The sequence below is a fragment of the Aulonocara sp. 'chitande type north' Nkhata Bay genome, linkage group LG18 (genome assembly GCF_057382095.1).
Source record: "Aulonocara sp. 'chitande type north' Nkhata Bay isolate Kocher_YH1m ecotype deep benthic linkage group LG18, A_spYH_male_GT1.1, whole genome shotgun sequence".
Classification (NCBI taxonomy): domain Eukaryota; kingdom Metazoa; phylum Chordata; class Actinopteri; order Cichliformes; family Cichlidae; genus Aulonocara; species Aulonocara sp. 'chitande type north' Nkhata Bay.
In genome coordinates, this window is record NC_141361.1 from 12,473,946 (window position 1) to 12,618,124 (window position 144,179).

The 144,179-nt window shown below is 38.8% G+C and overlaps 2 protein-coding genes across 3 annotated transcripts in view; both read right to left on the bottom strand.

Annotated features, from left to right (window-relative positions):
• LOC147308111 (noelin-3-like) overlaps positions 1–3,843 on the bottom strand; it is a 10,262-nt gene extending 6,419 nt beyond the window's left edge. The window contains exons 1-2 of the mRNA XM_086272590.1: positions 3,503–3,843; positions 698–841 (exon numbers count right to left, since the gene is read on the bottom strand). Coding sequence (XP_086128716.1) covers positions 698–841; positions 3,503–3,571 — 213 coding nt within the window. The 5' untranslated portion in view covers positions 3,572–3,843. The remainder of the gene's footprint in view (positions 1–697; positions 842–3,502) is intronic.
• Positions 3,844–10,302: 6,459 nt separating this feature from the next.
• col11a1b (collagen, type XI, alpha 1b) lies at positions 10,303–91,173 on the bottom strand. Of its 2 annotated transcripts, XM_086271579.1 has the most exons (67): positions 90,777–91,173; positions 84,511–84,675; positions 80,982–81,195; positions 79,163–79,325; positions 71,123–71,251; positions 67,875–67,955; positions 67,382–67,480; positions 65,282–65,584; positions 64,097–64,162; positions 63,232–63,273; positions 62,809–62,871; positions 60,410–60,484; positions 59,951–60,034; positions 57,860–57,916; positions 57,354–57,407; positions 57,217–57,270; positions 56,792–56,845; positions 56,632–56,685; positions 55,860–55,913; positions 55,709–55,753; positions 54,918–54,971; positions 54,783–54,827; positions 53,744–53,797; positions 52,626–52,670; positions 52,382–52,435; positions 52,242–52,286; positions 51,551–51,604; positions 51,412–51,456; positions 50,446–50,499; positions 50,239–50,346; positions 49,258–49,311; positions 46,996–47,049; positions 45,906–45,950; positions 45,580–45,633; positions 45,132–45,176; positions 44,702–44,755; positions 44,512–44,565; positions 43,661–43,714; positions 43,291–43,398; positions 42,652–42,741; positions 38,612–38,665; positions 35,104–35,211; positions 34,907–35,014; positions 33,755–33,808; positions 33,207–33,260; positions 28,402–28,509; positions 25,067–25,120; positions 24,243–24,296; positions 24,054–24,107; positions 23,735–23,788; positions 22,479–22,586; positions 22,244–22,297; positions 21,916–21,969; positions 21,492–21,545; positions 19,344–19,397; positions 16,581–16,688; positions 16,402–16,455; positions 16,076–16,129; positions 15,395–15,502; positions 15,082–15,135; positions 14,959–14,994; positions 14,819–14,872; positions 14,185–14,440; positions 13,930–14,042; positions 13,607–13,675; positions 12,993–13,226; positions 10,303–11,861 (listed from the first exon to the last, which is right to left on the bottom strand). In XM_086271579.1, the coding sequence occupies exons 1-67, from the start codon at positions 90,889–90,891 to the stop codon at positions 11,715–11,717; spliced, it is 5,454 nt and encodes a 1,817-aa protein (XP_086127705.1). In that variant the 5' UTR covers positions 90,892–91,173; the 3' UTR covers positions 10,303–11,714. The 2 variants fall into 2 exon arrangements, with proteins under 2 accessions (XP_086127705.1, XP_086127706.1); XM_086271580.1 differs by lacking the exon at positions 67,875–67,955.
• Between the last annotated feature and the right edge of the window lie 53,006 nt (positions 91,174–144,179).

Here is a 144,179-nt window from a genome sequence, read left to right on the forward strand (position 1 = left end):
CCTTTGGCATACAACATTAAAATGTAGGCTACAGCCATGTTTTCTCATGTGACATAGTCATTGAGGAAAGTGATTCTAGGGCTGTGCTATTTTTTCGCTTGTAGATAATGCATTTAAATCGTGACAGGCATGGGGCAAAAATAACATTTGGAATTACATTCGAGATTTCCACTTCAATTCACAATGATGGCTGTCGTGTTCCAAAAATCATTTCAGGTAATCAAGACCAAATCCACACTTTTACAAAAAATGTCTATGGTAGCAGATGTAAAGGAAAAAATAAGTGATAACAATTTAATTTTACTTTTTTTTTTACAGATAACAATCCTGGTCAAATACTTAAAGCCTTCTAAAATCTGAAACCTTAAAAATATCCTTGATTGATTTGATACACAATAAAGGGATGCTCGAGTTCTATTAAGGTGGGATGGAATGTGCTCTCATCTTCCCAAGTAGTCATTCAACTGATGTCATCCATGCTATATATGCAGAAGTGGAAAACAGGGTTATGGACCTGGCTGGTGCAATCTCTCAAAGGATTAGGGCAGCAAAGAAGCATGAATAATAATTTAAATTGATGCCATATGTCTTTGAATTCAAGTGTGCTCTTTTGTTAAAGCAAACACATACGGTGAAGAATGAGCATGTGCGTGCATTGTCACTTATACAGAAGCGTGTGTGTCTGTGTTGAATGCACCTTCTCCAGGAGCTGGCGGAGCTGCCTGCCTTTGGCATCTCTGGAGCAGAGATTCTGTTCAGGAGCCACCACTGTGCAGATGCAACGCCCATCTGCATCCTGAGCCGAGCTGTACACCTGCCACCCTTCCTTTGGCCTGATGGTCTGCACAGAGAGACACATGCAGCCATAAATACACAGCACACATTTCTACAGACGTGCAGTTGATGTCATGACTCTGACATCGCAGCACACAGCTGTTATGTTTTGTAATTTTGTTTATTATAGGTCATCCATTCTTCTGCCTTCTGCCCCAAAGCTGCAACACCAACCAATTCCACTGACTTAGAAAAAGTCGCTGCTTTGAAAGAACAAAGTGCTTTTGCTGTAAGATATTCCTCTGCTCACTGTGTATGGTCTCCAGCGAATTTCCTCTTCAACAATAAATAGTGTTTCCTGGCCTTGATGAATAACCCGAGAGCTGAAATTCCTCCGTTTCTCCTTACTAGGCCTTCCAGTGCTCTAACTGAAAGTCCTGCTGAACGACACAGATAAACCTGATTTGTGGGAGCTCATCCTGCTCTTTATTACAGTCAATATGTTCCACGGTGCTGGCATATAAGGCTCAAAGAACATAATGTTATGCATCATAAGCCGAAGCAGAAATTTAAAACCGTCAACTAAAGTTGGAGTGTGCACAGTAAAAAAAAAGTAGCTTTTACTCCAAACTTTGATCAAACTCTTCTGAAGTGCAGGAAAAGTTGATAGTTATCAGACACAAACAAGGGATCCATATTTGCTGTTTATTCTCTGCATGGGAAATTAACACAGGACTGGCAGCCAAATACTGGCAACCCTCGATTGTGAAAAGGAAATTTTTCTGCCTCTTTGGCAGACGGCCGATTGTTTTTGGATTTTGTTTTTACATTCAAAAACTACAGCTGGATGGAGAACAACATGTGAAACATGTGAACTCCACCAGACTCTGAAGTGTATGGCTAAAAGGTGAAGTGCCCTGTTTTTAAAGTGCAGGCATCCATTCCTTTTCCCATCCCTGCCTGTCATCCTAAGCAGTTTAAAGAGCATTTTGAATCATCCATGAAAGATCATGTCCCCTCTGAGCAGGCGAAAACGTCACACTAAGGAGAAAGCTCAGACTTTGACTCATCATTTTCACCTACAGAGAGGCCGCTTTTTGTCAGTTTGTAATCTGTTACTACCATGCAAAGTCATGCTGTTTAAGAAATAATCGATAAGGCGGTCTATTATCTCCCTTTGCAGTTTACATTCCATCACAATTTCTGTTTGTAAAATTTGCATCCTCACTCATCAGCAAAATCTTTCCCTTTAACATTTTTTAATAATGTTTCCCTTTAACATTTGCTACTGGTTATTTGTAAAGTTTGTGATTTAGGAATTAAACCCTGTGAATTGTGCCTGTGTTCTGATGCTACGTTGGCCCTGATATGATCTCATAACCCACAATATTTTCTTCTTCCTGGTATGGTCAGTGTGCATTTCATGAAAAAACAAAACCACAGTGAAAAGCATCAGTAGGAACATGAAACAAGTGCAATGGAATATCTTGAGTTCATGTGAGATACATTGCCACAGCCTGAAAATTATTAGAGATTCCAAATAGCATAGTTAACCATGACTGTCTCTCTCTCTGTATATCATAGCTGAATGGGATAAAAGAGTCAGAAAAAAAACACCCTCAGCTCTTCGTCTCCTTATTTTGCTTTGAAAGGCCCCTGAAAAGAAGCTAGTTTGACTAATCTGTTAAAATGGTCTTCCTCCTATCTCTTGAGTGATGCACATCCTTTCCACTCTTCTCACTCTCACATTTCCTCATATTAAAATGATTCTGTTGCTCAGCCAAGCCAGATGCACTCTCCAATTAGGCTTTTTTTTATGAGGAACTCTGCACAAAGAATTTTTTCTTTCATTAAATAATTCAGACAGCTGCTTCCACTTTTGTTTGGGGCATTTAGACTTTTCTTTTTCATTATTACTGATAAGAAGGTAATTTTGAGTATTTCCTGTGCAACAAAATTTCCTGTTTTTTTTAAAGCATCATTATTTCTGTACACCACTCTCAATCGTGGCAAGGTGTTATGTGAGGGCACTGCTTTGCAATCAAGACATTGGCAAGGGGACTGTACTCTGCATGGGTGGGATGAACCTAATCGACCATTGTTCTTGTCCAACTGGCTTGCTGGTCTGCAAGCTGCTCCTCCTAATTTGTTACAATACTCCCAAACCCGACTATGTCCTTAAATGACTGCATGACCATTTGATGAATACATTTAGATTAAGTGTGATTGTTACAGAAAAACGCCACCAGCAAAATATGAGTTTAGACACAGCACCATTTTTTTCAACAAAGACGGAACTCTCCCTTAAAAGTGAGTTATAAGCCTGGCAATATTCCAGGATCGATATCAATACTCTATTGTTAATGTAAGCAATAAACAAAGTGCTATGAGGGTGGTTCTACTTCTGCCACCACTTGGAATATCTTTTGTTTTTAAAAATAAAATTGTATTTTGTCCACACATTAGGTCTGTGTGTAAATGTAAATCCCCTGCCAGTGCTGGAGCGTGTATGGTATGTATGTGTATGCTAACAATAGCAAAGAACCAGCCAAACACGCAATTATGGCAGAAAACTGACAATTTCTTTATGTTATTGTGTTTTCAGTAAACACGTTAAATACACCTCTAATCACTTGAACTCAGCATTACATGACAGTACAAGCTCATGCCCAAGTTTATTGTGCTGTTCCTGGTAGAAATACGAGAGGCAGTTGTGTTGGAAACTCACCACCGTAGGGCAGTATCCGAACAGCAGCAGAAACAGCAGCGGATTCAGGACCACGGACAGCGACCACATTCTGTCGGCTGCTACAACGTTTCCCTCCTCCACCTCCTCCGCGCCCACAAGAAGAAGAAGAAAAAAAAAATCACGCAAGTTTTTGTTTGAGTGCTCAGGCCACCACGTCCACTACGCTCTGGTAACAACGGCTTCCCGTAGAAGAGGGGGGCACATCCATCCACTGCTCCCCGTTACGCATGCCATATGGACAGCGGGGAGAAACCTCGTCACTGCAAGGAGGAAAAAAGTTTGTGGGCACGCAAGCTGCGAAAAGCCGAGCTGCGGTTTGGTCAAAGGGATCCTTGTTCACGGATATGACATCATCCAAACGTCTCTCTTGACTTTTAATGAGCTCGTGTGTGAGAAGGAACCACCGGCAGCTGTGAGGTGACAAAAGTTGCAGCTGGCAGTATTTAACAGAAAATAAGAAGGCAGAGATCAGAGCTGCTGCTGCTGCTGCGTTTTTGTCACTGCAGAGAGAAGGCGCGCCAGACGGTACTATGAGAGCAGCAGAGAAACATACTGAAGGCTAGACCCTGTTTACTAAAAAAAAATCACGGAGCAAACAAGATCTGAAAAAGCTGATAGCTGCTTTAAGCGTCAGATCGATATAGAATAAAGCTATTGTTTTACTACCCAACTTGATCATCAATTTGAGGCCGTTGTATGGAAGCCCATTTACGCCCATTAACTAGTACTATATATATATATATATATATATATATATATATATATATATATATATATATATATACTATAATTTAATTTTATTCAATTTTATTTATATAGAACCAAATCACAACAACAGTCATCTCAAGGCGCTTTATATTGTACACTAAATCCTACAATAATAGATACAGAGGAAAACCAACAATCATATGACCCCCTATGAGCAAGTACTTTGGCATCAGTGGGAAGGAAAAAACCCCTTTTAACAGGAAGAAACCTCAGGCAGAACCAGGCTCAGGAAGGGGCGGGGCCATCTGCTGGATGAGAGAAGGAAAACAGGATAAAGACATGCTGTGGAAGAGAGACAGAGATTAATAACAGGTACGATTCAATGCAGAAGGGTTTATTAACACATAGTGAGAGAGAAAGGTGACTGGAAATGAAAACCTCCATGCATCATGGGAATCCCCCGGCAGCCTAGTCTATTGCAGCACAACTAAGGGAGGATTCAGGGTCACCTGGTCCAGTCCTAACTATATGCTTTAGCAAAAAGGAGAGTTTTAAGTTTTAATCTTAAAAGTAGAGATAGTGTCTGTCTCTCGAATCCAAACTGGAAGCTGGTTCCACAGAAGAGGGGCCTGAAAACTGAAGGCTCTGCCTCCCATTCTACTCTAGGAACTCTAGGAACAAAAACTCTAGGAACAACAAGTAGGCCTGCAGTGTGAGAGCGAAGTGCTCTAATAGGGTGATATGGTACTATACAATAATAATAATAATAATAATAATAATAATAATACATTTTATTTATGAGCACCTTTCAAGTCACCCAAGGACACTTTACAATAGGATAAAACACTTAGTAAAACAATGGCAGAATAAGAACAATAAAATAAAAGCACAAGATAAAATTAACAAACAGTGGATTCATAGTGAATATGCAGATTTGAAATATATATATATGTATGTATGTGTGTGCGTGTGCGTGTATACTATTAACTTCAAATATGTAATGTTATGACACAGTACTATATTTTGACACAGTACTATCATGACATCTCTCTCTCTCTTTGTCTCTCACATGCCTTCACATGACACATTGTTTTTCAATTAATCCATTAAATAATGCTTTGGGCATTCTTTATGCACACAAATAGAGTTCACAGGCATGACTACTTCACACAGTTGGGGTGTTTTTTCCTTTGGCTTCTGTGCTCAAGCTGATTCCCCTAAATTGAGAAGTGGAAGAGCGCATTGGCGTAAATAAGTCAAGTCAAGTCAAGTCAAGTTTATTAAACTTTAAACCTTCAGACATTTGCTGTTTTGAAGTTAGACTTAAATAGGCTATGTTTATATTTTCTTTTATAGGCCTTCAGGCTGCTTTCATTTATCATTTATCATCTTGCCTGTTCTTTCTCCATATTTGCTAAACCATGTACTATGTTCTTCAGCATTTAAAGAAATTAGTTTGTGGCTGCTACACAACTATATGGGTTCATCAATTTCATGACAATCAGAGGACCAATGAGAGTACCAGCAACCTTTTCCTTGGTGTGCATGTGTTAAGCAGTTCCCCATTGCTTTGGTATATGTTTAAACTAATTAAATGACTTCATATGTTCAAAGTGCTATATGTTACAGTTGTGTTGCAACTGTAACAGCCTGACTATGTACGTTAGAGTGACAAATTCATGATCAACATACGATAAGAACACAGTAGCTTTAACTCACGAGCTTCTCCCTCATGCAGTATCTTTGCCTCATGCATTTCTTTCAACACTCCCACCACCATCAGGAGGCCCACCTTCAATTTGAAAACGTCCAGACAGATAATAGCAATTATTTTGCATCTAGTATACTAAAAACATTTCGCTCAGATAATATTTGACTTGTGCCATATCTTCTGTGTTCTTTGAATGCCGCTCAAGACTTCCCCCAGAAGCCGTTCACAGTCTGCAACAAGCGCATGTCCTTGACAGCAGGAGTCACCTTCAACCTTCTAAGAAGACTTCAAGTTTTGCATGCCAACTGGTGTTTCCTCCTTTTTAAGGAATATAGACAGTTTGAAAGAGACACAAGGTCTCAAATGCAAATTTATGCCAGTACCAAGTTATCTTATGCTAGAAGTGTTGAGACACACTTTTGGTTTCACAAAAGGATGCGATGATTGGCTTTACAGTTTTTTTTTCCTGGGTGCTCCAGTAAATACTGATGTAAGAGCGGCCACTATAAACTGCAGATGTGAGGAGTAGGGGAGTCTCCAGGCCCTTTTCAGATCACCAGTCAGCAGGAGGTTGGAATGAGTTGATGGGTTGGGCAATGAAGCACAGTATTGTTGGAGTGTTTCCTAGTCAAACTGTTTGAACAGGGAATACTCAAGTGTCTCTGACAGGAGAAATAGACAGAAGTTTCTTGGCACACTTGAACAAAGGGGTTTTGTAAGTCCTGACCTGCATTTCTGATGAGTTTCTCTCCAGCATTAACAGTGGCTGCTGCTTACTTTGTGGCTCAATTCAGTTCAAATTGCTTTTGACATTTGATGAGCCCAGGGTATCTTTTTCACTTCAAATAGACTTTCAGAATTGTCTCAGAGTATATACAGAAGTAGGAGGGGGAAATCCATAGACTACTGAAAATGCTAATGCTATTACCACAGCAGATTTATTTTCTTTAGGAATTCTGCCTTTCAAGAAAATATCAACAGAGAAAACAAGCAATTATCTTGCTATAAAAGAGACACCAGTCGATACAGGCTTTTCTAGTGTTCCTGCTCCAAAAAGCTGAAAATGACACAGAGTGAGCTACTTTAAGCAAGTCAGCTTTATCTCCCTTTATTCAGTGAAGTCCACACTTGTTATTTTTTGTTTTTCCCTTTTCCTTCTAAACTTTTACACAGAGTATCTTTTTTAGTACAACTTAGTTTTTCTGCTAAAGCAGTTGGATCTTTGGTAAGGAGTTGCAGCAGGATGATATGTAGCTACTCTTGTCTGTCACTGATAGCTGTCTTCAGTGTTTATTTGTGATATTTATCAATTAAATACAGTACTTCACTAAATTGTCGTATTTATAAGATCATAATTTTATTGTCCCACATGTGAAAAATCACCAGTATCATTAAATCATTTAATGGAGAGAAATCAACTCGTCCTGTAACTAACCTAATACTTAGACAGCTGTCTTCTAGCTAGAGTAGTTTCAGATGTATAGATGATCTTAGATGATTTCTTGAAATAGTATCAAACTCATTAATTAAAGTAAGTGATTTTAAGTGATTCTGGATTTAAACATTCAGTATTTTAGGAAATGAAAGTGTTGGGGAAAACGAAATCTATACACTAGAATAAACTACTTGTATTGAATTACTGAAGCACACTAAGGTTACCATCACTGCTGTATACTGTGTTAGTAAATATACCAGCAACAATAATAAGTGTGTTGATGTGGCTCAGAGTGTACTCTTTTGTTTTTTGCATCTGTGTCTGTTGGAGCTGTTCACTCTCTTTTTAAACCAGACAATTAAGGTGAATCAGAGATTCTGACTTGTCAATTGCCTCAAATGTGACTGCGTGTCTCACTGTGTTAGTCCTCAGACAGAGCAGAATTTTTCTTGTCCTCAGGCTTAATTCATGCTGTGATAAGGTCCAGCTGTTCATGACCCTGGAAAGGATTAAATGGGCTGAGAGGATGTACAAGAATAGTGGGTGGAAAATTTAACACTTCCTCAGAATAGACAACACATCCCTTTCCTTTATTCACTTCCATCATTCTCCCTCTTCAAATATGACCGTAGGGCCACAGCAGCTCTGGAGTTTGGACAGAACGTTTTCAGCATGTTGACCGTTACACTGTAGGTATCCTAACAGATTGGCTGTGACTAGCTGGCTTTGGCAGGGGGATTAAGTAGCCCACATACCCCAGCAACAGCCTACAGTTTTCTGACTGGACATTTGAAGTTCACAGGAAAATATGTTTAAAAATGGAAAATAGGTGACCCTATATTGTTTTTTAAAAAATGTGAAATGATTAGCTAAGTGAAATTGTCAGGAAAACAAACTTGGTGATGACTCATCACCATATGCGCTTCCACTTGCCATTCAGATTTGAGAAGTACACAGAAAGCTCTGTAAACAGATTTGATGATTCACACAGCAGAACGAAAACAGGCCTCTAAAAAGTGTTGTAGCTTTTCTTTATGGTTAAAAACAATACTTTGAAAACAATATTGTGGGACAGAAGTTTGTGTACTAAGAAAAAATAAGTGGATTTTAGATTCTTTATTCTCCACATGACTGATTAAAGAGTAAAATCTCAACGAGCTGATCAACTAAGTATTTTTTCCTAACCCTAACTCCTTTCACCTTTCTTCTTTTCATACTTTTGTCTCTGAGAATGAACTTGGAATGAAGCAGTCAAGACGTGACTGAAGTGCAGAAATTACTGCCACTTTTTACAAGGTCCCTTCATTTTCACACGCTCAAAGGTAATTGGAAAAACGACTGATAAGTAGCTTCAGTTCCAGGTGTAGCTGGTTCCCTCACTATTTCATGAAAAATTACAGAGGCGAATGGTTCTGAGTTGATTTAAATTGTTGCATTTGGTAGCTGTTCATTAGACTTCTCAATATGAGGTTCAGAAAGGTGACAATGCGAGGGAAGAAGGCTGTGATTAGGCGGACCCCCTCCCCCCAATGATTTTACAGAGAGAAATTTTAGAAATAGCTACGTCAACAATACATGGTGGAGTTCATAGCATATTTTCTGTTCAATCAAATGCTGCAGTACAGGACAGATGGGAACTGGCAGAAAACAGTGAAAGCAATCAAAGAGGAAAAGAAAGACAAGGAAAAGAAATGAAATGGCAAACCCCACTGACTCTAACCCAGTTGAGTATATATTTCTTTTCCTTACTGAAGATAAAGTTGAAGGCAGAAATGTCTACAAACAAGCAGTAATTGAAGGCAGCTGCTGTAAGGGCCTGGCAAAGCTTCTTAAAAGAAGAAACTCAGCATTTGGCAATATTCATCAGTCCCAGACTTCAGGCTGTCACTGACTACAAAGGAATTTTAATCACACTTAAAAATAAAAATGTCTTTTGTCAGTGTGTCCAATTACTTTAGAGGGAAAAATGGCTGACATGGCTTGCATATACTTTAGCAGAAGCAACATTTAGACGCCGTTTAAATAAATAGGGACATGTGTTGTGCCAAAGTCTGTCATAAAGTGAATAATAATAATAATAATAAAAAACAGCCCAATGAAAACAATTGGAATCACAAATGAGATCATTCTGTTTTTGCCTCTTTACTGTGCTGTAACTTCACAACCTTAACCTGCACCGCTTTTAGTAACAAACCCCTCCACTTGGGAAGCTGCACAACATACCACATTTGTGTTGTTGTTCCTGTTTTCTGTGAGATAGGAAGTCATATTTGGTCTGTCACATTGGTTTTGTGAAACGTATTCAATGGTTTAGGTGCTTCATTATCATAAATGTAATCTGTTCTTTCATACTCACCACTGCTAAAATGACAAACTCCCTGGGAAGAAAAGATAATTATCGCCAATTTGCATTTGTTGTAGACACTTTAGCAGCACGCAGTCCTCAGCTATTATTATGTCTACATTATGCGGGTTGTGCTGTAAATTGCAGCCTTGTGATCTCTGTGAGCGTTTTATTTTACAGTAAAAATAAGAAATTGAAATATCAAACTCTCAAAACATATCTGCTGCCCGTTTTAAGAGGTTAAAGGTTTGACTCAGCATGTTGTTGGACAAAACATGTAGCTTTGGTCGTAGATGTGCTTTCTCTTTTTCCCATTTTTTGATAATGCATGTTGTTTTTTAGGTAAGTATTGTAACGTTTTGGTGTTTAACATTTCCTCAGTATTTACTATAGATGCCAGTGGTACAGTTAGGAAACTACTGTCATTCAATGTTGACAAGATCTCCGATTTTATGCACTGCAAAATCGTGGATTTTAGCAACACACACTGGTTGGATTAATTAATAAATTCATTTTTCTATAAATGACGTTTTATCTGTAAGTGGATCCAAATGATTGCAACATGAATTTGGCAAAGCACCAGACATTTATTTCAGTTGTACATAGGTTGTAAACATACTGCTATTACACAGGTTTCAAAGCGGTTCTGAAGTCTTTGCTATCATAGCTTTAAGCTAACGATGTGGAGAGGCAAACAGATCTTGATCAAAGTCAAATCTGAGTCAGAGAGAAAAGCTGGAAGAGATCACAGTGCCTGGGCTCGGCAGAATCAATCACATGAACCCAAACTCTTGGAACCACTAATCCTCACTAATCTTAAATTATAATGGCCAAGTTAAGGTAGTATGTAGAAGGCAGCGCAGAATCACAACAAGATCGCTACTTATTTCTTCACCCAAATAGCAACACAGACATTTTTGAGAATCCAGTTTTAATATTTTTAAATGAACAATTCAAGGCACATGAAAACATTTTGTCCATTGTTACAAAGAAAACATGAACAAGGCTTTTCTTGGAATTATTTCTTTGTAAAAGTTAGAAACCACAATCAAGTATTCAAACTTGATTATAAACAAGGCTGAAGAGCCAAATGTGTCCACATTTGTAACAGAGGCATCTAACGGAATAAATTCTGTCTTAAAGAATAAGCCATTTTTTGTAATATTTATATTCCCGTTTAATTGTTTTTAATGGCTTGGTTTCCAAACTGAGTTTTAATAAACAAAAAAAATAAAAAATGGTGTTTGTGTTGGGTGTTCCAGTTTCTTTTTAATCACATAAAAGTTCCGAAAGTTGTGTTATTTACAAAAAGATTACGTCATACTTACAAATTGCTCTTGTCAAATATAAAATAAAAAATAATTCTCATCAGATTTGTTCTTAACAGACATTAAATAGGTTTTATTCTAATGCTGTTTACCAAATATTTATTGAAAATTTCAGAGGCGGGGCACATGCAGGTTTTTAGAGTGGATTCATAAAGGAACAGTATTGTACAAATAATAATAATAATAATTACAGTTTAATCAAAAAAAAATTTGTAGCACCTTGAGTGTTTTGTGATTCTGCACAAAAGCACATCTGTGGTTGTATTCAGAGCAGCACCGGGAGCATCGAGAGAGGGAGGCGTGGTTGTAGGGGAAGGACGAGGGAGGATTGGGCTTAGGGGGAGTGGAGCCTCTCTCTGCTGCTGTAAGTGTGCCACCGTCCACCATGGCATCAAATGTCCTTTTCCTGATGTCATTCCCATTAGTAAGTTAAAGTCATGTGATTCTGGCCCTACAAGGGCGAGGAGCAGTTTCCCCTGGTCAGCGCTTTCATGACAGGGCCTGGGGGACTCTTCTTCTCCTTGTTGGAGTGGATCTTCTTGGCAACAAAAGAAAAGACAGGCTTTCGCTTCGCGGGGAGAGAAGATGAAGGTTGTCAGATCTCAGCATGTGGGTGTTAATATATACCCTCTGACCCTGTCCTTCAGCGGGGAGCAGGGGTGTGTCTAGCCAAGGAAACACACAGGTCCGACCTCAAAGCCAAACCTCTGGTTGGATTTCCCAAAGTCATTCAGCATGACGTCAATGATGGGCAACTGGTCGATGCGGGGAGTGTTGATCTCCAACACCGTCTTTGAATAGCCCTGCTTCGCCTACAAACACAAAAGGGCGCAGAGGGAGGCAGATATTTTGTTAAGGTGGTTCAAGTAAAGTAAGCTAACCATGTTAACCCAATTTCCTTCATGGTCAACCTTCAGGATCAATAAAGTTTTATTGAATTGAATGTTAGCGCAAGGTACTAAATAATATAACATTATTTAAAATATAGATGGTTTTGGCACACGATACTCCTGAAACAACTGACTGATTAAATAACAAACAACAAATAATAATTTCATAGCTAATTAGTTTATTAGTCAAACATTGCGAAAAAACAAACAAAAAAAAAAAAAAACAACATCAACAAACTAGTCTTCAAGCTACCTGATAAAAACCTTATTAAATTAATGCAACTCCAAAATAGTGGAAAAAATATAGTTTAAATTGTAATAGCTAACACATTACATGTAATATTACAAAAATTCGTACCCACGTACTGAATTCTATAATTATAGTATCGATTACATCCAGTGAAACCTAAAGTGACATTTGCCTTTTAGTCTAATACATATTTATACAGTGCTTACCAAATTTAACCCAATGTAAGGTTTATGTCCCAAATTAACAATATCAGTAATTACAGAAATCAATTTTTATGTTTACGTTTTGATCAAGATGCCGAGTTAAAGTTTATTAATCTGTTTTGGTGGTTGAAAGTTATGCTATAAAAACGGTACGCTGTGAAATCTCTGATCTTTAGTTTTTGACAGATTTGTAAAATAGTTGTGTTTTTCTGTTTCTGTGACAGTGGTCTAATAAATTTGTTAATCAATGTATGCTGTAGCCTCTGACACTCCGTAGACCTCCTATACACACAGCAAAATGTGTTTCACTAAGAATTAATTCATTGGATCCAGTTAAACTGATCACCATTTTGAAACAGGCTCTCGTTTTAGTTAAAGATCAGTGCTAACTGATCCAGTTATAGCATGTATCTACTTTTAAATGCCCTCATTGAGTCTATTAACCTTGCACTTGATCTCACTCTTACTCTATTCTCCCCAGGATAAAAATTACTTAAGATTTCTCTACAGCAGTCTACATATTTGTGAGGATTAATAGGATTTCATGGGATTTAGAAAAAAGTTTAATTACAAACTGAAAGTTAGAAAATTAGTGTTTACCGAGCAGCCGTCCATCAGCGGCCTGATGAAGGGATTATTGTCATAAGACATTTCCTCGTCGTTGGAGCCCAGGAAGCGCAGTGCCTTGTCATAGCTGTCAGCATCTATATCGTGCCAGGCCACAGACTGATGGCAAATGTAGGTGAAGTTCTGCCGAGCTGAGGAGCTTAGCAGCTTCAGGAAGGTCATCTGCACTGGGTTGATGGCGTTGTCTGCTGCATCAACGTAGCTTAACTGGGGAAACATGGAGAGAATGAAAAAATCTGAGAGAGGGAGAAAGGATGTGGTAAAAGTTGGAAAGAAGAAATATAATTATGGTAATGAGAGATGGAGTGAGGTGAGTGAAGCTGAAAAATAGTATGAGACAGGAATGAAAAAATGAAGTAACAGGAAACAAGTGGAGGAACAAAAGGAAATTGAGGAAAGGTAAAATGCAAAGCATATGAGAGGGAGATGTATAACAGGGGAAGAAAGGAGAGATGTTGGTGGGAAAGAGTAACTGTTAGCAAGACAATATGATAGAGGAGCAAAATTGAAAAACTTATCTGAAAAGGATGTGAATGTCTACTGGGAGGTAATAGAAAAGAAAATAAGAGCTGTGCGGGTTGACTCACGATTTTGCCACGCTTAAATTCACTGAACCATGAACCTGGAGACTCCTTAGGCCAGTTAGATATTCTAGCCTGCAATAAATATCACACATTAATTAAATGAATTACCAAACTAGTAAAGTGCTAGTATTGCCACTGCTGTAAACAGACATTTAACATATAACTGCAAATAGCACTAATCTTTGTCAATACCCTACTGAACAGGGCTATGTAATTATATTATGATTATTATTATTATAATAAAGCAGATCAATTGTTGATTGACTGCGAGAAAAGGATAATATGTTGGCTTCAACTGTATATAATCAGGTGTCAATGTCACTTGCCCCTGTGGATTTCTTGTCTGGGTAGATGCAGGTTTCTCCACCTGCTGTGAAGTTACAGAACACTTTGATGGTGTCTCCTATACAGCCCTGGTTTGGATCAATCCAGTATTCACCTAAGAGAGAAACAGGGACATACATAAGGAGGTGGTATGATGAACAGCTTGAAAAAGACTGCTTAACTATGTAGAAATACACATTTTTTTCTACTATAAGTCACTTATAATATATAACTAAATGTTAAAATCTCAATTTTACCATCTGGGAAATCAGGCTGGCTAAGATGCAGGTCATTGCAGGTCCTGGCTGGGTTATCTTGGGTGCCCATTGGGAACTTCATGCGCTCAATGTCCTGTTTGAGGTTGTTGAGAGATCCAAAAACATCCTCCATTCCCTCCACGCCATCAACGCCGTAGTCTGCCAGTGGCTCATCTTCCTGCATCTCAGCTTGCCTTCTGGTCTTTCGGGAAGACTGCTGGATAGGCAGGGGCTGGATGACATCAGCAGGTGGACCCTGCAGCACAGAGGTTAAAGGTCAAGTGGAATTTTTGTAAACTACACTTTTCTGTCTAACAGTACAAAAGTCTAAAAAGTTCACAAATCACAAGGTGAAGAAATGACCTGTGGGCAACTGTTCAAAACCAAAGTACTTCATTCACAATAATAATTACAATTAAGGAGCCGGAACCATGCCATCATGTTTTATTTAGAAATTACCACAGTAATTAATAGACTAGAAAAATATTTGCTGATTAATCCCCATGATTTACTAAACCAGCAACTCACTAATTTTAGTTTGTGAAAAACTGTTTAGTAACAGTCTTTATTGTTAATGTAATGTAATGTTAATGAGCATTATGTACAATGTATAATTTAATGACAATAAACTCACAGGTGGTCCGGGTGGCCCAATCAATCCAGGGTCTCCCTTCTGACCAGTTGAACCCTGAAAACAAAAGTCATCATTGATTTATTTTATTTAAAGGAAGCCTCTTCTTTTAAAAACAATGCAGAAGAAAGATTACAACTTACAGTTGATCCTTTTGCGCCCTTTTGTCCTTGAGGACCCTGAAGGGAATTAAGGCAATATTAACAGGTGAACAACACTGAATCAAAGATGGAAAACATGTTTGTTCGGCAAGATTTGTAACTTACAGAAATTCCAGGAGGACCAGGAGGGCCAAGAGGACCCGATTGACCATTAATGCCCTGAAAATTTAAAATAAATGATGTCAATCAACATTCAGTGAATAGATGTGTAAAATAAGATATGAAGTCGTATCTATTCAACTCAAAATGTCTTGCAGTAAAGGCAGTGACAGATAATCCATTTTCATTATTGATTATTTGCAACAAAGTGGCAGTACAAGAATAATTATTAGAACACAAACAAACTGATGTTCAGTGTAACTTAACAGGCTTCACATTTACTGTATAAGCTAATATAATGACTCTATGGGATACTTACAGACTCTCCCTTGCCACCTGCAGTTCCCTGGGGTCCAGGAAGACCTCTGTCTCCCTTCTCTCCAGGTTCACCAGGAGGTCCAATTAGACCAATTAGACCTGGGTGACCCTAGAGCCAGAAGAAGAAGCCAAATCAAAATATATTAAAGGGGCACGAAATCAATTCAAAAAGAAGATATTTTTACTAATTATGTTACATCATTTTCATATCGGCAATATTTTAATGTTTGTACATTTACGACCAACAAGAAAAGTAAATATGCTAATTCATATGTGAGTTTGTTCACAATGACTGGCAAGATGGCCTTAACGCTGTCTTATTTCTGCATATAAATAATTAGTGTGTTTATTGCAGTCATCATATTTAACAATGGTGGTCTGTCTCAGCACCTGCTGGTGAGCAATGTTATGACCATCTGCTTCTGACTACTGCATGCTGGCATTAAACCAATGACCATTACGAAGATGATATTATTGGGCTTATACATATTCATTCACTGCATTAAATCACTGTGTGAAAGACTCCTCACAAATCAGAGCCTTTCTTCTTCTCACTGGGAGTGTGAACAAAGAGACAGGCCGAGATATTTGCTTACTTCGGGAGCTTCAGATAAGGTGCATAAGCAGACACAAGAAATATAAAATAAAGCAATTTGAGATTAGCATCGTAATAATGTCTTGCCTTCTCTCCCTTGTATCCAGAGTCACCTTTCATACCAGGAAGTCCAGGTGGTCCCTGTGGAGAGAGAATCAGGTTGTCAAGTCTAACTGTCAGTGTGAAATGAATTCACACTGTCTTACAATGACAGCCGACACTGGTCTCTGCATTTGTGTTTACTATTCAGTATCTTCTTTGCAGAGCTACAAAACTAACGATCACACCAAAAACTTTATTGTGTCATAACAATCCTGTTGAAAATGGCTGATTTATAAATATTATGACTAGAAAGCAGTTCATATTCCAGATATTAAAGTATTATATGGGGGCGGTGCAAGGAAATGTCTTACAATAGGACCAGGAGGGCCATCTTGACCGGAAGCACCAGAGAGTCCTTGCTCACCCTGAAAATAAGAAAAAATAGTATTTTTTATAATTAAATAAAACAATTATTAGGAGATTTGCCAGTAATACTTGCTTATAAAATGTATAATGGTGCAGAAAATGTGATTATCAAAGATCCACTCACAACAGGGCCAGGGATTCCACGAAGACCCTCAGCACCAGACTTTCCAGGGGGACCTTGGGGTCCCACAGGTCCAGTTTTCCCAACAGGTCCTTCTGCTCCAGCTTCTCCCTGTAAAACAAAGTAACATCAGTCCTTATCATCATCTTCATAAGTCATTCACGAGTAGTGTACCGTTTGAAAAGCAAACTTCTGGAGCACTGTAACAAAAAATAATTTCCCCCAGGGATCAATAAAGTATTCTGATTCTGATTCTGATTCTGTAGGCAAAAAAAAGAAAGAAAAAGAAAACAAACAAATCCATGTTAACTGTATTTAACTTTCTCATCAAATGTATAAAACAGATGGTCTTTGGATATTATGCACACTTATATACAGCCATGGGTAGCAGATCCAAACAAAACAAGAACCCACATATTTATTCTGGCAATTGTCAAAACTTTGCAGGGACCTTTGCTTTGCAATACAGGCAATAGGCTATATCATACCGTTCACGGTAATACCGGTGTAATGTTGGGCAACGATAGGAAAATGAAATATCGCGATAGAATATGGGTAAAACACGCATGCGCAGTGCCTTTGTTTACATACGCACATGGCGGCGACGCAGAATGAGAAGAGCGAAAGTGGATCGTTGAATGAAACGGATGAACCAGAATTGGTTTGTAAAAATGCTGCAACTTCAGTGGTGTGGAACTGGTTTAGCTTTCATCCGTCAGATACACAACAAAGCACTATTTTTGGTAGAGCATGCTAGCAGGTCGTCGTTATTACCGTGTTTTTTGGAAAATACGGCACACTTAAAATCAATCCTTTGATTTTTCTGAAAATCGACAGTGCCCCTTATAATCCCATGTGCCTTATGTATGAATTCTGGTTGTGTTTACTGACCTCGAAACGATTTTATGTACACGGCGCTTGAAAATCTGTCAAATGTTTCAGTATGTCTTTGCTAAGCTACGAAGCCACACCGCTTGATGGATTGTCGGAGCATTACGGCTATGGTAGACAGGTGCCTCGCGGAGTGATACGTACTGTGCTTCAACATAATATTACCGTATTGTGTGTATAACCTCTTTTTAAGTTTTGTGGATTTTATACATGGTTATGCTGAGGATATGTCGGCCAATTTCCACTGGAAATGCCTTTTCGTTAAACTGTCAACAAGGAATTTGCATTTGCACTGTTAATTTTTTATATAACTTTAATGCACTTAAAAAAGCTGCTTGTTAAAGTGAAAATACATTGATGTTTTGTTTTTTTGCACTAATAAAGTTGAGGAGTTGTAAAGTATTTTGTCTAGTGTCAATTATATCGTCAGTTATATCGTTATCGCAACTTTTCAAAAGTATATTGTGATAAATATTTTTGGTCATATCGCCCTGCTCTAACAGGCAAAATCCTGTGGTACCAACACTATATGACCTCTGTCCAACTTGATAATTAAACTAATCCTGTATCTCAAAGTCATACATTTCGATATTCTGAATGTTCTCTGCTGCAAAAGCTTAGAGTGGAGGGATTTGAGGATTTGCGACGTCAAAACAGACCAAATGTTACCAGGTCACATCTGCTGTCTCTGAGCAGGAACGACAGGTTTTTATGTATTGAAGTTCCAGAGATGTCATATTGACTAGGATGATAGGCGGAGCGGATTAGATTGTTCTGACAACTAATTAGGCCTGGATTTGACACTCAAGGATCACCACGCAGGCTTTGGCTTGTCTCCGTCAAATCAAGTGTAATCCTTTACCTCAGTGTGGATAGAATGTGCACTTTGTCCATATGTCCGTCTGTGAGTGTGTGCGTGTGTTGAAAATAAGTCAGAGATGGAGACTGACAAAAATACAAAAGAAGTGATATTTGTCATGTTTTCTGTTTGTGCAATTCTTTAAACCGTGTGATTTGTGTACAAAAAACCCCCAACACAATTTAAAACTTTCAATGATTTTTAAACTCTTTCAATCATTATCTTTGATTGTGCAGAAAATTGTGTACTTTAACAAAACAATCAAATCTGTTGACAGTCTCAGAAATAAGTTGTTGCTATTAATTTGTCTATTTGTGTGCAATTCAGCTGAAGAAAATGTTAGAGCAAAAGCTTTGAATGGATGTAGCTTGTTCTTTCCAGAATTTCTAGACATTTCTTTTTGCTGGAAAACATTTTTGCAAATATTTTAAAAATTTGGCATTTTATTTCAACATGCAAAGAAAGACATTAAGGAGTTGTGACAATCTTGTTGGCTCACAGTTGCTTATGACACATCCAGCAGTTTTGGAGCAGCCTTATTACTCATGTGGAGTCCTTTTTTTACTAGCAAATCCCTTGGCTGTTTTTGGTCTCTGCCAAATTCTGACTGAAATATCTTACTCTTTAAATGGTCCACTATGTTCAGTAGCTATTCAGTAGATTTGTCTATCTGCCATGTGGTCGTGAACAATGGATTTTTTTAGCCTTTTTTAGTGAAATCAACTGAAATCATGCTAACATTTTGACATATTAACATAATCAAATTACTGTACTCAAAAAAGTTGAAAATCACTATATAAGCTGAAGGTGAAGATTAAGATGACAAATCTTTGTTCATCAGTAAGAGAAATAGCTTTCATACTTCATAGGATCAACACGTTTATTATATTCATAAGTTAGGTTAAATGCTGTAATATAGTTATAATTACCCAAACTTTTAAAAAAATTAAACAGTATATATTAACACCGTTCAAAACACGATTATAATTTACAAAATCCTACTTTCTCTAACTTACCTTAGATCCCTTTTCTCCTTGTCTGCCTGCCTGACCTGCTGGTCCAGCGGGTCCCTGGGAAAAACAAAGTTTAAACAATATGAGGATTTTGTAAGCACATACTTGGAAAACAAATCATTGTAAGACCTGCTAAAAAGCACACACCAACTGACTTTGTCCCTAAAAGTAAAATGATCCAACATTTGCAAAACACACAGCAGTTTCATATACATACTAATTATTTATCTGAAGCATGCTCTGACCTTGAGTTACGCAGGACCAGGCAACATCATTGCAAGAAAATTGTCCTACATTCCAAACATACTGAGATAAAAATGCATCAGCATTTTCACCAAACAGCCTCTGGTCAAAACCTTGTAAGTGGGCTGACATTTGCCATTACAACCCATAATCAAATAGACCAAACAAAAGCCACCAGTCCTCAATGTAGGTTACAAGCACTGGCAACTGCGTATGTGCATTAGTGAATGTGTGTCTGACTGTGTGGATGCGGCCATGTGTGTGTGTGCACCCGTGCGTATGTGTGCTAATGTAGGCAAGCAGCCACATGCATCAATGAGCACCGAACCTGAGTCAATTTCGAGGAGATATTGGGCAAGAAACTAACGCAGAATTACCTTGGAGAAGGATGAAAAATCATATCGCTAAGTCTATTAATATGGACATGCAACTGGGGTCTAATTTGTTCTCCAGCCTCTGCCACCACCAAACTACCCCTTTGAATACAAATTCTCTGGATAAAAAATGTTTACCAGGCCAACGTTTTTAAAATGCACGCGCATCCATTTTATCCCAAGACACAGAATCGCATCTAAAACATCCAAACTACTGCGCCTGATGCCTAACGAATAACATTTCTAGCAGTAAAGCACCACCACCACAGGTAGATATAGTTTTTGGAACCCTCAATCTCAGATAATGCTGCAATATCTATCCAGTGATCATTTTTCTGTCCAAGAACCCACAGGGCTGTACAATATCTCCACACAAGCCCTTTGTTGCTGATAGGACTGAGAAATGAATGTGTTTAAGCCATATCAGAGCTTTTTAATCACAATTCCTGCAGTCAAAATACTGCTCAAAAAAAGAGTACAGAAAAATGGCACTGAGATATGTTTCTCCCCTGTGACAATATCAGACTGCTCATTTTAAAGCAAAAGTTATTCCTCGAGGTCCTTAGCTGTAGATATAAATATACTTTTTTCTGCCACTAATCTGTGCCAGTGGTGATGCTGGCATTCAATTAGTCCTGACTTGGTGCCTTTTTCAGAACCACCTAACAAATATTATGTAACATTACTATGAAACACTCTGGAAATTTCCATAAAAGCAAGTGCTATCTCCTAATCATTGGTATATTTTGTCCTACAGCCCATCTCGTAGGCACTGAGGTCAGTTGTTACAGCTTTGAGGGAGTCAATTTTGTGGTGCCACAATATTTTTATGCCAAATCCTCTATCATATGAGTTTTGGCGTTTTTTCTGTATCATTATAGGGTCTGTACCTTAAAATATAAAGTACCTTGTGATTTGGTGCTTTATAAATAAAATTGAATTGGAAATGTGTGGAATCGGTGCTTGATTGGGCATATTCACTGGCACCACACTGCTGGCAAAAAACCAAACAAAAAACCCCAAAGAACTTGAAATATGAAAGTGTCCTTCTCTCTTGTCACACTGTGGCAGCTTTTAATATGGTACATTAACAACATGCTTTATTGATAATTGTAAAACATTATTACCGTAATTGAAAGGCATCATAAAAAAAGCAGCCCAAGTGAAATGAAATAATCTCAGCTGAATTCTGGTGTGAATGAAAGGGTGCAGAGTGCCTGAAATTATAGTGACAAGTTCATTTACTGACATTAGCAGCAGCAGCAGTCCTACTCTTTCACTCTTGCTGCCAGTCAAATTCACAATACGCCAATACTGTCCTGCAGTATGACTGCTCATGGAAATTACTGGTTACTCTAGGATTTAACTAACGGAACAAATTTCCTGTGAAACCATGGATCAATTAAAGACCCGAGTATGTGATCATAAATATGTATCACCGTGCCGTGGATAGTAAAGTAGCACTAAGCATGTTAAGAATGCTGTGCCTCGAATCAAAGTATCATCGCATGCATCATTTTTGAAATGTACTCACCCTTTTGCCAGGAGGTCCTGGTACTCCAGCTTCACCAGATGGACCTGGAGGGCCCTAAAGTAGAATAGACAGAACACTTAACTCCACTTCATAAAAATGGAGGGTGATGTTACATAATGAGATATCTCTACATCTGTAAAAAGAGATACCCAGTTTTAAAGGATGGATATGAAACAGTTTTTTGGTCTCTTTTACACTCACTTCACTGTGTTATTACTAGAGCTTCCTCATTGTAAACTGTATATATTACAGCAGAAGTAAATTGAAATTGTTTGTAATAGACACTATTAGAAATTTTATCTTCATTTTTCCATTACTGTTATTTTTAATGTTAAACTCTAAGAAAGACTGCGACTAACTAATGAAAGAGTAAATCCTGCTCCGTTCTCTCACATTTACAGTAATATGATAATGTTGGACTTACTGGCTGCCCAGCCTCTCCATCATCTCCTCTGTCTCCAGGCAAACCATCCAGACCCTAAACAAAATACACAAATGAGGCAGACAAAACACCATTAATCAATTATAGTCCTGAGACACAATATTATAATATCAAAAAGAATTTTCACAGATAAAAAGAAAAGGTAAAGTTATAATACTGAAAAACTGATCATATTTTCTTTGTTTTCGAGTTAACTGACAATCATTAAAATCCACTAACTCATAACCATAATTATTATGATGCATATACATCAAATTCTGTGATACTGCAAACATGAAGCCACTGATTGAGGGATAAATGCAGCACTTACAGCAGCACCAGGCTCACCAGGGGGGCCAGGGTCTCCTGGGAAGCCGACAGGACCCTGCAGACACATCGAGGCATTGAAAAAAGTGAGCTTGCTTCACATATTTGACATTGTGTCAACAACAGCTGTGGCAGAAGAAAGCTCGACTGAGAAATATGACACAATGATGCTGTCGCTGGCAGCTCTAATAGTGCATCAGTCATGGATGTGTGTATGTGTTTTTGTGCAGCTGACATACAGGGTTACCCTTGGGACCATCATCTCCAGGGGGTCCACGTGCACCGGCGGGTCCAGCAGCTCCTGGGGGCCCAGTTTCTCCCTTCTCACCCGTCTCTCCTTTCGGGCCCTAAGGAAATATAAATCAATGTCTTGTCACCATGAAGACCACATAAGAGCCATCCATACTACTTTGACAATAGGATACTAAATATGGAACAAGTCAAACATGTTATTAAAGCTGTCACTCCAACTACCATCAAAACTTTCACAAAACTGCCCAGAAGAGGAGAAAACTGAAAAAAAGCCCAACTGACTGAACTTTGAGCATCTATTTCAAATGAAAATTTCTATTTTATCCAGCAGATGATAAAGCAAATTAGTCCAGCATAGTGTCTGACTGTAGTAATAGCAATCTTTAAGCATTGGCTATGACTCAGAGCAGCAGTTGAAGCATAATTACAAGCCCAGAATCATTAACTGGTCCACTAGAGCTGAGCAATGCTGGAGCAAATGCCAGCATGGCATCTTTAAAGTTGACCTCATTGTGACGTGCAGCGCTGGAGTCTATCTGTCACTGTACACAGAAGCGAGGCAGCAACCGGATACGTCAATACATCCTGACAGACTCAAGGTGAGGTGTCCCTTGCTTTACAGAAGCAGTGGCTTAGTCTGGATTGATGGCAAAGCTCTGATCTAAGATGTTCGGGATGACTACTGTGAAAACTTTTCCTTTTTTATACCGTAAGAAAGGAAAGCTGAGACCTTGTTTGCGGGCGAACACAAGGTGCTGCATCATAGAACACATTTTATGCATATTATGTAAATGAAATCGCCATAAAAATGTAATCAACAAATGTCATACTTTTGTCACAGAACATAAGATATTCAGAATTTTACCCTTATTGCAGCCTAGCATGTGATGGTAGATGAATGACACAATCAAGGGTGGAGCGTAGCAAATACGGCTGAGCTAATTATCTGCTTAAAAGCCCTCAGGTTGCTAGCATATCTACACATTGAACTAGATTAATCAGAGGTAAAAAATACTTAGAGGGACCGTAGAACAGCTGACAGCTGAAGTGTCATCTAATTACACAACTTAATTAGCTGTGCTAAGCAATATTTATAGGTTGATTGTTAAAACAGTCCCAGTTGCACAAGAACGCAGAGTGCTAGACTGTGTGGCAATCTCTGTTTAGATGTGTATAAGTAGTCAGTTCTCATGGCTTTGATGTTAAAAACGCTGTCTAGATTGAAACAAGAAAGAGCACTTACTCCGATACCAGGCTCCCCAGGTGGTCCTGGGTTGCCAGCCTCGCCGGTTTCTCCCTGTGATGTCACAGTGATATGTGAATTAGTTTGTGAAAAGTTTATTATCACACTGACATCAAACAGTCCAGCTTTATCAGCTAATTAGCGTATCAACTGACAACTCAGTGTTTTTTCAGTTTGTGTTTTAATAGCAGTGTCCTTGAGAAGTGGAAAGAGAAACGACAAATATAACGAACATAATTTCAGGCAAAACTTACCAAAGAAAAAGATAGAATTTTATTTCTAGGAGCTGAAAAAGATATGAGCAATATTTGGTTCTTACCTTTTCACCCACACCTCCCATTGTACCAATACTCCCAGGAGGACCTTGTGCACCCTGCAGATAAATCACAGAGACAGCAGTGAGTACAAGAATCTTATGAAAAGAAATTGTTTAACAAGCTGTAATTTTTAAAAAAGCTAACTGTAACTGAAGCCTAATGGAGGACAAAGAAAACAAATATCAACTTACACTGGCTCCACCGGAACCCTGAGGACCTCTGGGGCCAGGAGGACCAGGTGGACCCTGTCAAAAGGCGAGGAGAGAGCGTATGTCCTTTATTAGGTAAACTTGGGGCATACGACTGCTGTTCAAACCTTTTGTTGGTGAGAGGCAACCAATCAGAAGAAAGAAAGAGTGTCCCAAGAGAAGGGCATTAAAACGCGTTGTTTCAAAAAGAGTATGAAGTGAGAGGCAGCACTGAGGTAAAAGCTACTCTCGGAGAATTAACATAAAAAATATGGAGTTCAAAATAAGGATAAACGGCCCCCTTCAGCGATCACTTCTTCACTCTAACACATTGTTTTCTTCTTTTATAGGATGTAACTTTAATAATAGCATTGTCATAGCTGCTGTCTTACTTGCAGATGCAGTAGCAACAACATCAACAGACATGTCAGACCCACTGTTGTAGTTTACCACATTTTTTATTGTGCCTTGTCAGTGTCAGACACAGACAGGGAGAGAAAAAACTAAGCTGCTCTGCATCTGTGTTTATCGTGTGTAAGTGCTGGTGTGAGATTAAAACAGCCCTTCATGCAAAAGCTTGTTTGTTCTGACTCTTAAAAGAGTGAACAAATAATACATGATAAAACACGATGCAAAACACAGTGCACAGAAACAGACCACACGCAAATTTAAATATTTGGAATGCTTATGTTCAGTTCTTTTACATATGCTATGCAGCTGGTGGAGCCGCCAGACTCAGCTCCAAGCCAGAACTTCTAAACAATCAGCACAATTTCTCACTTCACTGGCTTATTCGTGAAAACAATACGAAAGAGAGCTGCACTCACCATTGGTCCGACGTCTCCATTCTCTCCCTTCTCACCAGGAGGGCCGGGCAAACCCTGGAAAGCAGACAAATTTTTCAAAACTCAGAGAAAAGGTCATGCGAGGCAGCACTCGAGACAAAACTGTACATTCGAAAATCCACTAATGTAAAGACACATACAATTTTGCTGCTCATTAACAGGTACTTTCAGATGATGTGTATTGAATAGTGGGGTTGTAGTGTGCAACGCAATGGAGAATGCATTAATACAAGCAGAACCCCAGCGAGTAAACACACAATTAGTCAAAAAGGACACCTATTGTAATTAAAGGGTATTGGAGGCTTGGGTATAATCAGCCTGTGTAAATTGCAGAGTGGAAACGCCATCCATCTACGTCCACAGGAAAGTGGAAACAAAGGGGACAGCCGAGGCGATGCGTATTATCCAGCTCTGGGATTCAATCATGCTTGACTGAAACAGTATGAATACACCTTGGGAAGGAGGATCTTTAACAGAAATGAAGAAGCTCTCACTTGCTGTTGTAGCTTATTGTGTATTGGCATAATTATGGATATTATGTGTTGTGTTGGTTTAACTCCGGTGATGGAGCATGCATAATCATAAGGTGGGTGGAAAGCAGCGGTAATGATAAGTTACTCTAAAATGAAAATGACATGCATATCGATCACTGCAAAAACATACGTGTAGTTTCAGTCCATTTTGTTGATTTACTGTACCTTTGTAATGACAGGAAAGGCTTATTTATTACAGAGCGTGACTGGGATTTAGACATGGTAATAAAGCACAAGAGTTGTACTAATGGGAAAATAAATCAAGCATCAAACAATTCCATGTCTAATGCTTTGAAGTGACAGGCGTCGATCAATATCGGACTTTCAGGCTTGTTTCTAAACTGTATATTCGAACTGATATCAAAATAGGTGCCCGGATTGAATTAACAAGCATCATTCAAACACATGTAATCAATAAATATTTACTTATGACTGCCATTTCCTTTTATTTTCCACACTAGCCCTGAGCTATGAGCACACTCTGGTATAATCAAATCTGATATTTACTCTCCTCTATGTTCCCATCTTAACCTCTTAATCTGAAGATTTCTTGCGCTCAGTGAGGACTCCAATATTCCACGGCAAACATGGCCCCAAATGATGGAGGGCTTTCAGACTGGAGCCATTCATTCCCCATAGTCAAAAATCATTAATGCTACAGATAATTGCATTGAAGAGCTGAGCTCGCAGCAGCTGCTGCCATCTATTGAAGGGCAGCTTAGCCAAACATAATTAAAAGAGTTGAGATCGAGTGCATTATGCCCAATTAAAAGCCAATTGCACTTAATAACAACGTTATCTGGCCCTATTGACCAGCAGGGTTTTGCTCTAATTTCATCCTCGGTGAGTCCTTGGATAATTGACTTTGAGATATTCTAAAGTGTGCCGTTTCTTTATTCTTTGCCACCAAAGCAAGTTCCCAAAACTTCGGTTCACTGGGTTAAATGAGCGAACGCTTGACCCCTTCGCTCTTCCTTTGACTCTGTGGAGTTCTGAGTAAGGGAGGACTGAATAGAGCAGTGCAACAGTAACATGAACACTCTTGATCTTACAAACTCTCAGTTATGTATGGGAAAAACTTCTTCACTTTTAAGTTTACTTGTTATGTTCAAATGTAATTAGGGCTCTTTTGCCTCAGCGACAAACAGCTTTGGCTTCATCTACAGCTACAACACTAACAAGAACAAGTTTTTAAAAAAAAAAGAATTTAATGCACAACAACCAATAGTGAAGGATTACTATATCCTTGATTACTATACTATTTCATATTTGTATGATGTTTTATAGGTGACATGCTGATATTTTTACCTGCTATTTTGCTATAAGGGCTTATAACCGTGGTGCTATTTGTGAGACTTGCTGTTGGTAATTTAATAAATAAGAAGTGCATGCTTGGAGACGAATGCCTTCAAAATGATCAGGTTTGTTATGTTTTTCTCGCGATGTTTAGTTATAACTAGCTTGATGGTTCCCTTGAAGTTTTCCACTAAGAAGATAAGGTAACCTTAATGCTAACCTTCTGAATAAACCAAATTAGCCTAAACTAAACTATCCACATGTGCAATATCCAAATAAATTGAGCTAACATTAATCACTTCTGATCATATCAAACCAAATAATGGTGCTATTTGTTGGTTGTGCTTTAAATTTAAAATAGAAGTAGACATAGGTAAACGTGCATGGAGGTGGAACCAAAAATGAAGGTTACTTATTGACAAAAGCCCTAAAATATTACTGTCATGTATAAGTATATTTAATATGCCAGTCCAGTTTTATAAAGCAATTTTCAGACACACCAGTAATTTGTAAGGTCACTTGTTATATATGCAAAACAAGAAGTGTGTCAATTCAAACTCATTTTACATTGTGAGCCACATTTTGGCTACTTTCATCTTAAGCGGGCCAGACCAGTGACACTACATAATAAAAGTTCTGGTAGTTCATTGTTCACTGTGTCCCATAATTATAAAATATAAAGTTTACAGTCAATAAGTGAAAATTGTCTTTTTTTCTCTATGAACCCACTGCAAAAAACATCCATACTGTCCAATTAGCTGGACCGGTGTGTTTGCTGGGCTGCATCTGTCCCCGGGCCTTATGTTTAACCCCCTGGTCTAAGTCCTACAACACCCCTGACATTCTCATTGAAAGCAAATTGCTGTCCTTTTTTTCTGAATCTTCTAAGGACCAAATATTTTATCTTTACTGTAATATGCCCATTAAAAAAAACATCTGCAAAAGATAAATGGATTTACCGTACATTGATTTAAATACTTGGTCAAATACCACAGCAGCTGGTCTCTTACTTAGACCTGAGAGTACTAGAGGGGAGCGGTTTACTGCATGATAATAATGTAGCCTGAGTGGAAAAACCAATGGCAGTCTCTCCTCCACCACTAATGTTGCGGCAAAATGCCAAATGCAAAAATGTTCACAATGGTGATGGATTTTTTAGCACAGTCTATGCTAAGAAAAGTCCTTGAAGGGGAAAAAGCATTATTTGCCCAGGAGCAATACAAAGTGCTATTAGGAGTCAAGGCTGCATTAATAAATTATGCTTTGTTTTGATGTAATGTAAATGATGTAAGGAGAGATGAAATGTTGTCGGTTTTAGGGGTGTGGAGGAAGTCATTCTGCTCTGGATGGCTTTGACAAGGGAAAGAAATGAACATACCTATGAGGCACTGTTCAACGTGACCTGGTTGTCATGCGTTTAGAGAACGAGAGTTAGACAGTCAAAATATAGATATAAAAGTTTCAGATTTCCTCAGATTTTGGGAATACCTGCAGTCCAATGGGTCCGGGTAAACCTGGGAATCCTCTTGGTCCTTCATCTCCTTTCTGGCCAAACATACCCTGCTGTCCTCTCGGTCCAGCTTCACCATCACTGCCCTGTTAGAGGTTAAAGTGCAAGACATGCAAACACCTTTACTCTCACTCCCTCCCACTGACCAAGTGCAATTCTACAATCATTAACTGGGATTTTTTTCTCATTCTTCTAATCAATTTCATGGTTACAGAGTATATCCAAGCTCAGACGGGAGATGGTGGGTCGATACGCACATTCAATCACAGATTAGGATGGACAGTTACAGTACTTGAATGGTTTTTTGAAGGACATTTTACTGCAGTTTTATCAATCCATCAATGCTGAGAACCAACATATTGTTCCCCAGGGTTCTTGGAGTGATTAGAATGCACCCATGACAGGTCAACGGTCTATCTCACTTCACTCACAGACTATTTAAAATGCACAGTCAACCAACATGTGGAAGTTTGATTGTTTGGTTTTTCAGAGGACTGTGTGAGGAGGAAAATTAAACTTGCGACAGGAATGGACCAGAGAGAGACAACAGTTCTAAACACTGATACATTGTGCTGCTCGTCTACCAGGGGAGCAGCCATCCTACCAAAGCTTCTCATCAGGGAATGCAGGATGGAGTACAGTATAGCCAAAGGGTTATGGTAAACAGCGTATGTGAAAGATGCTGACTTCATCTCTGAAGCCAGAGGTGCACAGAGCTACGGAGGATGGAAATAAGAGACTGTGGGGAAAGAGTGAAGTGCTGACAGACTGGGAGTTTTCAGTTCAAACGCATGTCAGCACTTGAAAGTGCTTGAGGAGCTCTTACTGAGCCCTGGGACATGTAGGACGCTTCAGGCTATGGTACTGAATGCAGAACAGTTTAGAAGGAAATATTAGGTGATTACAAGGAGGTGGACTAAAGTTAAAGTGACTTCAAGAAAAAAAAAGTCACAAATCTAACTGTTTGAACATCTCCTTGGGGAGACTAGAAAAGAATTGTGTCTCTATGTCGAGTGCTTGACCTCAACTGCTACATAATTTGTTATTCATTGTAACACTGCATGCACAGCCTGCAACCTCCGTATATGTGTTGGCACCATCCGTGCCCTTGAATCAGAGCAATAGAGGCTTTTGCTGGAAGAAACTATCCGGACCTGCCAAAACATAGAAAACGCAATAACAGCTCACCATCTAAGTATGAAGCTTACTTCTTGTGTCACGTGAAAACAGTCCAACACTGGTGAATTTCTTATGTCAATTCATCATAAGCAATGAAACAAATGGCAATTTTTGAGTACAATTGTACTTAATACAAGTATAAAAACAAGTATAAACCTTTACTGAATACTATATTATGTTGAAACTCTCCACTTTTCCTTCCAGTTAAACAGAAAAACTGGGCTGTAAAAATAAAAAAGGTCTGCAGAGACACTTTAAGTACTGTCCATCTTTTACCTTGGATTGACCTTCATCTAGTCTTAATTAATTAGTATATAAATAAAGTTTTATTTGAAGTGTAATTTATGAAAAGAAATGCAAAAGCTAACTATGAACTGTAACAGTATGTTTAGCATAACTTACATACTGCTCTCTGCTCTCTGAATTAAAGATCTCAGTCAGAAACAACTTGAAATTTTCAGTTCACACTGAAGTCCTAATTAGAAAAATGCTTTGGTAGGACTTTAATCAGCACAAGTCGGTGCATAATTACGTGCTCTAAAACTGCTAGCTGAGAGCATTTATATTTTTAAGACTCCGTACTAATTTTTGCATGGATCTGTTTAAATGTAAAAAGTGTAGCTGGTGCAATTGAATGAGATATGATTCAGCATAGTTACTTGTGGTTGTGCTTAGATCTGCAGGCACCAAACGCATGCTCGGGGAGGTGTAATTTATGACATACCTGAAATGGATCTCGCAAAATTTATGTTTAGATTGTTCATGAAATAAATCTAAGTGGCTCTTGTAGGGTTTTTGTTTTCCTTACATTATGTTAGAAATAAGCTTTTTCATATCTTAAAAATGTGTTGTCCTCTCAAAAGTGACATTTCCAAGATTGCTCTTGTCAACTTCATTTTTTTGTCTTCTTATAAGCCGCTGCTAAACAAGAGCACATTTGTAGGACAGGATGTTCACCACATCCTGATGAAGATCAATACTGCTTTGCCATAGACTGTTTCATTACGAATGCTTGACCTCAGTTGCATCTTGAAGACAACAGCACCAGTGACTGAGCTGCTGTAAATCTTGTTAAGCCTTAGCAGAGAAGGAAATTGGATCGTTCATTTTGCCAGCATACACAAGCATTTTTCCAGGATTGAAAAGTGGGGCACATAGTGTAGCCACAAGTGATAACAGCATTCAGACATGCAATAATAAAAACAGAGCAGACGATGTTAAAACTACACAGCACGAGTCAGGACTCAGTTATGAAGATATGAATACACATGAGCAGACTGACTCACCAGGACAAACAACTGTTAAATAATTTGTTATGCAGCTCGGGAGCACTACCTGCTCATGGCAATCCGTCTCACTAGGTCTATTCTAGCCCCCACAGAGCCCTGCAGATGCTGGATTTGTGCTAGAATGGTTGTTAAGGCCTGATAATTTACAGCAATGAGCTGTTAGTTGCCCTTGGGCCATCAGCTATTGTAGAAACAGGACTTTCCCTGTTGTGTTAATGAGATGGAAGAGTAGAGGATGTTCTGCACCGTACAAGGCAGTATTCTCAGCTAGGTCATGGACATAGGGGCCACCGCCCCAGGGTCCACTGCCTTTACAATCACCTTCTCTACCAACCTTTCGGGCACAATGAATCAGACAACAACCACAGGTCACCAAAATACCCACCAATACAGATAGAGACAACATAATTGACAGAGCAAGCCCCTTCCACTTTCCGAACACTTAGGTCATCCAGCTCTCCAGCGGGTTGTCAATTCCCGACTGGTCATGCATGGTCCTAGAGAGACTCTTTAGCCCCTCCAAGGCTCGCGTCACCGAGCCATCTGGATCAGTGTTATTTGGGATAAAAATACAACACTAATCCCCGAACATCCCACAAACCCCCCCTTTTTCCTATACAATTTACAACAGCGTTTATTGGGTTGTTAATCATTTGTATTTCCTTTTCTTCTCTAACTGGCTCTACGAGATTTACGCGATTAGCCTTTTCAATAAAGTTAATTTTAATTAACCCCTTCGGGTCAGTTCCCACAGTCTCCACACCCAAAACTAAATACAAACATTTTTTACGCCGCCAGTTGCCCAGTCACATAGTCAAAGTATTCTTAGATGGACTATAATCTCTTTCGAGTTTTAACACTTTCTCTGACCCTTGTCCTTACGTTTCCCCATTTTCCCCAGTGTAACCCTTTACCTGATTCCAGTTCCGACACCAGTTTGCAAAGGGCCTACTCCCTCTTTCACAATGTGTACTTACTGCATAATCCCAACAAACCCACACATTATATCCTCTCCAACTACTATCTGCTCCTTCACACTTTAAAACATCGCATAAATCAAAGGTCAATCAAGTTGTGGACCCATTAACATACTTCAACTCTAAACCACCATATGTACTGAGGCACTCATCCCTTTTACCCGAAACCTCGCGTTTTGATCTCCTTTTTAGCCCTGTTTCAATAAACAGTTTCTCTTTTGTTGCTGAATTCAACTGGCCCCAGTGTTCAGACAGTTCGCGGGGGCCTCCCTGCAAAATATAACTCAATATAAGGAAATGACTGGTGCACTGACTGGCACATTATTGCTGTGTGCAAGCCTGTTTTGTAAACGCAAGGTCACAAGCGTAATGCTTTGCATGAGTTTCCAGGATAACAAATACCAAATTTGTAATTGCATTTTAATTGATGGGGGATAAAAGCTGTCTTTTATGAAAAAGTCCTTTTGGTACCCCGATTCTAATACAGGACTAAAAGTTGTAATTAAAAGGAAATTTGTGCAGCATTACAATGATAAAAGGATGGGGAATATTAAAATGAACAGGGACTGCAGCCAAAGGTTTTTGGACTGCAGAGGCAAGAGTAAAAAAAATAATAGTGCTTGCATAATATGGCCCTGACCTGCCTGAACAGTTGTTAATTTCTGTCCATCTGGGAAATGAAATATTGTTTATTAAACCAAGGGTCTCCAAGCAAGCACAATTATGACTCAAGTGTCCAGTTTTTAAATATATCTAAACACTTAAACAACCCATTTAACTGATTATCATACAATCGGCAAGAAATGGTTAAGCAAAAACCTGCATAGAGTAACTTTTGCTCATATCAGAGTGTTGCTGATGATGAATCAATAAAAAGGTGTCGTCCTTCAAAACGAGACACGATTCAATGGCACGTCATTATTGGACTGCAGGTCTGGAGATAACAAGTTTCAGCCGGCAGCCTTTTGGTCTTATTACACCCTCCCTGTCTTCATGGGGGCTTGTTTTGAAAAAAAATGTTTTTAAAATCTGATTTCCCATTTCACCGTTCTTACCCAGAAGCCAGTATGGTAATGAAGAGATGACATTAAGAAGACAGCACTTACTTCTGTAGGCATCACAAATGATGGTAAGAAAGTCTTTAAAAATTCACGAAAGGTGAAATAAAGGTTGGAAAGTTTTGTGAAAACAGAAAGCAATATTCGGAGTGGATTTTAGTACAGTATAAATGGGTATTCGTGTAACTTTTAATGTTTTAGGATTACATTCTTATCGGTGTATGAAAATACTTCAGAGAATAAACTTTGACATTAGATGGTCAGAGGATGAGATACTCACAGCTGGACCAGGAGCTCCAACTACACCCTGGAGACCAGTTGGGCCTGGTGGACCCTACAAACAGGAGGAAGCTGATTATTAAGATGTACATGATAGACACGCCATCTGAATCGAGCAATGAAATATAGGGCAGTTGCCTGCTAAACCTGATCTCCATCACACACTGTCTACCTGGAATAATGACATTTGAAAAATCTAATTCAATCTGGAATGTATTTGACGTGATGCGTGTGAGGACAAACAAAAGTCAACTGAAAAAATACAAGCGTTTAAGATGAGGACAGAACACGCTGCAATTCTTATTACAAACTAAGTAACCATTTTGTAAACATAGCAGCACTTCAGCTAGTATTTTATATGCTGCAGACTTTTTAGGGCAAAATAAGAAACATTTTCTAGCAATCTATTCCTTTTGTTCTACTCAATTCAGTGGTGAAATCAGCATCTTTGGTTATTTAACATGAATTGTAATAAAACTCACTGATTTGAATGAATCTGTGACATAAAACTTCATTAAAAGAGAGCGAGAGGGAAAGAAAAAGACTCACAAGTTCACCCTTGTCTCCTTTACTTCCTTTCTGTCCAGGTCCACCAACTTCTCCCTGCAGTGTAACAAGCACATACAGACAAAGCAGAGCTCAAATCTCTCTCCTCCATGTTTAGTCAAAGTCTAATATCTTAAAGTGTCACCTTTACCATGATTAGGCAGTAAATATTTCTCAAGAGAATCTAATTTGATTGGCCCACAAAGACCTTGGGTGAGTGTTTGTAATTAATTGATTGGCTCCCTGTCTAACCCCATTGGCTCTATGATTGACAAAATGCTGTGGCAGAAGACGTGACTGGGATTGAAGAGGGTGTCATGGTTACAAATGTAAAAATGCAAATTTCTGGTTCAGTGTATCAAGTGTGGATGTGGGATTTGCTGGCCTCAGGGTACACAGGATGTGTAAACAACTGGCTATTTCAGTACATGGATTTGTTTGTCTATTTGCATTTAAGAAGATTTCTAAAGCCGTTAGTGTGTGCTTATTTTGTTTACTTAATGTAAGATTCTATCGGGAGTAATTGCTGTCATAACAAGCTTGTGGTTAAGTATAGTTAAAAAAAATAAATAAATGAATAAATATAGTCCTGTGAACAGATTTAATAGCTTGTAGCACCTTTAGCAGGAATAACTTCAAATATTCATTTTCTGTATGACTTTATCAGTCTCTCACATTGTTTTGGAGGAACTGTGTCTCTGTTTTCTTTACAAACTTGCTTCAGTTCACTGATTTTTGTGAGCATTCATTTATGCACAGTTTTCTTAAGGTTACATTTCAGGCTGAGGTCTGGACTTTGACTGTGCCACTGTAACAATTTGATTTTTTCCCTTTTTCAGCCATTCTGTGGAGATTTTCTGCTGTGCTTGGCATCATTGCCCTGCTGCATGACCCACTTTTGGCCAAGTTTTAGCTGTCGGACAGCTGGCCTCACATTGATACAAGAATACTTTAGAATAAAGAGGAGTTCATAGTTGAAGCTGACAGCTCTCTTTGAGGTTATAAAAAGATAGTTTTTTTTTTCATTTCTCTGTTTTTATCTTTAACCAAGAACTTAAAAGCTTTTGTTTTTAACAAACAAAACATTATAACTCCCTGTAGCAAATATAAAGATCAATCAACTCTAGGTTTTAAGGTATTAAAACTTTGCTCCACCTTGTCACCATCTTCACCAGGAGGACCCTGTGGACCAGCTGGACCAGGAAGACCAATAGGACCTTGAATGCCATCACGGCCAGCAGGACCCATGGGACCTTTCTCTCCCTAAAACATAATTTGCACAATATTGTAAAATCTTGATATATTGAACTTAAATAGGTATTTCACCAAGTAAAATTGAGAAAAAAACTCACAGGACCCCCTTTTTCTCCAGCAGGGCCAGGTGGTCCTTGAGGACCATTGCGTCCTGTGGGACCAATGGGACCTCCGGAGCCAGCAGGACCTCTCTCTCCAGGAGAACCCTGTAAACAAACACTCATCAGTCACTGCTGTCTTACTCAAAAATGCAATTTGCTACAGTAAAGCTAAGAAACAGTTGAGCAAAAAGCAAGTGTGTTTTGTCCAGACTTAAGCTTAAAAGGGTAAATTGATTTGAAAGTCTGCCTAGAAAGAAAATTCTGGTATTTTAAACTTCAAGGCACATTTTCATGTCTAAAGTATCAAAGAGAGCAATACTTGAAATCTGTCTCTTATTAAGCAAAAAACACAATACTTTTGACTGGATTGGCTGCATATAAGACATGTTTAGACTGTTCTCTAAAAGCAGAATGTAAGGGACTCCTTCAGAGTCAGGCATCAGAAATATTGTAAGAGGCTAATTGCTATAGAAAGACAATGGTATAAACCCGAGTGATAGTTTGAGAGAGCTGTCTAAATAAGACAGTTAGAGTTCTGTTATAGAGTTAGAGAGCAAAAAGAAATCTTACGTGTGTTATGTGAGATAGATAGATATTAAAAATGTTAAATCACAGTTCATGTTTGTGCGTGGTTGGCAATATACTGATTCCCAATATATTTTAAGGTTTTCACTTGTGTCTACTTGTGGATGGACAAATGGATGGAAACATTCCTATCTGACAACCCTGGGACTAGTAGACCACTATGACCCTTTTGACTGAAATGATTACTACCTGTCAAACAGGCGAAAAAAGTAAAATAAAAAAACTCCAACAAAAACACATTTGGTTCTAAGAATAAAGAGACCCTTTGTAGACAGAGTAGAGATAATATTATTAGCTAAAGCTATTTTGTTGACGTGGCATCAGTATATGCGACATGCATGACATGCATGACGTGCATGACAGGATAATGTCAAAAAGCAATCTCAGACACTTAGAATAACAATCTCAGCCTGCTGGACTCCTCTGTCAGATTACGTTACAGCCATTTCACAGTTGCCGGTTATATTATTGTCGCTTTCTGTCCCTATTACGAGACCCACAAATGACAAAAAAAAGAGTCAAGACATTTAAACGCCATGTTTTTTTTTAACTGGATTAGCTCTAGCCTGTTAGTTTACTTTAAAGAAATTTTGAAGGAATAGGATTCCTGGAGAATATTGTCACGATAATGTGAAGAAGATTTGAATGAAAAACATCACAAACATAAAAGCCTATTATCTGTGCACATACAACAACTAAGTTTTCCCTCAAGACGATGGTAGCATTTGCAGTCTGGTGCAAATATTTAAGTTTTTATTTCATTGTTAGAAGTACTAACCACAGTAACTAACCGCAGCATTACTATAAGCTGTGACATGCTAGAAATATAGCCATTAACTGATAACCATTCTAAAATTACACTGACCCTGCTGACAGCCTCAAAGCTTACCTATGAAGGGAGCCACTGATGAACACTCTTATCTATTTAATAGGCCGGAGCTGCTTTCCCCAGCCAAGGCCTTTTGGAAGGTCTCACCATTTTCCCCACATCAGCATGCCTTATTACCCTGCTCTTCACTATTCCCAGGTGGGTGCTCATCACTGTGTAGGTACCCCAAATCACATGAACTGCCACTACATTGTTGATCACGAGGTCTTTTTGGCATTCCCTTACCCAGGGAAGGTCTGGGTAGAGCCGCTTTCAAATAAAATTAAATGTGCATGTGTACAGGCCAAAGCTTCGGACTGATTCACACGAAAAACACACACTCTGATTCAGCTGCTGATGTGAGATGCCACCTGGCACTCATATGCCTGGCCCGTTTCATGATAGACATTGCTGGTGACACACTCCAAGCTCCAAACTGTCATCCACAGCCTGCCAACTTGGCCACGATGACACACATGCACAAACAAGCACACACACATTCCTTTGACTCAAATAACTTTATACTTTTTCAGTCCATTTCCCGCCCTTTCATTTCACCCATGTTTTTCTCGTAAAGTTTGTGACTTGTCGCATTCATCCTTTCTTTTTTTCCTGTGCTATTCTTTCCTGATCAGTCTCTTTCAAACACACAGACGAGAAAAGAAACGCACACACGGAACTCACACACGTTCCCACAGAACAACAGCAGCTCAAACTCTGGCAGGAAATCGATGAAGGAAAATATCACATCTCTTGTGTGCGTGGGCATTGCACACTGGACTCCTTTTAAGGAGTTTTTTTGAAATCTACCAAAACACTCTATCACACGTTTCCATCCAATGGCTTGCTTTCAAGCCAATTTAAGAAAACTATCTCATTTCGCTGTGGAAATGGTTTCACTCCTTCAGAGAACGCCCCTCTTCTCACTTTCATCATCTTTTCATCAGTGCTCTGCATATCCGCTGTCATCTAATCTGGTGTTGCTCTGTCGCTGGTGAGCAGGGGCAATTATCGGGAGCCCACGTTTAACGCTTGAACAAAATGTCAGCCAGTTCAAAGCAGCCTGTCAGTCAGCTTTCTGTACAAAATCACCGCTGGAGCTCCTGAGGCTTTTCATTGCATATATCGCAAACTGAGGGGCTTAGAGACAAAGGCAGAGTAAAAGTGCCCTACTTTTTTTTTAGATTACCCACCCAATTTTGCTTCTTTTCAGGGCCACAAAGTATGTATGAGCAAGTGCGATGACATTCCTGCTATAGTGTATATGATTCTTTACTGTGATCGATGCTGAATGAAAAAAAATGAGTTCATTACAGAAAGATAAACTTTGTTTCTTTTCTTGGAATTGTCATTTGAGTGAAAACTGTGCAACGGCAGTTGCTATAGCAACGAATAAGTATTAGAGGGAGACATTTGTGACCAATCGAGTAACAGGGATGAATTGCTGTTCGATTAAGCAATTAGGCAATGGTTAGATCATTATTCAAGCAAAGGTGTTGGACAAAACACTATAAATCAAGCAGAGTTTTTTTTCTCAAATTGTGGTACAGAGATTTATATGCTACATAAATTTAAAAAATTATTATTTTTATACTGAACAATAAACACCAGTCTGAGGCGTGAAATGCAGTGAGAAGAAAGAACAGCATTAGCAAAGACATATATACTCTATAGCGTAACTTAGGACAGAGACTTTTTACCATCCAGTTTATGACAAAAGAAGTAGCTTTACTTCTTTCTTAGCCATAAAATAAACTAAACAAAGAAAACAGAAATTAAAAATGCCATTTGGCCCTGAATATTGAATTGAATTCATATTGAATATGTACTTCATCATTTAAGCAATGATGTCACAGAATTCGATCGTATCGTACCACCCCACTTGGTTCTACCACCCTCCACACTGCAGCTTATATAGCACGTGCTGCTGGATGACCAAAGTACGGAGCTGTGCACAGCATGTGTGACTCCATTCTCCAATAGCACCAGCTACTTTTCGCTGCAATCTCTGTAGCAAGAGAGATGAGGTAACCATAGTAACAGGCTACTTACGATGGGGCCAGGGGGACCCTGAGGCCCTTCTCCTCCCTTTAAGCCACCTGGACCCTGAAAGCAGAGGACAGGAGAGGGTTAGATCTCACTCACTGCAGGCTGCCACTCAATGCTATTCAAAGAGCAGTAATCACAGCTGTCAAATGGGCCTCTGAACATTACTGTGTGGATGTATGCATGTAAGTAGATACGCATGCTTGAACTGTGTATGAGCACGCACATAAGGAGGGCTTGGCTCTAGAAAATCATAGCATAACTGGCAATTAGGAGAAAAATTGAATCATAAATAATCAAGTAAGGATGAAACAACTATTTACTAATTCAGTATCTGTTTGTACATTTTAGTTATGGGATGCTTTGATTGAATTGACTACCAAATAGTAGCCAGTTTTGGCTAATTGTGCATGTTTTTAATCCTCAATTTTAGAGTCTTTTAAAGGTTTTCTTTCAAAAAGCTTTAATAAAGCAAATGAATACCCGTGAAAAAACAAAACTTAATGACACTCAGTAAAAGTGGTATGAAACTTCAATCAGAAAGGGCATTTTCAGCCTGGTGGTAATTTACATCCTGTTAATGATTATTTGGAAGGAGTAACAGTTAGTGAGGAGATTTGCCTGAAATCCATGCTAAAAAAAGGAACTGATTAAATTAATTCATTATAGCACGAAACTTTTACTTAAGTTCAGTTCTCCACCAGAGAAAATGTATCTCTTAGTTAATAATTCGTGATACAGCTTCTTCTGTAGGCATATTTACATTATTAATATAACAGGAATAATTTCAAGAAGCATCAGAGAAAATGAAAAAGAGAAAAAAAAAAAAACGAGGCCAAGGTGGGCTACAAGTTCAGGTATAGTCCATTTATCTCTGGCATTTTGTCATCTCTTCAAGATCTTGGTCCTTGAATGTCAAATCCTGTGCTGAATCACAGCGCCAGGAGGCTGAGACTGCTTATGGAAAACACAGTTCACCAGAGGCTGTAAAGACTTTCATTATAATAACTAATTTACAAGCTTCAACAGAGCCAGGGGGTGCAGAGGCTGCCAAGCAGGCTCTCCACTTCCACATTTCACCACAGTGCATTAGAAGACTGGAAGGATCTTTCTTTGCTGGACAGACAAAAAGTTATTTATTGGCTCATATATCGTCACTATGCCTTTCTTTAAGACTGAGCGATGTGATGAAGAGTGTGTGTGTGTGTGTGTGTGTCTCTATGCCCATAAAAAAAGAAAAATAAACTGTGTGTGCTCAGTGGCAATATGTATATTTGTATGTGTGTGCGTGTGTGTGGTGTGTGTCTGTCTACACTTACTCTGCAAAAGGAAAAAGATTTAAACTCTTTTTCTCAAACTGATCTTTCTGAGTTAATTTCAGTCATTTCAAAGAGGTCCTACCAATAACGAATGTTTCAGTCTTAAAAATGATCAACCTATCTCTAATGTACCAGAGGCCTTCAAGCTGGCAATACTTAAACCGTTACTTAAACAGCTATCGCTTCACCCAGCTGTCTTAGGTAATTATAGGCCAGTCTCCAACCTTCCTTTTATCTCAAAAATTCTTGAAAAACTAGCTGTAAAACAGTATGTGAAGGTTACATATGATCTTTTTATGGCCTCCTACAGTGGACACATCTCAGTGCTTGTCCTGCTAGACCTCAGTGCACCATTCAGCATTGTTGACCATAACATTTTAGAGCATTAGAGCATCCTGTAGGTATTAAAGGTACTGCACTGCAGTGGTTTGAATCATATCTATCTAATAGGCTCCAATTTATTCATATAAATGGAGAGTCCTCTTTACACGCTGAGGTTAATTTTGGAGTTCCACAGGGTTATGTGCTAGAACCAATTGTGTTTACATTTAACATGCTTCTCTTAGGCATCAGAAGGTATAGCATAATTTTTCCCTACTATGCAGGTGACACACAACTTTATCTTCCTATTAAGCCAGATAACACACACCAATTAGGTAAACTTGGAATTTCTTACAGACATAAAGACCTGGATTACCTCTAATTTTATGTTTCTAAATTCAGATAAAATTGAGGTTATTGTACTCTGTCCAAAAAGTCTTACAAATATGGCATCTAACCAGATGCTTACTCTGGATGGCATTATCTTTGAATCTTGTAACATTGTGAGGAACTTTGGAGTCGTTTTTGATAAGAATATGTCCTTCAATGTGCATATTAAATAAATATGTAGGATTGCTTTTTTCCATATTGTACAATATTGAGAAATGATATGTCATGTCTCAGAATGACGCTGAAAAACTAGTTCATGCATTTATTACTTCTAGGCTGGACTGCTGTAATTCATTATTATTAGGATGTCCTAAAAAAAAAAAAAAAAACTTCCTGAAAAGCCTTGAGTTTATCTGTGGCAGGAGTACTGACAGGGACTAGAAAGAGAGAGCATATTTCTCCTATATTGGCTTCCCTTAACTGGCTCCCTATTAAATCCAGAATCAAATTTAAAATCCTGCTCCTCAAATAAAAGGTTTTGAATAATCAGGCCCCATTTTATCTTAATGACTTTATAGTACCGCATCACCCCATTAGAGCACTACACTTTCAGACTGCAGTCTTACTTGGGGTTCCTAGAGTATTTAAAAGTATAATGGGAGGCAAAGCTTTCAGCTTTCAGGCCCCTCTTCTGTGAAACCAGCTTCCATTTAGGATTCAAGAGACAGACACCCTCTCTATTTTTAATATTAGGCTTCAAACTTTCCTTTTTGATAAATCATATAGTTAGCGTTGGATCAGGTAACCCTGAATCCTTCCTTATGTGCTCTAATAGGTGTAGGTTGCTGGGGGATTCCCATGATGCACTGGGTGTTTCTTCTTCAGTCACCTTTTTGACTCACTATGCATTTATACACCTCTCTGCATTTAATTATTAGTTATTATTAATCTCTGGCTCTCTTCCACAGCATGCCTTTCTCCTGTCTTCCTCCCCTCACTTCCAACCAGTCGCGGATGATGCCGCCCCTCCCTGAGCCTGGTTCTTCCGGAGGTTTCTTCCTGTTAAAAGGGAGTTTTTTCTTCCCACTGATGCTTACTAATAGGGGGTCATATGATTGCTGGGGTTTTCTCTGTTTTCTGTGTATTATTGCAGGATCTTTACCTTACAATATAAAGTGCCTTGAGGCAACTGTTGATGTGGTTTAACACTATATAAATAAAACTGAACTGAATTGAAGATTTATGCTTTTATTTTCACTAATACAAGAAGTGCACATATCCATGTGTGTCTGTTTCTGTGTGTGGATGAAATCACTTTGACAGAGTGGGAGGTTGTGTGAGTTTTTTTTTCACACAGTATATGTGTACTCTCATTATAAAAGGAAAGCCATTCCTTAGCACACATGGGACAAACATAACGGCTGCAATAAGTCTGAGCAGTGCTGTCATGCGCTCTCTTAATGGTCAGCCTTGAAATGAGCTTCAACCACAGTTCCTCAAGTTGATCCTCAGTCAGCATCCTCCCTGACCTTGAACTTTTTCTCACTCACACCCACTCTTATTGAGAATTAATTCAGGTTATGCAGAAGGCTAGAGTGCATGAGATGCAGTCAGTAAGTTGTGGGTTTGAATCAGAATCAAAGGGATCTGACTCATTCTTCGATAGAAAACTAAACACGAATTCCTTATAAGCTCCACTAGTGCAATTCTAAATGAGGAAATTCATGCCTACGACATGCAGCATAGTGCTGATTAGAGGGACATTCTTTATGTCATAGCCACATTGGAAAAAAACAAAACATATTTTTAAAATTGCTGACACCAGTAATGATAAAATATATCAATCTGTGTATTACTGAATCCTCTCAGTTCTATGAAATCCCATTCTGTAACGTTCAGTCAGGTCCACTGCCAAGTGTGACATTTGGTTTAACAGCAGGTTGTTAGCCTGGTAATTGGAGTTTGGAGCTAAATTCAGCTGGGTGGATGCTCAGGATGTGGGATGGCACAGTTTCATGTGGACATGTTAAGTATGTTTGCGTTAATGTATTAATCTGTGGGAGGTCTCTGTGTTACCATGGCCCCTGGAAGACCTCTTGCACCTTGGAAACCTCTCAGGCCAGCAGGTCCTGGCTTGCCGCTAGGACCCTGAAGACCTGGATCACCCTACAGAGGGAAAGAGAATAAGTCAGTTAACTGACATTGGGTAATCATGAAAGGCAGAGTTCCTTTATGTGAAAACAAAGAAGAGCTCAATCTGTGAGAATGACAGAAAAAAAAAGATTGATCTCGTGATAACAGCTAAAATTATACGTAATTATGCGGGAACAATAGCAAGTGATTAAAATGTAATGGCAAAAAAAGAAAATGTAGGCCAGTAAACATAGAGCTATCCAAAGAATAATTAAGACTAGCACAGACTGGATATTGAACAACCCCCCCACCCCAAAAAAAGAAACATGTGGTTGTTAAATAGTTTTATCAGTGTATTTCAGTTTACCTACACACTATTATACCAATATATGTCGGTTACAAAGCTGTTAAACTGGGGTGAAAAAAGCATGTTAAGAACAAAAATGAATTCTGTAAGTTGCTAAAAGAACAATAATTTTAAATAACACTAAAGTAGACAGATGCACTGTTTAACAAGGCTTTCTGTATAATCAAAGAAGTTTTGACCTATATTTATTTGAATTTGAATGCATGGTCATTTACCTTTCCACCCTCTTTTCCAGCAGCTCCAGGTAGACCTTGTTCACCAGGTGGACCAGGAGAGCCAGGGTGTCCTCGCTCTCCACTTGGTCCTGTCTCTCCAGTTGGTCCCTTTCAAGGACAAACACAACACATTAAGGTTAATCAACTATCAAATGTATGTAAAATATAATTCCTATAATTCCAGGGTCTTCATAGTAACTCCAAATTGATGATCAGCAACACCATCTAATGCATTCTAATTACTATTTTTAGGATAAGCTATTATTACTGATATATACCTAGATTTCTGTAATCCATAACTCCTAAACTAGAGACACAGAATATATGTGCACAACAGAGGAGGTAATGATGACATTCGCTGAATATCTACCTGTGGTCCAACCACTCCTCCAGGCCCCGGAGGTCCAGTCTTCCCTTGGAAGCCCTGAGGAAGATGTCAGAGATATCAAAGATATTACTGGACAAATTTTAATATTTGATTTACTGACATCTTTGTGTTGTACAATAGGTAAACATTAGGTCATAAAGAAAGTCAGTTTTAACTACACTACACTGTAATGTATAGTTAAGCTGACAAAATATTTCTCACACCCTAAATCTGGCACCTGCAGGTATAAGCAAGTTAAATCTTGACTTTTTCAAACCTTTTTAATACCACTGTAAAAGTGCTTGCATAGTAATACTTAAAGTACTATTCAGTGAAGGCTAAAAAAAAACACACATAGACAGTCACTTGCTTTTTCAGTATGAAGTGCCTGTAAAACCTGTGCAGTAAACAAGATCCAAGTTTGGTTGTTCTTTCTTCAGAAGCAGAAGTCCTTATGCATACAAAATGTAATGCTTAAAAATATCAGAGGTGCTGACTCTCATAATACAGCAAATTATGGAGATGTAAACACAAAACCAATTAGACAACATAGGACTGTATACCACTAAAGAAGCAAGAAAAGATAATGAGTGGACTTCAGCATTACAGATGCTGCACTTAATCAGCTCGTTGTCATGCCAATATCCTATTTCTGCTACTCCTAGCGATGTTACTTGTTTACCTTTTGTAAAAAAACATTTAAAAAAGTATTCATTAAAAGTAAAAAGACCCCAATCTTTACTTCAACATCATTGAAATACACTAACTGTAGCTATTTGAGAGGCTGAAAGACGCAATACGTGACTTCACAACATCACAACACAAGGTGTTAATGTACAAAACTACCCACTAACCGTTTCTCCCCGCTGTCCAGGATGACCAGGTAGCCCGTCTTTCCCTGGTGGGCCCTGGAGTTGAACAGGTGGATAGTTCATAAGAATCAAGATATCAGGTGTGTATTAATATTTGAAAAGCTTGCATGAAAAGCATCAACATGGTTGTGGATGGTGCCAGCTCACTGACAGCTTGACAGCAGCTACTTACATTAGGTCCTTTGGGTCCAGGGAAACCGACAGGTCCCTGTGGTCCTTGAGGTCCCTGAAATGAAAAGAAAATAAATCAAGCAGTCAGAATAGCGAATGACAACCACAACATGTAAATGGAATATAATTAGATTCACACTGAGAAACCTAGCTGTTTCACTGTTGCTGTTAAGAAATAAATAGCACTGCCTCGTTCATTATGAATTTGCTGGCTTTTTGTGACACAAATTAAGTTACACAAATAAGTATAAGGTTGCTCATTTAAAATTAACTAGCCGAAGGATTTAAAATCTAAGCGCTTCACTGAAATTACAAAAAGTTACAATTTACTCTGAGTTCAAGTTTAAGTTCAATCCACCTGATATACTTTTGGTGTCACAGAGTCTGTGTGCAAAACAAGAGTGGCTGATCAAACAAAATCTAATACTAACCCGCTCCCCTGGCAGGCCGGGAGGTCCATCATTGCCTGAGTTGCCCTGAGGAGATAGACAGGGTACAGAGCAATTTTGTGAACTTCATCAACACAAGTAGTGTGAAATATGAATCAAATTCATGCAAATCATTGATACTGAGGTTACACATCAAGTCAAGGTGTGCATGCATGCACATTTATTTACCAAAGGGGAACTATGTTTTATAATGTTGATACACTATAATTTTATATTTAGGTAGCTCTATATTTATGTAAGACTTTCAACAGACACACATACAGTACTATGTATAATAACTTATGTATAATACGTGAGCACAGTAACATGTATTTCACATAGCAGCTGTACCAAACTACTGATTTTAATCATGCCCCATTCAAAAACATAAACATAAAGAGATATTTTATATCAGGCAAACTGCCTTTAAAAACCTGAAATGGGCACTTACCTTAGCACCCGGCTTTCCTGTTGGTCCTCTAGCACCACGGCCACCGCGTGGACCCTAAATTCATTAAATATATTTACAGAAATAATAAGTTCAGTTTTAGAAAGCGTAAAACAATAAGAAGCAAATCCTAAGAATAATTTTATTTAAGGGCAATTGCCATCCCTGCCCCTCTCTAAAATTCTCTACCTACTGCATATCTTTTTCAGAAAACAAAAAACACATAAACCCCATAGACAGCCCTTTAAAGGATGAGATTTTCATTTAAACACAATACATCATTTATGTGGAGAGCTCAGGCTGAGCTGGCAGACAGATGAATTGCCTACCGTTGGGCCACGTTGCCCTCTAGGGCCAGATTTGCCAGCAATTCCCTGAAAACAGAAAAACAAAAGTTTTGATTTAGGACAAAAACCATGCATCACCTAATTTAATACTTCTTAATATCCTGTTTGGGAAGTTTTAGCTGAGCCATCATCAGACAGAAGCAACTGTTCCAGGAGTTTGAGTCAGGGAAACAGCACTTTAGGACAAAAATAAATAAACAAATTGATGCTGTAAGTGGTTACCCATAGACACTCGACAGTTTGAACTAGCTGTCGGTTCTAGCATGCTGGGGCCGAGCATGTCTGCTTCTCAATGTCTGTATGAGCGCAGTTTCTCTTGTCAATAATAACCAGCTTCATTCTGAAACCCTCACTCTCATCCCTTTGGCTCAAACACTCACTAGTTTCATTCACACAGCTGAATATAGTTGTCAGTCCTCCATGAAGACCTACAGTACATCTTTACAGCAGTCTTCTGGGTACGGCCTTTGTAGCGCGACAGAGTTAGTGTTGAAAGCCTGCACTGAGCCTTGACCTCAAAGACATTCCAACAGCTTTGTTATAAAATAGGATGACAGTCCTCACTGATCCTGTGGCTAAAAGAAAGTAAATTGCTATAAGAGTCAAAATCAGACCCTTTGGTAGGCTAGGTTCAGTTATTGTGCAAATGTACTGTTTATAAGGTTGGGGAAACCTGCAGTCACCTGAGACTGAAGAAGTCAGTTGGATGGCCAGATGTCCAGATGAACAGAATAAACATTTTGGGATTCACTCACCTGGATGATTGAGCATGCATCAAGTCAATATCAGAAGGCTCTTACAGCAGCAGATTGATTGTTTTGGAAGCCGATGGTCATGTACATATTTTTGTACAAATTTCAGAGTTAATTTGAATGTATTGGAATCAAGTTGGGATTTTTTTAACACACACAGTAGAGTAGGCAGATCTATTTATTTGTTTTCTACCATATCCAGGCTAGCAGTGTCAAAGTTTAATCGTATGTGTGTCCTTTTAAGATGTAAGATGCCCCTTGATCACTAGGAAAGCTGAGTGACTCTGTATGCATGTATTTAATTTTTTTTTTTTCCTCACCCTTGTTCCTTTCTCGCCGTTTGCCCCAGGGAATCCAGGAAAGCCATTGGAGCCCTGCAGGGCAAGTAGAGAAAAAAAGTCAGAGAGAAGGACTGAGTGAGCAAAAGGAGAAATACATTCACATATTCGAGAGCATAAAATAACACTCTGCCCTGTAACAATGTAAGTGAGACTATAGAAGAAGTAGCAGCAGTCCTTTTGCACTTTACTGAACAGGGCTAATTAATAAGAAACTGTACAGTCCTTCCACATAAAAGACTAACTTGCCAGCCGATTCATATCAGTGGGTGTGCAGTTTATAGTTTGTCATCCCCTTAGAAAAATGAACACCTTCTTTTTAAGGCATCAAAAGAACCCGGTCACTTTGACACTTTCTGACACACAGACAGACAGACAAAGGTGTTGTTAGGTTGTTAGCAAAGTGTCTAGTGAGGAGGAAGATAAAACTGGCGGTGTGAGTAAATAAAGACAAAGAAAACGGAAACGGTGGATTCTCTTTGTTACCCATCAGCAATTTAGTTAGTGGACTTTTGCAGGCTGTGCTGTCTGATAATGAGAATGGTGCCAGTCAAACAAATACTAGGAGTGTAATCACTGTTGGATGAATTAACAGGAGTACCAAGCAGCTTACCAATATAGCTTCCCTTCATGCAGAATTAGGCAGCATAATTATACGTTCAACCAATTTAAGTTAAACATTTCTCTGACCCAGCTGTGCTCCAAGGTCACGGGCATGTATGGGTGTGTTGAGTTTAAAACGCTCTCTGATGCACAGTATGATGCACTATAGTGCTCATTATTGCACACATGCATATGTATACAAGGAATAATTCTGTGCAGTATGGGCAAGGGCGCCACAACAGGGCAGCGTGGGCAGAAACGCAAGAAGTAAACAGTTCAACATTGTGGAGACAGCAGGAAAGGGACATCTATGGTGCTTAATTTGTTTTTCACAGAGGTGCAGTTATGGTAAACTGAAAGGAGAGCTGGTACTGGACAAGCACGACTTGCACCATGGAGATAAGACTACTGAAGCTCTTGCAAATGGCATCCAGAATTAACAGTGTGGGAAAGCTGTTAACAGAGAGTGATGGGGTGCAGCAGCCAAAAACACAGCCATTGGAGGGATTCATGCACAGGCTGATTGAGGGGGATAAAGGCTGTTAATGGGCCAAGACTTTGACCCTGAACATACTCCTGAGGACGATTTGACATTTTATAACACTGTTGATACTTTGCAATGGAAACATGGGACGAGCAGGTTCTGTCTCATACAGCACATGATCTATTTTGGGAACAGAATTTACTTTTTGGGAACTATGGAAGTCCAAAAAGGACGGTTGGGTTCCAGACAAATATATATTAAAAAATTATTTAAAAATATTTAGTCTATGTATTTGAAAAGTCAGGATGTCTTTATTATCCTTTGAGGACTATATTTGTTGGTTTTGCTATGATTACTAGCACTGAATAACCTTTACTGTACTCTGTCTATTACACAATTGTAAAATGTCAAATCTTGAAAAGCTCCATTCTAGTTAGCATAGACAGTAAATGATTTAAAAAAGTAAATACAAATTACCGAAATATACAGTTTAGAAATTTCAAATGTATTTTGTAGCTTACTCAATTTCAGGAATATCCACAGCTCACATTTTGCTGACATTAACAGAGCAGTTCCTAAATGGATGCTCTAAGACAAGTTGTATCTGACCCATCGTATCAGTGCGAGGGTGTCAGTGCTGACAGCAGCAGAGAGGAACCAGCTGCAGCAGCACATTGTGATAGTGATGCCGTGGCACAATGGTCAGCTGTTGGAGTATTCCTGGATTTTAAGGAGGGCGGACAGCTGATGACTACAGCAGGTGACCGTGCCAGTTACGGCTTCTAAAAGAGGCCTGGAGAGTGTACAGTAGGTGTCTGCTTGGATTTGTGTTTATGAATGTGTGAGTCATCAGGTTTTTGAAAGGCACGTGGTAAGAGGTTTAGATATGGGTCAGTGCTGATCAGCCAACAAAATGTTGTGAAGTCATAGAGAAAATCAATATAGATTTCTGTACATTCATATATGTAAACACATGGAGTCTGTGCACAGATACACACATACAAACAGCTTGATACTGAAGCTGAATAGTGAGTAAACACAGTGACAGTCATGCTGTGTTGTCAACCATCTACACTGCCCTTGACCAAGACACTGAACACCAAAAGCTGGAAATTATCTTCAGTATTGGATAAAAAGGGAAAATCTATGTCACACACCTTTGGCCCTTGTCTTCCAGGGTAACCAGGCAATCCAGGAACTCCAAGTTTTCCCTAAAAAAAAGAAGAAAAAACAACATAAAGGGAATCAATTGACATTTACAAACACTGGCAGTCAGACCTGTAAACTTCATTGAAATTCACAGAAGCATTGTAAAATATAAAATTTTATTTCTGGCATGTGAAGGTTTTCAATCCCACATTTATGAAACTGACATGATCCATGCAGAGGCTTTTCTGCTAATTGTGAATTCACTTTGGTCCAATCTGGTCATCTCGGATGGCGTATGGTCATTAAGATTTACACAGAATCTGATGCAACTATCCCACATGCTTTTAAAAAAAATGTTTAACCTGATTTTTGTTTCTAAGAAAAATGAGAGCCACATATGAGGATATTTGTTTCAAATTTCAATATAACAGTAGCAGTATAATGTCCTCGTAAGTGGATATCAGGCCCTTGAGTATTTTGGTCTAAATAACAGAAAATGTGATGTCCACATATGTGGACGCCAGGTCCTAGGAGGTAAAGATAACTTTTTAATATTTACAGATAAGCTCTTGATCAAGTTTATTACTGTATTTTTCATTAGAATATGGCTAGTATGAAAGAGTGCCCACCTACTTTAGGATACACAACTGTGATGTAAATCTTGTTATAGTTATAGTGTTATTTACTTGTTATGTCAATAAGAGTGTGTTAGACTAAAGTATGACGTAAGAAAGATGACAGCTCCATGAAGAAAGTTCATGGATAGGACTGTTCTAGTGCTGAAGACAGGTGGCTGAAAAGTAATAAAGTCTGAAGACTGGATAATAAAGTATTTATGTAATATGTGTTATAATGAAAAGTTATAAAATTGCACTCGCACAACTTTATCTTACACAGTTATAGATGAACTTCAACTTCAGCACAACAAAAAACATTAAACAGGAATCTGAGATTTTATATTTTAGTTCCTGTAGGTATTGGCTCCTTACCTTCTCTCCAGCTGACCCCATAGGGCCAGACTCCCCAGTCGGTCCTGACTTTCCCTTAGGACCCTCAGGGCCATCCTCTCCTCTGAGCCCTAGTACGCCATTTTCACCCTAAAGACAGCCAAAACAAAAGTAAAAAATGTTTTTTAATAGTCCTGTCAGACTCTGTAACTGCAAACCTCAGCTGTCATTTTGGAGATGATGGTTTACCTTGTCACCTTTGAGCCCCATGTCACCTTTAAATCCTGGAAATCCATCTTCTCCCTAAAGACAAAAGACGCCAAGCACTCATGTTTAAAACTAAGAGTTTAAGATACAAAATTGATCAAATATAATATATCATATGACAGCTAAGCTATGTTAGCTATAAGTAGCTAAGATATGTATAGTGGAAAAAAAACCCACTTAGCTGTATTGTTATTTAAGTGACAAAATCACAGTGACAGTTTACCACAAAAGGCTTTGTGTATGAAAGTTACATGTTGAAGAGTGTCAGGACTCTATAAGAAAGATTTATAGTGACATCTAGTGGTCGTTTAAATGAAGCATTGACACAGGGAGTTTTGAAGTTATTTTGCTGACACCTGGTGGTTCAACTTGAGAAAGCAGTTTTCAATATTTTGTCGTTTTTATTCTTTGCTTCCGCTACTGATGTCAGTATTCAGAGATATCACGATGCATGAAACCACTAAACCAAATACTAATAAATCACAACTAAGTCAAATCGTAACTTTGCATGGGTAAGAAGAGCTATGCCACTGGATTTTATTAAGGCAGAAGCATGAAAGTAGATGATTTTCTAAGAACATGCTATGAATTTTAAAGTGATGGGAAAATGGGATTTAATAATCTGACAAAAGACCCTAAAACTTACACAGAGCGAGCAATGGGATAAGTTCAACCAATGCAATCTCAGGAAAGAATGGAAACAGATCCATCTGCACTGAGACCGCTCTACAAAGCAGCCTCATTCTAGTTTAATGTTCCACACTCCATTACAGCTCAGTAGCACGAGGGTTTAACTGCCAGTGTGATGGGCCTTTAAGAGTTTTTCCACTTGCTGGATTCGAAGAAAGCCTCATTTGGGAAGAAATTACTACTCTGATGGGTCCATTTTCAAAAGAATGACATCTGTCAACAAGGGTGGGTAAAAAAAGAGGCTGGAGCAGTGTTTACCTTTTCTCCTTTGTCACCTTTAAGGCCTCTAATTCCCTCAGCGCCCTGAAAAAAGTGAAAAAAAAAAAAGAAGTTTAGGGAAAACTTTAGGGAAACTTTTCATGGCAGAGTGGTATTGTATGTCTGCAATGGCACATACTTTCACACCGCGAGGCCCAGGGTAGCCGATAGATCCCATAGGACCTGGATGACCCTAACGATTTAAAGAAATAAAACAGGAAAAAATGAGAAAATTCTGTAACTCTGTAGATATTTAGGTTAATAAATAAAAGCTAACAATGCTAATTTGACAGGATAGGAAAGAAAAGACATTTCACAAGTTAAACTGCAAATTGCATATAATAGCACAATTTCAATATTAACACTGATAATACCGTATTATTAACATATTACACTATTATTAATACTTATAAAGAATAGTAATACTGTATCTTTTATTCAGTCTTTTATTCAGTTTTTATCATGCTATCTAAAATGAGAGTATTTAGTGTTTAAAAATCCATGAAATAATACTGTAAAACCTCTTTACTCACTCAATAAAAACTCTGAGTATGTTAATGCCAGCTTACTGTGGTTTGTAACACAGAACAAAGTGACTAATCACAAGCCACTATGTGTGGGTCTGGTATTTTCAGAGGCAATTTACGTGATAGCATCTGAATTGCCTGCCTACATTTAACCTTGAGGCGCACTATGCAGACTAAACTGCATCTGACAAGACTGCCAGACCTCCCTTCCTTTGTTGTGCTACTTTTGATACATTTTAGGAACAGCTGTAATGAGACACTTCTCTGTAACACTAAATTAGCACCAACTTGCATCATACTTACAGCTGCTCCTTTCTCGCCTGGAGGACCCTCTTTTCCTGGGTGACCCTACGGAAGGATGTTTAGAGATTTTCAACAGTTGGTCTTTAGGATTTTGTCAAGATGACAGAAAAAATGAAAAAGTAATCAGATGTGTTACTCACAGGAGGGCCATCGGCACCAGCTAGGCCATGCAGACCTTGCTTCCCTTGAGGTCCCTACAAAGAGAAAGGAAACAGATAGAAAGAGAAGCAGATAGAGGGGGAGATACAGACACACAGATAGCTACTTTTAGAGAGGCGAGTAAGGCCTATAGCTCAGCAGTATGTCTGCAAAATCACTTAAGAGGTCCTGACTGAAACATTTGCAGTTGTGGGGGAGGACTAAGAGGGAACTGGCTTTACTTACTTTTTCACCAGGAGGCCCGATTGGACCTTGAGGACCAATGAGACCCTGAAAGGTAATGCAGATCATATTTAAGAAGGCTTAAATGATGTGGGAAAAGAAGTGATTCATTTTGAATAAAAACAAACACCTGATATGTCCATTTGGGGAAACATATACCCTATTTTATGGTGTGCTATGCGTCACTTGCTTGGTTGTAACAGATTTTCTTTTTTCCCCTTTCATTATTCCAATCATTTTACCTTTTCCAACAAGTTCAGATCTATTTATTCAGCTCTATAAATGGTTTATTATTTTCTGCAGTGATTTTAAAGCCACACTTCTTGGAGACTTCTTGACAATTCAACCAGCAAAGAATAAAATGTTAATAGCAGTTTTTCTTAGAAGCAAGCTGTGTTATTTTTCAAGGGGCCAATGCTTTCACTGGAAGGCATCAGTTTGACTTTAGCCAGGTATTAACTAAAAAGAAAGAGTTATTTATTCAACCTGTATACCATCAGGACAGGTTCCTACTAATACTTTCCAAGAGAATGACGTCATCCTGTTCAGGCTGCAAGTGTCAGCAGGACTGCAAATCTTACCTGGCAATGGCCATTTAGCCCTGGATAAAATACCGAGAGCACTGTTTTGTATTAAATATGACTCAATAATGGAATATTTTTCACCAACTGGACATTGTAATTAGGTTAAGTTCTGTCAAATGAGTACAACATGTCCAATCTTAACTGGACACAAGAGATGCTCTTTTTTGTGGAAATAACAAAACAGTGTTATTGGAAATCTTTCACTCTTCCTCAGTGTGAGTTTTCTGTCAGAATTACAGCAGCTAAAGAAATGAACGTCATAGAGGGAGAAGCGAGAGGAAGGAAAAGAAAAAAACACATCTATGGACTTTTGATTGAAAAAGCAGAGGTGCAACTGATCATTTGAGGTCATCGGGTTCCCTGCTGCACAGTGGATATGGCAGAGAGAGGATAGAGCATTAAAAGGAAGGGAGCAAAAGGAGGATGAGAGAGAGAAAAGGAGACAGTTGGAGAAGCAGTCAGAGAGACTGACTGATCAGTAAAGTTTTAAATAAAGAGACAGATACAGAAAACAAGAAAGCAAAGAAAAAAACTTACATTTGGACCAGGCATACCCTGTTGCCCAGGAGGCCCTGCCTCTCCTTGTGGACCCTGCATTTAAGAAAGAAAACAAAAATGAAGTTGCAAATATCTCCAGTGATCGCAATGAATGCATTTTTTTCCCAACTGTATGCTTTGTTACGCACGACTATCAATGGAAGAATAACTAGTCCAGGGGAAATTGGATACTTCATACTGAAAACAGTCAAACAACAATCTGATTCACTCAAAGTACGAAATGGAGAAAGTGATGAGGTATAAAACTAATCGGAATGGTGATGAGTTGTTTGGCATTTCTGTTGGGATTCAGTATGTCACAACGCAAATACATAAAAAACAAAAGAAGAGACCCATGTGAAATCTACTCCAGCTGTTACAACAAACAAAATAAAGAGGCTCTATTCACAGTGTTCCAGGTTCCCTGACAGTGCATTTAAATAGATTCACCCACTGTTCTTATGTTCCTCCGGTAAAAGGTGCTCTAAAAACCCCCATATGGTGGAGAATTTTGTGTGTGCCATAATTGTTTAGAAACCCTCCTGGAAGTCCTATCGTAGTGGTAATTTTAGGTTTCTTGTTTTTTGGAATGTTGAGCTCAACACCAACTTTAAGACGTTAATGAGAAACACACTGAATGCCTATTGTTCTATACTCCTCTTCAGCTGGTTGTTTCTTTGCCTTGCTGACTCAGTGACCACAGACAGTATGTGGGCTTGTTTCACTGTCTTGACCATTGATCTGCAAACCTCACTCACACATCCCACTGAGACCCTACAGGAAGATAAATCCATGATGGGACCATTGACATACAGACTTTTCCATTTAAACCCTTGAGTGCGCAGAAAGTACGGCAGAAACTCTGAGGAGCATGATTTAACTATTATCTGATGACTAAAAGGGCCTGATTCCTGTTAGAGTAAACAGGGGTTAAAAGCCAATGACATGTTATACAGCAGAAAAAGAAAAAAAAACTCAAACTGCTTAGTTGGTTCTGTACATATTCATTGATCTTTAATATGAAGAAAACATTTCTTACCATATTTCCTTTAGGACCAGGTTGCCCATCAAGACCAGGAAGACCCTAAAGAGATCAGTTTTTGATGTTGTTTAAGAAGAAATAGGACACGATAAACAGTTTGGAGATTAAGTGATGAGGATTTACTATACTTACACGCTGTCCTGCGGGGCCAGAAGACCCTCTGGGGCCAAGCAAACCTCTAGGACCCTGTATTTTAAGACAAATATAAACTGAAGAAAACTGTATAAACTAATGCATAAACACAAAGTTCTTATACTGATTGTTTATTTGTTTGCTTTTGCATTTCCAGTGTATCTGTGCAGATTAAATGCCTAAATTATGGCATCAATGTTCTATGACTTCCCACACATGTGAAATGCTGACCTCATGTGGTCATCTATGAAAACTACTGCACAGAATACGCATGAGAGCAATTTCTCATGTCAAAAGCCTAAAATTATACACTTAGAATGAGCGCACTTAGTCTTTCATCTATTGACAGTGGATGATGAAATTCTGCACAACTGGCCCTTTAAAAAGATTGTGCTATTTTTGGGTATACCAGGGAGCAAACTATTTCTATTGCAACTCTATGCTCCATTTGAAGAGCACTGGGCAGAATATGTCAGTTTCTGGAAAGTAATGACTGAAAAACACATTCATGGTTCTATTTTCTGATCTGTTATGTAAAGCCTTTCTGCCATGGCAAGGTCGAGAATACAATGGTAATGGTCCTTCCCAGAGAGGAACGTCATTATAGCTGGAGTAAAGAGAGGATTGCAGAGCTATAGGTTTATATCAGTTAAACAAGAAAAGAAAAGAAGAAAGTTGATGAATGAGACCTGTGTTAGTATGAAAATTGAGCACATGGTTATATTTTCAGCAAATTCTGATGTTTGACATGGTGGTTTAATCTTGTTTTGACAGCTAATAAATGCACTTACCATCTCTCCGGCCACACCTCTCTGTCCAACCTGGCCATCTTCACCCTTTTGTCAGAAAAGAAAATAGTAGATTATTAACAGATGTTATGTAATTTTGAAGAAAAATGTCAACATGACTAGCTAGATTTTGAATAAAGTGCTAGAGTCTTACTCTTGGGCCATCTTCTCCTGGGGGTCCTGGAGGACCTGTCGAGCCCTGGTCTCCCTGGGGAAAACAATCACAGAAGAGAGATATCAAAAAACATTAGGATGTTAGGGTCAAGAAAGAATCTCTGTAACTAAGAAAAAAAAAAGAAACAATCCTTTAATTAAAAAGGCGTAACACGAGCCAAAAATTGAGAAAACACAGAAAATGCTGTTAAAAAAAAAAAATCAGCAACAAAGCTGCCTTTAATCTACAGTAAGCACGGTTACCACAACTGGCATGGACCTATATGGTTTGCACTATTTATATACTGTTAAGGGATTGGCCTTGTAATTACTTAGTATAGGATAAGACATGAAACCCTGTCTAGAAATACCTCTCTGTGATCTTTGTCCTTTCTTTCTGGGCTCTCCATATAGCCCATGTTACACAAACACTAAAATCAGCAGTCTTCATCTACCACCAGGACCGGTTAAACTCAGCCCAAGTGGTTTTTGAGTTAACCCCATCTTTCATAACTGGGTCAAACGCCCTAATGAGTTCCACTGGTTCAGAAGTTATGTCTGTCAGCACTGGGGTGCACATGACTTGGATGGAGTGGCCGTTAAATGACAAATCAGCACCGATGCGTCGTTCAAGGGCAATAAGTGTTTGGGCCTAAAGATGACTTTGGGACTCTGGGATTTTTATTTTTGGAGTCAGATATAAGTCTTCTGTGATGTCTGTCCTCTGACTTTATGCATTTAACAAGAGACAGATTTGCTCCTTTGATACTTACTCTATGTCCCTTCTCTCCGGGAAGACCAGGGAGACCATCAAAACCTCGATCGCCCTGAAAAGGCACGGCAAGAATTGGTAAGGCGTATCAATCAGTATGACAGGTATCACTTTGAAGACACAGCGAAGCCCAAACAATGCTTCAAACGTAGCCAGTTTACCTTGCCTCCCGCTTCTCCTGGCATTCCTCGTGCACCGTCAGCTCCATTTCGACCCTGGAGAACATGCAGATATCACGTAAAGTTCTACAGAAATCTTATTCGAAAAATATTCAGTTACTGCAGATATTTGCTGAAAATAAACAAAGTGATGATGCTTTAAATTTTTTAACTACTTCATGCTTAAATAAACACAACTTTTAGTTTAAACAGACAATTATTGGGTGCAGCTGAATTATTTGAAATGGAGCCATGCCTGAAACGAAACAGACTTTTCTCTCTGGAAACTGTATGTGCTGTTCATATTTTATTAAATATGAGGAATTTAAACATATTCTTCTATTATAATGCAACATTGTTCTGGAGAAGATTAACCATTAAAAACTTGACAGTATAGAGACCTAAGACCTTAGGGAAAGTACTCTTACCCTTTTTCCTGATTTTCCTGGTGGACCATTTGGGCCTTGTAGACCTCTGGGTCCCTATGGAAAAGATATATAAATATTTCAATCAAGCAATAACAAAATTAAAGAAAAGATAATATAACAAAGCATTTTCATCCTACCTGTGGCCCAGTATCACCACTGTCACCTTTAAGTCCAGGAGCACCAGGTCCACCCTATTTAGAATGAAAAATAAAAAATACAGATACAAAAACACACACCAAGATTGTTTTAGTGAATGAACACATCTTCAGTGATGCCAGACATTTTGTCATTTCATTATTTCACTGGGAAATCAGTATAATCCCGGTTGGAATGGAAACTAATGTGGATGTAAACACACAAAATGTAACATCTGGATGACAGCACTGGTCGTTTCCAAGACACAACCAAGACATAAAAAAAAATCACAAGCAAGTCATTTGCAATCATTTAAAATGGATAAAGATCGATGAAATTAAATCAAAACTGGTGGTAGTGTGTGGGTATGAGTGAGTCGATACATTATCGGCGAGTGTGGAAGGAAGCAATAAAGGATTTAAGGAGAATGGTAGACAATAAGAAGTTCAAATTATTGACTGTATTTCTCAAGCTTAAAATGTGCAAATGTGTGTTAAACAGCACTTACCACAGGCCCAGATCTTCCTGCCATGCCCACTGGCCCTGGAGGACCTCTCATTGTCAGCTGTGGATCAGACAGAAGCAACCTATAAACAGCTTGTCACCAACTGCAAAGGCACTCTTGCATCCACATTTGTCTATTTATCTATCTAGCAGAGCTTGAAGTGCTTTGTTTCAAATATTTATATTGAATCGGCTTTGCATGCAAAAAAAAATACCTGTACTAAAGCGTGAATTTATCTTGGCACCATAACAGTTCTGCAACTATTAAAGAAAACGCTAATAAGAACTCTTTCTTTTAGCCTCTGTCGGACATGGAACCTTACAGAGTGCAAACTTTACTTTGTTCTTGTTCACGGTTTGCCACTCGGCTCATGGTTGACCACAGCATTGTACTGCCAAAAATGATGTCTGGAGTTTATTTGCAGTGTGACTACTGAATGAAATAAATTGCTAATTTAAAGAATGCTAGCTATACTAGTATGCTATACCAAGACTGAATCATGAAATTTGTTAACTTATGTGTATTTTCAGGAAAACAACTAAATACAGAAGCACTGAAGAGCACTTCACCTTTAACCTTCTCAAGGCAGACGTTGCCGATTTGCAACAGTTAACTCATTCACTGCCATTGACGTCTATAGCCGTCAATTGCAGTGAATGAGTCAATGGGTTTAACTCATTCACTGCCAATGGCTGGCAGTGAATGAGTTAAAAACGAACAACCTGATTACCCCACATACATATTTTATGAGGTTTTTTTTACTCAGAAGTACCACTGCAGGACTTGGTTGCGCATTAGCAACAAAAAACTTAATTTGAGCCTGAGAGGGTTAAGAATCGGCCCTGAATAATTAAAATTTGTGAAAATAATTCACGCTCAGAACATTCTGGGCCTTTTTGTTTATTTCCTCCATCAGACCAAACCTTTGGCATAATAGACAAATATAGAAAGGTGACAAGTGCTTTCTAGACATTACTAAACTCCAGTGTTGGTAGCCCTCCAACTCCACAGAATGTGTTAATATATAGTATTTGTGCAATACTTAATGAACTCCATGTGTTCAACCTGTTTTTCAACAGTGTTATGGTTGTCTGGATCCCTGAGTGGGTGTGAACATCTGTGCTGGATTTATATACTACCAAACATGACACAGGTCCATATCTTGGAGTTCAGGATTTATGAATAATGATTCCTTCTGGTATTTTTTACTATAATTTCTGTTATTTAATGGTCATTTTCATGGTCTACATGACGTTACTGTATCAGTTCTATGTAACCTACTTCTGTCATCCTTGAAAACGTACCGTTTGCCACAACAGTCAGTGCCCTTCCAGTTGACCCATACATACACCTATAAGCTACTTCGTTCACAATATCAACCAATCAAGGTGTGATTGGAGTGCAGACTTTCACATTTAACAAAATTATTGGACTAACTGTTTAGCTATTACAGCCATTTTTATACATAGTGCCCTATTTTCAGATGCTCAAAAATAACTAAACATAATAAAATTATTATAAATACAAGGATTGTTTTTAATTGTTGAATGAAAATCCTTCATTCAAGTCCAAACTCTAGAATCAGTGAAGCAAGTCAGTAAAGTCTAGACGGCACGGAGATCACTAAATACTTCACCCTTGAGATACTCTGCAACTCTGCTAGGTCTTCACTGCAGCTGCTCCTTGTTTATGGGTCTTTCTGCCTCCAATTCTCTTTTTAGTAACAACGAATGATGCTCTATTGTGCTGAGATCAGGTGACTGACTTAGTAAATGAAAAATATTTCATTTCTTTGCTTAGAGAAACTCTTGGACTGCTTTTGCAGGATACGTTGGGTCATATGTGGTGTGCAGAGGCTTTAGCCCTGTACATTTCAGTATTCATCTTACTACTTCTATCAGCAGTGACATCATCAAAAATCACTACTAGCCAAGAAGCAGTGGCAGCCGCGGCAAAGTTTGCTATAACTTTGTCTCCATCATGTTGGCTAGATGGTGCAGTATGTCACAGATCATAAGCTTTTCCTTTCCTTCTAAATATTTTTTTCAAGTTAATTTTAGTAACTCTGGGCTCATATTTACCAATGATACTCACCCTAGCCTGAGACAGAATGGCTTGAGCCTGAGCTTCCTGGGCTGTAATCACAGGTCCTTTGTGTGCTTCACCACCTGCGCGGAACTGTTAGCCACAAAAGGAAGAAAGCAACATGATTAAAAACAAACTGACTTATGTTGTTTTTACAGTGTGACACGTCCAATGGTCATCCCCGGTGAGTGTGTTCAAATCTGCACTGTGTTCTGGTAAAACGTCTTACACACACCACAGTCAAATATCTGTCACCTAGCCTTTATGGCCTCAGTCACTGGTTCTACTCCATTGCACTGGCTGACATTTACAAGGTAGGTGATTTGTAACCCAAAGAAAATAAGGGTGCAATCCTTTGGCCTACTGTTGATGCAATGAGGTAAACTTACTAAATGTAGCAAGTTCACAGGCTAGTGCCTGAGATGAAAGGAGTGCAATATGACCAGCTCTGAAAGCAGGAAGACTTACTGGAAGCATCAGAATCGTCCCTGGAGGCCCAGGAACACCATCTGAACCAGGAATACCAGGACGCCCAGGAGAGCCCTGGAGAACCACACGAGAGAGGAGAAATCAACAATCAAGCTAAAGTAACAGAATACCAATTAACTGCAAAACTGTAATTCAAAAGATTTTAATATACAGGAGTCCAGTTAACTAACACCCCCCAAATTATTGAATTCAAATCAGCCAGTGCTTCAGTTAACTTGTAAGCAAGCATGTAACATTGTTATGAATAATTAATATGTGGTTAAGATAAGATATGCAGTACTTTACTTATCCCAAAGTTAATCCCATATCCTGAAGGGGCTGAAGCAAAGTCCAAATAATAATAATAAGAGAAAACTCCTAATAAATAACATCTGCAATAATTACAAGGCAGAAACTAAAGAAATCTCTGTTCACAGTAAACCCCTGTTTATCTCCAACAATCACTTCAAAGCCAAAGTCTTCTTTCTGTATTGTTGTTCTTTATTCTGAAAACAAAAATTGACTAATCCTACTAAGATTAATTCAACCACAACTAAAGTATTTATTTATTATTATCACTGACTTTACCAAGACTAAATATCCACAGTCGTGGCCTTGAGAGGAATAAGGCTCATTAAATTAGAGGGATTTAAAATTTCTTCATTGAATGAAAAATGGAGAGTGTTTTGCTAATTTTAAAGTTCACCCCAAGAGAGAAAGAATATTTGTGGCCAACGGGTAGAATCTGAGGAAATACATAATTTGAAAGGGATAGATTCTTTTAATGCCATTGGCCAAACTGACATTGTTAATTTAAGACTGAGTTTGGTCAGCCTTTAGCTCCATCTCTTTCATATCCACATACTGTCTGCTTCAGCTTAGGCACCAACATGCACACTTCAGCTTTGCATTGTAATACTCCTACCTTGCTATATTCAGATGCCACCGACAAGCATGGAAAGTTATGGTGTAAGCTTGCAAAATCACTACTATTGTCACTACAAATTTGATTAAGATTTGTCAGCATCTGTGCCAAATTTTTCTGTATTGTAAACACAATATGTAAAAAAAAAAAAATCGGCATAAAAGATAACAGTATGAACAGAAGTGTCAATTTTTTACATATTTTTGATGAAAGAAAAACAAAACAAAGAAATAATCTAAAATAAGATCAAGCCTAAATAGTATCTCCTGCTTCTCAGGAAACCAGCATCGACTTTGCAGTCTAGTCATGCACGACAATCTCAGACTACTTAAATTGATGCCATGTGTTCCCCGTGCTCTGATCTTCATTTTCTCAGTTCCTGTGAATATGCTTCATCCATTACCATTATTGTAAGCATAGTGGCCTCTAGTGTTAATGAAAGTCCTATATGGCTGGGAAAATGTTTCAGTGGAAATTAGGGAGGTGGATCATGAAAAAAATGAGCAGATCAAACGCTGAGTGCAGGCAGATCCTACGCAACGGAAAACCACCAGACTTAAGAAACAAGTCACTTTTAATGCCCCTGTCAATCTTAAGCAAGACCGTTTCTCATGGGGTTGTTAAGGGAGGGGGACAGGACTTCTGGACTAACAAAATATTTTTGATCACTGTTAGTCAATGGAACAAAAGGCCTTTTTGTACTGGCCATACTGACGGAGGCGTGTTGGTGTATTTTTATGTTGACAATTATATGGTTAATCTCTAGTGAGAGAGTAGATGTGCTAAAAGGCAGATGAAAGGGGGGCTGCAGAGCATTCATCACATTTGGAAAAATGCAAGCTGAGCTCCAGCTTTCTGGAGGGGACAGACACTTATTATGTTGCAGCCAATCAATCAAATAAATGAGCCACGTGGCTGAGAAAAGAAATGTTTGGGGATAATTTATGCTTCTACATATTTTACAGCCAATTCCTTGCATTTCTCACCAATCCTTAAGCATACCAGGCCTACTTCTCAGAACCTTTCTTTGTTGCTATATTGACAGTTTATGGGCATCTCATTTCCCTGCACCACTCCTCACTAATCCCTCCTACTGCCGCAGTAGCAAGCTGTGTCCAATGGTATTATTCATTCCATGGCACTGAAACTATGCTCCACAGCTTTCCAGTAGAGAAGAACAGAGAAGGATAACAAACACAGGGACATTTTTTATTGTACTGAACCCAATTATCCCGCATGAAGAATTAATGGCTATCTAGAGCTTAGATTACCATATTTTCACAATGTAACATAAATAAAGTAATAAATTTAAATATTTTTATAACAACGTCTCTGTAAATAACTAGTCAAAGGTGCAGATATGTTATCTTTAATTTAACAACAAGTGTATTTTAAGGTTTTATAACAAGGAGAAAACAAAAGCTTTTCAAATACATCTTTAATTAGTTGTACAATTATTGCAACCTTCACTCACCCTCTGACCAGGGTCTCCTGGTGGACCTGGGGAACCTTGCAATCCTGGGTTACCAGTAACACCCTGAAACCAGACGTGGATACACTTAGCATTTTATCCAAGCTACTGCTAACCAGCATTCCCACCACAGTCAGTCTATCCAACGCTTTATATGTATAAGCCAACAAAGACAGAAGCAAAGACACTGGTTTGAAAGACATAAGCCTCAAAATGAAACAGCCTCATACCCCCTTCCTCCCCTTGCATTTCACAGACACAGACATACACACATTCATGCACAAGTACACATTCTGACAGTCTCTCCCAGCTCAAGCTTCACTGGCGATCAGGACTGACGCTCTTTCCATAAAGACATTTTTTCCTTCTTTAGCTGTTCTCCATCTGTGGAAGCCAGACAGGAGTGTGGGAGAACGTGATACTCACTGCTGGGCCAGGGGCTCCTGGGGGTCCTTCTACAAGCATCCCCTGAAAAAGGAAAAAGTGGATGCAGTAGCATTATAGGGCATCCTGTAAGTTGTTGCCCACAGGCAATGGAGAGTGAAGCAAAAAATAGGAGACATGCTTGTTTGATGTTGAGGATCTTACTCATAGCTAAATGACCAGTGCTCTAGTTATCTGATACTTCTAAATGTGTGTGTGTGGTCAAAATACTTGAATGGGAGCCTGTGGTGGTACAAACAGTATGGGAAGAGAGATGTTAACTACTGCTGCTATTTTGGACACTGTTTAGCCTGTTTAAACTGTATAGGTTGAGGGACTTCTTTATGTGACTGTGGTTGTATATACAGCCTATATGTAAATCTCTCCAGAAGGCAAGCTACCCATGGCTGCCCCTGCCCTAAGTAAAATCAAACAGCTAAAGTTACTTTGCACTGAAGTAAATTAAGGCACAGACAAGAGTAAATCAAGTCTGAAAGATGTTTGTGATCTGATGAAATTCCTCTAAAACAATTAAAAAAATATGCAAAATAATTTGATTGTGACATATAAATCACTGCGTGCAAGTAACATAGTGAATAGATATGAAAGTAGGCTGAGAATAATTATGAAAATGTGCTACTTGTCTGAAAAATATGTTGGTTAGAATAACAAAGAAGATATAGTGTACCAGACACAGACCAGTGTAGAGTATTAGAGTATTAGGATCTCTACAATTAAATTATTCTTAGCAATATGTTTGTTTCTTAAATATTTTACTCAGTTAGTATGTACCTATTTATTTAACTTGAACCTTTAATGGAAAGGTTTATTCTCAATAAGAGAAAGATGAGAAAGACTTTTCACTTACGGGCTCTATGACAGCAGGTTCGCCCTTCTCTCCTTTTTCTCCCAGGTACCTTTGACCTCCATGCACCTAAAGACATAGGACATACCAGGTGAATTTCTTTACAAAATAGAAACAAAAGCTTGACTTTTTGTTTCTAAAGACAGACCATCAGTGGTTTAAAGAACAAAAATGCAAATTGTGATATCAATGAACAGCAGATGTCTTGCCTGAAGCCTCCTATACTTAAAATAGTGACAAAATTGCCCATAAAAAGTAAAACTTTACCAAAATGATGACTAGTGTCCTGCATATTTTTTCAAGGCAAAAAAAGGTGTTTTTTTCTACTGGAAAAAAAATATCAAATGTCATTTTGCAAAAAGCTATAATTTAGGATATGGTCTGACTACTACTTATTAGTTATCCCAAAAGCCAGGAACTGCCCAAAAAGACCCTACTGAGCATGAATGTAGAGGTCGTTAACTGACACTATCCATACAATGACTTAACATGAGAAGAATTCACAAAGAAACAACCACAGTGTTTCCAAAACCCACAAGATTGTACAGTTCAACCTAAAGAGGAAACCAGTACTTAATGAGAAAGTCATAGAGAAAGGCTGAGACTGTGCAGTGGAAAGCAAAAACTGAGCAGTTAAGACTGAACCTAAGGAGACAGATCCCAAGCCAAGATCCAGACAGAGCCTGTGTCACTTCCTGATACTGAGAATCCTGAGGCAAAGTACAGGGCTGGAAACAAGTAACAATAGACACTAGGTCAGCAATTTCTGTCTGGCTTTATAGTTTGATCTAGACGGATTTAATGAAGAAAAGACATATTTGTAGATTTTGACTGACTACACAGTATGATCTAAAATCAAAATTGGTGTGACAACTAGTGTAAAGCATCTTTGGTAAACATTCAAGGTCACTGAGTTCAAGAGGTCATAGAAGGTCAACATCTGCTTATGTGTAAAAGACAAGGTGTGTGTTTGTGCTCTACTTGTGTATTTAAGTTTTGTCCCAGAGTAGGCAGAACGATCCAAGCTAACATTAGAAACAACAAACACAAAGGGCACCGAGAATACTCCATCAAACAAATGCTATCAACATGTTCTCCATCCTTCCACATTCCTGAACACCACCTCTACCCCCTCCATGCCCGACCCCCATCCCTCTCAGCATGACTCCTAAGCAGTCCAGCACTTACACTGCTCTCTTTGATATCTGTTTCAGCTGGAGCACCAGGGCCAACATGTTCCTCATGTGGTACAGATGTAGGCTTGGCGTTGTAGTCGAATTCATCATAGCTTTCATAATTATATTGCTTCTCTGTAAACTCTTTGTCGCCATATGCATTCAGGTCGTATTCCTTAAACTCATACACGTCAGTCCCTGGATCCACCTTCTCCTGGGTGTCCACTGGGGCAGCAGTTTCCACACCAGTAGTGGGATCTACCCCGACCTGTTCCACACCAGTGATGTAATCATCCACTATTTCCTCTACGTACGCCTGGGATCATTCAAGGCAATGCAAACAGAAGGAACAACAAGGTTTGGTTAGTGAAATGAAACCATGGGACCAATGACAATTATTCATGTGTTTTACAAAGTCAAAACAGTAATAAGCACTGTTTGAGCAAAAGTACTATATGGCAACTAATTTTCTAGTTAGTTCTACACACATGTCTAATTTGGTACAGCTAAATGTACAAATCCACATGTGTATTGTTAGTAAGCAATGTTACTAAGATTAACATCTGTAATCACATCAATATACCAATATTTTACATTATATATCATCAATATAGCAATTATTTATTCCTTGCAAAACAGCTGGAGTAATTTCAAACTGATATATTTTTTTTAAAAACCAATCACATAGGCACAATATGATTCAAACTAAAAGCTGAAACAACAAAACAAAAAAGGGGGTAATTTAGACAACAAAAACAATAATTTAATCCAATTAATAATAATAATGCAAATGCGTATATACAAATATTTTGAAGAACTTTGATCCGATGAAGAATAACTCAGGACTAAAACAGTAAAAAGTAATGTAAGCGCAGAAACTGAAGCACTGCACTGATGTCAGTCACAGTCAAACACAATGGGAAAATATCCAAGCATCTCATAAGCACAGGAGTTTCCACCAATACGCTTTTGTACTTTAGCATTGTCTGTCGACTACACCGCTGTCCTCAGTATTTAGGCATGCATTCCTACAAAATATTTTTTTTCCCTCGGATACTCCACCATCCCATCATTTTAAATTAACCCGAGTCCTGAGCTAATTGAAGCTGCATTGTCTATCTTAAGGTACACACAAAGCAATCAGCGATCATTTGGCTGCCAGAGAACAGTATCATATTGTTTTGGTTGAACCCCCAAATGTTCCTCATTATCTTGTGTTTTGTGTGATGGTTTAGCACAAATTAAAACAAGATCTGCCAAATTCAGACTATGGAAGAAATATAGGGGATGTGCCTGTGTAGTGATTTTCCATTGGTTACAGTTCATTAAATGACAAACTTTTCCTGCTTTTGTCTTTATTCAAACTCTGTTTGATGGAGGCTGTTTCTCATGGAAATCAAGTAGTGGAGTAGGCTGTTTGATGTTAATGATGCCGTGTTGGATTGTGACCTCCAAAGATGATCATAAAAATCTGTCTTGTTGCCAGTGATGCCTTACAGTTTTACTAGCATTTCATTTTAAACCCATTTACCAGGAATTGAAACAAAACTGGAATCCAGATGTTAAATTTCAAATCAATGACACACAGATAATTTTCTACATTCAGAGGAAGTTTATCCTGCAGGGCTTATTTTAACAAACACTTTCATGGTTATGAAATTGATCTAATTTAATAAAACCAAAATTTAAGGTAACACTAAATTTAATATCCTAATGAGATTATCAACCAACCACTAATTATGTACAGTCACAAACAAGTTTACGTAGAAATCTGTGATAGTTCCCAGAAGTTTCTAATAGCTCTTCACCACAATCTATGGTAATCTTTCCAAGGTTCCTCGTTAAAACCTGCTGATTGCTCTTAAAAGCAAAAAGTACAGCACAATAAACATTTTGGATAACTAGCATCATATTGTGTGGAATGACTATATTTGACATGTGTGTATCCAGAAATAACTTTCACTGTGCCTGTACCTCCTGATGGTGATCAAACATGGTTATAGAATTAAAGTAATTTTATAAGATATAGACCTCAGGACATTTTCCCATAGCTTAGTTATCAAACATTTTTAAAATCTCAGGGTTTTAAAAATAAGCAGTTTTAAAAAGTTACCTCGCCTTGTCCTGCAGTATCAGTGGGATTCTCAGGTTGACTTCCATCCACTACGGTGTAGTCATACTCACCTGTATAATAGTCTCCACCCACATTTGTCTGAAATTGGAGCAAGAACAACACAGGGAAGGTTTGTAACGGGTAAAATACAGTAATTATCACCAATCTTGGTGATGTAGATGTCTTCATCTGCCTCTAGCACACCCTTTCTCAAACAAAGAAACACAAAGAGAGCTAATTTTATAATTATGATTGTAATAGACATGTGAAAATTATTGCTACAGAATTAAGTATATCCAGAATATGTATCATAATGAGCAATAAAAGCAACTAACAATTGCTCCAATAAAAGAAATGTAGCCAAGAAATACAACCAACAGAGACAGAGAGGGCAAAAATGAGACGATGAAAAACTAAAAATAAGGGAAAAAAGGAAACCATACATATATGTCGTTCTTGGTGACACCCATAATAACTGCTTGTCAAGTTTTACCTGAGTTTTGGCTGCTTCAGTAGGGGAAGGGTCAGTGGTTATCTCTCCCTCACTGTAGTCATAGACATCATAGTTAGGGTACTGTTAAAAAAAAAAAAAAAAAGGAAAAAGAAGAGGCATCCACAATCAATTAGTTGGTCTGATCATGTAAATAAAGCAGCACGATGTCTTCATTTACAGACAATGTACTTCATTTACATGGCAAGTAAGCGTTCATGCTTCTCAAAACTGGTTAAAATCCAAAACATTAAATATATAGCTTCTTGCTATTTTAAAAATAGCAGTGGCTGGTTGATGTTAGGGGAGATTTTACATCCATATGAGGAAATGAAATCCTTTAGCACATGGATGAATGGAACATTCCTTTATCCTTCCCCTTCCTCTGAGAGACCCTCCTGAACATAAGCAAGCAAACAACAATTAAAATTCCTGTTTGCTGCTGACAGGAGGTTAATAGGTTAATGCAATGCCAGTGAAAATGTATCTGCTTCTGCCGCTTAATTTGAATGCCAACAATTGCTGGCGGCTTTCATTAGTGGCTCTTTAAAAGACAAAACTCAAGCTGTACAGAATCACCGCAAGATGGTAAATTATGGGGAGCATACAGGATAGAGCAGCAGGGGATAAAACCATTGTTCCTCTATTTTAAAACCTGACTCCTATAAAAAGAAAAACACTCACACACCCACTGGGGTATTGGAATAGTCATCGTGAAAACAATGCATTTATCTGAACAATGTGTGCTCATCAACTTCAGATGGTGATAATGGTGATGTGTGCATTATGTTGCTGTTTATATACATTTTAAACATTAATTCAACCTGCCCTGACCTGAACCTGAGGAAATATCATAATATACACTCTGCAAGACTGAGTCAAATTTATCTTATTCTCCTTAAGATGAGGTAGAGGAGCAGATGAGCGCCACTCTTAAAGCTTGTCATTAAATATCAAGCTGCAGCCTGGAGAAAATTGCCTTAGCTTAGGAGAAACACTCAAGGAACAAGGAAACATTTTTATCTTGGCTGACTTAAGACAAATCAATAAATCATATGGTCTAAATTATCTTTAAAATGTATTATGCTCATCATCTTTTGGCTTTAACTTCATATTTACAGTAAAAAGAGCAGACTTCTATCTACTTCTAGCTTCTTCTCATCTAACCCTAGACCAAAGAAAGCAGATGTGTATTATATGTTTAAATACTTAAAATCACCATTTAATGGGCATTTATTGTGATACTGCCCATAACCAACAAAGTGTTATGCAAATGAGTCACTGTAGTCCTTTAAAAGAAAAAAAAAAGAAAACTTTTAGTTGTCCTAACACTGTCAAAACAGAGGCAAAGTAGATTAAGTTACCAGACCAGCCCCTAATGCTACACTCTATGCGCAGGAATAAATATTAGTCCCTGGACAACTGCTAAGCTCATAAAAACAATAAAAGAGCCACGGCCTGCTGCAAGGCTGGCCTGGCGTCCGTTCAGCGGCCCAGAGAGGGAGAGGTCACAGAAGAGGGAAGTTCTGGCCAGACTGACTGAAATGGCAGAGAGGGAGAGGGAGAGAGAGAGAGAGCGAGAGAGAGAGAGAGAGAGAGAGAGAGAGAGAGAGAGAGAGAGAGAGAGAGAGAGAGAGAGAGAGAGAGAGAGAGAGAGAGAGGGGGGGGGGGGACAGAAAGAGAGGGAGAGATAGAGAATGAAGAAATAATTTATAAAGATTTATGGTGTTGAAGTGCTTGGCTGAGCTGAAGGCCTTCACCACAGGCATGGATGAAAGACGTAAATACTAAGGGGTGCTTATAAAAAAGAGCACTCCCCCCAGCTTCCTTCTCCATCACTCCGCTTGCTCTTTTAACCAAGCTGGTAACATGTGGTTCATGACCACTTGCTTCAGGACAAAATCATTTCACCTAACAAAGGTAAATGTAACAGTTTGGGCTAAAAGATCACAAAAATATCCTTTTCAACAGTGATTTGTCATTTTCAGGAAATGTTTTTCAGTTGTGCATGAGTACATAACTTTTTTTTAAATACTGATCTGGAATGAAGGAAGAACATTCTTGTTATAAGTGTACAGAAACCAACAATGAATAAACCAGATTTACAAGGTTTTTAAAGCCAAAACATTCCCTGCTGTCTATTTGAATTGACAAGCTCCTTGTGTTGCTGCCGAGAACTAACCTGATGATGAAGCAACATTTTCCAAGACCCATACCCACTCTACAGCCAATATTTCTGAATAGAGAACCAGCTCCTGATTTTTTTTCCTTAAAAACCAAGAATCTAAAGTCGACTTTTCCAGGTACTGGAAGTCTAGCTGGGGAAGGGATAGCTTAAATTTCCCTGGGAGTTTGGGCAGAGCCTGCAGAACTCGTTAGTGATAAATCACGGGGCCACTCCAAAGTGGGCTCAGACTTTGTGGCAGAGAAAAAAGAAAGGTTTCCAGTGTGAGCTCATCAGTTATTTAGTGAAATACTGAAGGAAAATGTCAGCCGGCAGAACAGCTTGAACTAGCAAAATAACAAAAAAATGAAGATGGAAAAAAAAGAAGTCCTGACACAAAGCACTGTATTTCAATTAAGAAATATGGCTAAAGAAACAACAAGTGGTATTTGGGAGCCAGTGGTAATAAAACTTGCATTTCAAACTAAACCATGTATTTTGATATGTCAGCATGTTTCCACTAGTAAAACACAAAGTGGAGAAAATGACAGATTTAGAGTTGACACAGAAACCCGTGCACGTACGTTCTTATTCATGGAGGACTGTTTGTAAAAAGTTTCCACACAAATTGCTGAAATTATTATTATTATTATTATTTTTGGTTTATTTCTCAGAGACTGAAACTGAGCTACATTAAACCAGGGCAAGTATACAAAACTGCACAGACACCTGGTATGTAATTACACCTTACACCCAGCCTTTCAATTCTTCCCATTTTACAAATTTAAATGTCATTTATCCCAGTCTCCTTTTTTGTCCTTTTAACTCATCTTTGACTCTCTTATTAAAAACATCAAAGAATAAAACCCTGTTTCTAAATTCCTGCTACTACTAACATATTTCCTCCCTTCCTGTTTCCTTAATTCTTTCGCTTACCACAAATATTTCTCTCTGCCTGCCTCTTCTCTATAAAATCCTCCCTACTTCCCCCTCCTCTCTCCCAGCTTTCTTTTTCTTTTTTGCTTCAGTTAAGCAGGAGATAGTGCTCCCACCTGATCTCTGTTTCTAAAGCTACCCCAGTACTGACCTCATACTCAGGTTCCTGAGCCTGTGGGGTGTCTTGATGGTTGGGGGTTTCACAGTCGGGGCTGTAGTGTTCACAGTAGTCATAGGCTGCCCTGGGGTCTGCCACTATCAGCAGCTGCTGGATGTCACCCTGGAAATGGAGGAGAAGAAGACTTTCAGCGAAAGACAAGTCAACAAAGTTTTAAGATGACAGAGTCACGAATTAGGATGCACGTTTCCCTGCTGCAAATTCAATTACCAGACCTTTTTTTTTTATTCTGCGTATCCCTCAACATAAACGTTCTGTTGATTGTTAATTCACAATACTATATGAGTTGGTCAGTAGTGCTATTTAGTTCAGTGTAGTTTCTGCGAAAGCAGCTTTTTTCTAGTTTGGTTTGGCAAATAGCTCCAATACCAGGAAGCCTCAGACACTGCTGAGTAGAAGCTAGTCAGGGGCATGAAAAAGAGCTGAACAGACCACTTCCCATCTGCAGCTGGAAACAAAAAGCTTAGCACAGTAGCCTAATCTATCTTCATTTAATCCAGAATCCAGCCCACTAAGTTTAACTGTATTGTCCAGGTCTCTAAACAGCACAGAAGAGAATTTAAATAAATTAATGTTCCATGGGGTTTGCATTTAAGATTTTGCTTTTCACATTTCCCATTGCAGGATTACATCTTGGACCTTTTCAATCAATAATCCCTTTTCTTTCAGTCATTTGTTTTTGTCAATCACATAAAGCTTATTGAAAAAAAGGAAAGAAAAACAAATTTAATGTCAAATCTTTCAGAGAGTCTTCTTTGCAGACACCACTAACGTTTCTTTCTCTTGTCTTTTTTTTCCCACAATTACAAATAGAAACCAAATGTTAACGCCCATGTAGCATACACCTATTTCTTCAGCTTTACACCAGCACAGTGATAATAAAATGTGACAATAAAACAACAAGGCAGATGTTGTGCAGTACCAGAGGCAGTAGTCTCTTGACTATTAATTAAGGCTTTAGGGGAGTCTGTAAGCTTTTAAAAAGAGCTATTGTACAGTTCCCCCCCAACTCAGCCGTGAGGGACGGCAAGTCCCCTTACACAGCAGATAAATAACCAAGGCCTGTACTTATCTAAGGCTGTCTGTTTTTCATGAGCTTTTGGAAAAGGAAATTAGATCCCCGCTCCCAACTGTTTCATCAGCCAAAGGCTCTTTTTCCATGATCGTCTCCGAAGGAATTTCTAAACCAGGAACTGCTTTACTACTGATATGAAGCATTCTATCTATACCCATCTACCATATGGGCACCTCAGCTGACTTTTTCAGAATCCACATGGACTAAGAAATTCAGTGGACAAACAAACAAGGAACATAACCTGAGTGCTGCATGAAGGTGAAGAGAGGCCACAAACAGGGTGGCCCCTAAAGAGGAAGCACATACATGCACATTGCATTAAATTACAAGAGGCAACATCTGTATAAGCTTAGATCTCTGGAACACATTAGAGACTAACCGCCCTGTGCTCCCATCATATGTGACCAGTATATTTCAACAGCCTATTAAACAACCAAAACAACAACAACTAACATACGTAAATAAATTTGACATATGGCTTAATGAAAGGATGTTAATGGCATATGTGCCATTTATTCTACAATTATCATAATTATGTTTGCCTATGACTCATTTGAAAATCCATCTTTCCATATGCATACATAGATTTTCCATGTAAAGACTATAACCTGTCTAGAGAAAGAAGGTGCTGGTGGTAAATGTTGGTAAAGCAATAGGAAAGAAAGAGATTACCTGCACCTGCTGTAACACTGACTGAAAGGAACAACAAAAGCTACAATGACAAGTCCCCCCTCAAACTAATACTCTAGCTGCTTGCTTGTTCTTTTTATAATTTACTACAAATGTATCCAAACTCAATGGTAGAAGATAGAACCGTTAATAACACAGACATACTGATTTTAGCAGAACTTCTTTCTGTTTCCTCTTTCTTCTATGAGTAGATAGTAACTTTTCAATTTCATGCTTTTCCAGTTCCTTCACTTAACCCGTTTTGCCCCACTGGCAACAATTGTTGCCAGTGGGGCAAAACGGGTTAAGCATAGTTTGGCACTGGACAAGGCAACAATATATTTACTATAACAAGAAAATATGCACGAGTCCAAAAATGTCACCCAGGGATTTTCGAAAGACCACACACACTTGGCCCATTTATGAAGCCTGACAGTGATTCAGTCACCCCCAAATTCCACAATCAGCTTCTCATTCCTTGCCCTCCTGCTCTACCCCACCCTGGATTTATTCCTTGTCTTCATCTTGGTGCATTTGTTGATGTTAGTGTCTGTATTGCATTGCACAGCTCTCTGGCATTTTTTAGTTCTTCCTCAGAGTTATAGGAATGATCCACAGCAATGGTGTGGATCTCCTCAGAGTTGGCATGGACATAATGGGATGAATCATCTGTCTAAGCCACACTAGAATAAATCAATGAATGGATCCGCGGACAATGTGCATGTGTGTAAAACAACAGCCTCGACACATGTTAACTGTCATCTCCTGCTTTCACAGCAAACTTTAACCAAAGAGCAGGACATAAAAAGGATGAGCCACTAATCAAAGAAAAGCTCTGCAAATTTATCTTTAATGCACAGGAAAACCATTTAATTCACTAAATATTTACACAAGAGTAAGGAAAATAAATGTGGGCTGTTTTGTTTCTTAAATGTGCACATTTCACATTTGATTTTAAGCAAAGAGGGATAAAACAGAAGACAGACACTCTTAGATGTCCTTGGGTCTATGACCAGGGAATTCTAACATCTGCTGCAAGTAGTCGCCCTTGCTAACAAGGAAAAAGAACTGCACATGGAAAATTACATGCAGGCGGACGGTTTGTTTCTTATCTATAAAACCCATCCTTACTTTTTTTTGTTATGAAATATTTACTTTTCCTAGAAATGTTAGCCCTTAAAACTGACTTTCTTTGCTATGCAGATGACACCCACCTATATTTCCCCATAAAGTTTGGTGCTACAGATACATCTTGAATTATCTCCTGCTAAAGATTGGCCTCTTTCCAGTCCCTTTTAAACCTCAGATTTATTGTATGGGTTTGTATCAATTAGTTGTAATATTAGCTGCATTATTTAAAATGTTTTTAATCAGTGTGCCCCTTTTATGTTGCCTCAGAAATCTTTTTTGTTTTTAATTGTTTATGTTAATGCTTTACCCTGCTTTGAAGTTTTAAACTGTTACTCTTTTGTATAATATCTTGTCTTTTTTCATAAAGCACGTTGTTTTTAACACAGGTATGGTGTTGATTGTGATGATATTTGATAATTAGCACACATTTCTTCATCCATAAGTCTCAACATTCATTATTTATTTAATTTCATTGTGCATCCTTTTAGACATTATTCATTCTCATTTCACATATATTTTTAAGACTGTGAAGACTTTTACTCTTAACCGTAATACTGCCTTGATTTTTGTTCCTGCAGACTGTGTATATCTGCAATTGGTTAAATAAAATGACATTGAGTCAGGCTGTGCAGGATATTAAATTCAAGGTGGATGTCCACAGTTTCTAAGAGAAATCTGTTTGTATTTAAAGTATTTAAAAATATGAAAACTAGAATGAACTGCAATCCTAAAACATAGACTTAATTCAACTTAATTTATGAGTTATTGCCAGAGAAAAAGACCTGTCCTATAAAGATGTGAATGTAGTGTGATGTAGTCTGGTATCTGTTCTGATTAGTCAATATAACGACAGGTTATTTTTCTTTGTCTTTGGGATTGAGAATGACTGACCAAGAAAACGGAATTTGCCACCATATGCTCAATCACTTACACAAAAAGACTTGACCTTGTAAGCGTGCTAAGACATGATCCATAGTTTCCTCTATGACAGCAACTAAGTAGGTAAATATGGCACTAAATGTTACTGCCTGTGGACAGGTATACCAGGTAGTTTTAACTTGTGGAGGGAAAATTAATACACAGAGAACACATAGTTATGAAAACACTATGTAAGCTAACAGCTAGCCTTACTTAACATAAAATTTGGGGTGCTCCAAATATTTCACTGAGCCAATAAAACTTTTCACTGGAATTACTTTGTAGAATAAAATAAATAAAACTTCAATAAAACAGCAGGTGAACCTCTGAGGGCACCATGTCCATCGTGCATAGGTGTTATTGCAGATGTTTTAGCTTTTTAAATTAAAAAAAGCATTTTAAATAGACACTGCATATAATTATTTTATTTTTTCTCACAGTAATTCACTCGAGTATTTTCTTTACTTAACTTCTCACACATACCTCTGAACAAGCCTGGCATACTGATCATATGCAACGCCTATTTTTCCAAACTCTGGGGAGGGAATACATCTTGAAAGAGCCAATACACAAATGGAATTTCAAAACTGTACAAGTACAACAATTAACCAAGTAGCACAAAGGAGGAAAAGTGTATAATACTCTCCAGATTTCTTACAGTATTTCATCAAATGCAGCCACTGTGGTCAGCGCAGGGATAACGTTTCTTCTCAAGCACTGGGGGCATACAAATGTCTTGCACCCTTCAAATATGAAAACATTTGGCCTGCCAGTAGCTCACAAAACTGTTGAACTATTTGAACCATCTGTTTGCCTGTCTGCCCACACTTTCCTCACTTCTTTCTCTGTCACTTTTTCCTTGATCTGCTCTTTTCTATCAGGCAGTTCTTTTTTATTACTTTGCTCAAAATACAAAGGTAACAAATGGTGGGACTGAACTATATGCAATTATATATGTAACTAGGGCTAATTTATAGGGAAAATGCTACAGAACAAAAATGTTCTCATTTACAAATCACAGTGAACAAAAAACATAAGCAGTGACTGATGACATTCTCATCAACCTTGACATTAAATACGAACATTCCTATTACACAATCTTTACCAAAACATGTTGTGACAGATATTAGAGGGTGAAAATGACTGAGGCAGATGAGAAACACTCACAGCGCTCAACTTCTCTCAAGCCAATCATAAACAATGATTCACTTTAAGGCTAAGAGCACATCAGACTCTTGTTATATTCCCCTGCCAAGGACTGTCCTGCTTGAGGGACAGTGTTTTGGAATGAAACACTGTCCCTGTGCAGCAATGACAGACACATACACAAACCATCTCCGCCTCTCTCTCTCCGACATACACACATGGACGCTCACACTTTTTCGCACAAAACAACACAAACGTAAACACAGAGACAGACATCTGGCACAAACAAAGAATCCTTTAAAGTCTGAAAAGTCGATTTGCGTAAAAACAAGAAGAGGAGATGATTTTACTTTGAATATCTTGTGGCTTTTATTTCAAAGAAGAAAGAGGGGGGGAAAGGCATTTGGAGACCCGGTCAGTGAGCATATCTCTTAAACAGCTGTGCAATCCTAGCCAAGACTAAGCACACACTGATCATATTTTCCCCTAGCGTTCACTCTTCGGTGCGCTTCCAGCTTTGACACCTGCTTATGCAATCTACTGCAGTAAGGTAACCTACTCACAGCAACTGGAATGAGAAAGCATCATAGTGTAATTACACATAAACACAAGCTTTTTTTGCTCACCAGCCACAATTAGTATTTTAGATTGAAGAAGACTGTTCAGTCTAAGAAGATTGTTTCTTAGAATTGCACATTATCAAATCTGTTAACCTATCTGAAGGTTTGCTGCAGGTAAACTAAGTAAACTAAGTCTATGGTGTCCACTTTTTGTGAGTGTGAGACCAAAACGTGGACACCATAGCTTAATAGAACTTTAAATAAATGGAAACAAATTACATTCTGTTTCTTTATGAACAAATGATCTATTTAAAACACGTGGAGCAACTTCGAGAAAGTTAATTAATGAATTTATCTATATCTGAAGCTTTAGAGGATTTGGTAGGCATCCTTTAAAACTTCAAAGCAAGTCAGGCGTAACTCTTACTCCCAGCCGTCACGCTACACTAAGGTGAATGACTCATAGCTCTGTATTCAGTATACAGGCATGAATGTTATCAGGCACCTCTTAGACTGAAAGCATTTTTTAAAAAACACAATGTCTTCTCCACCAGCTATGTAATCAAGTCAGATAGAAATCCAACTGAAATGAATTCAACATTTTAGAGTGAAAACATCATTTTTGGTGTACCTCCACAAATTTTTAACATGAGTACATTTGATATATAAAAGACTATGAAAGAACTGGTCTGCTGATTGCAAAGCTGTTTCAAATTTTCACAATACATTTATCGAGATAGTCCGGAAAGTTTCCGCAGCCTACAAGGTATTCTGTGATATGCCTATAACAGCTGTAAATTTACAAAGAATCCCAATGCATAACTTAATGAGCAAACTCTAAACATAGCACATGGCTTTCATATACTTTCAAACACGCTTTTATCTATAAGAATATGCTAACAAACAACTTTGTGGCCAGTAAGAATTTTTTCCAAAAACAGTGCAGCTTGCCCACAAGTAGCAATTTTAAAATCAACACGTCTTGTGTTATTACACTTGAAGTGGAAATAATTACAGCTTAAGATACAATTCTAGCTGGAGCTTACTGTGTGATGCACTGATCAAAAACACCTTGCAAATCATAAAAAACGTCTTGGAACACAAGGAATCATTTTCTTCTTTCTAGGTTTTACAAAGAGCGCATCCTACATTGCTCTGTAATTTAATATCATTTAGCTTATTGTATTTTGAAACAAAGAACACTCACGCAAGCCAAATGAGAACTATTAAATCAGACTTAAAAACAGAAAAGAATGACTGTGGTAAGTTTTCACTTTATCCCCTTTAATCTTATTCACCTTAATTATATTAACCAGAAATCACTTTGGAATTCATTCATTCATTATGACCTAAAACTAATTTATTTCATTATAGTTAATGACATATGCATAAAAATAAAGCTGTAAATCGACATGGGGAAAAAACATATAAGTGAAGAGAAGCAACATCACAATTTCAAGTGGTTTCACTGTGGAAAGGCATCTCTGACCTAGAAGCAAACTTTTTGCTGACTGCCGAACTTAGCAAGCATTCTACATTCAGCTAGCCTCCAAGCAAGCCTAATGCGTTTCATGCCATCATTTATTTCACATCTGCTGCTGAGCACAAAGTTACCAGTTCCCAGAACCATTTTATCACTGTCCTCTTAATTTTGATTCTGCTTCTCACAGTTACTGATCAATTGTGACACAATTAATTCATAAAAAAACATAATATAGTTTAGGCAGTCGACATCGAACAGACCCCTTTATTTCCTTTGTAGTTAAATATCCAAATCAAATTAATGCTGAGAGAAAAAAAAAACACATTGAGTAGCACACTGTGCAAGTAGCCTTCATAATAACATTGCCTATGGCTCTTGCCAAGTATACAAAGCCAATATTGTTGTTCTGGCCAATAAAATTCCCTATTATATATATGCACACAGAATGAAAGGCAAATAAAATGTCTGGCCTTAAAGCTTTTGGACTCTAAGTATTACAAACTACAATTGTCACAGTGTTAAATGGAAATCATTGAGAATAATACTCACAATGTGCGTGCAATTAAGCTTAAACAGAAAAGAGAAATTGTTGGCATCTAGGTCAGTTTTCTGTAATAGTTTCAAGGCTTAATGAATGCAATCTATTGGTGAATGTCTGCATTACACATATGTAAGACATTCCTATTGCAATTATGTGTAAGCAGGTTTTTACCTGTATAGCACTGAATCTTTGCAAACTTTGTACACCCATAACTCCATAAAAATGATCATACTCTAAAAAAAACTGTATTCAAGTCTTCTGCCCAGATGCAGCCTAGGAAAGCAATAAAGCAACAATATGACTGCAACAGGCTTGCAGCTATTCACACACCACATGGTATAAGTTTCTCTTGTCTTATCACCTAGCTTGCTGTAAAACAAATTAGTCCCAAATTTGACAACGGTCTTTAAAATAATTTCACAACATAAACACCACCAACCACACAGAGAAAATACTTCAGGTGAGAAGATATTCAATATGGCCGTCATACCTCAAAGACCTCTTCATCTAGGATTCGGGTGCCAAAGACTGTGATGCCCTCTGTGCTGATAATGGCATGGTCACTTCTGGCGAGTGGTCTTGTCACCTTTTTCTTACAGTCCACAATGATGGTAACGCTCTTCTTCTCCACACTGATAGCTACACGATGCCATCTGTTTAACAAAGAAGGACATCAGAAATACAACAATGACCCTCTGAGTTTTAGGAAAACTGCTTCAGTCCACAGCTAAGGGAATAGTTAACATTTAGTTTAGGAAGTGGAAACGCTTACCAGTATTTGCTATCACATCTGGAGTTGGATATGAAGCTCTATATGATTATACTGGTAAATACAGTCACAGGACTTATTAGCTAGATCAAGCTAGTACTGGTTTAGACCTCCGTTTGCCTTCAAAACTGCCTTAATTCTTTTGAGGCACAAATTTGACAAGGTACTGAAAACAGAGATTTTGGTCCATATTGCTAGGACAGCATCCATCATATGTATCTCACATTTCACTACATCCCAAACATGCTCTATCGGACTAAGATCTTTAGGTCAGTACAGTGAACTTATTCACTTGTTCAAGAAATCATTTGAGATTATTTGAACTTTGTGATGTGACACACTATCCTGCTAGAAGCAGCCATCGGAAGATGCATACACATTGATCATAAAGGGATACTCATGGTCAGCAACAACACTTGTAAATGATGCTGCTGCTTCCAATCAGATCAAAGGCCATTCTCTGTAAACCCTATAGATTATTGTATATAGGGAAATACCACTAGATCAACAGTTGCTAAAATATTCAAACCAGCCCACCTGGTACCTACAACCACACTCAAAGTCACTTAAATTGCCTTTTTTCTCCATTCTTATGCTTATTTTAAACTTCAACAGCTTATCAGGATTAGCTGAAGTTCAAAAGCAGTTGAGCTGGTCCACTGAACAAAGTGGCCAATGAGCGTATGTAGCTTAGCTTAACTTAGTCTAATGTGTAGAAGGATAAAACAGCTAGCCTGGCATCAATGTACCAGCTTGCACTGGCACAGTGCTATTTGCCCTGTGGCATCTGGAGAGCTATGCATAAATTTCCAAGAAGTACATGCAAAAGTTGTTTTTTTGTTAACTATGAAAGTATTCTTCAGTTTTTGCCAGAAGAGCATGTGAGTATTTTCAAACTAGTTGGACTAGTCCTATGAATGGATCCACATTGATTGAGCTGTATATTTTCACTATTTATCACCAACAAAGAACAACTCATGAAATCGCTGCAAGGCATTTCTGTTGGCATTTATATGAAAGATTGCTGGCAACTTTTAACAATGATTTGTTTCAGCTTCATTGGACAGCTATGAGAATCCTGTCCTTTACTGCATATCAGTGTATAGCAGTGTAGCTGTAAATAATTTAGAAAGGCTGTCATTAAATTGTTGCCAGCAATTTATTTGCCATTACTGTCTGAGTTGTTCCATATGGTGTTAATGACTGAACAACATATGATGATAATAAATGTGCAGAGCTGCGTGTCAGTTTACCAGGCTGGAAGAGTTAAGTATGCACTGAGTGCCTGAGAAAATACTAACAGAGCGGTTCTGCTTAGCACAAAATATAACCTGAATCTTTTAAAATAGAAAAAATTACCCTAAATGTACTGCTTGTGAGCTAACCTCACAATTTCCATAACAAACAAACTCCAGATTTTGAGATATTGCTGAGATAATGGGATAACTGCACGTGGCATAGAAAATGTACTATTTAGGGGACACAAAAGTCTTTCATCTACATTTTCTCTTCTAGTGTGTTAAAGCGCTCCGTCACTTACTTGCCATCAGAAAGTTTGACGGAACGGAACAAAGGGTACTCGTCTGGGACAGGCTTGCCATGCTGGTCCTCATATTGGAAGATAGGGGAACGGCCCACCTCTACTCCAAGCTGCTGCACGCCTTGCTGGTTGTACACAGAAAGCAGGAAGGACTGGAGGCCAGCCTTGGGCTTGATGGTAAACACTATAGAGAAATCCTCTGGGAATACCCCCCCTAAAGGTGGAACACGTAAGAGAAATATTGGGCTGTCACATTAGTAAAGATGAATATAGAGTTTATATAGTCCTAAAATTGCTGAAATGAACATGTTTTACACCAATATTCTGATTAAGAGCAATGTAACGATAAAACAGCAGACATGAAAGCTACATAGCAGAACCAAGATAGATTTAATAGTTTAATAAAAAATATCTCTTATGGGAACTTTATTATTTCATTTGTTTGGTGTTTATCAACACTTCTTTTTGCCATCTCACTGTGTACAATGATATAATGAACATAAACAGAAGGACATGATAAATTAACAAACATGTCAGCGTTTTTACTTGCTCACGGGCACAGAGTGTGTATTTTGCTTGTAATAATTAAAAACTTTCAAACTGTCCTCCCTTAAGAAGCATTTGTGCTACTGGAGACTTCCTTTTACCTTGTGCCCTGTCTTACAAACCTTCTTCTGATGTTATAACTAGGGCAATTGTATTGTAATTAGTAGAGAGAACTGCTTTTGCTCCAACTTTCTCTCCTCAGATTAACCCACAAAGTCTAGACTACTGGACGCGAGTCCGTTTTACTGGGGAAGTTAAACGAAACCTTGGCATGTCCTGAAAGGCCTTGGTAGTGGTGATGCAGCCGTATTAACTTTATAAGGGCTATAAATACAGCAACTCAAACAAATGTCATATTTTTGTGAACATAATAGTTTGGTTCAATGAAAAAATAACTAATACTAGCCAAATAAAAGTCCAATTATTCTGACTGAGGACATTTTGACACTTTACTTCATGACACCTCCAACACCTCACCTCTCAGGCTCACTTATATTACTCAAGTTTCCATTAGTGAACATGAGCATGCTGTCCAGTTAAGCCAAAAATTACACAGGCTTATTTTCTAATTCCTTCAATTACTGCATTTTAGTCTTTCTTTTTGCTCTTTGAAATGTAGCCAGATTCAAAAAGAGTAACACACACTGCACTGACTGGGACATTTCATTTCACAGCAATGAATCCTTAATAAATTTCTCTCACTTTGCTGGAAGTCCATTTTGAGTAAGTAAGCAACTGGGGACCATTTCTAAACTTTGCCCTAGTAGTAAATGAATAACAGGCCGCAAAGGGAGGCATGATTTGTTTGAGCAGCCATGCAAGCAGCAGTGGTATATTATAATTTGGGGGACTAGAAAGAGATCTCATATTTTTTTTCCAGATTAGCTTCTCCTCACTGCCTCCCTGTTAAAACCAGAGGTCTCAGTGTGCAGCTCTACTTGTGGTTCCTCAAGCTTGCAAAAGGTAGATTGGGAGGCAGATGCTTCAACATATGGTTCTCCTGCACCAAGCTTCCAGTTTGGGTTTGAAAAACAGACTTCCTTTCTACTTCTGAAAGTCAGTTTAAATTGTGCTTTTTGATAAAGGATATAGTTAGGTCTAAATCAGGTGAACGATTCCTTCATTGAAGATACTCTATTGTGGAAACAGACACTGTGGCCCTAGCCCAGATTCATTCCTATCTGACTCCTTTCACTTCCCTGTGACAGGGTGTAGGTTGGTGCATTGTAAAGTCTCTTTGAACAAGTCCACATGGTTACAAAAAGTGGCAGGCACATGGATGTCTGCTTAGAGCTTCCTGTTCACCAACTGATGACAACATTTATGCCACTCAGACCCAAGAGAGGCCTAGCAAACCTGCAGATGGGGAAACTAGAACACACATATTAGTTTTGCTGCTATAAGCTCAGGCTGCTGGGGAACTTCCTATGATACACTGAGCATTTCCGCTTCCCCTTATCACTCTCCATACTTTTATAGGTCACTCCTGCATGTGAATACATTTTGTCTTCTCTCTCCCATAGGTTGCCCTATGTTTTACAGGAACACCATGATTTTCTAATATTTCAGACTTAAAAAATCAACAAAAAATTTGACATTTGGCAAATTTGCTTCTGTTAGTAGATAATAGGTTTTGTTCTCTGCAATTAATTACTGAAATTGGGATTTGCCGAGTTTTGTTTAAAATCTACTTCCTAATAAAATAAATATGGATTAAGTTCTCAAAAACAGCCTAATAAAATAAATGTGGCCTCTCAAAAACAGAAGGGCAACACACTCCAAATGCACATACAGTACAATATGAAAAACCCTTCTAAATTTCACTACCTTAACCACAGACTGAGCATCCACATCTGCCAGCAATTAAACTTGAGGAAAGACACTTTGTTGGACAAGATCAGTGTACAAAACAATAGACATGCTTTTGTTGTTTTTTTTGTAACAGATTTGTCAGTTTTAACTTAAATATCAATTAACAAAAATCTGGTGCTGCTCCGCTTACTTTAGCCATGTGTTTACACGCACCATTGTAGATTACCATCCCCTATGGGTTCTTGGAGCAAACTGAAATTCATTGGCATCCTCTAGAAAATGATTCTGGAAAGTCTGCACTGGATTTTAAATGACAGACTTTAACACTAAAGGATTTTATGAGTCATTTATCAAATCATTCTTTGTTATTTTTTGTGAAATACAATCATCTTTAACTCTTTTTTAAAACTTTATTATTCAGTGGTTCAAGAAAATAAAACTTAATCATCATACTTTAATCCAAACAACAATTGGCTTGAGCAGCCATGCAAGCACCATAGCTTCACCGATATCTGCCACCCTAACACTTTTTTCTCAGCTAAAATCTCTATGCCAGCATTGGATGAAGTTCCATAATACATTCATTTATTTTCCACGTTGGATGAATTCTAAAAACTGCTAATTTGGCAACGTTTCACCCCCAAATTGAGTCAGAATTACAATGTCTTTGACCTAAAAGCACCAAAACTTTTTAAATCAACCTTACTTACTCAACCTTACTTAACATTAACATTACACTTTACATCACCTGATGCCTTCAATTGCAATAATTTTACAATGGATATATTAGCAGTTGTCTAGAAAGCCTCACAAAGTTTCTAGTATTGTTGTACAATGTTAGTTGTAGCTTATCTTACAGGAAGGCTATTTTAAGTGCTTAAGTTTTTATGCAATATGATGGCAATTTCCATTACTAATATCTGAAATGAACTGGTCAAATTATGTAAAAACAGTCAAATTAAAGTGCATATTCCACACTACCACAAACATATGTGATCAATAAATAAAGTTCTCAACAACTTGTGTAATCCTCAAGACTCATTTTATAATCATTCTATGGTCTCTAGCATTTAAAATTGGGAGTGTTTGTTTGTTTATCTGCTTTATGGAAGACCTACTATTGTACTACTGTTTCAGTTCCAGTGTAAATACTGAGAAGTGAGGAGTTTACCTGGGAAAAGCTGCTTAGTCGGAGCACTGAGCTGAGTCCTTTTTCCCACTCGATAAGCTACGTCGGGTTTGGATCCTCTCCGCACTGTGCAGAAGCCTGCTGTTTTCCTTATTCCTTCAGGAGAGCTCTGAAAGTCCAGCACCTTCAGTACATCCACGGGTTCAGCTGTAGAGAGAGAGAACAATGAATTGATAAAAATCATCAACAATTTTTCTTATACAACAATTAGTAATGCACTAAAACACAATTTTTGCCACCACAAAAAATAAAATCATTACTTTATTAAGACTCAAAATTTATGTCAGATTTTCATGTACAGTTATGAATCTTAGTAGTTGTAAATAAAACTACTTCCATGATGAGAAGCCCTGTAAATGAGATACTGTTACAAAGTTGCAACTCTTAAAAGTTGAGTGAATAAGTGAGTCCTCAGTCTGAATGACCATATCGCCAATTGCTAAACCTATACTAAGAGCTGCTGCTATGTAAATATAAGTAGTTAAATAAAATACCAGTTGAACAAAATGAAAGCTGAGCTGATTTATTGATTAATTTAATTTTTATTTTATTATGTTTTTAGTGTCTATGTTGCATGTAACTTTACAGTACACTATAAGCATAGTTAACAGAAAGTCTAATCCAACTTGGCATTTTGATGATAAATCAGCATTTACACTCATTACACCCCTTGCTTTTTCAAGCTTTTTCTTGGCCAAACCTGTCAGTTCAACCAGTTGTTGCTTTATGAGCTGCCTTGGCAGAGGAGCAATAAAAATGTTAGGAACCAGCAGACATAATTGCCCCCCTCCTTACCTCCCCGGTTACCCCCACAGCTAAAAGCCACAGCATCTATGGGATGATAAAAATCATTGCTGCTGATCACAGGGTCTTTGGAATAAGGAGAACACAGCAAGGGGTAGCTTTACAAGCTTCTTAACACTACTAAGCTCTTTTCTATCAATGGATCTGAAAGTCAGAGGTGAAACTGCACAGAACAGCTATAAAAACTATTTCCCATTTGCTCTCTCTCCTCCAATTATCAAACGCTTACTCCAACCTAGTCTGTTTTTTGCATGTCTCCTTCTCAAACAGTTTTTCTTCTTAAAACCCTATCTTGAGGCACATCATTAGTTACACTGTAATTACAGGGGATTTAGGTAGCCTAATAGTCTATCTTTAAGGTTTGTGTATATACGGAAGGGTTGACGTCCAGAAGAACGTAATTTGTTGATTAATGCATATCTGCCCGAGGCTGCATTTGCTGAAAAATATACAGTAAGAAAAAGTCAGCATTCAAAGATAATTATGAGTGCTGTCTTGCATGGGAAAGTAAATGGAAGAAATGTGTAGGCCTATCAGCAATCACCAATGCAGTCTAGTCATTTTACAGACATTCAATACTGCAACATTACTTTCTTTTAAAACAACGATATGTGTTTTTAAGGCTGGCTTACATAGTGTATTTTAGACTGACACACAAAACTTAAGTCGTATCTACAAAAAGCTAATATTACCCTTACCATCACACCCTGACTTCATCAATCTTGTGCTAGTAATGGACAGCTCAAATTTCAAATGCAGGTGCCAACCAGTTACACAGAAGCTATTTGAAGGTAATATTAGCTAACATAAATATGAGCTACCACAAGCTACTGGTAATACCATAACAGCAACAACAAACCCCCCGAAAGTAGTGGAACAGCTTTAATGTTTCAGTCCTAAATATGTCGTTTTCTTTCAAAAGTTACATAGCCTGGCTTTATATAAGAAGTCAATAATAAAGCTATGATTGATTTTTGTTTGTTAGCGCTACGTTTGAAATTTTAGTTGCTAATAATATACAAGCATTTCACAAAAATTTAAATATCAAACACTTCCCATAATTTAGCTTTTTTAATGACGCACACCAAATGTTATATAATCTCTGCATAGTAAATGTTAGTTTACTGAGACAAATTAAAACTTGAGCGCTACAAATGTTCTGCAGTATTGGCGAGAAACATGTTTTTAACCAAATCTTAATGAAACATTAAAAGTGGATATTTAATTTTCAATGGGGACTATCGTGCTTTTGCTTATTTTCGGTCTTGTGTGTATTGTTATAGTGGGTGTTACAATGAGGTATTTGCAAGTAATCCCTATGAGCCAAAAGCACAACCTTCCAGGAGCTCCATTTCATACGGGTTTCTTTCTACTCTGGGCAGATTTGCCTAATATGGTCATTTCAGGTGCACAGTTTTTTGCTGTTAGCACAGATGCCCCAAACTTCTGCTGAACACACCTTGGAAGGGCCAACCAATCAGACGAAGAAGAGCTGGTCTAAGGAAGTATAAGGGAGCTCAAACAGATTGTTTCAGATACTGAATAAATTAAGCAAATTGTGAATCATGCAATGATAGTTGGTAGACTCTATGAATAAAAGCGCATAGGTTGAAATAAGCAAAATAGGTCTCCTTTAAACTTGGGTTCAGCGCAGTTCAACCGCCATTACAAACCAAGTATATACTTTCCTTTAACAGCTACAGAAACCACAGAAATAAAAACCAGGACAACTGTGTCCAGATATCACACAACACATTTGTCTTTTGAATGAGTCAAGGATGAGTGAGTGAATGAGTCTTCAAAGGCCCAGTAATGATAAACAATGTCTGAATGGTCAGCTTAAAATCTCACAGGGACCAGAAGGACTTTAAAGAAAGGGAGATAATAGGCTTAAAGGGAACTCTCCCTTGCCAGGAAAAAAGCCTAGATTAATGTGTTTGATACTGGCAAGAAAACTTTGTGGGAAAATTATTAAAGGGGATCAGACAAAAGCCTTTCATGAAGTTTACAGTGCCGAAAGTCTCCTCATTGAACTTACACTACTCAGCTAAACTCTATGACATGGGAGGGAAATTTGGTTAAAACATATGAAGTAAAGATCAAAATCGCACATACATCATATTTCAATAACTTTAATGTAAAGTTTCATAAAAACAACCATTTGGGGTTTTTTTTAGGCAAACCACAGCCTAATTTGAATTGGCCTTTCACCATACCTTTAGATTGTGTCTTTTCTCAAAACATAAAAACATAATGCTGAAGGAATTATTATATAAATATTCAGCTGTACATTTTCCATTTTTTTAGTCATGTGGCACAAAAAGACAGGAAGTGCTGATGTAGCAGCTCCTGTTCACTTTTAGGAACCAAGAAAAGGTCTAATGGGTGGTGCTATAAGTTGACATGCTGAAACCATTATGGCTTTTTATACTGGCACCACTCCCTGTAGCCCCCCCCCCCCTAACTAAAACATACACGAGACTAAAGTGAGAAGGCCCCATCCCTGTAGCTACTTCTCCCGTGACCAGAAAAATAACAACTTGAGTGGAGAATCAACCCGCTCATGCTCAGGGGTCGGGTCTGAAATTTTAGATCACGCGAAGCTTTCCAGATCTGCTCCTCGAGGCATTTATGCTGATATTGCTCCAGATAATCTGGTGCCACAGTGCACAATTCTTGAATTTCATTTGTTGAGCATGTGTTAGGCAAGCTGCTCTACTAAGAATCTATTTTTTAAGGCTTTTTTTTTTTGCTGACACTGCACAAAAAGCTGTTTAACAGACGGAGCGACTTCTGACTCAAACACAGACAGACTTAAAAAAAAAAGAGAGGAACTGACTGCCAGGTTTTAAACCTCACAAAAAATGCCTCATAAAAAGCAATACAGTCTGTGGCTCTTCTGAGTATTGTCCCAAGTACAGAGCTACTGGTTCTTGAAAAAAGTCAAGCTTGGACTAAAGGTCTCTTTGTGAGTTTCAGAATGCCTTTCTGCATTACTGCATACCTCAAGGCCTCATATATTCCAGATGTGCTGAATTGGCCAGGAACCCCCCACAGACCCACCCACCAGCATCCCATCACCCCCCTGTCCTCCCCCAAACTTTTCAGCTCCTTTCCTTCCACAACCATTCTTTCACAGAAGCCCTGAAAAACAGGCAATATCCCAAAACCATTAAAGATCCCAAATGAGTGGGCACAGCTTCATCCTGCCAAGGAGGTCGAGCCAACATAGCGTATACTGAAAAAAGATTCCCATCTTTCCACCCTAAAAAGAAATAAACCATATTCTAATGATAAGGATGTAAAACCACAAGAGAGAGAAGACAGTTCTCTCGTGCTAAAGGTACCAACGCAGTTTCAGACTCTCCACAGTCTAGTCTGAGGGGTAATTTGTCGGTCTCTATGATTTTTAATGACAGATCTTCTTATTTGCTGTCTGGGACCTGTGATATACTATCTGCCATGTTAACGATCTACTAACATGACAAACTTTGGTGATTCTTCCTCAGGCAATAAAGCGTGCAGTAACATGAAAAACCTCTGTTACATTCATTAAAGCATTTTAACCAGCAGACTCTAACACTATGAAATACATTTTTTTTGGCAAAATGTCCAACTCTCCTCATCCCAACACTTCTCAGAGCAATACATTTTGATGTTTAAGTTTAGACTTGTGATTAACTTAATCTGTGACATTCTGACTTAATGTCTTTTGTGGCTCTGTGGTCATGCAGCGGCATCTTGGGATGACTTGTCGGTCTTTTTCGTGTCGCTGCCATCTACTGAGAGTTGGCAGCATAGGCAGCAATTAGTGTACACTGGAAACCCTGTAAATGTTTGCTAGCACATCATGCAATTATGGTAAGTTTAAATATCTGTCAGAATGAAGGAAGATGGGCAGTGCGAAAGCTGTGCCACTTAGATATTTGCTTTCATAATCTTTTCATTTTGCTTCTCTGCAAATTTCCCTCTGCTGAATCACTTTGTTGTGTATCACAGTACACAAAAAACAATGATGAATGATGATGGATTTAGACAGTGGTGGGCTTGTCCAGTTAGCATAAATTAGCCAAAATTACGTGTTACAATATATCATCTTCTGATTAGCATAGCCACTTAAGACACATTTTTATTTTCTGTCGCCATCTGAAAGGATCAATAATCACATATCTGGTATCAAAATAATACAAGTGTTTAAATAAGTCTACCCAAACAGATGCATAGTTCAGAAACACACACAAATTTATCTTGGCAAAAGCCACAGTTCACTATGAATACCTATGTGATTTCATTTGATCTTCAATTTCATCGTTTTTATGACCCACATATGTATTTTCAAAACAAAGAAAAATACTCCTTTCTTTTTTCCACCTCCCTCCCCTCCCTCTTCTTTTCCCCCCTCCTTGGACTAGGAGCCCAGATAATGTGGAAAGATGGTGATCCTTCAGGCCAGAATATGAGTCTCCCTCCCAGATTTCCACAGTCTCGTGCCCAGTTATTATATAAACTTACAAAACCCATCACAAAACCTATATGTTTAAAATTATACTGTGCTACTGTAAACTCCGTTGACAGCTGTCAGACTGTGAAATAAACATGGTAGGCTACAACTTTTCAATCAAAAGAACCAAAGTTTTCCACCACATTTAAACCATTTTGTGGATTTGATTAAAGCATTGGACTCTTGCTACATATTTATGCTGTAAAAACTTAAAGCATTATCCGTGGGCTCCTGGTCATTACTACCTAAAGTCGAGCGTAAAATTTCTGCGTAAAACCTGCAGTTTATTTTGTCTGAAGAAGGATTTAAGAGCCCTCTCTGACCACACCTGGATGGCATCCATCACTCACTCACATACTCAGAGGAAAGGGACATCTTCGCCTATGTGTGCCAAGAATCAACTCTATAGCACTTGCGCTCTTGAATGATATATAGCTTTAGATGACTTTAAAGTCGTTTCAAAACTATATAACTCTCTATATGTAGCTTTAGATAATTATACAAAGTTCAGACACATGTGACCGGGAAGACCACCTTAAAGATTCTGAAATCTTGAATATGTTGGAAAGTCACATGATACAGCTTCATTTTGGTGTCAGCATTTATGAAAAGAAGAATCTTTGGAATTCTTATGATACTTCTGATAAATGTATTTACGTTTTTTAAATAATATCGTTGACAAAAACAAACAAATAACAAAACAGGCAACGAGATTGAAAATGTTTACTTGGCAACTAAAAATGTATATAAACTGAGTTAAGGTGAGTTTAAGTGATGGCGCCCGGGACACCGGGCATTAATTGAAATGAAAGCTGAGACCGTTTATAGCTACCGACTAAGCCTACTGGCATCTGGGCTGCCTGCCAGCATGAGGCGCTTTCAAACTGTCAGGGATGCCCTAGACCCGGCACAGTGACTGAGGTGTATAGGAACAGCATCTTACCTGCTCTAACATTGGCAGCCTGGAGAATTAAAATAACTGTGACCGTAACGATTAGCGTTGAATCCCATAGCCACCTTTTCGTTTTCCACCTGGTGGTCCATCTTTGCATCTCCATGGTGAGCGCCCCCAGCTATACGGAAAACGGGCGACTTTCTTTACAATTTGATCCCGTCGACAGTCCACAAAAATGTGCTTATACTACAGCGCCATGTGGGAAAGTACAAGGATGCTTCTTACAGCCAGACTGGGCCCTTCAGATCCGATTCCCCTTTAGCCCAGCTCTCGCACTGGTGGCAAAGGGCTTTCATGAAAAAAGCGCAAGCCACTCCGTTCCCTGAGAGTTGTGCACCGTGAGGAGGCTGGACTAACGCCGCAACACTGAACCTGAACCGGCTCTGAGATACTGACACTGGAAAATCCTTCCTTCATCAAATCACCAGTTGGGAAAGTTGTCTCTGGGCCCGCCCCTTGTGCTTTGGATGAGGTCTAAACAGCAGCACGTAGAGCATCACTACATCCCAGTGCAAACTAATTATAGAAGACAGTACATGCCCTAGAGATACTACAGCCCGACAGTCTCAGTAGCATCTATCCTTAAAGACTGTACTTTATGGAGTTATGGAAAAAAAGAAGAAAAAAAGCGGCAAATAAGGAGAATTCCCTCATTTCCTAAATTTTAACCTGAAAGAAAAGAGCTTATATTAATGATAGAGGAGATACAGAAGTGGAGGCACTAAATGCAAATGAAGCTGTGGGGTGGAGCTGTTATTTTAGACGTTTCCTGAAAGCAAAAGAATGTGAAAAGAGTATGAATAGCTCCAGCATGGGCCAATGGTTAATATAAAAGCTTCTGTGGCCAAAATGGAATATTTTCCAGACTCCAGGAGTTTCCTCCAGAGCACTTAGATTTTCTTTCGGGTTTTTTTTCCCCTGCTGCCTGATAATTAATGGCAAACGATGACTGGAACAAGGAATGGGAGCACAGGTGGAAACTATAGTTCCCCTCCTGATTTGTTTTTTCTTGTGTGCCAGACAGATTTAACAGTACAATGGAAACCATTCTTGAAGAAACCACATTTTATAATATTTGTCAGCACAAATATTTACTTATCACAATGTAGGAAGTAGAGCTATTGGCTGAGAATGTTTAGTGTTCTGGGAAGAGATGGCTTTGCACAGGATTTGCAGTTGTGACCAAACTTAGTTAATGTATTTCTGGAATTAGGATTAAAACTGCAGAAAGCAATTGCAGCACAACTAAAATTCCTTTCAAAATGAGGTCACATACCATTTTTGCATGTTCGTGTTTTTGCTTGTTTTCTAAACTCTAGGTTGCAGGAATAGTGGTCTGATAATAGGTCCCACAAACATGGGATTTTAAAAAAAAATCTATTTGTTGTCTTTCACGACTGGTTGCTTTTTTTAAACCTTGTTCAACCTTTTTTTAACATCGATCAAGGCAAAGAGCCCTCTCTGCTCATATATTTGATCTTTCCTTTCCTCTCAGGTGGGAGTGGGCAGGTTCCACCCTGGATTATGCCTGCTGTTGGATCCACCTGTTTTTCTGCTCTTTAGCTGATGCACCTGTTTTTCATCTAATCATAACTCAACAGCACTTAAAGACCATCTCAAACAACTATTCTCTGCCAGTTTGTTGTCTATGGTTGCACTAATCAGGCTCTCTAATGCGCTTGTCTGTGTTATTTTGCAAGCTGCCTGTGCCAACATCATCTCTTTCGGTTTCAAGTAGTTTCATCCTATCAGCCAAAGAGCTTTCCCTCTGGATCAGACTCATCTGCCTTTTTTGTTCTTGCAAAAAAGGAATTGTGGGTAATTCACATACCTGTCCACTCTACACTGACCCCTGTCTTCTGGATCCTAAAAAAGTATTCATCTATCCATACATGGAATGGCCTTCTGGATCCTGTGTTTGAATGTGCATTGCATTTAAGATGTTCCCTAAGCCAACACTACCACCATTGTAGTTCTTTTAAAAGGCACAATTAAAAAATGGGAAGGTTAGTAACATCATTCCAGTTCTTCCTCACGTTCCCAGGAATTACTGTGCCAAATTCCATGGCAATCCTTCAATTACCAAAACAATAAACTGCGATAAAAAAATATCAAATCTATGGAGGTACCTAAAGGTTCAGTTAAATTTTCATGCCTGCCTAGTTGATGCTGAAATATTTTATGAAAAAAGAAAAAAGCCTTGCTGACTTCTCTGAAAGTCAAAAAATCAACAGTGTCATTAAGCTCCGGGAAATATGAAACAGAATTTAATATTAAAAGTATGTATCAAACATGCACCTGATGTAGTTCTGAACAGTAATAACAAACTTCATGATAAATCACTCTGCCATATCTCAGTCAAGCCGTCAGAAGCACATTGCAACAAAGTGCCAATGCACAATGTACAAGAAAGTAAATAAACCATCAATTAAAGAATGAAAAAATAAGAAAATTCTTAGAAATAGCCTTCATAAAATGTAAATCTTATCCTACAAGAATGAAATATAAGCAGTAAAGAAATATAAACAGCCACAGACCTAATTCAGTCACATTTGACTGAATTAGGTCTGTGGCTAATTATAGCATAAAATGGATTGGACAAATGAAATAACTGGAAATAAAATGTTCATTTCTAATACTTGAAAATCCTTTGCGGGCAATGACATCTTGCCTGAAGTCTTGAACTTATGGACATTGCCAGATTCTGGATTTTTACCTTTTTTTTAGGCCTTTACTGCAGCAGCTTTCAGCTGCTGTATGTGTGTGGGCCTTTCACTCCAAAGTTTAGTCTTCAACAAGTAAAATGCATCATCAGTTGGATTAATACTTGACCATTCAAGAATATTTCACTCCTTTGCTTTAATAAACTCGTGGATTGCTTTGTATGTATGTTTTGGGTCAGTGTCCATCTAGATTATGAAATGCCACCCAATCAATTTGGCAGCATTTAGCTGGATTTGAGCAGACAGTATGTCTCTGAACACCTCAGAATTAATTCGACCTCTTCTGTTCATGCAGTCTTCACTTTATGGTAGACTTGGATATCGATATGGAGAGTGTTGTTCACTGGGTTGGCTGTGTTGAAGGGGGGTCGCCATTGAAATTATTCTGCGATCATCCACCACTGTTGTCTTCCATTGACATCTAGTCTTTTTTTGTGTTGCTGAGTTCAGCAGTGCTTTTTTTCTTTCTCAGGATGTAACAATCTGTAAATTTTGCCATTCTTACTATTGTAGAAATTTCTCGGATGGGCTTTTTCTGTTTTTACAGCTTAAGGATGGCTTGTTTCACAAGGGGAGCCTTTTAGACTGCATGTTGTCTGTTTATGGAAAAATAATCCAAATGCAACTACCAAACCTCAAATTAACTACAGGCCTTTTATCTGCTTAATTGATAATGACATAATGGAGGAATTGCCCACACCTGCCCAGGAAATAGCCTCTGAGTTATTTACTTTTGGTCCCTTTAAAAAGAGGGTGGCACATGTTAGGGAGGTGAAACTGCTAAACCCTTCATCCAGTTTAAATGTGGATACTGTAGAAAATGAAAGCTGAGAGACTACACATAATTTCCATGTCCTTTATATAACTATAACTGGAATTTGTTTAAGTAAGCAGGTAAAAAAGAAACCCAAAAAAACCTTGCTCCAGTGTCCATATATATATATGTGTATATGTGTATATATATATATATATATATATATATATATATATATATATATATATATATATATATATATATATATATATATATATATATTATGGCATGCCCTTTAGGAAAATATTATATATATATTCCAACCAAAGTCTGAATATATAGAATGAAACTTGAATATATAGAATGAAGCTTGAATATATAGAATGAAACTTGAATATATAGAATGAAACTTGAATATATAGGATGAAACTTGAATATATAGAATGATCTTTTGAATATATAGAATGAAACTTGAATATATAGGATGAAACTTGAATATATAGAATGAAGCTTGAATATATAGAATGAAACTTGAATATATAGGATGAAACTTGAATATATAGAATGATCTTTTGAATATATAGAATGAAGCTTGAATATATAGAATGAAACTTGAATATATAGGATGAAACTTGAATATATAGAATGATCTTTTGAATATATAGAATGAAACTTGAATATATAGGATGAAACTTGAATATATAGAATGAAGCTTGAATATATAGAATGAAACTTGAATATATAGGATGAAACTTGAATATATAGAATGAAACTTGAATATATAGGATGAAACTTGAATATATAGAATGAAACTTGAATATATAGGATGAAACTTGAATATATAGAATGAAACTTGAATATATAGAATGAAACTTGAATATATAGGATGAAACTTGAATATATATAGAATGATCTTTTGAATATATAGGATGAAACTTGAATATATATAGAATGATCTTTTGAATATATAGAATGAAGCTTGAATATATAAAATGATCTTCTGAATATATAGAATGAAACTTGACGTCACGGAGGCGCTTGCGCCATCTAGTGTTTTCCTTGTTTGTACCTGCGAGGAATGGCACTATGAGCCAGTCCGCACGGAATTTTGTGGCTCAAATTCTAAGTAATGAGGAGCTAATTAACACCCTGGCAAATGCATGTTCTGGGCAACCTAATATTTGTACTAGTGTACCGCATCGTACTACTGATGAAGAAATTTATTCACTTTTTCGTCGTGGAAGACCAAATGCAGTGAACCTCTCCGGTCAGATAACCCCTGGTTATCCAGCTAACGTTACTGCGGTCAAGTGAGCCCTCACTTACGAAGTCGCAGTCAAGCTAGCCGCCCCGCCAGCCGCACCTAAAATGTTGTTGCACTACTCTTACGCATATTACGGTATAGGTGCCGACTGGCTTAGAAACGCAGTGTTTTCTGTCCTGACACTATTTTACTTCACAATCCACTCCCAGTTTTGGTTAATCTCCACTTTCACCCCTGTGATCCACAGCCCAAATTACTGTATGATTCAGAGAAAATTAACAATAAAATTTACCCAATTTACTCAACTATACTTTTAATGTCCTCATCTTTGAGCTCAGATTACAGGAAAACTGAAAGAGGTGACGCAGATATCTCACTGGATTCTGACTCTGGGTGACCCCCACTCTGCATGCTGTGATCCACAGCCAAAATTACTGTACAGTTTTTGAGAAAATTGATAGTAAAATCTTCCCATTTTGCTTTACTGTACTCTACATATTGACATCTTTGATCTCCGATTACAGGAAAACTGTAAGAGGTGACGCAGATATTTCACTGGATTATGAATCTAGGCTGTCGCCACTCTTCACCCTGTGATCCACAGCCAAAATTACTGTACGGATTTTGAGAAAATTGATAGTAAACTTTGCACAATTTACTCTACTGTACTCTATATATTCTCATCTTTGAGCTTAGATTACAGGAAAACTGTAAGAGGTGACGCAGATATCTCACTGGATTATGACTCTGGGTGACCCCCACTCTTCACCCTGTGATCCACAGCCAAAATTACTGTACGGATTTTGAGAAAATTGATAGTAAACTTTGCACAATTTACTCTACTGTACTCTATATATTCTCATCTTTGAGCTTAGATTACAGGAAAACTGTAAGAGGTGACGCAGATATTTCACTGGTTTCTGAATCTAGGCTGTCGCCACTCTTCACCCTGTGATCCACAGCCAAAATTACTGTACGGATTTTGAGAAAATTGATAGTAAACTTTGCACAATTTACTCTACTGTACTCTATATATTCTCATCTTTGAGCTTAGATTACAGGAAAACTGTAAGAGGTGACGCAGATATCTCACTGGATTATGACTCTGGGTGACCCCCACTCTGCACCCTGTGATCCACAGCAAAAATTACTGTACAGTTTTTGAGAAAATTGATAGTAAAATCTTCCCATTTTGCTTTACTGTACTCTACATATTGACATCTTTGAGCTCAGATTACAGGAAAACTATAAGAGGTGACGCAGATATTTCACTGGTTTCTGAATCTAGGCTGTCGCCACTCTTCACCCTGTGATCCACAGCCAAAATTACTGTACGGATTTTGAGAAAATTGATAGTAAACTTTGCACAATTTACTCTACTGTACTCTATATATTCTCATCTTTGAGCTTAGATTACAGGAAAACTGTATTACTACTACACAGTTTAGATACACTCAACAAAAATATAAACGCAACACCTTTGTTACTGCTCCCATTCCCCATGGGATGGACGTAGAGACCGAAAATTCATTCCAGATACACAATATAACCATCCCTCCCAAACAGTGGTCACAAATCAGTCCAAATGTGTGGTAGTGGGCACATCTGCCATATTGAGATAATCCATCCCACCTCACAGGTGTGCCACATCAGGATGCTGATCTGACATCATGAGTAGTGCACAGGTGTACCTCAGACTGCCCACAATAAAAGGCCACCCTGGAATGTGCAGTTTTGTCTCACAGCAAAATGCCACAGATGCCACAAGCAATGAGGGAGCGTGCAATTGGCATGCTGACAGCAGGAATGTCAACCAGATCTGTCGCCCGTGCATTGAATGTTCATTTCTCAACCATAAGCCGTCTCCACAGGCGTTTCAGAGAGTATGGCAGCACATCCAACCGGCCTCACAACCGCAGACCTCGTGTAACCACACCAGCCCAGGACCTCCACATCCAGCAGGTTCACCTCCAAGATCGTCTGAGACCAGCCACCCAGACAGCTGCTGGAACAATTGGTTTGCACAACCAAACAATTTCTGCACAAACTGTCAGAAACCGTCTCAGGGACGCTCAACTGCATGCCCGTCGTCCTCATCGGGGTCTTGACCTGACTCCAGCTCGTCGCCGTAACAGACTTGTGTGGGAAAATGCTCACATTCGATGGCGTCTGGCACGTTGGAGAGGTGTGCGCTTCACGGATGAATCATGGTTCACATTGTTCAGGGCAGATGGCAGCTGAGAATGTCCCAGTTCTTGCATGGCCAGCATACTCACCGGACATGTAACCCATTGAGCATGTTCGGGATGTGCTTGACCGGCGTATACGACAGCGTGTACCAGTTCCCACGAATATCCAACAACCTCGCACAGCCATTGAAGTGGAGTGGACCAACATTCCAAAGGCCACAATTGACAATCTGATAGACTCCATGCGACGATGTGTTGCACTGCATGAGGCAAATGGTGGTCACACCAGATACTGACCGGTTCTGGGTCCCCAGACCCCCAATAGCGCAAAAAACTGCACATTCCAGGGTGGCCTTTTATTGTGGGCAGTCTGAGGTACACCTATGCACTACTCATGATGTCAGATCAGCATCCTGATGTGGCACACCTGTGAGGTGGGATGGATTATCTCAATATGGCAGATGTGCCCACTACCACACCTTTGGACTGATTTGTGACCACTGTTTGGGAGGGATGGTTATATTGTGTATCTGGAATGAATTTTCGGTCTCTACGTCCATCCCATGGGGAATGGGAGCAGTAACAAAGGTGTTGCGTTTATATTTTTGTTGAGTGTATCTAAACTGTGTAGTAGTAATACAGTTTTCCTGTAATCTAAGCTCAAAGATGAGAATATATAGAGTACAGTAGAGTAAATTGTGCAAAGTTTACTTTCTCAAAATCCGTACAGTAATTTTGGCTGTGGATCACAGGGTGAAGAGTGGCGACAGCCTAGATTCATAATCCAGTGAAATATCTGCGTCACCTCTTACAGTTTTCCTGTAATCGGAGATCAAAGATGTCAATATGTAGAGTACAGTAAAGCAAAATGGGAAGATTTTACTATCAATTTTCTCAAAAACTGTACAGTAATTTTGGCTGTGGATCACAGCATGCAGAGTGGGGGTCACCCAGAGTCAGAATCCAGTGAGATATCTGCGTCACCTCTTTCAGTTTTCCTGTAATCTGAGCTCAAAGATGAGGACATTAAAAGTATAGTTGAGTAAATTGGGTAAATTTTATTGTTAATTTTCTCTGAATCATACAGTAATTTGGGCTGTGGATCACAGGGGTGAAAGTGGAGATTAACCAAAACTGGGAGTGGATTGTGAAGTAAAATAGTGTCAGGACAGAAAACACTGCGTTTCTAAGCCAGTCGGCACCTATACCGTAATATGCGTAAGAGTAGTGCAACAACATTTTAGGTGCGGCTGGCGGGGCGGCTAGCTTGACTGCGACTTCGTAAGTGAGGGCTCACTTGACCGCAGTAACGTTAGCTGGATAACCAGGGGTTATCTGACCGGAGAGGTTCACTGCATTTGGTCTTCCACGACGAAAAAGTGAATAAATTTCTTCATCAGTAGTACGATGCGGTACACTAGTACAAATATTAGGTTGCCCAGAACATGCATTTGCCAGGGTGTTAATTAGCTCCTCATTACTTAGAATTTGAGCCACAAAATTCCGTGCGGACTGGCTCATAGTGCCATTCCTCGCAGGTACAAACAAGGAAAACACTAGATGGCGCAAGCGCCTCCGTGACGTCAAGTTTCATTCTATATATTCAGAAGATCATTTTATATATTCAAGCTTCATTCTATATATTCAAAAGATCATTCTATATATATTCAAGTTTCATCCTATATATTCAAGTTTCATTCTATATATTCAAGTTTCATCCTATATATTCAAGTTTCATTCTATATATTCAAGCTTCATTCTATATATTCAAAAGATCATTCTATATAATTCAAGTTTCATCCTATATATTCAAGTTTCATTCTATATATTCAAAAGATCATTTTATATATTCAAGCTTCATTCTATATATTCAAAAGATCATTCTATATATTCAAGTTTCATTCTATATATTCAAGTTTCATCCTATATATTCAAGTTTCATTCTATATATTCAAGCTTCATTCTATATATTCAAAAGATCATTCTATATATTCAAGTTTCATTCTATATATTCAAGTTTCATCCTATATATTCAAGTTTCATTCTATATATTCAAGCTTCATTCTATATATTCAAAAGATCATTCTATATATTCAAGCTTCATTCTATATATTCAAAAGATCATTCTATATATTCAAGTTTCATCCTATATATTCAAGTTTCATCCTATATATTCAAGTTTCATTCTATATATTCAAGCTTCATTCTATATATTCAAGTTTCATCCTATATATTCAAGTTTCATTCTATATATTCAAAAGATCATTCTATATATTCAAGTTTCATCCTATATATTCAAGTTTCATTCTATATATTCAAGCTTCATTCTATATATTCAAAAGATCATTCTATATATTCAAGTTTCATCCTATATATTCAAGTTTCATTCTATATATTCAAGCTTCATTCTATATATTCAAGTTTCATCCTATATATTCAAGTTTCATTCTATATATTCAAAAGATCATTCTATATATTCAAGTTTCATCCTATATATTCAAGTTTCATTCTATATATTCAAGCTTCATTCTATATATTCAAGTTTCATCCTATATATTCAAGTTTCATTCTATATATTCAAAAGATCATTCTATATATTCAAGTTTCATCCTATATATTCAAGTTTCATTCTATATATTCAAGCTTCATTCTATATATTCAAGTTTCATTCTATATATTCAAGCTTCATTCTATATATTCAAGTTTCATTCTATATATTCAGACTTTGGTTGGAATATATATATAATATTTTCCTAAAGGGCATGCCATAATATGTATATATATATATATATATATATATATATATATATATATATATATATATATATATATATATATATATATATATATATGTATGAACCTAACTGTATTTTAATATAACCCAGCTTGATAGCCTTGTGACCTTGTGCTTGCTCAGCAGTAGAAAACCTATTTGAAAGCAGCCTGCTAGGCTATGCATATTTGTTTCAGGCAGATGGCTGGCCCTTTTTTTCCTCTTGCTTTTTTCTTTCAACTTGTTTGGTGGAGAATGTTCTAACCTCTTGTTCATGTTGCTTCCTGGGACTCTAGCCCAAAATGTTTGGTTTAATTCGTGTAGCCCTCCACTGGAACTGAAAACATGTACAACCAAAACTAATGTCTTCAGCTTCGCTTTTCAAACAGACTGGCTCAGCCAGCCGACAAAATGTACTGAGAGACGTCCAGTTGCTCCTTATATGTTCTAGTTTCTTGGGCAGTCTACAATTTTCAGAAAGGCCTAGCCTTGGAGCTGCCTCTTTGTAGCTGGAACCATATTATTACAACTGATGCATTTGCTACCAGTGTGTACCAAGATGACATTGTATAATTATTCTATAATAAGTCTCTGCTCTATGCATGGTTCAGCCCAACGCAGCTATAAAAACAAAAATGTCTTGAAAATGTTCCCCTGTGGCTTTGTTTTTCTATCAAAAGCAGCTTTTAATCAGAGTACTTTCAAGTTTCAAACTCAAATTATTCTTTCTGCTTTCCAGAAACAGATAGGATTGGAAAGACGCCGCTCTGAGTAGATATTCAGCCAGTGAGTTCTAGTCTAAGAATCAAACCTATTTCAAATACACATTTTAGATGTTTTTGAAGAAATGTACATTTCAGCGACTGCAAAATACACTGCAAAAAAATTAACATCACTTTTATTAGAGATGCTTGGAATATTAGAGACACAGATCAAACCATCTCTGTAATGTTGGAAAAATCGGTGAACCAACACTGGCAGTGTGCACTGGAGGGCAATCTCTAACATACACTAAAGATGGAAAATGTTATTTCCACATAACTGGTTTGCAGATAATGAAGACCACAAAAACAGTCATATGAGATGCGCTTTTTAAATGATGCAAAATGGGGTGGTACCAGTTATGGTAACACAAAGTTTGTCAACACCTTCACTAATAAAGTATAAAACTTTAGACCCACACACTGAAGGATCAGGACACGTGATTTGCAAAGGCTCCTGCACTGCTGAAAAATAACTCCTTTTTCACGGGTTCTCAGCCTGAAGAAGTGAGGAAACCAAGGCGTGGGCCAAAGTTCTCTCCATGACACACTGCAATAAAATGACCATTAGCAGTTTGATATGGCATACATTTTCTCAAAAATCAACTCAAACATTTCTACATTCCACATGCTGCTCTATGTGCATCGCAGTGTGTTCTGACATGCCATTGTGATTTTATGTATAATTTTATCCTAAATCAGAGCACTTTATTTTTATTGTTACCTCTACAGAATCACATTAAGTTGTCAAATACAGTAGATTATTTGATGTAATTTCACATTTTTGTTAACTAATCACAAAAATATTTGCAGCTACTAGGTTGATGGAACTTACAAGGTAATTTGGGTCAATAAAAAAATTAGATAAGATGTAAGACATCATGTAGAGCCTATAAGTTACTGGAACCATTGTGAAGCTACAGGTAGATTTAATAGAAGATATATAACTGAAATTCTACCAAACGATGGCTGTGAAAGGAATTTAGTTTGTAGCACAGCAAATTCACACATTGCAGTGTTTATAGTTTTCTCTGGAACTATTTTCTTATGAAAGCTCTCTGTGGTCTAGTCTGTAACTTCTAGCCAAAGTGGCCAAGGAATCCTTCTCACTAATAACCCCCCATGACCTACTTTTTTCTTACTGTTCATTTGATTATAAACATACAGATATCTAATGACAAAGCAATTTAAATAGGGCCTAACATACTTTCATACAGTCAAATTTCACTTTGGAGGCATGAAACATCTTGTGCTGTCCTGGAAATGTCATGGAGAACTTCAGTGAGTACCCAGAGTTACTTCACCTGGAGCGACAAGGAGGCTTTGAATCACAGTTCCCTTCATAAGTAAGCCATGACCTGCAATAAGAACGAAGCAATCTTAGATTTTCTCTACCAGACTAAGTCGATGTAACGTCAAGCCTCTCATTGCTACAAATTATCCAGCTAGAAAGCCCTCTTTGGCTGGATGGGGGTGGTGAGGGACGCATGCTAGACGCTGAAAACCACATAACCACTCAGTGGAATGTATGTTTGTCTGAGCATGTTTGTTATAATTTCATGTGGCATTCAGATGGCTTCACCTAGTGGGAGATTGTCAAGTTGTGGGAAGGTGTACTTTCAGTTTCCAATGTTGTAAAGTTACCTATTTTAAACTGCAAAGTCATTACAGGCTAATAGTGTCTCTTACTGCAAACCTTTTAAAAAGGAGATCAGCAATACTGATCATAACATCTGTACAAATCGAAAATAATATTTTAAAAGTCTACTGCAGAAACGCTGAGGTTGCAATTTTATGCTGTAGTTGCATGGTGATAATGTACAGGAGTACTGTGAGAAGAAACATGATGCTTAAAAATAAATCTTCAGATTTCTGGGTGATTACCACACAGAAGAACGGCTAAAATAACAGTTTCTCTGATAGCAAAGAGGAATTCTCTGTGGGACACCAGTGTCATTTACATATTGGCTTTCATGTGTGTGTAAGTGCATTTTTGTACCAATCTAGTGAATGTAGGAAATTTTACTACATAAGACAATGCTGGTTGTGTTATGCAAAAAATGTAATCACCCACCGGGAACCACAAACAGACTGTGCAAAATATCAGTCATAGTTGCTGAGACGGTAAAACTGACCCTTTTGCAGCTCATATTAAATGTGCATCATAATCTACTGTATAAAGGGAAAAACCATGATAAAAGGGTTGCACTCTAGACTTATCCAGTTATTGCAGAAGTCAACCTACAAGTTTACTCGATATTTACAGAGGCCATCCTATTTTCATGTTTCTTGTCAACTAAATGTGATGAATGCTTTTGCTGCTTTCAGCAGTCAACAGAGTGTTATGGCTAGTTAAGTGGAGAGGTCTGCAATAATCTAAACATGCCTGAAGTGGCTCACATTTCATGAGTAAAAGTCTCCTGGAGGCCTTTCTCTGGCTGACAGCAGTAAAAAGTGATAGAGGAGAGGAACTGGCTGACACTGAATGTAGAGGCTGATAATCGTAGCTTGGCAATGGGAAAAAACCCTACTGTACTGCTAAGTCATGTCTTTTTATTATACTTCAAGGGAAAGAAAATAAAAATATGAACGCTTAGCTCATTTAGCAACAACTGACTTTTGGCTTTTTAAACTTCTACAACCAATGACACACTCAAAAATAACTGAAACGATGCTGCAAAAGATGAGAAAAGACAAGAGAAATAAAGTAAAAGAAATAAGAGCCAAAAATAATGACATTGCTGGGAACTTGGCACATGTGCATACATGGCTTGTGCAACGAAGACGCTTGAAATCATAAATCTCTTTGGATTTAGAGCACTTAGAGTCGCTGTTTTCATAGGCCATGAATGTTTCTCATTACTTTTGTTTGTTGTGATCAAACATAAATCTCCGAGTCATCTTTGATCCTTTGCTTAAAACTTTTATTTACAGAATTCAGTTTCACTCTGACATTTCTACAATAGCAGCTGTTTTGATTGAGACTATTCTCATAAACAGTCTGCAATTGTAGATCAGTCTTTAGAGAGGGATGGGGTCTGGGAATACACTATAAATCTTTCAAAGCATATAACAGCAGATCAGCAACATTCAGCATTCTTTAAAGTTATACTAGTAAGTATTTGGTACATTTATAAAAAAACAGCATCAATGCACTGTAACGTTTTTGTTTACAGTTTTCAGTTTATTTGTGCTCTCTTTAGAATTCATTACAAATCTGTTGTACATATCACATGTGTATATATATTTACCAATTCTGTATATTTGCATTAAGGTGTTTACTGTAGCATAATTGCTAATATTAAACATCACAGTTATTCCTACACCTAGAAAGATAAAGATTGGTCCAGCCCTGAAAATATAAGTGGCCAATTCCAAACAGCACCAAAAGAAAATGCAAAAGTGCCCAGAAATATCAATTCTTTTCTGTTATGCACTTGACCCTCCCCTTCAAAAACAACAACAACAAAAAAAACAGCATGATAGCCCAAAGCAAGTGTTAGAGGTCTACTCTATCTATTGTTTGGCTGAAGGCTGCTCTTATACTACTTAATGCTGGAGTTAGAGTTTGTTTCTCACAGATTAGTGACTAAGCTTGCCTGCTGGCTTTTTATTGCAGCAGGTATATCCCCTCTGACATCTTAATGAGTGAGTACATACGTAGGTTTCCAGTCATAAAATCAGACGCTAGGGAAACTCCTTTTCCAACCAGCCATCAACTTTTTAAGATAAAACTTGCACTCAAATACATATAGGCATTTACTGAACCCAGCTGTGTGCTGAACTGCATCCTGATGATTCATTTTAACTTGGTTTTTAGCAGTCGCAGGTTTCTGGATGCATGCTCATAAGTTCTTAGAAAAGAATTTGACATTGCAGGACTCAATCCTGGGAATGAAACCAGTAACAACTGGGGTTCCAGCTGTGTTCTCAAATAAAGCTGAACACTTTCCCTAGCTTCGTATGTTTTTTCTTATGACTGAATAATTTTTATTGTCTAAATAAACAAGAAGAAAGCACAGAAATAAGTTATAGAGCTTTGTCTGCTAAATTAACAGCATTTAAACTGTCTCAAAATGTGGTTTATTTATCAAACAACTTCAGGATTTGATCAAGGTTCCAGGTGCTTAGATTATTCACTGAATGGAGAGTAACATAAAAGGAAATACAATAAACTTGTAATTGAGTAACTCTTAAGGAGCTTTGTGTTGTAATTACGTATTTGCAGCTCCGGCTGGCATTCTCACTAGTCTCTTTAATTATCTTTTATGCAACTTTAAACACTGCCTAATTATTATTGTCATGACTAATAAATGTAATTGTCACATGCTGTTTTATTTATTTTTACATGTAAGTCATGTTGATATCTTTGCCAGTACACATTTGAGCACCCAAAATACAAGTGCATGTGAAAAAGAAGTTGAATATGAATAAAAAAGTACAAAAAATGTGGATTACAGCAGAAGTCAAGACTTGAATCTGACCTCTAAACGAGCAATTTAAGTATCAAGAATTTAAATCGGGATTTTGGCTTCCAAGTTGCACACACTGGACCGCATTTCTTTCTGCTTAGTCACATTTTGAAGGGTTGTCCAACTATAATTGTGTTAGGAAAATGTTGCAAATTAAGGATTAAATTGCTGAAATAATGCTCCCATTTTTTTCGCGGGTTTCTTTTACTAATCTTACTGTTTCTGGAATCAGTTCAGTGGTGTTCTTTTATTCTTGGCCTTTTTGATGAAAAAACCTTGTCATACACATAGATAGCTAAATGCTGCACCATCAAACCAAAAAGATTCAAATGTGAAGCACTGAATGAATTTGTGGCCAAGATACAATGTCACTGTACCTCAAAGTAAGAAGTGGCTAAAGCGCAAACCACACTGGCCTAAGCCCTTGCCTTCACCAGTGTATACTTCCACTGAGGGCCGAAGAGACAACTGTGGTTACAATTATGGAAAAACAAATGAAGCAGATTATAGAGTAGATCACTCATATCATCCACAATGCTGAAAATATGAATGGGCCATTTGTTTCCACTGACTACATCTTCCACTGATGGCACTATAACAATACATGGCTGGAGGAAAATACCATAAAATTTGGTCGATGAGTAATTTTGGAAGATAGCCTTCATCAAAGTCATCCATCTTTACAGCAATATTTTTTTTATTAATATATTTCCTCCATCCTGATTGTTAATTATATTTAGAGAGACAGTTATAGTGGAAAAGGTAAAAGCAGTAGCGGCAGTAGCTTTCTACTTTCCACGGTCACCTCCCACAGTGTATTCATTGGGTGATTTCCATCATAGTGGTTTTGGGTTAAAGAACTTGCCAGCTGGATGTAGCTCTGTTTCCACAGTGCCTGTAATCTGCTGAATATTGTGCGTCCATCCACAAGCTTCTTTAACAAGCCAATCAAAATTCTGTATTCTTAAAAACTGGAGTGGAAGAGTGGGGAGCAGAGGAACCATACGAGTTTTCCATCAGTTTATTAAAAGTTTCGTTTTTATTTCACTTGAGCATAACTCTATATTGCTGATACAGTATTTATTTTATACATATTATTTAAAAAAAATTGCAGTCAAAAAAATAACTGAACTTAAGTAATTAACATTTACACGTTTATTGCTAAATGTTTCCAATAATGGGGATGTTGCCAATATATGAGTAAATGCTGGCATCACTTTTACAAGTAAAGCAGTGAACTAGTTAACAAAAAGCAGTCTCCTTACACACATAGACCCAGCATTCATTTGGATTATGTTTTGGACATAATGTCTAAGCCTTAACCTCTGTTAGTATTTAAATGTAGTTTTTCTTTGTTGTAATGTTGGCTATTTATGTTCTAAGTTTCTTTCAAACACAGAAAGTGTGATTGGCTCAAAGAATACAGGCAAGAAGACGATTGGACTAGAGTAATGATGTCAGCATGAAGACTGACAGCATGGGAAGATGGTTTCATGCACCCTAACACCCAGGAAAGCAGGCAGGTGAGTATTTATACATCTTGCTTCTTGAACTTGTGCATTAGCTTCATTTCTCATAATTCAGAAATTGAACAACTGTTATTTCAAAGCAGCTCAAATAAAACTATACTGTACTACAGTTTGGTATTGTCATGTAAGCAGGTGTTTGGTAAAAAGGGTGTGGACTGCAGGATTTACCAAAATGGAACTAAACTCAAATTCACAACTGAAGGAAGGCATAAAAACTAGAAGGTAAATACAAAACTAAACAATAACAGGACATAATACAAACTGAATAACTGCATAATAACACAGATACTTTTTTATTGCACTGTGTCTGCACTGCCTTGTGTCTGCATTGTTCTGTTGCTGTTGTTGTTCTTGCACTTTATGTAGTCCTGTGTTGATTGTCTGTTATATGTAGCATCATGGTCTTGGAGGAACGCTGTCTTGCTTCACTGTGTAGTGTACCACTGCACATGGTTGAAATGACAATAAAGCCACTTGACTTACCTCGACTTGGCTTGAGACAGGAGACTATCAAAATAAAACAGGAAGTAACACACACACACACTGAGCGACTTAGACAGAAGAGCTCGAAAAACACAGGGATGATCTCTGATGACAAGACATAGAGACGAGACTAGGAACATACTGGACATGAAAGGGAACTAACATAAGAACCAGAAATAACAAACTCAGATGCACTAGAGCAGTAGTTCCCAAACTACCGTACGCGTACCCTCGGGGGTACGCAAGTGGCTGTAGGGGGTACGCGTGGGTTGGGGTTGGAGTGGGGATCAAAAGTTTTAAAAGCCGAAATTTGCGCTAATGCAGTTTTTTTTGCCTGTCAAATACATGACTATATACCACCCTCTGGTGTTCAGCAAAAAAATAGCTCTGACAAAATACATGGGCGTGATTTGCCCAAATGACTGACACCTAACAGTTGAAGTTGCCTCCAAGCATTCAGTGCAGCGCGAAAATGGACAAGTGGTTAACAAGAAAAAAAGGCCCTACCACAGAGACACCGGCCACAACAACCAATAAGCTCATATCTGAAGATGCATTTTCCAGTGACCGCACAGGTGATTGTTCAACAACAATGTGTTCGTCAGATTTGGATGCTAGCAGTGCTAGCAGGGATGTATCTGTGGTTACTAGCCAAGTGGCTAGCATAGCTGGAGCCAGCCATGTGGAAAGTGATGAAGTGTCTGATGCAGAGCGTCAAAGTGGGAGAAAGCATGACAGCACGGACTGTAACACAACCTCATCAAAGAAGCGCAAATATGATGACAATTATATTTCGCTGGGGTTTACGTGTATAAATATTGGTGGATTTCCCCGGCCACAGTGTGTTATTTGTGCAAAAGTATTGTCTCAGAACTCAATGAAACCTTCACTTTTGCGCAGACATTTAGAGACAAATCATCCCCATTTGAAAAATAAACCAAGGGAATATTTTGAGCGACAGCTAAAATCACTTTCAACAAGTAAAACCTGCATTCAGGTGCCAGATCTTATGAATAAAAGCAGACTACAAGCATCTTACATGGTCAGTTACAGAGTGGCTAAAAACAACAAACCCCACACTATTGTGGAGGACCTCATTCTCCCTGCTGCTTTAGATATGGTAGGGACAATGTTGGGGGAAAAGGCAAAAAAGACGATACAGTCCATTCCATCATCAAACAATACTGTCTTACGGCGCATCAATGCAATGTCAGAAAATGTTTTACAGCAGCTACTTCTGCGCATACGCCACAGTGAATGTTATGCAATACAGCTAGATGAGTCCACGGATGTGGCTGGCCTGGCGCATCTTCTCGTATATGTGCGCTACATTCATGAAGGAACCATCAAGGAGGACATGCTGTTCTGTAAACCGCTGGAACAAAGGACAACTGCCGCAGATATTTTTCAAAAGCTGGACACATTCATGAACACACATGGACTCGTGTGGGACAGATGTGTTGGCATCTGTACTGATGGCGCACGGGCCATGACTGGGAGACACGGAGGTGTGGTTTCGCGTGTGCAAGCAGTCGCGCCAGATGCCTCCTGGGTACACTGCAGCATCCACCGAGAGGCTCTTGCTGCAAAGGGAATACCTGTCCGTTTGAAACATGTTTTGGACACGAGTGTAAAAATGGTTAACTTTGTGAAAGCCAGGCCGCTGAACTCCCGCTTATTTGCTGCGTTGTGCAATGAGATGGGCAGCGAGCATGAGACATTATCACTCCACACAGAGGTTCGCTGGCTATCTAGAGGGAAAGTGCTGACCCGTTTCTTTGAGTTGAGGGATGAACTTAAAGTTTTCTTCAGTAACCATCCCTTTGAGCTGTCTGAACATTTGCATGATGAAGAGTACTGTAACGTTCACAAGAACCAGACGGTTGGGGTCTCAGTTTGTCCGTTTATTTGGCACATAAGCCAGCGGGTTGTTAACTCAGGGGGAAGCGCTCTCGAACTCCACCTCTCTTCAGCCTGGCACACACACAGAACAACCAGGTCCCCCCACCCCTTCCTGTACACCACCCTCACTACTTCCTGCAGCCCAACCAAACATGAATCTTAAAGGAACAACAACAGTGTGCAGAGAAAACCAACATGTCACTGTCCAGTAACACTTAACCATCGTTACACTGCCCCCCCAGCAATAAGTTCCTCGTCCCCGAGGGAACGACACAGTCTCTGAGGCGGGGCGGTAGCCTACGTTCCCTCCTTGACCTCCTGAGCCCCTGAGGAGGACGCGGAGCTTCGGGGCTTTGGGGTGAAGAGTCCGAGGGGGGGGAACGCAGCCCCGGTCGGGGGCCCCTCTGAGCAGGGTCATGGACGCTCTGTACACGTCCCTCTGGAAAGGAGGGGAGGGACTGTCCTCTGTAGGGGGCCATCCGGTCTCTGTGCAGCGCTACTATCCTCCCCCTAGGAGGCAACTGCACCCTGTAAACAACCTCCCCCACTCGCTCTAGGACGCTGCAAGGCCCCACCCAGCTGCTATCCAGTTTAGGACACCGTCCCTTCTTCCTCTTTGGGCTGTAGACCCACACCAGCTCCCCAGCACGGAAGTGCCTCCCTTTAGTGGTGATGTCGTAATTCCTCTTTTGGCGCAGGCCTGCCTTCGCCAGCTGCTCTCGGGCGTAGGAATGTGCAGAATCCAGCCGGTCCTGCAGCTTCCTTGCGTAGTCCCGGCCCGGTGGTGCCTCTGGCGTGTCCGGGGGTTTCCCAAAAGCCAACTCTGCAGGAGTTCTCAGCTCTCTCCCTAACATGAGCAGGGCAGGCGTACATTGGGTGGAGTCCTGCACTGCCGACCTGTAGGCCATGAGGGTAAGGGGAAGATGGTAATCCCAGTCCCGTTGGTGTTCTGAGGTAAGGATGGCTAGCTGCTGGGCCAGCGTCCTGTTAAACCTTTCCACCAGCCCATCGCTTTGGGGGTGAAGTGGGGTGGTGCGGGTTTTCTTAGTCCCAAGGCGTTCACACATGGCAGCAAATACCTTGGACTCAAAGTTACGCCCCTGGTCACTGTGGAGGGTCTCTGCTGTTCCAAAGCGGCTGAACATCCCCTCCACTAATACATCAGCGACCGTCTCAGCCTCCTGATCTGGGATGGCGTATGCTTCCGGCCACTTGGTAAAATAGTCCATGGCCACAAGAACATAGCGGTTTCCTCTGTCTGTGCGAGGAAATGGGCCCATGACGTCCACAGCTACTCGCTCCATTGGGGCTCCTGCTGGTTGCTGCTGAAGCTGAGCCCGGGACTGGTCTTGTGGCCCTTTGTGTGAGGAACATGCATCACAGCTGCGGCAAAAGTCCTCCACGTCCCTCCGCTGTTGACCCCAGTAATAGCCCTGGCGGAGGCGGCGGAGAGTCTTGGAGACCCCAAAGTGGCCGGAGCCAGTGCTCCCATGGCAGGCTTCCAGCACAGCTGACCTCAGCGACCTTGGCACCACAACCTGCCACCTCTCCTCCCCCGTGGCAGGATCCTTCCAGGCACGCTCCAACACCCCCTCCTTCAGCCTGAGAGCTGCAAACTTGGCCCATAGCCCCCTGGTACAGATGGAAAACCCAGTGACCTCATCCCAAAGGGGTTGCTCCCCCTTCTCCAGCCACTGCAGGACCGGCAGCAGGTCCGTGTCTTGTTCCTGCCGTGCCCTCCACTCCGCTGCATCCACCATCAGAAGAGCCCTGCAGGCGAGCTGTGCTGCTCCGTCTATTGTCGTGAGTTCCCGCTCTATTTCCTCTCGCTTCTCACAGTAACGGCAGCCAGCTGCAGCACATGGGCGACGAGAGAGGGCGTCTGCGTTAGAATGGTGCGTCCCTGCTCTGTGCTCCACAGTGAAATTGAAGGCTTGGAGCTCCTCCAGCCAGCGAGCCACCTGTCCCTCTGGCTCCCTGAAAGACATCAGCCACTGAAGGGCAGCATGATCAGTTCTGATAACAAATGCTGTGCCGCACAGGTAGTACTTAAAGTGTCTCACCCCCGCCACCACAGCCAACAGCTCTCGTCGTGTGACACAGTAGCGCCGCTCACTCCTGTTCAGGACCCGGCTGAAGTACGCCACCACCTTCTCCCCTTCCGGCCCAACCTGCGACAACACCGCTCCCAGCCCCACATTACTTGCGTCAGTGTCCAGGACAAAAGGCAGGGCGGGGTCAGGGGGGGCAAGGACTGGAGACTCTGTCAGCGATCTGCGGAGGGTGTCGAACGCCTGCTGACAGTCCCGGGTCCAGATGAAGTCACGGTCCTTCTGCAGCAGGTGGAAGAGTGGTGCGGCTATGGAGGAAAAGCCCTTCACAAACCTCCTGTAATAAGACGCCAGTCCTAGGAAGCTTTTGAGCTGTTTCTGGTCTGCTGGTGTGGGCCACTCGGTAATGGTGTGAATTTTTTCCTCCAACGTGCTGATGCCCTCACGACCCAGCTTGTGGCCCAGAAACTCCACCTCCCTCCTCATGAAGTGGCACTTGTCGGGGTGCAGCTTCAGGCCTGCAGCTGCCACCCTCTCCAACACTTGTCTCAGGGCATCCAGGGCAGCATCAAAGGAGCTCCCGTGCACTAGAAGGTCATCCAGGTAAACCAGACACCGTTGCCGTGGGACGCCAGCCAGCACACTGTCCATAAGCCTCTTGAAGGTCGCAGGAGCATTGCAAAGACCAAAGCTCAGGACTTTGAACTGCCATAGTCCCCTGTTAGTGCAGAAGGCTGTCTTCGGTCTGGATTCCGGGGACAGTGGCACCTGCCAGTAGCCACTCCGCAGGTCCAGGGTGGAGAACCAGGAGGACCCGGCTACTAAGTCGAGAGACTCATCAATCCTGGGAAGGGGGTAAGAGTCCTTCTTCGTCACTTTGTTGAGTGGTCTGTAGTCCACACAGAAACGCATCCTAGGACTTTTTTTCTTAGGCACCATCACCACCGCGGAGGCCCACGGGCTATCAGATGGCTCTATGATGCCCGCCTTCATCATTTCACACAACTCTCTGTCCGCAGCCTCCTGATGAGCCAGGGGCAGGCGGCGTGGGCGCACTTTAATAGGCTGGGCATCCCCGGTCTCAATGACGTGCTCTACCAAGTGTGTCAAGCCAACATCACTTTCTTTCAGGGCAAAAATGTCACTAAACTCTTTTAGTACCTGCCATAGACTCTCTTGCTGCTGTGGAGTCAGCCCCTCGCAGTTCTTTGACCAGATACTCCTCACTGCTAAGAGCCTCTCCTCCTCCTCCTCCGCTCGCTGTTCTGCTGGCGGGTCTGCAGCGGTCTCTGCGGTGGAGGTGGACGCCGCGGCAGATGCTGTGCAGACCGGGGGAGGAATAAGCGGCACCTTCTTCCCATCAGGGGTTACGAGGAAGCCTTTGCCTAAGTCCAGTACACCGCCAATGGCTCGTAAAAAATCCAGCCCAAGGATGCAGGCGTCCTGCACGTCAGCCACCCAGGCAGCATAAGACACACCGAGGTCCCCCACCTTGAACTGGAACACTCCCCTCCCTCTCATTGGGGCCAGATCACCGGTCACAGTCTTAAGTTGCACATTAGTCGGTTGCACAGCAGCTCCGGTTGGGACAATATCGGGTCGGACCAGCGTTGCATTGGACCCCGTGTCCAGCAGGGCCGTACAGGACACCCCCGCAATCGTCACTGGAACATGGCAAAAGCCGCCAACCTGGGTCCAGCCCACAGCGATGGCCGCACCGGGTGGAGGTGGCGGTGGTGTGGGGATGTCGTTCTCCCAGGCCCGTGTACTCCCGCCTACACGGGCCCGTGGGCGTTTCCCTGAACCGCTGCAAGCTTGGGGCACTGCCTGATGAGGTGTCCGGGTTGTCCACATCCCCAGCAGCTCTGTGGTCGGCGGTGTGGGCCAGCCCGAGGGGAAGGCGACTGCAGCGAAGCCGCCTGCACCAAACTGCACAAGCCCGCTGGCGTCTCCATCTGTTCCACAGGTGCTGACACAGCCCTCACCACGTGTGCGTCATCAGCGCCCCCAGAGGATCCTGCAAGCATCTCCCTCTCCAACGCTAGCTCCAGGGCTGCACTGAGTGTGGCTGGCCGAGCAAGCTGAGTTTGCATACGGAGCTCTTTAGGGCTCAGGGCCTGCAGGAACTGGTCCCGAGCTAACTCCGCTTGCACTGATGGTGGCATGCTGTCATACGCCCTCCGGCAAAGGCACTCGATTTCATGGGCCAAAATGCGGAGGGGCTCGCCTGGCAATCTGCGTCTGTTGTGGAACTCCGACCTCAGCAGCACTGGTTGGTTATACTGCCCGAAGCGCCTCTGAAGTGCTCCGACCAGAGCATTATAATCTCCCCTCTGCTCCTCGGTCAGCAGCAGCAGGCATGCAGCTGCATCCTCACACAGACACAAAGCCAGTTGGAGAGCTTTATGTTCCTCAGACCAGCCAGCTGCGACAGCTAACAGCTCGAACTGTGCGATAAACACTTCCCATGGCGTCTTGCCGCTGAACTTAGGTGTTTTTATATTCGCTGCAGCTTGCTGGGCGCCGCCATGTTTGTTTACATCACGTGACGGCGCGCCAAGCGAGGTCGACTCCTTCCCGCCGGAATCGCGGCCGCTGTGCGAACAGTTCCCGAGCCTAGTCAAACCTGGAGAAAATCCAGCCTCGGCAGACAGCCGCAGCACCGTTTCCCTCACTCCATGGGCGGGCGAGCGCGGACGAACCTCCCTCTCCTCCGTCTCCTTCTTAATCTTGCCCGGCAACATCCTCGTCTCGTAACGGCAAGCGTCGCCAGCAACAGGGTGTCGGGCGTTCTGGGGTTCTTTTTTCTTTCTTCACTTCTGACACCAATGTAACGTTCACAAGAACCAGACGGTTGGGGTCTCAGTTTGTCCGTTTATTTGGCACATAAGCCAGCGGGTTGTTAACTCAGGGGGAAGCGCTCTCGAACTCCACCTCTCTTCAGCCTGGCACACACACAGAACAACCAGGTCCCCCCACCCCTTCCTGTACACCACCCTCACTACTTCCTGCAGCCCAACCAAACATGAATCTTAAAGGAACAACAACAGTGTGCAGAGAAAACCAACATGTCACTGTCCAGTAACACTTAACCATCGTTACAGTACCTTACCTGCCTGGCTTATCTGTGTGATATATTTTCTCGTCTGAACGAGCTCAATCTCGGATTACAAGGCGTTTCTGCAACTATATTCAATGTTCAAGATAAAGTTGAGGCCATGATAAAGAAGTTAAACCTTTGGAAGAACTGCTTGGATACAAACAACACTGAAGTCTTTCCTGTGCTGCATGATTTTCTGTGCTCTAATGATCTCACACTATCTAAAAGTGTAAAGCGCGAATGTAACGTGCACCTTGAGGAGCTGGCGGTGCAGTTACGCCGATACTTCCCAGAGACGGACGGCTCAAATGATTGGATATGTCACCCGTTCACCGCCGTGCCTACTTCGTTATCACCGTCTGACCAGGAGAGCCTAATTGAAATCGCCACAGATGGATCTCTAAAAGTTGAACACGCTCAAAAGAACCTGGCGGATTTCTGGATAGGGCTGCGCACTGAACAGCCCGCGCTGGCTAAGCGCGCTGTCAAGACTCTGATGCCTTTCGCCACCACATACTTATGCGAAAAGGGATTTTCTGCTTTAACAAACATGAAAACAAAATACAGAGCAAGACTTTGTGTGGAAAACGATTTAAGACTCAGCCTTTCCCAAATTGAGCCAAACATTGAAGAGCTGTGTGCCTCTGCTCAAGCACATCCATCACATTAAATAAAGTTCTGTTTAATGAAAGTTCATGGCCTTTATGCTCTCGACAAAAAAGTGAATTCTAATAAATCCTTTGATACACTGCTAGTATTAAGTAGTAAAGTTTGTTATTAAAACTCTGTCATTACTAAAAAATATTGATAAATTCATTTGGTGGTGAGAAATAATCGACTGTGCAGTATTTATCTTTATGCATGCGATATTGCAATGTATTTATAGACACTAATTAAGAGTCGTTCGTAGTAGGGGGTATGCGGCTGAGGGTGACATGTCTCAAGGGGTACGTGGCTGGAAAAAGTTTGGGAAGCACTGCACTAGAGAATACAAAACCTGAAACTAATTAATGCAAAACTTGAATATAAGTATTTTATAAGTTTATGAAAATGAGTAAAGAGTACAGAGCAATCTCAAACCATGATAGTGGATGTACAGTACAGATAGCTACTCTAATACAGAAACTCTTAAAACCACATGGTTCTGTATACGTACGCCCTAAACCAGTTCTAATTTAACTACTAAATACTTTAGTAACTTTGTCTACCTCCTGTTTAGTGCTTGGAAATTAGCTAGTGGAAATACCAGAACGAGCACAAAAATGCTAAACTGTCCCAGAGCTAAGGCAAACTGCAGGTTTTAGACATAATTCTCACTGGATTTGTTGCTACCACTAACCGCTGTCATGTACTCAGTTATATGCAAAAACTCTGTTTGACTTTAAGCCACTTCAAATAAGATTTTATTCAACACATCAACAACATCTGGCTGTCTAAGAATGCCAACTCATTGGTTTAAGAGCAGAAGGCTGCTGGGTGGACATACAATGACATAAAAGACCAGTATGAAGATATTTGAGTGATGCTGATCCAGCGCTTTTCCAGAGGAGGTACTTATAGTTTGAGCAGAAGGGACAGAACAGCTGGGTGTTTGTTTGATTATTCTTATGCTATATCTGATGTATCTTTCTGTGTAGAGGGTGGGTGAGATGGGAGCATTCATGCTTCTGTATATTTTTTGATATACTCCTGCACGTGCTGGCTTGCTCCCTGTGAATCCAAGTCAATCTGATAAGAAAAGCAACATGTCTGGAATTATTTAACCAGAGCGAGAACTCACTCCCACATGTGGAATCACTCCTCCCAACAGGACTGTCATTGTTTCCAAAGCCTTCTTCCACTATGATTCAGGTAGCATTTTTCCACTGTTTTCATACTTCCTATCAGTTATGCAGGCCACAAAAATGCAAGGATGGGATCCACGTTGAAGATATACTGTAACTATTGTGATGACCCAGTTTGGTGAAACTGAGAAAGAAAAACATAATCCAAAGTTTTGTAGGTTATGAGAAATTTTGATGACATGACACAGTTTAATAAGCAGATAAAATTTAAGCAACAGCTCTGCAACTGATCAATACAACAACGAATGCTGATATTTTCTGAATTATTAGATCACTTTTCATTTTGTTACTCATAAAAAACATCCCATGACAGAACCTCTGAACACCTTATCAACCAATGCTAGATTTCCTTTGAGGATCTTTTTTTTTAGTTCAATATTTTAATCCTAAAAAGTTTTGCAATAATGTGTGAATTTGTCTAACAGTACTTTTGGTCATGGATTTGATGTTCTAGTGAGCATTTACAACTCCAGGATATGTATGTGTATCTGACTTGACGTAAACCGCATGTGTTTATTGTAACAAATCTGTCATTCAGTACAGCATACTCTCTCCTAAAAATTGGGATCAGTACACTTCTTCATTCCTCAGGTTTCCTCTCACTCTGGTTAACTGGGAACTTCCAATAACTATCAGCAGAAATGATCCATGTTGGTAGGATCATGTCATAGTTAGTATATTTCTCTTATTCATAAAAAGACTAATACCATGTTCAATATTCCAATATCAGGACTACTTTCAATCTATCTTCAGACAGTCAAAGCTCAGTAACATGCATGTGCATACAAAGGAATCCTCTGCTTTCATATATAGGACATATCGAAGAAATAATGTTCTGTTTTTCAGCAAGGAAAACATACTTGGTTCATCTTATTCTTTTGGCTGGTCCCTTTAATGGGTTGCCACAACAAATCATCAGCCTCTATCTCACCCTACACCCAGCATCTTCCCCTGTCACACCAGCCCCCTGCAACGTTCCCTTTCACTACATCTATGAATCATCTCTGTGATCGTATACATTTCCTCCTGCCTGGCAGCTGCATATTCAACATCTTTTGTCCAGTGTATCCACTATCCCTACTCTGCACATGTTCAAACTATCTCAGCCTTGGCTCTTCAACATTGTCTCCAAAACGCCAACCTGAGCTGTCCCTCTGTTGTACTCATTTCTAATCCTGTCCATTCTGGCTACTCCAAGTAAAAAAAACCTTAACATCTTCAGCTCTGCCACCTCCACTTCTGCCTCTGATATTTTTTCAGCATCACCATCTCCAAACCACACATCATATTCGATATTACTACAATCTTATAAAGCTTCTATTTTGACTCTTGTTCCTATCCTTCTGTCACAAATCACCCCTGACACTCATCTCCACCCACTCTACCCTGACTACACTCTCTTTTTCATCTCTTTTGTGCACCTGTAGTGCTCTTTCTCTCCATGAAATCATACTGCTGCTCATTGATTATCACCTCTTTTCCTAATATAGTTTCAACAGCTATTTTCCATATCTTTGTGGTATGGCTCATCAACTTCATCTCCCAGTAGTTACTTCAACTCTGCACAATGAAGAAGTGTAGTGGTACCGATTTTTAAGAACAAGGGTGTTCTTAAAAATCGGTACCACTACACTTCTTCATTCTTCAGGCCTCCTCTCACTCTCCAAGACTGTATTAAACAATACCTTTAAAACATTCACTGCCCTCTTATAGACATTTCCATACCTCCACAGGTCATCTGGACAGTTCCCTTCTTCCTCTTATTAGTTCTCTGTGCTTCCTGACTCACTAACTGTCATCTCTCTCATTTTCTTTATTTATTAGCTCCTCAATGTACTCTTTCCACCTTCTCAACGCACTTTCTTCACACATTAGCACATTTCCATCTCAATTCTTAATCACTCTAACTTGCTGCACAAAAATTCAAGCTCAATCTCTCTCCCTAGCCAATAGATACAAGTTTTTAACGTCCAGCCTCACATACGACTCACTATAAGCCTTTGTCTCTGACACCTCTCTCTTTGCCATATGCATAGCCTCCCAATACTCCTATCTACATTACTTATCTTTCTGGCTATGTTTCCCTCACCACTTAAATATATTACTTACTCTAAAGAAGCTTTGAAAAACAAAATCTAAATTCCCAGCTTATTCAGTGTCTGATCTAATCGAGGATGATATTACACTAGACTTGCCCTCTATGAACCTGTTGGGGGAAAACTCTGTAAAAAACCCAGGAGAAATAAAGACACAATGAGACAAAGTTACTTTCTTTATCAAACGTGTACACGGGTGAGCTGCTGAGAACAACTCACACCATGCACAGTGGCTTGGTAATTTTTATAGGCACAGAGCACAGAGACAGTGAGAACAGGATAACAAATAATAAACAGATAAAATAAAACAACTCCATATATGGTGCTAGTCTCGTCAGCAGAGAGCTAGGGAAGATAAAACAATCTAAAACAATATGTCCCAGAAACAAGATGTCTTTGCTGGGAAAGTCTAAAAAGATAATTCTAAACTAATCTAACCATAGACAGAGGGCAGACAAAAGGCATCTTTGTACATTTAAAAGAAGGTAAAGAAACATAGAATCATTTTTCCTGTAACAGAACCCCATGGATCTCTGTTCAGTAACGTCATATTATGACATTAAAGTTTGTGAAAGATATGTCTTTAACTTAAAACCACCTCCACTTAAAACCAAAATTTGCTTTGAAGCTTGACAACCTGATGCACCCCTTTGTGGCCCTGTGTCTGAGAGTTGCAGTTGACTCATACCAGTCAAATCCATGGCTCCCCTTGTGGTGCCATGGGCGGCTAGCCACATAGTTGCCTGTGGTGAACACCACTGCACAGGCAGAACGGGAATAGAAGCTTATTACTGGCCACCAAGTCAAGCCCTGCTCACCAAATTGATACTTTGGAACAAATATAACATAGAAAATCACATATACGCGTAAACTATGAAGCAAACGCACACCCATGTGCTACTACATTTGCGGAGGGAGATGCACACGTGACACACATACATATACACACAAAGTTACAGGCTATACTTTCAAAGTTCCTGTTTAGGTGTAAGTGGGTGAGAAATGTGGGCACTTTGTTCAGTCTCTAAGAAAAGTTTGCGAGGAGAAAAAGCTAAAATAAGATTCGAAGATTGAGGGCTTTCTAAGAGATTGAAATGACGGAAAAGAGCACTTGCACACACAAAAAAGTGATGTACATACAAAGAATCTTCTGCTTTTATATATAGGACATATTGAAGAAATAATGTTCTGTTTGTCAGCAAGGAAAAAATGGTTTCATAGAAAGCTCTTACTGCTTTGAAAAATGTGACAAGTGGACTCTTCAGCCCCTCATATTGTCAGTAAAATTGAAAACTTGATGTCACATCAGTGTCTTATAGCTGCAGCTGTTTAACAGAAGTTGCTGTCACCCACATTTCCTTATATTGGGTGGTTTTGTTTGACAAGCTCTAGATGTGTGCTACACATACACTTAATAATCGTCCGGGCTTAAGTTTGGCTCCAGACATTTGGCTGAAGCTTGATCACACTCAATAAAGCAGCAAATACAACTAACTGACAGACCACTTTTATTGCAATGTTTTATTGCGCTTCTAACAACACGGAAGTTATGATGAGTTGAAAATTGATAAGTGACTGTGAAGTTTTGCACAACAACCTCAGCGCGAAATGAGCTCTCTCATAAAAAGGTTCTGTAAAGTTTTGTGTTTTGGCTTGACCTATTGACGTATTCACGAGGCTTTGATTGTGCCAGCATTAATTCTGGTGCTTTTAATCTTTGACATGAGAATTGCTGTGGTGGAAGAAGTATGCTTTGTAGGTTTAAAGAAAAGCATTGTGAAATTCAGCATTTTGGGCCAGCAGTGTTTGCAATTTACCACCACACAAAACTTAGTTATAACTCCATTTATCTTCTCTACAGTATCAAAAGGTTGGATTTAAATTTTTTGGGTGAAATGTTTTGTTAAATATTGGTTCGTAGTCATGAAATTAGGTGCAGCTATAAATGTGCAGTCTTCAAATTCAGTTTCCATAATAGTGTCAGCAGGTCAAATGTCACTTATACTCTCTATATCCTGGATGCTCTAATAAGACTAAAAGTCTACAGCGGTTAGCTTTGAGCAGCTCCATATTTACCAACGTCAAATGAGGCTGCTGGTGTTAAGGCCTAGTTTAGCCTGATATCATTTGCTTTTAGCTCCAAGCAACAATGTACAGCTGATGATGATGGAATTGATTTATCTGCTTGGGTCATAAACCAAATCAGTGAAAATAATGAAAATTTGACCTGCAGAATTCCAAAGCCTTTGCTCACATAATTTATAGTACATATTTTATCTTTTGTATGGGAAATATTAAAGTGAATTGTAAATTACAAAGTAAATATAGTTCAGTATTTCATTTTGAAACAAAGTGAAGTGTAGCTGAAAAGTGTATATAGATCAGGTGTCAGTCCTGATCAAATACATTCCCACTAATCTTTAGAATTTTTCTTGTTATTTATTTTCTTTTTTTAGTAGCCTTTATATTTCCTTAATACATGTTTGCACCGTTTTTCAAAATATAAGCTGGCAAAAAACAAACAAACAACAGAAACAGAGCAAGGAGAGAGAAGAGAGAAAAGGGATAATCTCAATGTAAGTCTCCATTGTAAGTTTAAAGAGTCATTAAATCTGCTTCCCACTTCCAAGCTGCACTGATGGAGTCATGGGTGCTAGATTAGCTACTTGCCCTGCCAGTGCTTGATGAGGTGAGCTTAATTTGGAACCAAGGGGTGTTCTAATTGTGGGTTTGTTTACTGAGCAATTTCGCTCTCATTCAGCAAATCCTAAGACAGACCCCTAGTGTTAGAAACTTCTAAGTACACTCAGACATGATGATCTCCTTTTACTGAAACTGTTCTAAGCTGAGAAAAGACTGTAAATGCACACCAAGAGACAAGTCATACGGGGTGAATCTCATTCAGCTGCAAACACTCACAAATCTGGAGCTTCTAATTTGATTTGACTGGTGGTGAATCTTTCCAGAACGCCTCATGGAAGTTCTCCAAAATTAACTTCCTGAATGATCTACACAACCTCTGTGTCTATAGCTATTCTCATACCAGAATAGTACCTGGGCCAACTTTATGATGGCTCTGTGTGGAAAGATATTTGTCCCAGTTTTTAGAAAAAAGAGAAAGAGAAATCCATGTTGAAAACAGAAAAAGGGGATTAGAAAGCATGTATTAACAATAAGGTAGCAACCAGGTAACATGTTAGAAGTAACAAAAATTGTGGGAGTTGCAAGATTGTGATGTTTCTGAGACTCAAAGTTAAACTTGTGTTTTTGGGGGATTTCTCTGAACTGTAGTTTATCTTGTAAAGTACTTCTCTATGACTCCAAACATGTATGAAGAGAAAAGCAAGAAAAGCAAATCAGTATAAGCAAACAATGACAAGTGGTCCTAAGTACAAACTTAGTACCCAAACTCTTGTGAACCAGTACATGCACACACTGTTAGTGCCTAAATTGTTAACTTTCTTCAAACTTGTTTGAGAAAAATAGCCTTGTTTTCAGCCTTGTAATTATGTTTTGTTTTGTTTTTACGAAGTCCAACGGGTTTTATAATACTTTGTGTGGCAGAAGAAAAAAACTATAGTATTTCCTCAGTTTATAATGAATTTACCAGAAGCATCAAATGATCCTCAAATTTGAAAAGCTGTATATGTGGCTAACACTGAATGATAGGAAATTCAGGATAGAGCGTATTTAAATGCATACCTTAATACATTTAAATGATTGAAAACTGGTCCACAAGCAGTTTTAAACAAGTAGTTGCCTTATAATTACCTTTCTTTAACTTAACAAACTCCACTTAAACACCCAAGAGAAAGTCATTGGGTTTTCACTTTAAAATACAAGCAGGATGATCAATTAAAGATATAACATACGAAAATAAAAAAGCTAAATTTAGTGTCTTAAAAAACAGAACAGCTTCAATTTTTCTTGTCATAAATTCCCATTGCTATGCAGTTCTTCACCATTCTTCTAAGGTACATTCCCATATTTTTAAGGTTTTGATTATGGTGGTGGAGAGAGCTGACATCCTTCCAAAACTTCCCGCGGGTGTTCAGTTGAGTTGAGAGTCAGTGATTGCCAAGGCCATGAAAAGATGTTCATTGAATTTTCATACTGATTAAACTTTGTTCTTTGCGGAAGCACATACATTTATTCACTTGCAGTTTTAAGTGTACCATACTCATTCAAACAGTGTTTGACGACATTACAATATGAAGCAACGATGTGCTTTATCACTTTAATACTCCACCCTCTTTCTATCAACCTCCTCTCTCTGAAAAGGAGGGCATTATTTGATTAATACACCATGTGTTCAGAGCACAGACGACTAAAGGCGGTGCAGTGTAGGGAAGATTAATATCTGAAGATATTCCCCACATAGGCCATTAATTATGAGTTACAAGTATTTACACTTTGAAAATATCCGGGGGTGTTCTGTGTGAAGTAGAGGGTTATATAGTCACTTTTGAAGAATACTCAGTTAACACATGGGTTAATCTGGATCTAAGAGGGGAAATAATGAAAATGCTAGCTATCTGTCTCTCTGTTCCTGTGTGATGTTTGAAAGCGATACCTTTGTGAAATATCAGACCCACACCATCTACCTGCAATCTCCCACTCCACAGTCAGTCTATCTATGCCAGTGCTTGCACAGAGGTAATACTTTGCTACTGTTATGGCAGTGTGTACAAAAGCAGCCAGGTGAAGACAGGAACTTGGACAGATCTTGTAAACCCGGATCCAAAGTTTACAACTGAAAACAATTAAAGGCTGTACATAACAAATAACCGGTGCTCAGTGTCTTTATACAAAACCTCATTAGCATTAGATCGGGTTGAGATTTACAGCCAGCTTCATGCCAGCAACACAGCCTGTGATTATTCCTCTGTAAATATGTGCCTGAGACCTACAGCACAGCATCTTTTCCTTTTAAGACTTGTTACTATTTTTTCTTGAGGGAAAGGATTGAAGTGTTTAAAAAAGATCATTGCAGTGCTCTAATCCACGTCCCGTGCCACAGATGGACATCTGTCCCACACATTGTTGCAAAGGTGTTCATCACGTGGTGAGCATTTAGAGGTGCTTCCTAGTTGCCAGCACCTTTTATTTCCATTCACCTAAATGTTTGCAAATATCACAGCAGTGCCACTTTGCTCTCAACCTAATTTAAATCAATTCCGCTGTCTGATAAAATTAAACTGGCAAAAAACAAATAAACAGATAACCAACAGTGAAAGAACGAAGAGATATTTGAGGATTTATTCAGCACAGGTCAGATAAAAAAAGAAAAAAAATGAAAGTGTGATACTATGTTCTTTGATAGATGCTTGCCTTTTCTACTCCCCCACTAAGCCTCCTCACATATTTTTCTCTTCTTGCTTTAGGAGAGCAGATCTTTAGAAAACAAAGGATCCTCTCTATATCTTGAAGCCTGCAGTGACATCATGGAAAAGCTTGAACGTTAGCCAAGAGTGGAAAACACTCAAAGGGATTCCTGCAGCTCTTAGAATTCCTGGAGTTTTACCAATACTGATGTATCTTAAGGGTAAATTCATATAAAATACTCTCTGTATCTTTCCCTGATAAATTGTTCATAAAATCAAAAACCTTGTTTCATCACAGTGTTGTATTGCATTTCTTAAGATGTCATTAAATACCAGACGAAAAAAATAAAAATCACAGAAATGAAGGCAAACGAGCATTCAAGTGTTTCCCAAAAACCATGGAACTGAAAGTTTGCACACCTAAATTCCCTGTTATTGTAGTATAAAAGGTAACAAATGTCTATTGAGGGTAAACTACAAACATTTCAACAAAGTGACTAAAGGGAAGCTCAGGAATTTTCTTCTCAGTAAAACTGTTGCTCAGCTTATGAGCATGAAAGCAAAGCTCTGATTTCCCGCTGACTACTGGAAAAGAGGATCCTAAAATTGACTCCATCTGTAATTTTTATGGTGAACTTTCCAGTCACCGGCAGCTCGAGAAGATTAAGTTCTATTAAAATTCACTTAAAGGCATGCATTGCATAGCATACCACTGAGAAGCTTTTCATGAATAGCTGTCTCATATATGCGATTTTTTTGAAGTTTTAAAGGAGTCAGTTTGGCCACATTGGACAAAGGTGGAGGGATAAATGCAAAACCATGGCATACGTGAGATCTGAACTCACTTCACCATGATTGCTGCGTTTAACCAATCTTCCTAATCTATGCATAAAACAAATAAGTGTTAATTAATTATATATGAAGAAGAGCACTACTCACTGTGTGAAAACAGTTTGTCCTTTGTGCATCTAGAGTAAAATAACATTTCCTCTCTAATATAAAATGTATATTATATATTAACTGAAACCCTAATACAGTTATGTAAGAGTTAACTGGCAGCATGGAGACACATTGGAGGTGTTGTGTTTAAAGGACATGGACATACAGGCAGGGGGCAGGGAGGATCTGAAGACAGGATGCTGGTGGTTGTTATGGGAAATGTAAGACCCAACATGTGGCTGAAATTGCTAAAAAGTCAGTCACTCCTCACTGTTTCAATTTGATGAACTCTCTGGTAAATTTGTAAAACTTGGTCTGAAGCATTGTCCCCGTTGTTTTTTTCCACAACAATGGCGAAAGAATGCTTTAAAAGAATCATTAGTTCAACCTTGAAATCTTATGTTATGTTGGCACAATGTTCTGAAACATAAAGAAATACGTTTTGTGCTTGTATGCACACTCACATTAAGGTGCTGACGTGTTTGGGTGTCTGTGCATTTTAGCAAGTTTTAGTACGTGAATCTCTCCTGGGGGACTTCCGTCGCTGCTGTTATTCTTTGATGGAAAGAGATTTTCTCAACATCTGCACAACATATCATCATGGGGAAAAAAGGATACTAGACTGAAAGTTTCCATTGGAAGAACATGGGGATTTTTTAATTTATAGGGCTTTTTCCTTAATGGAATGTGCACTTCTAGTTGAGGACACCTACATTTCATTTACTGAAAAAATTTAAGCGATAATGCGGGACAATGCGGTGACATATATCTTGTCAGAGCAGAAACGCTTGTTGTAACACATGAAGGCATTGGTGGATAATTAAGAAACCATGTACAGTAAGGCATGGCCCGTAGATGCTTTCCATCAGAATACTTATCTATTGGTACATATGTTAGGGCCTCTTCTTGAAGAGGCTAGGGCCTCTTCTTGAAATTCCCTTGTGGGGGTGTGGTCTCTCTCCACCTCCTCCTCCCTTGCTCCACCCCTGTGTCTCTCTCTCACTCTTCTCTCTCCCCAGGACACAGGGGACACAATGCTGTTCATTGGCCTCATTTACCACCTGGGCCCAGTCAGCAATAACTTCTCTGAGGTCATATAAGCTAAGGATGAACTGGATGAGAGAGGGTGGTTTTCTCTGGTGTCTACATATTATGTCCTAGATGTCGGAAGAGGTCCTATGGTGTGGAGTTGTGGAAGCAGTGGGGAGCTGCTTCATGTGAGTAGTGTGGGCTTGTGGGACTCAGCAGCAGTAAAGCTAGCTGCTGCTAGTGACAGGGTGGACCTGTGGGCCCCTGGAAGTGCCTCCTCGTGGTGTGGAGTTTTTTGTTTGGTTGTTGTGTTCTTTGTTGTTTTTTCTTTTTCTAGTGTTATTGGAAAAACGCCGTTGCTGGCTCTTTATGTTAAGATTATCTATAATAAAAACTATTTTATTTACTAAATACCTCTGTCTCTGTTTTCCTTTCATTCCGTTCTGGACCTATTTGTTACCAGTCCCCACACACACTCCTCGTGGGGATGTAACAACATATTAACCAGCATCTGCGTGTGGACATCAGAGAAAGAATTTCATTGTACAGAGAAATACTTGTACACATGGCAATAAACGCTTTGAATCTTGAATCTTGAATCAGATTACTGTGCCATAAATGTGGTTAAAATGTCATCTGACACCTCTTCATCCAGCATGGTGGAGTTTTTTATGCTTCTAACATCATCGAATGCTGCCCACAAGTTTTGTTTTAAATGTAATTTCGCAGAATTATTTGAATCAGTGGAGTGGACTATTTCAACCAATAAGCTATGTGGTATGCATTTACCAACGCCATGGCTGTTAAACTGAGCTGTCTAGCTAAAAGAGAAACTTGAAGTGTAAGAAGATGAGGCAAATACATCTTACCCTTTCCTCAACTTTTTTGTGCTTTAAGCTTCCCTTCTCTTTTTCCACTCACCCCCTCTGCATTTTTCCTCATTTGCCCCGAACCGCAGCGGCAGCCCCTTCACTGTCTCATACACTCTCACTCCTCTTTCTTTGTTCATTTATCGTTGATTTCAAGACCACGCAACTACCTTTCACTTATCGCTCTCTTTTTCCCTTTCTCACGTAACCTGTTGACACCATTCCCTCCCTCTTTCTTTGTCTAAGTCTTGGCAACACCGTTCATTTCTTCCACTTTCCCATGACAAAACCAAGGGTGGGAATCAAATGACCAACTTCTCTCCCTTCACCTGGTTTCTCAGCTTGAGCACTGAAAGAAAGCTTTGTCCACCAAACCCTTCATCCTCTCCAGAGGTATGTCCTGTGTTGTCTATACAGGAAAAGTATTTTGGTCTTGATGGAATTTTGGGGGCTCATGGGAAAATGTGAGTGACTTTGGGCCTTAACCGGCCCTCTGAAATCTCCTCCCTCTGAGTATAAGGTACAACCACATGGTAGTAATTCAAAGAAAATGTGGCTTTAATTGTTATTTTTATGATAACATATCCAACAACAAAAGGATGAAGATTACTGGCACAGTAAACCCATGTTTTTATCGAACCTGAAGACTAAAGCTGAAGCTAAAGAGCTACAATACTAAACAAGAGACATACAAGGGGACAGTCAAGCCTGTGAAAATATTTTAAAAATTAGAAACTAAACAGTCAAACCCAGGAGCTGGTTAAGACTGGTGTTTCATCTGGTCATACATCTGTTTTCAAACTGTTGTGTGACATTTTTCTTTTTACTGCCCTCAAGTGGCTGGTTTTAATTTTGACCCCAACAGCTGAAAATAAATAAATCAATAAACAAACTAATTTGAAAGGTATTAAATTAATTAATTAAGAGAAACAAAGAGCTCTTACTTTGGCTAGAAACAAACAGCTTTACCTCACCACACATATAAAGACATTCCTATATTTTATATTTAATGATTCACAGAGGTGCAGCTCAATAAGATTAATAGTATAACAAATCCATTCAATTTCTCTGCAATTACTGCAGTTTTGGCTAATACCAGAAAAACACAAACAAAGGTCATCACAGTATGAGAACTAAAATATGCACTGAAAAATTTGATCTTCATACTCAAGTCCTTATGTGTCAGCAAAATGAGTTATTAGGGTGCGTTTACACCACACACATGCCAGGGCCTTTTCATTTTTACATGCCTGTGACCCACAGTCTCATCGGGAGGAGTGACCCAGAACGAAACTCAGATGTCTGTTTGACACACTCTCTGCAGGTGGGGGCAGAAAGGCCAGGAGCTGGGTCAGACAGTAAGCAGGTGCGATGAGGAAAAGAGAAGCATGCCTTATTTACAAAAGCTTTAACACACAATAATGCCTAACTTCCTTTTTTTTAATGAAAAGCACCTGCTGTGTAATAGGTACACACATTTTATTTGGATTTAGGGGCTAAACTTTATGGATACACACTCACTGCTCTCTTCTGCAGCTGAATCTAATACAGTCACTAGATGTGCAAATGTGTACAAAACGTGTGTTTTTGATGATGATTCTCTTCCTTCTATGATACTTTAACCTTAAATCAGTTGATGTTAGTATATATGTATGTGTTGGCAGTTCTCACAGACAGCTGCAACATTGTTTCAGTGAATTTAAACTTTTCTTGTAGCTTTTGTGTATTATGCTTTTTTGAGGCCTTGCTCACAGGCCACTGTGTGGCAGCATAATAGCAGGTCAATATACCCTAAGTGTGCCTCTTGATTATGTATTTGATCACCACTCTGACGAAGAGGAGAGAGGCCAGGAAACTGGACGAGATGAGGAAGTGTCAGAAGCTCAAGATGGCATAGAAAATAATCCAGACCAAGATATGACTGATGAAGAGGAATCCAGTGATGAAGAGCCAATCTGAGGCTGCTCTTGAATTCTAGTCAAAGCATGGAAACCTATACCCACCTGAGAATCTAGGTAGGCTTTCAGCTGAAACTATTATCAGGATGATCATGGGGCCTACAAAATGTTCCCTGTCCTGGACTGATGACATCAAATCCTGCTTTGAACTGTTGTTGACTGAGTCAATCAAAACCATAGTGGTAAACTTGACCCACTTGGAGGGGAGACTTACAAAGACAATTGGAAGGAGCTAACTGAGAAAGACATCAAAGCATATATGAGTCTTTTGATTTAAGTGGTGTGTACAGTTCCAGAAATGGATTTACCAAATCAGTTCATGGGATGCAGTCTGGTCAGCTGATTTTGTGGGCCATCGTTTCACTCCAGAAATGTTAATGTTGTTACAGGTGATTCGCTTTAACAACTGTAATACAAGACAATGCCATTGCCAACAAGCCAAATTGGCAGTGATCAATGGATGAGCACCTAGTTGCCTTAAGAGATTCTGTCCGTTCAGATAGTATATCCCAAGCAAGCAGTCTAAATATAGCATAAAGATATGGGCAACATGTGATCCCAGGACAAGTTCTGCCTGGAACATTCAGGTTTATACTGGGAAACCTGCAGACGGTGTTCCTAAAAAGAACCAAGCAAAGTTTGTGGTTCTGGAGATTGATGGTGAAGTCCTGCACGGGAATAACTGTGCCATAAAACAGCCATGCAGAGCGCCTCATTCCTTGGGCAAGAAGGCCAATCAATTTCACATTTTTTTGACATCCATAGTTCTCCCCTGCTTGCTGCTAAAGACTCTAAACTGAACTTCATTCCCCCTCACTACCTCTCAGACACACACAGAGTTAAATCTGGTCAAAGACAGAGTAAAGTGACACAGAAGGTCAGTACTTTTGTTAACCATGAGTGGACCCAAACAGTAAAAGTGTTATATAAATTCATATGTTGCTCCTAGAAAATGACTCAAAAGCAAGGAATCTGAGGTTGAAACAATGACAAACATTACAATTATTCTTTTGATAAACACTGAAAATGGCTGCAACAGGCTTGAACACCACACAAGTCTTATGTTTTTACTGTATTGCAAATAAATTTGAATTTATTGCAACACATTGCAATCATTATGGCACATTTGAGTGTGTTTTTATGATTAAGAAATGATGTGAACCTTATGTTTCTGTGTTTCTACCATGTCTCAAGAATTCTTTTCCTCCGTTTTGCTTGTTTGATAAAAAGAAAAAGCACAAAACTGTGATTAAAGTGCACCTGTTTGGTTTCCACACTGATACATGTCAGTCTCTCATTGACCTGTCAGAAGAAAAACTACATATAAATATTGTACACCAAACTGGCAGAGTGTGCCTGTCTTTTGTTTTCTCATTGATTGAGAGCATGAAGTTGTTCATGCTAGTGGCTCTGTTTGGGCTTCTCCTTGCCCAACACAACCCTCTCTTTAAGTATGGAAGGACATCCATTGTCCACCTGTTTGAATAGTGTTGGGTTGACATTGCTTGCATCGTTTCTTGGGTCCTAAAGGCTTTGGTGGTGTTCAGGTATGTTTAGCTGAATGTCTTATGTAGCTTCTGCTAAGGAGAATAATGCAGGCAATATATGCTGACAATGCTTTAAGATAAAACAATAAAACATATATATAACAAGTATATAATGTTGGCAATGTGACATGATTCATGGGAATAACTTGAAAGGCTACAGTTTCAAATCCCACATCACACTACAAACAATTTCATTTTCTTAGTTTGCTTTCAGTCACTTTTTTAATGTTTGGCTTGCTTGTTGCTATTGACATATTTTGTCTTAAAACATATGCATTATCACATGAAAAAATAAAATAATAATAACAATTTGTATCTTTAAACACAACTTTGTAGCTCGCACATGGACCTCAGATTAAGTGACATGCCCAGGGTTATCACTTCAAACTTTACAAAGTTTCGTGTTAAGTCCCTCAACAGTATAATCAATATAACCTGTTGATATGACCAACAATCTCCCATGTACATAAATTCCACGCTGTGTTAACGTCTTTTTTGCCCTAGATTCTGAGCAGCTCTTGTCTCTCTCCAACCAAAATTCACTGAACCAGCAGCAAAAGAAGGAGCAAACTACGCTTCACATTTGATAAATGTCCTCAGGAATTCCCTTACTTTTGCTGTTTTGCTTCCACCACGATAAAAATCACACTTCATGCACTGCTCTGTGTGTGTGTGTGTGTGTGTGTACTTCAAGAACAGTTTCCTGTCTGACATCTCTGTTTCTGCATTATTCATTTGCTTATTACCCACCAGTCTACCGTTGTTTGCAGCGCTATCGCCCGTTGTCTTTTTTCTTTTTCTTTTTTTTTTTTACTTAACCTCCTAGGACCTGGCGTCCACATATATGGACATCACATTTTGGGTTATTTAGACTAAAATACTCAATTTTGCTGTAGAAGGGCCTGATATCCACTTACGAGGACATTATACTGCTACTGTTCTATCAAAATTGTAAACAAATATCCTCATATGTGGCTCTCATTTTTCTTAGAAACAAAAATAAGGTTAAAAAAAATCTGGTAATTCTTTGTTTTTACATTCATCGGGTCCCAATGTGACCAAATATCAAAGAGAAATTAAAAATGCATGCCGTGGAAGAGTTCGGGTCTTAGGAGGTTAAATGACCTCGGACAGGCCTAATTTCTGCTATTCAATACTGAAGAAATTTAAACTTTATATTGGAGAATATTTTTAAGGTTATCTGCTATAAAAAGCCAGGCCAGGAAAATGAAAATGAAAATGAAGTCTCACATGTATCAGTACATGATAAATGATCAGAATTATAACATTTCTGACTGTCTGAGGCAAAACTGAATCGAATCGAATCAGGACCTTGTGAATCCGAATCGAATGGATTATAGAAATCAGCGATGATACCCAGCCCTAGTGAGTAGCCTAGGCCCAACAGAAGTGGATGTAGCTGTGGGTAATGAGAAAAGATGACAAGAACTATTGATAACTTTTTTGTTAAGTTAAGGCCTGATCTGTCTGAAATTCATAGCCGGAGCCATCAATCTTTATATTGAGTGAACAAGACCCCGAGATACTTAAACTCCTCCACTTGGGGCAGGGTCTCATTCCTGACCCGGAGTGGGCACTCTACCCGGAGTAACCCAGCCTCCATCAAATTCCTTCTGAGTCAAATAGCCCTTACACAACCTGGAGGCGTGTTTGGGGTCATTGTCCTGTTGAAAAATAAATGATGGTCCAACTAAATGCAAACCGGATGGGATGGCATGCCACTGCAGGATGTTCTGGCAGTTCTTAAAGTAATGGTGGACTGTCATTTCTCTTTACTTTGCTGATTGGCATCTTGCCATAGTATGAATTCTAACAATTGTCAAATAGGGTTGTCAGCTGTGTATCAACCTGATTTCTGCACAACACAACTGGTCCCAACTCCATTAAAAAGACAAGAAATTGCACAAATGAACCCTGACAAGGCACACATGTGAAGTGAAAACCATTTCAGGTGACTACATCATGAAGCTCATTGAGAGATGGGTTTGCAGTGCTATCAACAAAGCAAAGGGTGTCTACTTGCAGGAATCTAAAATATAAGACATATTTGGAGTTATTTATCAGTTTTTTTCTTTGCTACATAATTCCATATACATTGCTTCATAAATTTGTTTTCCTCAGTATCTACAATGCAGAAAGTAGTAAAAATAAAGAAAATCCATTAAATGAGAAGGTGTGTCCAAACGTTTGACTGGGAGTGAGTAATTGTGTGGATGCCCTCAATGGGCATCCACACTATTGAGTTCCTGTTTCTCTTTATTCTTTATTATTCCGGGTGTTTCCGTACACTTTTTGCCGTGGATCTACTTCCACAATTTTTGTGCTATTTTCACCGTTCAAACTCTAAACTGTTCTGCTCTTTCTGCTAATGCCGGCTATGAATTTTGGTGTTTATTACTATTATACTTTTTAAAATATTACACTTTTTTCCTTTAATTTGTCCCATTGAAATGAATGGGAAACTTCCACAATTCTGCTAAAACTTTCTTGTCTTTGAAACTTAACTACTGCCTCATACTTTCACCTAGAAACTCCATTCAAACTTTAAAATGTTCTCAAATGATTTGGCTATTCCTGTATGATTCAGCTTTTTCAGATCTTCTACCGTTTTAATCTTATCCCTCTTTGAGTTTTCAGTTGCAAAATTTTGATTTTTCAGAAAATACATGCGTTGCTATGGTTGCTATGCAATTAACTCAGAGGGGACAGTGAAACTGTTTGAATTTTCTCTTCATGTCCAAACAACTTCTTGCTACTCGCTCAATTTCCACTCAAGCCCCACAAATTATACATCAAAACGTAGGTATTTTTGCTGGCTTTCAGAAAATGTCCCTATCATTGTTGTGGGACTCATAGATATTTTGCAAATCTCCTCAGAGTAACACAAAGTCAGAAAACTCTCCATATAAACTCAATGGAGAGTTTGTTCAAAATCACCGCTGGATTTCTCTAATGAGAGGCATTTTCAAATTGTCATATCTCCTTAACGAAGCAAAGTTAAGACATGAGGCTTGTCCCCGTATATGTTCAGACACTCCTGACGCTCACAATTCAAGAATTTCTTTCTCACCTATTACCGTTCTGAAATGAGTTGGACTTGTTTGAGGGTAGGAAATTTGTCCCTCGCTCAGATTTCATCAGATTTCAAACACTGGAAATGAGGCACTTTTTTCTCTCGTCATAGCTTTTTGATGGATTTCCACAGAGCCCTGAAAATTTCCATAACTGTTCACCAAAGCCTGCTGTTTCTTACGGTGAAAGAATGATTTTGATGCTCCATATAGATTTAGAGTTACCAAAGGTTGTTTGAGCGCAAGTCAAGGCAGTTTTTGCTTCGCCTCTACTCAGTTACAGTGTATTACAAGTCATATATCTTTAATAATTTATGTTTTATCTCTGAATTATGAAGACCTGAAGATTCCCCCATCTCTTCTGAATAAAACGATGCCTGAATGACCGTTCTAGCCTCTACGGTTAGGAAATTATGGCCATTTGTTCGAGTGGAATCCTGAATGTCAGAAATACACTGAAGAAAACTCACACCTCTCTCTGTGTCTGTGTCTGTGTGTGTAAGGGCTGACTACAGCAGGTGCAGCTAGTTTAACTGACCTACATGTACCAAGCCCAGACTCTCCACAGCTCCTGTTCCCTTTACTGTCTGTGTATGTGTGTCTGTGTATCAATATTTCTCCTATGTTTAAGTATTACTCCTCAATCATAATATTTCTGCTAAAACAAAGTACTTCTGCTACATCTCAGTACTTCTGCTAAATCATAGTATTTTTGCTAAATCATAGTATTTTTGCAGAATCATGGTATTTGTGCAAAATCATGGTTTTGAGGCCAAATCATAATATTTCTGTTATTTTATAATATATGTGCTGAATATATTATATGTGCCAAATCATAGTATTTATCCCAAATTATAGTATTTATGCCAAATTACAGTATTTCTGCTAAAAAGCAGAAATAGTCCTTTTTAGCAGGAATTTCTGCCAAAAGACAGTATTTATGTTAAAACATAGTATTTCTGCTAAATCAGAGTATTCCTGCCAAATCATAGTATTTGTACTGAAACATAGTACTTCTGCCCAATCATAGTATTTGTACTGAATGATAGTACTTGTGCCAAATCATAGTATTTGTTCCAAAGCATTGTATTTGTATGGAGTCATAGTATTCCTTCTAAATCATAGTATTTCAATTAAATCTCAGTAGTTTTGTTAAAATGCAGTATTATTGCCAAATCATAGTATTTGTACCCAATCATAGTATTTTTGCCAAATCGTGGTATTTGTGCCCAATTAATAATTCTGTTATGTTATAGTATTACTACTAAGTCGTAGAATATCTGTTATGTTATAGTGTATCTGCGAAATATAGTATGTGTGCCAAATCATAGTATTTATACCAAATTACAGTATCTGTGCTAAAACATAGTATTTCTGCCATATTGTGGTATTTGTGCAAGAACATTGAACTGTTATGTTATAGTATTACTACTAAGTCATAGTATTTCTGCGTTGTTATAGTATTTGTGCTAAAACGTAGTATCTCTGCCAAGTCATAGAATTACTGCAATTTCATAGTTTTTTTTAGGAAATCTGTTATGTTATAGTATTACTATTAAGACATAGTATTTGTGCCAAATCATAGTATTTGTGCCAAAGCATCGTATTTGTATGGAGTCATAGTATTTCAATCAAATCTCAGTAGTTGTTGTTAAAACGCAGTATTATTGCCAAATCATAGTATTTGTACCCAATCTTAGTATTTCTGCTAAATCATAGCATTTGTTCCAAATCATGGTATTTGTGCAAAAACATAGTATGTCTGCAAAACCATAGTATATCTCTTATGTTATAGTATTACTACTAAGGCATAGTATTTCTGCCAAATCATAGTATTTGTACTAAATCATAGTACTTGTGCCAAATCATAGTATTTGTTGCACATCATAGTATTGGAACCAAAACATAGTATTTGTCCCAAAGCATCGTATTTGTATGGAGTAATAGTATTTCTTCTAAATCATAGTATTTCAATCAAATCTCAGTAGTTGTGTTAAAATGCAGTATTATTGCCAAATCATAGTATTTGTACCCAATCATAGTATTTTTGCCAAATCGTGGTATTTGTGCCCAATTAATAATTCTGTTATGTTATAGTATTACTACTAAGTCGTAGAATATCTGTTATGTTATAGTGTATCTGCGAAATATAGTATGTGTGCCAAATCATAGTATTTATACCAAATCACAGTATTTGTGCTAAAACATAGTATTTCTGCCATATTGTGGTATTTGTGCAAGAACATTGAACTGTTATGTTATAGTATTACTACTAAGTCATAGTATTTCTGCGTTGTTATAGTATTTGTGCTAAAACGTAGTATCTCTGCCAAGTCATAGAATTACTGCAATTTCATAGTTTTTTTTAGGAAATCTGTTATGTTATAGTATTACTACTAAGTCATAGTATTTCTGCCAAATCATAGTATTTGTGCCAAAGCATCGTATTTGTATGGAGTCATAGTATTTCTTCTAAATCATAGTATTTCAATCAAATCTCAGTAGTTGTTGTTAAAACGCAGTATTATTGCCAAATCATAGTATTTGAACCCAATCATAGTATTTCTGCTAAATCACAGCATTTGTGCCAAATCATGGTATTTGTGCAAAAACATAGTATGTCTGCAAAACCATAGTATATCTCTTATGTTATAGTATTACTACTAAGGCATAGTATTTATGCCAAATCATAGTATTTATGCCAAATTACAGTATTTCTGCTAAAACACAGAAATACTACCTTTTAGCAGGAATTTCTACCAAAAGATAGTACGTCTGCTAAATCAGAGTATTTCTGCCAAATCATAGTATTTGTACTAAATCATAGTACTTGTGCCAAATCATAGTATTTGTACCCAATCATAGTATTTTTGCCATGTCATCATATTTGTGCTGAATCATGGCATTTTTGCCAAATCGTGGTATTTGTGCCCAAATAATAATTCTGTTATGTTATAGTATTACTACTAAGTTTTAGAATATCTGTTATGTTATAGTGTATCTGCGGAATATAGTATGTGTGCCAAATCATAGTATTTATACCAAATCACAGTATTTGTGCTAAAACATAGTATTTCTGCCATATTGTGGTATTTGTGCAAGAACATTGAACTGTTATGTTATAGTATTACTACTAAGTCATAGTATTTCTGCGTTGTTATAGTATTTGTGCTAAAACGTAGTATCTCTGCCAAGTCATAGAATTACTGCAATTTCATAGTTTTTTTAGGAAATCTGTTATGTTATAGTATTACTACTCAGTCATAGTATTTCTGCCAAATCATAGTATTTGTTTGAATTTGAATACTGCATTATCACTGTATTATGTAGTGGCTAAGTAGGGGCTGTTTACTAAGTGCATCAGTGTAAATAGGTCATCTCTTGTGTTGGACTGCCCTCTTGTGGCGCCTTTTGGGTAGTGCCTTAGTAAACGGGAACCCTGTAAAAAGTGGTATCAGACTGATTTGTAGTGGAGGAATTTGTTGCCAGTTTTCTTAATCTTTAATCTGTATGCATGTTGTAATGCATACCCTGTTCTTAATCATAGAAACCACACCATATCACCTCTCCACATCCTCCTACTGTATGCCATACCTCCCTGTACCATCCATCTGACCGCAATAAACTCCACCTGTGGTAATCTAATCCCTGGATGTCAGCCTCTCCTTCTGACCGAGGATAGTTACTATTGCAGCACCACCCAGCATTAAACTGACGTACACCATTCTGTACAATAGTATTTGTGCTAAAAAGTAGTATTTCTGCCAAATCATAGTATTACTGCTATTTCATACTATTTAAGCGAAATTACAGTGTTTCTGCAAAAACACTGCATTTCTGCTAAATCATAGTATTTCTGTAAACTTATAGTACTTGTACTCAATTATAGTATTTGTGACAAAGTGTAGTATTTGTTCCAAAACATAGTATTACTGGTAAATCATAGTATTTGAGCCAAATCATAGTATTTGTGCTAAAACATAGTATTTCTTCCAAATCATAGTATTTGAGCCAAATCATAGTATTTGTGCTAAAACATAGTATTTCTTCCAAATCATAGTATAACTGCACAATAAAGGTTCTTGAGCCACATCAGTGTTTGTGCCAAATCTTAGTATTTCTTCTAAATCCTAGTAATTCTGCTCAATGATAGAATTTCTGCTATGCTGTAGTACTTTTTTCCTAGATTGTAGTACTTCTGCTAAGTCAAAGTATTTCATGTAAATCATAGTATTTCTACCAAGTCCCAGTGTTTCTACTAAATCATAAATAATGTTTTAGCACAAATTGTAGGATTTGGCAGAATATTCTGTGTTCCAGCACAAATGCTATGATTTGGCAGGAAAAAAAATATTATTTAGTTTAAATACTAAGTTTTAGCAGAAATACTATGTTTAAACTTTAAAATATTCTGCTATTTCTGCTGATGTTTGTTATGACTTTTGACCATTGAAATGAATGGAACACATTATCAATGGCCTCACTGATTTTGCATGCTGGACTGAGTTGTGTTTTAGCTCAGTGAGATAAGCGTCCGTTCTCAGACTGGGAGGCCTGGGTTCAAATCCCGCTTATGGCAACATTTCTTTCAGTCAACAGTTAAACTTTGTTAACTCTTTTCAACACAAATTTAAGCTTTTTCACCCCTTTTCAACACAATTTTCATTTTTTTCACCACTTTTCAGCACAAATACCAGCTTTTTCAGCTGTTTTCAGCAAAAACCTCTTTTCAGCACAAATTCTGCTCATTCAACTCTTTTCAGCAAGATTTTCAGTTTTTTCTGCTGTTTTCAGAAAAAAACTCTTTTCAGCAAAATTCTTCTGATTGAACTCTTTTCAGAAGAAATTCTGCTGATTGAACTCTTTTCAGCAAAATTTTCAGAGTTTTCACCTCTTTTCTGCCCAAATTCTGCTTATTCACCTCTTCTGAAACATTTTCAGCCTTTCCACCTCTTATCAGCACAATTCTCAGCAGCTTCTGCTCATTTCAGCACAATTGTCAATCTCTCCACCTCTTCTTTGTGAGAATGACTTTAGCTCAGTGAGCTAAATAGCTGCCCTTAGACCAGGAGGGCCAGGTTTGAATCCTGCTCAGGGCAACCTTTTTTTTTCAACTTTTTCAGCTTTTTTCTGCAGACATCTTCAGCGTTAAGGCATCCACACAGCATTTTCGCAGGAAATGCAAATTTTTCTAGTTTCAAACTGAATTTCTATTACTGTTCCTGTAGTATCTTAATGGCCCACCAGGGGGCCTTAGCCCACACTTTGGAATCACATAAACTGGATTATTGTGCGTTGTGTATGCGTTTCATTATACTACCACAAAGTAGGCAGTGAGATATCTTTAGTTTCATGCAACACTGCAATAGCCCATAAACTTTAATATACTCTAGTACATCACTAATCAAGATTTTTGACTTTATCTTTTCTCTGTTACCAAATATTACAAATCCTTGACTATCATTTTGTCAAAATTCATCACCAATGAATTCATGACCAATGAACCATGAATTTGTGTAATCAAATAGATAAATAAATAAAAATGACAAAGTAACAGTTTAGGGTCCAGGACTTAACCTTGTGGTACCTGAGGAATTCCTCTTTAAATATGAGAAATCTTCATTTTTTGTAGGTACTAAAATATTTTACATTTATGTAAAATGTTTTACCATAACTGTTCTATCCCTCTAATACTACGGTATTGCATAGTCTATAGTTTCTACAATCTTTCTAAACATGGGGAAGTAAAGGAATGTATTTTTAGCTGGATAACAGATATTTCCTTCAACATTTATTGTTTTCATTTTTCTTGGAAATATATCCATTTAGAGTGACTCCAGATATGTGTCTCTGGTGGTTAAACTTTTCAGCAATGTCTAATTTTTTTTTTTTTTGAAACTTTAACAAAAACAAAGTAAAAATTCTATGGATAATATCTCAACCTGTATTATATGTGCAGGTACGTGGGTCTGCTGCCGTCTGCTGGATCTTGCCCTGGAGAAAGACTATGTTAGGGGCAAAGTGGCCAAGAACATGAATAAGCTGATTAACATGGGTGTGGCTGGATTCAGAGTGGATGCCTGCAAACACATGTGGCCTGGTGATCTGAGTGCTGTCTATGGTCGTCTGAACAACCTTAACACCCAGTGGTTCCCGGTGGCGCCAGACCTTTCATCTATCAGGAGGTAGGCTTTCAAACATTCAGGGAGAATATGTGAACATTAAAGCAACAAAGCCAAACAAAAGTACATAATAGTATAAAATATTGGGGCGATCGTGGCTCAAGAGTTGGGAGTTCACCTTGTAATTGGAAGGTTGCCGGTTCGAGCCCCGACTTGAACAGTCTCGGTCTTTGTGTCCTTAGGCAAGACACTTCACCCGTTGCCTACTGGCGGTGGTCAGAGGGCCCGGTGGCGCCAGTGTCCGGCAACCTCGCCTCTGTCAGTGCGCCCCAGGGTGGCTGTGGCTACAATGTAGCTGCCATCACCAGTGTGTGAATGGGTGGATGACTGGATGTGTAAAGCGCTTTGGGGTCCTTAGGGACTAGTAAAGCGCTATACAAATACAGGCCATTTCGCATTTACCATATTGAAGATTAAGGTATGCAACAAACAAAACAGTAAAGAAAGTTTCAGTAACAGATGTCACCTAGACATACTTTAGCATCATGTTATTTCTTTCTAAAACACATGAAATTCAACAGCATACATACACTACAGCATCAAACAGGAAAGTGATTTGATTTATTTAAAACCTTCCTAGTTTACAGCCACTGGATGGTACGAATGTAGTAGTGAATCAGCTTTTTATGGTAGGAATTTTGATCTTTTCATTCTAGGTTATTGATGGGTGAGCCCATTACAGCTAATGAGTACGTCGGCCTTGGAAGAGTGACTGAGTGTAAATATGTTGCCAAACTGGGAACTGTCTTCAGAAAGTGGAACAACGAGAAGATTTCCTACACTAAGTATGTGTTATTTCTACTAGTGTGCGTAAATCAAGTATTGTATATGATGTGTACAATATGTCATTGTTACGTTCCCCTCAAAACGGTCCAGGCGATTAGGGAAAATAACAAAAAGTGTCTGGGTCAGATAAAGGAGACAGAGAGGCAAAATGGTTAAATTACAGAGTTTTATTAAAGCTTCTATTAATAACTCAAATAAAGAGACGGACAAGCTACCATCATCATTTAAAGAAACAAAACAAAACTCAAGCATTGGTCAGTAAACTGAAAAGTACGTCAAAAAGAGATTAGTGACCAAACAAATTCCAAACAATCACAATCACAAAATACAGCTCACTACCTGAAACCACCAAACACACACACACACACAGCTCACTAGCTGCAACCTCCAACATGGCTCTATGGCACCAGAGCTCATCCTTCTCTGGCCGTAAATACCTTTAAATGCTGATGGGAGTCAGCTGTTCAAAAGAAAAAGGTGACACCTAAGGCAGGAGAGATGATAGGACACGCCCACACATGCAACTTCAGGAGTAGGCCCTGCAGTTTAATTGCCCCCCTGCTAGGGGGGCAATTAAACTGCAATCCTAAAATGGGATTGCAGTTTAATTGTGGCACTGTTGTGGCTTTAACATGTGGTTGATCTTTATTTTTCATCTCAGGGATCTGGATGTCATCCTGAACACAGGCATGGCTGGTGGCACCTACTGTGACATCATTTCTGGTCAGAAGGAAGGAAGCAGATGCACTGGGAAGCAGGTCACTGAAGGCAGTGATGGCCGTGCCCACTTCTGGATAAGCAGCAAAGATGAGGACCCCCTCATCGCTATTCATGCTGATTCTAAGCTGTAAATCCATGAATTATTTCTTCAAATAAATCTTTAAAATTCAAATAAAGATTATTTTTTTTATATTTTATTTTATTTTATTTTTGTAATTTTTGACCTGCTCATATTATTTGATCAAGGAGATTCAGCACTCTATCCATAACTTTACTGTGGCCCGACAAAGTCGAGTCCACGAGTCCAAACTCATCTGAGATTTTTAGTAGCCTATATTGCCTCAGGGATGAAAGTATTGTTAGTACTATTGACAGTGCTATTAGTCTGAACCCTTAAAGTGTGATCACCATTTATTCGCGGTTTACATTTAAATTTTTTCATTTTTTCTTTGCGAGAAACGAAAAAGTTTACATACAACAATATTTTAAATTTATAGTTAGGAAGCTGGAAACACGGCCACTGTGCTAATTATCAGACATAAATTCAGACACTGGGTTGTGAGAAAATTACAACCTGCTATTTTCCTGCTAGACACAACTAAATAACTCTATCACATTTTAGCGAAAGTGACACTATTACACACCATGTAACTTCCTGTGCATAAGCTTATGTGTAAGGTTAATAAGGGAGATCTGTAGTCACTCATCTGTCTACTTCCCAAGTGTTGGCATCACTTCCACTTTCCCATGCTGTCAAGCTGATTGTGACATCATGGGTCTAGTCCAATCATTGGCCTTCTTCAGGCCAATCAGCCTTCACCTGGCATACTTTAAATCTCACTGCACATCTGTCATTCTTCCATGCAGTTGCCTTCCTGCAAACCACCTCTCCCCCACACATCACTCATGCTCCATTCAAGCCTCCATCTTCATGTCAGGGCTGACATGCCTCATCTTTGTCTAATGTGACTATTTTACAGATGGCATGAAAGTGTTTTCTGATAAAACATGAAAACTATTGAAAATAATAATTTATATTGTGGATACAGAGACTTAAGTTCCAAGCTGCACCTTTAAAGTACGGTCACAAAATTCCTCTTTAATATTATATATTTTTTGTGTGTGAGAAATATAAGACACTCTTCTATTTTAATCCATACAGTTAGATTTTATATAAAAAGAAGATGTGAACATAATGCAACCTGCTATTTGAACACAGCTAAATAAGTTTACTAAATTGTCAAGGACAGTGAAGCTATTACTCAGATGTTTACTTTTCCACGTTTTAAACTCAAAGTAAATAGTGCACAGTGTGATTTGTTTCCCACAAATATCTGCCACAACACACACACACACGCACGCACGCACACACACACACACACACACACACACACACACACACACACAAATACAACCTATACCTATCTGGGCTTTTTGCTTTCTTGATCCAGAAAGAGATTCCAGATTGGTAATCAAAATTAAATTTGTGTATATGGCATATTGAAGCGACTGAAAAAGAAGCTTTTAAAAATTCATTTCCTTTGTCACACACATAAATGTGTATGTTATGTGTTTGTGTCTGTTAATTGTTTCTCTAATAGTTAATCCATCAGTATGCTGGCTATTGTTAATGCTAAAATATATTTATTGTTTATACATAAAATACATTTTAATGGATAAAGGTTATGCTTGCTAAATTTCTGACTTCTCAGAGAAGCCCAGTGTGATGACTCAAGGATGGGTAGAAAAAGGTGAGTCAAGTGATTTTATAGTAATTTTTAATTTGTTGTTCGCAGATTTAAATAATATTTGCATCGTCAGTGTCTAAGTATATATAAATAAGAAAATAAAATGCAACCTACCATTGGAGATGCTGGCAGTGTTGCCTCTGGCATGACATTTACAGGACTTACTTAATATGTAAATCTAATCACACTGCTCATTCAGTATTCTAAGAAATTATGTTTAACTATAAGTATACTAACTCTTTTCACTTTTACTAATGTTTTGACTCACTAATACTGACTTCTATTTAAAAAAATGCTGACTGTCACAAGAGAAAAAGTATTTAAAAGTCTTTAAAAACATTCTTTGTCTTTAAGTAAAAACTTATACCTTAAGGACAATGTTAAGTCACATAGCCAAGGTTACCATTTCCAAACTTTTAAAACGAAAAGCCCAAAGCACTTTTTATAGTAAATTCTGTAAACTAACTTGATTTCCCCCTAATAGTAGAATCAGTATTTATTTTTCCCTGTGTGCTCCTCAGATCTCTCCTCCAAATGAACACATTCTGGTGAACAATCCCTCCAGGCCCTGGTGGCAGAGATACCAGCCAATCAGCTACAAGCTCTGCTCAGGCTCTGGCAGTGAGACAGAACTGAAAGACGTGATCACCTGATGTAAAAACGTTGGGGTAAACTAAATTACAGCTGCCATTTAATGATATTAACGATTTTTTAAAATGATTTTCATGAGCATAGATGCTGTCCTCAGAAATCAAGAGAAAACATGCTGATTTTATCCAAATTAAAATCAGAGTTCTTCATGTGTCAGCTGAATTATTAAAGCTACAGATATCATGTGTTATGTTTGCAATTTGTCCTATCCCCCTGTCTAACATTTTATGTAATGTAGTTAATGGACAGCCTCATTCCAACTGATGGAACAACCAGAGCAACCTTTGGATGAGGAAAAGGTGGTTTTATAATTTTTAACATTGATGACTGATAAGGATTTTCTTCTCTAAGGACTTTGTGTCTGACTGCTTCCGAATATTTTACTGCTTTACAATAAAAATAATTTCACCCATCTAAATAAAGCAATTGCTTAAATGTCTTAGAAGAAGACTGTTTGAGAATATATCAAAATATAGTTGATATGCAGATAATCTACCAAAAAGACAAACAATTTCCAAATCAAACTTATTCTACAATTATGAAAAAGTGTAAAAAGAAAAACATCTATATTTTTAAGCATTTAGTTTTTCATTACTCAGAAAGTG

Excerpts from the sequence above, each read along its gene's own strand:
- col11a1b (XM_086271579.1), bottom strand. The coding sequence starts at position 90,891 with ATGGAGATGCAAAGATGGACCACCAGGTGGAAAACGAAAAGGTGGCTA. Across the intron at positions 57,408-57,859 it reads CAGGAAGATCTGGGCCTGTG|GGTGGACCTGGTGCTCCTGG; the intron begins GTAAGTGCTGTT and ends CATTCTAAATAG. Across the intron at positions 35,015-35,103 it reads CTGGAGAAAAAGGGGGTCCT|GGAGAGAAAGGTCCCATGGG; the intron begins GTGAGTTTTTTT and ends ATTATGTTTTAG.